Source organism: Amborella trichopoda, chromosome 3, assembly GCF_054954075.1.
Source record: "Amborella trichopoda isolate Santa Cruz 75 chromosome 3, AtrichopodaSantaCruz75HAP2 v2.0, whole genome shotgun sequence".
Taxonomy (NCBI): Eukaryota; Viridiplantae; Streptophyta; class Magnoliopsida; order Amborellales; family Amborellaceae; genus Amborella; species Amborella trichopoda.
This window is the reverse complement of record NC_142338.1, coordinates 36,289,864-36,415,812: the sequence shown is the minus strand read 5'-3', so window position 1 is coordinate 36,415,812 and position 125,949 is coordinate 36,289,864. Positions and strand designations below refer to the sequence as shown.

The window sequence follows — 125,949 nt, the reverse complement described above, 5'->3', positions numbered from 1 at the left end:
TTTGGCTGCTTTTGCCAAGTTTGGGGATGGTTTGGATTTTGTCTGTTTTCGACTTTCACAGAAAAAACCACATACAATTATGAAGAAATAACAGATGAAGAGCACAATCAACTTATAGTTTTTATCAATGTTTGTTTGTTTGTTTTTTTTATTTTTTTTGTTTTTTGTTTTTTTTAGTTTTTTGGCTTTTTGTTTTGTGCTTTTTTTTTTCTTTTTTTTTTTTTTTTTTCCAGCCAATAAGAATCTACACGATCCTTGTGACAAGAAACCACAATTTTTTGAACTGTTAGCATATGAAATCTGCTTTACGCATGCCTGCTCTCCCATACGAAAGTTGTTTACCACATAATAGTCCATTCCATATAAAACAACTCATAGCAAGAGGTGTGCAGTAACTTCACGTAAAAACAATTTTTAGTGGACCTGATTTTTATTTACCCCTTTACTTCTCAATCCCTCAGGCAGATAGCGTGTATCCTAAGGCTGACAATGGGCCGGTAGACAAGTCTGGCCCAAAAAAACAGGGTTGCAAAAAATGTAGCCTGAGGGCCGGGCCAGCCGATCATGGCTCGAGGACTAGGTGTGGCTGAGCTTGTGCCAGAGCCAACAGGGCCGGTCAGGCCCAGCTCGGTCTGATACTTTTTCCCTTTTTTTTTTTTTAACTTAAATTATTTCTTTGATTGTAGTTGGCCCAACCTATCCCTAATAGGGGTAACGCATCTTCGGCCCAGTTTGGGCCATACAGGGCTTTGGCCATACTTATGGGGACCATGCCAAGCTAGGGCTAGGGCTGGACTGGCATCGCCTGTTGCATATCCGTGCTCTTGTCTCTCACGCTTAGACATATCGAATCGATTACAATGTTTTCCAGACGTGTTTACCAAACATGAGAAAAAAATGCTTGAGAATCTTTCCTGCAAACTGGTTTTACATACGTAACACACCCGTTTCATGTTGAATCAAATGTACTCTTTAACTTCACGTTCCATAACTTCTTGTCTCTTGCGGTGTGATGGGATAGCCACAAAATAGCGTCACTTGCATCGTGTGCCGAGCCAGATTTAGGTGGAGGCATTCTGCCGTATTGTTTCCGCTTGGGGACGATGCCCGCATCTTGCAATGCAAAAGGGTGGGCTTTTCATCGTAATTACTCTCCATGATCGTTTCCACTAGCTTATACTGGGCGTACTTCCCTTTCTATGTTGTAAAATCGCTTGAGGAATTCTTTTTGCATTTGCCGCCTAGAAGTTATCGAGGTTGCCGAGCCAAGAGTGCCATTTGAAAGCAGCTCCCAAGAGAGATTCCACGAATTGTGTAAGTAACTAGTAGTCAGTGCTAGCCATACCTCCGCAAGTAGACACAAAGAGCAATATGCTGCTATGGAGAACTTGTGCCATCATATTTGTTGTGAAAATCAGGTCTTTGATTCTATGAAAAAAAAGAAAATCAGATCTTTGATAACTCGGGGGAAATGGGGTTTCATAAAAAATAGCTGGGTAGGGTTTTTGACAAGGGGTCGGCTCTTTGACACCTGAATTTGCAGTTTCCTTGACTCTTCTGATAACATGGCCCTCACCAGATTTGCATCCACACAATAAGTCGATGAAGAGGGGACTATATGTGACGGAGGGGAGGGTTGGGAAGATGGTGCCCTTGGCGCTACAACTTGGTTGCCAGGTATGGTGGCTAGTTTGGTGTGTTCGCTAAACATTTCTAGCCTCGGAGGCACCATGAACACTTTCTATCATGGCATCCTTCACATGTATTCTTGCTTTTAACTGCTCCATCATGGCTTTGAGTTGTGTCCTCTAATCGTCAAGGGGCTCCATAACTTGATTCACCATCATGACACTAAACGGTCGATGTGGCTACATGCTACTTTTGGTTCACTTCTTCCTGTGGCTGGGTGATTCCTTGACCATCGGGGAGAAAAGGGCTCTTAAAGGCCTCAAAGTTGACACCATAGAAAGGGGAGGCTCACCCATAGCCATAGATTCTTGTTGGCTCGGATCACTAGAGATTTTTCTTTTTGGATAAGTCTAGGGGAGAAGGCCTCTACCCGTTTTTCACTAATAGAAATATAGAAATACAACTCATATTTTTACAACCTTGCAATAGGGCAATTGTGCCAAATCATAAAGCAAAAGAGAGAAATCAAGTCCGGCGATCTAGAACACTAAACTATAGCATCAGAGAAGGCCGAAGCTTTCTTGGCAAGTTTATAAGCCACCATGTTATCTTCAAGATATATGTCTATGTCTGCAATTGACTGCTACTGTGTGAAGAGCCCAAAGGGCTCTACAATTCTCGAATAAAATTGGCAAGCAAAGAAGAGTCACTTTCAATTTGCAAAGGGAAACAATTTGACTAAATGGCTAGGTCAATATCCTCTTTAGGAGCAAAACATTCTAAAGTCGTTGAATGCAATACCAAAAGGTGTGGGGAAAGCAGCAATAAAGTCACCATCCCCATTTCTGAAGACGCCATTGTTTAAAGGTATTTTTCAATACTTGTATCTCCGATGGAAATAAGGAGAAAGCAGTTTGCGACCTAGGTCAGTAGGTACAAAAATGCCTCTGGACTACGGAAACCATATGACAATAAGCCTTGATCCATAAGTGAAATTTTCAAAAGTCTCATAATGGCCCAAGAAAGTTTAGAAACGTATCTAAAAGTCTCCTAAGAATACCTGCCATGTTTTATCGTAATCCGGTGAGTTTAAGGCAAACTTAGAAACAGTTTTGGAAAAACGGCCTCTATCGCCATGGAAATGAACCTTGTAAACTACATCTCTATCACCGGAGCATCAAATGGCCATGGGACCACCGCTATCGGATCTGAAACATCCAAAAACCCATAGGGACCAAGTTTCGACTTTATCGGACGTTTCTGGACCAAGTTATAGCCAAATTACCCAAAACAGGTAAGTCACATGCTATTACCGTGCACCCTCAGTGAACCACTTTCCATTAATGGAAATTGTATTTTTAGGTTTCATGCTGAACTATGGAAGGCCATATCTCTCTCGTCCTATGTCAGATCAAGCTCAAATTTTGAGAGCATGTTGGTCTTGTTGACCCGAGCATTTCGATATGTGGCATCACCCATGTCGTGGCCCAAGCAGGGAGAAAAACTAGAGAGAAGATTGTGATTCAAGACAAGATTGCAGATTTTTCAACAAGAGCACGCCTCAATCGAGCAGCCACATCACGACCCTCGCATGTCAGATCGGCCTCAAACCAGATCCATTGCGAGCACGAGGTCAGAGGCTTTGTATGAGTCAAACTCGCATGAGGGATGGTCAGATTCGCATCACGATGAAGTCAAAATTACTGCAATTTTTGGCCACTAGAAACCAAACTCCAACCAAAATACCAAATTTGGAAAATGGTCATTTGGACACCAAATCGAGCCACATTCGTCGCCAAACGCTCATGACGACATGCCAGTCAAAATGCAGTGAAGAAATTGTGGAAAAATCCTGAGAAATGGGCGTGATATTGGATCAAAGATCGCATATTTCTCATGATTTTTACGCCTTGTGATCATGGCCCAAAAGTTCGATCTATGGCTGGAAATGGGTATCAAAACGACCGTCTTCCCGAGTCAATAAAAAAAGTAGTAATCTTTTAGCCAGATGAAGATCGGAAGGACACCAAATGAATTCCGGAAGATAGCAAAGGTTGCATGGCCATGACAGGGACTTACTTGGAATTTCAGGATCCGTGGGTTGCCCCTAATTTCTTAATTTTCTTTAAATAATTTAATTCCTATTTTCCCACAATTAGGTTAAGAATTGGGCATCCACCTATGTTTGGACTTAAAATCTATATAAGCACGTGATGTGCTCATGAAATGGACCCTTCTTTGTATAAAAAAATTTGGGCTTCTCTTTGAATCTTAGGTCACGTTTCTCTTTGCTTGGAGGGAGAGAGGGAGGAGAGAGAAGATTTTTGGACGAGTACCCTTGGGGCCAAGGTAACTTTCTATCTCCTCTTCTCTTTCTCTCTCTTATATCTCTCTACTTTCTCTCTCTTCTTTCTCTCTACTCTTTCTCTCTACTCTTTCTCTCTCTTCTTTCTCTCTCTTCTTTCTTTTCTCTCTCTACTTCTTTCTTTTCTCTCTCTTCTCTATCCTTTCTCTCTCTGCTTCTTTCTTTTCTCTCTCTTCTTTTTTTCTTTCTCTCTCTTCTTCCTTCCTCTCTCTCTCTTCTTCTTTCCTCTTCCCCTCTCTTCTTTCTTTCTGTTTGGCACGACAGGGTATACCATTGTGCACAATGTTTCTCACACTTCTCTCCTCTCTTTTTGTTTGGCACGATGGGGTACACTGTCGTGCGCAACATTTCTTTCCTTTCTCTCTCTCTGGCACAGCGAGGTACACCGTCGTGCACAACATTTCTCTCCCTTCTCTCTCTCTATCTGGTACGACAGGGTACACTGCTGTGTGCAACATTTCTCTCCATTCTCTCTCTCTGTCTTGCACGGCAGGGTATACCACCATGCACAACATTTCTCTCCCTTCTCTCTCTGTCTGGCATGGCGGGTATACCGTCGTGCATGATATTTCTCTTCCTTCTCTCTCTCTGTCTGACACGACAAGTTATACCGTTGTGCGCGATACTTCTCTCTCTGTCTGGCATGGTAGGGTACACCACCGTGCGTGACATTTCTCTCTCCTCTTCTTTCTTTCTCTCTCCCCTCTTTTTCTCTCTACTTTCTCTCTCCTCTCCTCTTTCTCTCTTTTGCTTGTTTGACTGAATGGCAAGCTGAGCCTTTTGCCGACATGACAGTCTTGTCGCCATGCAACTTAGCCGTCGTGCCGGTCTAACCACCGTGCCCGTTTAGCTGTCGCACCAGACTAGCCCTCGTGTCAGTCTTGCTGTCGTGCTAGTCTTGTCGCCGTGCAGTTTAGCCGTCGTGCTGGTCTAACCACCATGCCTGTCTAGCTGTCGTGTCAGACTAGCTGCTGTGCCAGTCTTGCCACCGTGCCAGTCTAGCTGTTGTGCCAAAGTTTTCCTTGCTCTTTCTTTTATCACTTCTCTTCTCTTATGCTCTCCTTCTTCTCGTCTCTTCTCCCCCTTTGGAAGGTTTAGTGAGAGCCAAGCTAACCTTCACCCATTTTTCTGTCTTCTCTTCTCTCTTCTTCTTTTTTGCTTTTCGTCTCTTCCCCCTGTTTAAATATATTTTTCAGCACCTTGGTTCCCCGATGCGTAATAAAGAGGACGTCGACCAATAAAGTCCTGATTTACAGTGGAGTCTTCAACAGTCTTAGAATTATCGTTGAATGGGTGCAAATGTTTCTAAGCACTTCACAAGGCCACCTGCCAAGTTTTATCGCAATCTGACATGTCTAAGGTAGTGCAAACAAAGAAACAATTTAAAAAAAAATAGCTTCTCGCACCCTAAAATGGACCCCGTACTTAGAGGCCTATTTTCAGTGCATAAAACAACTGTGGGATCACCTCCATCAGATCCGGTACAGCCGAAAACCATCAGGGGTCAAGTTTCGGCTTAAACAGACATTCCAAGACAAAGTTATAGGTAAAAGACCGAAAAGGGGTAGGCCGCATAGTATTCCCGTGCGTCCTCCCTACATCAAATCACCATTAATGGTGATTGTTTTCATAGTTTCGGGTAGTGACTTCGGAAACCCATATCTCACTTGTTTTGAGCAGGATCACGCTCAAATTTTGCGAGCATATTTGTCTCGTCAAGACGAGCATTTCGATATGTGGCACTCCCTGTGACGATGCTCGAGTAAGGATAAATGCTAGAGGGAAGTTGGCGATTCGTGAAGACAGTTGCAGGAAATTCAGCAACGACACTTCTCTCTCAAGCAACCATATCACGGCACTGGTAGAATGGATCGACGCGAGACCAGTTCCATTGCATGCTTAAGGTTTGAGGCTACATCTGGGTCGAACCTTGCACATGATGAACGGTCGGATTCGCACACGAAGCCGATAAAATTGATTTAAATTTCGGCCATCGGATTCTAGATTCCGGCCAAAAATCCAAGATGGAAAAATCTTCGTTCGGGCACAAAATCGAGCTGCGTTTGTTGCAACACGATCGTGACAACATTCTTAGTGTGATCCAATGAAGAAATCGAAGAAATACATCAAGAAACGAGCGCACTATCAATCCGAAGTTTCCAAGATTCATGTAAATTTCAAGTCGCATGATCGTGGCTTAAAAACGCGATCCGTGGCTCGAAGTTGGTACCAAATTGATCGTCATGCCGAGTCCAATGAGAAAGTAATCATCTTTTTGCCAAACGGGTGTCGGGGTAACCCCGAATTGGCCTACGAAGATCGCCATGTTCCATGAGTGCGCAAGGACTGAAGTGGAATTTCATGAATTATTGGGCAAGAGAAAATTGTCATTTTTGCCCCATTTTTACAAATTTTTTTAATTAAAATAAATTGTAATTATCATAAATTAGGGTTAATTTTGATCAATCCACCCATGTTTGAGCAAAAGTTTATATAGATCACATTATATCATTGTACAAGGGACCCCCCTTATCACTACCCCACCCCTAACCCCTACCAGAGGGCGACAGAGTGCGGGATCACAACCAGAGAGGTCGCGAACTCCACTCAAGTTGGAGTGGCTCAACGCGTATATAAATTCGAAATCCAAGCAAACCACGAAATAAAATAAACTCATAAAACAAAAGTCCACAAACTGAGCAAAATAAAACCATTTATATACAGTCTCCAAAAATTCTTTTACAATAATGTTCAAGGCCCGACCGGCCTGTCCACAAAATTACAATATTCATCAGAATGACATTGTGGCACTGCCACCAAACACCTACAATCAAAAGATTTTTTAACAGAACTCGAGCTTCAAAAGTCAGCTACCACTGTCCAGTTGTCCACACATGTGTTATTGGTTCTCACTCTACATAGAAGGGAAAAAGAGAGGTATGAGCTAAAATTCCAGTAAGTAAATCAATACCCTTGCATTCTTGCCTAAATACACACCTAAGGGATAATAGGCCTACATATTATTACAATTCATGTGGTGTTAGAGAATAAGGTCATGCATTAGAGTATATTGGCGGAATAAACAGACTAAAGTTCAGGTATTAAAACCTTGCACATTTACATGAGCTAATAGTTACATGAACATTTCTCAAAATCACATTGTCAGAACTCAGCTAAAGCATATAGTTTGTACGGATAGAAACTAGTAGTGCATATTCCTGAAGTAGAAGCCCCATCTATCAGTCTAAGCCAATCCTGTAATTTAGGACTTCTACCATCATTTAGGAGGGAGGACAAGGACAAATGGAGGTCCTATTTTGTAATGTCCTTACTCACTCATACAATTCGCAACACACTTTTGGGTTTTGAGAAGCTGAGGCATTGCAAGACATGACCCTCTCCTTGCGCCTTGAGGCGAGAGGGCATTGCACCACTATTGGAGGATCCACTGCGTATTGCCTATAACAAATTGAGGAGCACAACCCACCCTGTTATTTACAGTTACCTCTCGATTCCACTCCTATCATTGGAGTTGGGGCAAAGTCAGAACTTGTTCGCAGTACAACATCCACTACCAATGGAGGACCCATTGCGTAGTGGCCAGAAATCATATATATATCAATTTCATATAACAGAATCACAATATCCACTACCAAGTATCCACTACCAATGGAGGACCCATTGTGTAGCGGCCAAATATCACGTATATCAGTTTCATATAACAGAATCACAGTATCCACTATCAATGGAGGACTCATTGCGTAGTGGTCAGGATTCACATATATTAGTTTCATATAACAGAATCACAATATCCACTATCAATGGAGGACCCATTGCGCAGTGACCAGAAATCACATATATCAGTTTCATATAATAGAATCACAATATCCACTACCAATGGAGGAACCATTGTGTAGTAGTCAGAAATCACATATATCAGTTTCATATAACAGAATCACAATATCCATTACCAATGGAGGACCAATTGCGTTGTGGCCAGAAATCATATATATCAGTTTCATATAACAGAATCACAGTATCCACTATTAATGGAGGACACATTGCGTAGTGGCCAGAAATCACATATATCAGTTTCATATAACAGAAAATTCAATCACCTTGCAAAAGGATTAATCTATGTTCGAAAACATTGATGCATGACATGTGCATAATTCATATACAACTTTAAAATTCATTGTTGTTCTGTGATTCTGTTAGGAGGAGAAAATTAAACTAAATTCCGATTCCAAATCGCTAATTGAGCATTACTTGATCAATTAAGGGTTCAGTATATCGTTCTGAATCTTGCGGAATTCTGCCAGTAGAGACATATGTTCACAATTCAAATCACAGCTTTCAACCTAGCAGCAATTTCGAAACAATTTTAAAATGCAACTTTTAGTAGACATTCAAAGCTTTCAAATGGCTATAGTTTTGGAGTAATTTGACTCCATTGGGTCAGCCAAAATTCATGGCAACAAAGACCAAAATTTCGAGTTTCTATGAGATTTGTCAACAGTGACATACTGGAACATTTCTTAGCATAACTTCTCATTTATATAGAATTTGGGCAAGATTGAAACATGAAAATCATAGAAGACTCATGCATCTATCAAATGACAATATTTTTATATCATTTGGACTTCAATAGGCCAGGTAAATTTTTATTATAGTAAAAGCAATATTTCTGAAAATTATCACAGTCTGCTAACAGTGGCATATAAGCACAAAATGAAACAAATCTTCCAAACTATCAAGAATCTCAACTTGACATAAACATCAAACTCAAAATAGACTCAGAGATCTTTCCAATGGTAGTAATTTGAGGCAATTATGAGATGATTTGATAGGTCAACAGAGAGTCACAAAAACCTCAATTTTCCCTAGAATTCTACAGTCTAGCCATGACACACTTCCAAAATCATCTACTAACTCTTAATCTATGCAAGTAACAATATGAACCCAATTCTAGCTTAAACTAGACTCACAAGAGTATCACCCCACACAATTTCAGGGCCATCAAAAGGATTTTAGTGCTCATTTTCACCATGCAAAAGAAAGTAAACTTTCTAAAGAATGCAGTCATCATTTTTGCACATGCTTATGTTCAAACTATGCTTAAATCATGCTTCATTCATGTTTTATGCTCATGGGTCTACAAGGTAGTGATCTACTTACCTTTGGGTCCCAAAGGTGATCCCAAGTTCTTCCACAGTCCACTTCACCAAGCTTCTCAAGCTCTCTAACAATGGCACAAAAGGGCTGAACTTGGGCTCCAAATTTGAGGTGTAGAGAGAGAAAGAGAGACTGTATACTCCAAAAGTGGGGGGGTGGCACTTTGGGCTCGACTTCTAATGGCATGCAGGTTGACAATTGGTGCACACGGCCGCCTGCAGTCAATAGGTGGCAGTCTTGCTTCATACATGACGGTACCCCAATTCACGTGCGGTGTTACACCCGCGGTGTTCCTCAACTACGTGCGCGGCGATAGCCTATACGCACACGGCATTAGTCTTTTCTCTTACACTCACGGCGTTGGCTCATGGCGTTGGCCCTTTTACGCGCGGCGTTCGTCCTCCACGCACACGACGTTACTCCTCGATGCACACGGCGTTACTCCTCCATGCGTGCAACGTTTCTCCCTTACTCGCACGATATTACACCTCCATGTGTGCGGTGTTTCCCCCTTACACGCATGACATTACTTCTTTCCTCTGTTTATGCGCGACACTAGTCTACTGGCTCCCTTGAAACAAGGGCAAAGTCTAGAGCTTCTTGCGCCTTAGATCCATAGGCAGCCCCAGCCTCAACCTGACTGGATTCTTCAATACCAGCCTTGTCGCCTTGACCCTCGCCTATGGGGGCCACCACTTCTATCCCAACGGCCTCTGAAGAAACCTTTTCCCCTTGCTTCTCACCTTCCTGAACTGCCACGTCAGCGTTGGCAAGTTCAGGAACTGCCACTTCCCTTTGGCTTTCATTGATCCCTGATTCAGCCTCAGCCATGGTTCTTTCCATCTGGCCTACACCCTCAATAGCCAGGACCTCGGCCACAAAAAGCTCAACCCCTTCATCTTCACGATTTGTGCCCTCGGGGGCAACATCCTCTTGATGCTCATGAGCATCATGAACCATGGACCCTTCTTCTTAAATCATCATCCTTGCCTCAATCGGGGCACTCAACCCCTGAAGCACAAAGGCCACATGTCACACCCCAAGAATTTACAATACTGTTATTCCTGAGATGTGACAGACAAAACATATATACATCTATTGATAGGACAAATTTACAGTGGCGAGGTCTTACAAAGTAAATAAAGAAAGCTAGCACAACAACAGTATCTTCCAAGGTTGATCTTGACTAGCACTCAAAATGAATCCGCAGTTATCCTGAAAAAAATGTTTACCATAGTTTGATGAGTTTGGTTACTCAGTAAGTGATCATCATAATCCTAAAAATAATCATGATTGAAAGATATCAATATTTCCAAAATGAGATCTTTAACAGAAATGCATCAACAGTTTCACTTTCAATAAATGCATAATTAAGTATAATCCGAGTAATTGAAATGCTTATAACACTTTTAACGGCAGTGCATAATTCAAAGGATTTCACAAAATACCCTACTGACGTCCCAAGTAGGTCACCTATATACCCCATCAGCGTCCTGATGGGTCCACTTAATCCCGATCGGCGTCCCAGATAGGTCCACTTAATCCCTGCAGATCCACTTATACCTCACCGGCGTACCGGATGAGTCCACTTAATCCCTACCGGCGTCCCAGATAGGTCCACTTATACCTCACCGGCGAACCAGATGAGTCCACTTGCATACTTAAATTATTTCTAAATCTCTTTAAACATTCGAAAGCAGCAATATCATGTACTCAACATATCACTGAAATCATTAATATGAATTTCACTTAAACCATTAATAACAGTCACTCTCTATAACATTTCAAAAATAACCAATCAAATATTTTGGGCTCAAATTTAGAAAGGTAGCAGTTTGTAAAGGCATTCTAGCATAATTGTATAGAAAAACTCTTATAGAAATTCAAGAATACGGAATTATCACAATTTATGGGATATCAATCCACAAATAAACATTTCACAACAATACTATAAACAATTGCAAAAATGTCAATTTTTAAATAATAAGGCAGTCATTTGCACATGAATTTTACAATGTCTAAATATTCAAAACCATAGAAAGAAATATCACAATTTTACTAAAAGCAGAAATATCACATTTATTTCTAACAAACAAACAAGAAAAATAAATAAATTTATTTTTCTAATTTACAGCATTCAAAATTTCTAACATAGATAAAATATCACAATTTTTATTAAAAAGATTATTTTTCAAGATAATGAGGTCACGTGCGCATAAAATTTATCGAGCCTAAAATTCATGATAATAAGTAGAAATAATTATTTCATTTCATTTTTAAAAAGAATGGATTATTTTTCGAGACAATGGGGTCACTTACACACAAAACTTATAAAATAAAGATCCTGGACGGAAATATCACTATTTATTAAAAACAGACTATTTTTCAGGAAGACGATGTCACTTACCTAAAATATTTGAAAAGGACCTACCGATAAGAATTCGGCTAGAGAGAGAGAGATAAGAGGCCTTAGACCAGTACACAAGAAAAGTATTGTATTGTGCACATATACCCCTTTAATGAAGAAAGCAAAGGTTATTTGAAAAAAAAAACGAACAAGAGTTGGTTTCCTCGTACTCGGAAAGAAGTTGCAGAAACCATAATAGGGGCTAGGGTTTTAAATGTTTAGAGAGAGAGAAAGTCCTCGTACACAGAAAGAAATTACAGAAACCATAATAGGGGCTAGGGTTTTAAATGTTTAGAGAGAGAGAGAAGGACGAATAAAAAGAAAACACCTTAATGCAAGGTGTTGATTAAAGGAGTGTTGTTGTAAAACTTTAAGGTGGTGGACCTAAAGTCCACCCAAGTAAAATTGAACCCTCAAATATATTAACAATAATATCTTTTATTTATTGTTAATATAAAAGCAACAATATCCTAACAGTATATTAGTATTATTATTATTATTATCATTACTAATATATACTTATTATTTTATTTATTTATTTATTTTTATTTTTTTTTTTTGTATTTATTTCTGTTAACAACATTAATATTATTTTTATTATTATATATGTATATTTTTGAAAGTTTAGGATTGTTACACCACATCAGAATCATATTCCCTTCCTGGAGCAGTTGCTTCAGGGCCTTCAGCCTCGTCAGTCTCCTTCAGGGCCTTCAGCCTCGTCAGTCTCCATCGGAGCTGACTCTAACTCAAGAACTACCCTTGGACTTAGAGGTGCCTCCCCAAGATCTGGAGTCATTTCCTGGTCAAAAGTAATAACAATGGACTCAGAAGGGCTGGATTCGTTTGCTTCAGTCACTGAAGAAGAAGAAAACAATTAAGGAGAGACAGAAGATGGTGGAGAAAGTGCAGAAGGTGACACTGGTGGAGTTGCTAAATGATCAGAGGAGGAAGAGCTACCTCATGGTTCCCAGATCACAGGAAGTTTAGCGCCCCTACGTCTTCGAGTACACCCACCAACTTGAGCCGGTGTTCGAGTGCCAGTAGGGGTAGGTCGTTTCCTTTTCTTTCCCCCTGCCGAAGGAGGAGCAACTGCTTCAGAACTCCGTCCGTGAGAAGGGCCTCTAGCCAGTCTACTATGAGGACCGCTTCTAATAAGTGCGTTCAAGTCCTGAATGGGATGCCCCTCATGACCTGGGACCTTTCGGCCCTCACTCCATTCAAATACGGAACTGAGTTTATCAAAGATGCTCCCAGTTCTCTGTTTCATGGCTAAAAATTGCGATGAGGTGTCATCGGCCGCTATCCCTCGAGGAATCCATAAAGCTTGTCAGTTTGAGGGATACTCCAAGACAAAGACCTCGCCAAGAGCATGAGTATCTGCCAGTATCCTCTCCCTAGTATTCTTATGCCAGTTGTTGTTCTCTCCTTTCTAGGGGTGATCAGAATCCCAGTATCCCCGGTTGGTAATTCTCCACCAGTTTGCATAGGCCTCAGTCATTCGGCTTCTACCAAAGTGAGGTAACACATACTTGCCGATCTTTGTCATTTTTAGATATATGGACCAAGCAGTTCGTTTATGTCTTGGAAACCAGCACTCATGAAAAGTCCCAAGCTCTTCCACCTTTCTAACGTTTACTTTTCCTTGACACTTTTTGAAAAACATGGAGAAGGGACAACCCTGATCGAGCCCATGCTGACGAGCGAAGAGATGGGGGAAATACCCTCTAATCTGGCACTGTGAGGAGTCTGATAAGGTAGAACTCCTCCTCTAATGCTCAGGATGAATATGAGCTCCCTAATGGTTGTTGGAGCGCCGCCCAGCTCCTTCCCTAATTCATCAATGAAAGCACGATCGGTGAAGCTCCCAACCGAAAATGGGATCTGTCGCATTTTTAAGGAGTCATTCCCAAACAAGCTCCGAGCTTCCCCTGGGGTATGGAAGATAGCCTTTTGGTCAGCAATCCTCAAGGGCCACAGTTTGTCCCCTGTGATCTGGCTCCTCACATAAGTGGCAGGGAAATAGGCCCCTAGCCACCCATATATGTAATGGATGGGGAATGGAGTCTTAAGATCCCCAGGAAATGGCTCTCACCCTACAATGCCATTCCCTCCATCTTTGCCTTTGTAAGCCTTTCCATGGGAGATGGCCCCCAAGCCATGGTAAATATTGCACAAAACTGGTTGAGCAAGGGTGTTCCCAAGCCCTCGTGCCATGTCACAGGCTACTTAGAGGGTGCCTAGACGAATGTCATCCTCCCCTCCAAGGAGCACAAACTTGCATAAAAATAAGGCCAATTATGCGGCCAAGAAGACACAATCATCGCTGGTCTCTGATTGATACACAGGAGGCATCCCCTTTACAACTGCCTTCCCTTTCCCTCTTGGAGTACCTCGACCGCCTTCAGGATAGTCCCCACAAAAGAATTTCACCCATTCGGTGAAGGTTACCTGACCATTGCTAGACTTGGCATAGACGAATTGGTAAATCTCGAAAATCTTTTGAAGACTGGCAGGCGGCTCTTCTTCCCCCAAGCTAGCACCACCAAAGATGACCGAGTTTTGAGGCATGAACTCGTCATACATGGCCCCAACCATTGGAAGGCCCCCAATAAAATGAAGATCTAGCAAAGAGATTCCTGCTTCCCCATGCCCAAGAAGCTAGGTATTGCTCATGTGACTTCATGTCTCAAGAAGTAAGCCTCATCTTTATGTCTAAGTAAATAAATATGCGATGAAATATATTTTCTCACCTCTAGTAAGAACATTATTTAAATCACATGTATTACTATCTATAAGTCCTAACAATTCAATATTTCTTTCTACTGTAGGGAATGATTTTCTACTTATCTTTGCTTGTGCACATACTTCACGCTTTTCCATCGCAATTAGAAGTCAATCATAATTAAACCAAATATTTAATTGAAGCAAAGTTAACATGTCCTAATCTACCATGCCACACATTGCAAGTAATCACAATACAAGCATAAGACTTATTTATTCCATTTACTAAGTCAAGTTTGAACATCCTATAATGCAAGAGTGACCCTTGCCAACATACATACCATTTTTGGTCATCACCTGGTGTGGTGGCCTCGGATTTTTAATATATGGACTGAGGGTAACATTAAAATAAAAAACAACAGACAAAAGGGATATTCATGTAATATACAAATATCTAGGGATTTTTGTAATTACAATATTCAAATGAGATATACATGTATATTTCTGTATACTTATTGTAAGAAAGTTTACGTAAAATTTTCCTTTCATTTTTGGAATTAAAAATATTACCATATATTTATGTTCAAGTCCCATTTTTTAGAGCATATTATATTTTAATTTTAAGTTTTTTATGTTTCACGTTAAATTCAATTTTGAGATGTACATACTTCTCATATTCCATCACTCAATATAAAAAGACATACAAATAATTCAAAATAAATAAAATTACAAAAATACCTTTTAATCATGTTGTGGCATTTTGGTTAATCTTGTAGGGGCATTTTGATCATTTTCTATCATTACAATATCATTCTATTTTTTAATAGTAAGTAATTAGTGATGGTGAGAAGTATGGACACCCCAAATAACTAAGGATAACATGATATATAGAAAAAAAAAATACAATATACACTAAAAAGTGGACTTGAGTGTAAAATGAAAAATAGAAAAATGTTGAGAAATTTACTGGTATATCTCATTTAAAAATTTTAAATATGTAAATGTAAAAATCCCCCTAATTTTTCTATATTAAGCTCATATTCCTTTGGGATTGTATACAATTTTACTTTTGACGAGGTCACAATTACTAAACATTCATCCGATGTGAAATCTAATAGCTTGGATGTGTCACAAAGTACAAGAAAATTTCTTTAGAAGTTTGAGCTTGGTCAATGGAATAAATGCAACTACCTTATTTCACATCCAATGGTCATGACTAATTGTGACCATTTTGTACCAAAGATAAATGTTCACATTGTATATATATATTTTTTATTCCTTTTATCTATCTTTTTATTTCAATTTTATGCTTTGCTCGGGGAGTTTGAATATCCAAAGTCACTCTTGACATGGGATTCTCAATATGTGAAATTCCAATGTTAATGAGATTTTCATGTAACTTTGGACAAGAGTAATTTAGGATTTTCAAAATCCGAACAGAAAATTACTTAAAAAAAGTAAGTAATAACTTTGGATTTTTAATCTCTATGGTAAGGTAAACTTAAAAAAAAAAAAATCGACAAAAGAGAAATGCACATAATCTACAAATATTTCTCATAAACAAATAACAAATATTTGAGAGATTTTCCTAATTATAATTTTTATAGAGGACATGCGGGTAAATTTCTCAACTTTTTTTTTTAAAAATCGAAAATAACTTTTTTCCACGTAAATTTCCCATTATTCAAAGTCGCTCACAAAGGGAAACCATTTCCCGCTTCCCGGTGTCAAAAGCGAACCCAGGAAGCGCACTCTTGCACAAGGGAGAGAGAGAGCGCTCTTTCCTCTTTCCTTTCCAGGTAAGGAAGGATGTTACTGCTCTTTTCTTTCAGTCATTATCCCTAATATATATAATATTGAGAGAGAGATGTTTTCGACATTCTTTGCTTCCGCAGGAGACATACCGAAAGCAAAGCTGAAAAGACAAAGGCGAAACTCTACTTCGTATCCAGCACTGCTCTCCACTTTTCTCTTTCTGCTTTTCTACTTCTTTATTCCTGGTATTCCATGGCCGATTCCCTTGTATATATGCCGTTAGGGAAGAAGGGAGAGAAGCATTTGTTGTTGTTGTGTTGTGGCCATGGCGAGCAGCAGTGGCACGAAGCCTCATGGCGAGGGCCCTGCTCGAATGCCTTTGAGGAAGGTGACGTGGTCGACAACAATGGTTGCTGAACCAAAGGAAGAAGTTGGAGGGGGCCTCGACAGTGAGAATGTCCCCTCCTCTCTTGCTTCCATTGTCCCCATTTTGCGTGTTGCCGATGAGATCGAGCCCATCAATCCACGAGTTGCTTATCTCTGTGAGTCCCCCTTCTCTCTCTCTCTTTCTCTCTCCCCACTCCCCTTTTTTAGTTGAGTGTGTAAACAGTGGTAGAAATTTGAGTTTGGTTTTCAACAAGGGATTTGAATTTGTTCTCTCTATTTCTCTCTGCGCATATGAGAAGGAGCTGATTAAAAAGTAGAGTTTGATTATTCGAGTAGGGATTTGAATCAATAATACCATACATTTTTTATAATGCGACATTATTATTTTGCTTAAGAAATTGAGGATTGGGTTCCTAACAGTGGATAAGCTTATATTGGTGATACCCATTCCATTTTTCTAGCTTTCTAATGGGTCGCTCAAGAAAATAAAATTTGTAATTGATCCCTTACAAATTTAGTGATTGTTGTCAAATAATCTGTGATTGTTTCAATAGATTTCAGATTGCTCTGAAATTCTGGGAAAAGCTCACTAATTATGCACATTTAGTCTATTCCTTTCTCATTCAACGTTGGTTCTATGCCTGAAATTATGGGAAATTTGATATTCAATGTACTTTTGTTTTTTTGAGAAATTTGATATTCAATGCATTCAAGTATAAACAACCAAAAGTTTGGTATCTGACTGTGACTAATTCTACTAATACAAAAATATGAATTATAGGTGCCATCCAAATGAACACAATTTATGAGAAATATACATCATACATATATGAGAACCAATATACATCATACATATATGAGAACCAAAGGGAATTCACTCCCATTTGAGCAGAAAAAATTGACATATGCACACGAACTAAAGCAACATGCTTTGCGGTGAAAGATGTTGAAATCATACTTAGAGAAAGGTGTTGAAAAACGATAGGCAATAGCTAAATAACTAGCGGGGAAGAATTTGTAGAAAATTAGAGAACACATTAAAGCCCTCTATCATGTTTGATAAATTGATTTCTTGTAGAAAAAATATATATTTTGATCAGCCTAGAAAAAGACGTAGTGATTGTCACATTTAAACCAAAGGGGAGCGTTTTGATTGTTTCTGACATAATTTATAAGTTATGAGTCCATACAACCTGTTGAGCAGTTCCATTCCTTAATCTCCTAATAATCCTTTGTAACTTGTGTACGGTCACACCTAAGAGGTTCACCCCAACTAAAACCACCTCTAGTTCAAATATAGGGGCTACGACCCCATATTTGGTGAATTGCAATTCTCTTAGGTTCTAGCTGACAAAGTTTCTGAAGACTTGAGGTTTTCAAATCGTTAAATTATTAAGGGTTTCATAAAATGACCTCAAATTAACTTCTCAAAAAAACAAAAAAAAAAAAAAAAGAAAAAAAGAAAAAAAGAAAAAAAGAAAAAAAGAAAAAAAGAAAAAGAAAAAGACCTCAGATTAGCTTTTTAGTAAAGATTTTGTCTGTTTAAGGCATATTTGGTTGCAATTTGTGAACAATGCATAGTCTTTAGAGAGATTTGTTTCAATTTTTACATTGCGAAGGGAGATTTGGTCCTATTTTTATATTGATGTTCAGTCACCATGTATGGATATTGGGTTGTGACTTTATCATATTTATCTGGGGATCGCATGTCATGAGGTTCACACAATTTGAAACTTAGTCATATCGCTGGGGAGATTGTTGTGTATTCCAATTTAATAGATTTAAGTAACCTTCAGTATATTATTAACCTTGGTGAATTTGTGGCTTCCTACTTATATGGTTTACTCTTCTTTTAATATTGGAATTGCGAAAGACTTTTTTGGCTGCCACATGAGATTCAAGAAATTTTCACGCCTCTGTAAACTCTTCAGATATTAGTTCTTGCACTTGCTTTCATTAAATAAATGGGTAAAGCCCCTTCTCTATCTTCTTGGATCAATAAGGCCATGGCTCATCTTTCAAACGTTCAATTCTATATGGATAAAGAAACAAATGTCACTCCTAACAATATCCCTCTTCAAGTCCTGGGCATTTCTCACATTCATGTCAACCTTACAGACATTGCTCGTTATGTTTTCTGATGTCTTTCATGTTTTTACACTGTTTGCTTGTTGAAATTAGCTTTCTGCTATCTGTCTTCGACCATGGCTATTGTTTGGGACCTTGTAACTCGAAACATTATGGAGTGGCCAAAATGTTGGTAGACTGTTTTGCTCATGCCTGGATGATGCTCTGCCAACTACTAGATCTTTACTTGCACACTCTACATCTGAAATCAGTTGCATAAATATCCAGACGGTTCTGATAGCATTATCTAGGATACCAACATTCTGATTACCTCGTTTCTCATCTAAAGTGAAGTTTGTTTATCTTTTGCTACTCATGGTTGTTCTCTTATTTGGACAGTGAATATGAGAAATGTAAAACTAGCCAAACATACAATTGTCCTACCCTTTGTCCAGACAGTAGTCATGCACTTCATGCTTTTAATGTCTACATATAAGTCAATAGACTCCAACTATAGAGCAACTTTCTTGTCACTTTTGATTACCTTAAAAAATCGTATTAGTTTACTCTTACTCTTAGATCCTCCTGTGGCGAATGAATAACTAGCTACCTCCATTCACAACCACAATATTATTTTTGGGGAATTTTTTTTGCAAAATAATTCCTTTGTGATTGCTCCTAAATTCCGTGGAAACAACCCCTAAATTAGGATCCTCAATGAAGTAATGAAGCTTGAGATGTTGAAGAGCTTCGTCTTCTAATCACACTTGGGACTTGGCATCAAAATTGGAAGCTCTCATGGGGAGACCTATTCTGATCAAATGAGAATGGATAATTGGAGTAGCGCCGAGAGAGAGAGAGAGAGAGAGAGAGAGAGAGAGAGAGAGAGAGAGAGAGAGAGAGAGAGAGAGAGAGAGAGAGAGAGAGAGAGAGAGAGAGAGAGAGAGAGAGAGAGAGAGAGAGAGAGAGAGAGAGAGAGAGAGAGAGAGAGAGAGAGAGAGAGAGAGAGAGAGAGAGAGAGAGAGAGAGAGAGAGAGAGAGAGAGAGGCTTATGGGATTGACAGGAGAGGGTAGGGGTGGTTCTGAGCCACCTCATTACATGTCCTTTTACAATCAATTTGCTTAATATTGGTGATTTGATATATGAAATTGATTTATCTGTGTTTTTATTTGTAAGTTGATCTTTGGTTGTTGTAAGTTTCATTAATAATTAATATCTTCTATTTTGTAGTTGCTTGGAGTAATATGGGACTCTGTTGGTAGATCTTTGAAATGGTCATTCATGAACTTCTTTTTTATATAAAGTGTGACTTACAAGTGACATCTCCAACACTTACTCAGACTTTCATATTCATACACATGATAAGGCATTTCTCACTTCCCATTATGTGTTTCATTAGGTCGTTTCCATGCATTTGAAAAGGCTCATTATGTGGATCCGAAATCAAGTGGGCGACATGTTCGTCAATTCAAAACTAATCTTTTGCACAAACTGGAAAAGGTAATGTGGTGATATTTAGTTTCCACAATTGATATATTACAAGAAGTCATTTTATATAATGAGAAATTTCATCAAAGTCTATGTAGAATTTTTCCCCATATTGTCATTAGTCATGAGATTTAAGGAGTAGAGAATATTAACTTCTTATAAGAACTAAATTTGTTACCTGAAATCAATTTAAATTGTTATACATTCACTTAATCCTGGCTGTTGCTTATTTGTCTGTCTTACATGCATTTCGTTTGTTATTGAATTTGTCATTCTGTTTGCATATTCTACTTATCCATGGTAATGAAAGCTTGCATTTTTCTCTTGTAGTAAAACTGTACTTACTCTATTTGTTCAGGTTTTTTCCTATTATAAATGTCTGGGTTGATTTTCCTTATTATGAAATTATGTAGGTTTCAGTTGTGGAAAAACTAGATCTGATCTTGATGTCAGTTTTGTCGATCAGACCTTTTATGTATGCTGTGTGGGTACAAAATTGCGATATAAAAGTCAATTACTTGTAGTTAACTGATTCTAAAAAAAAAAAAGTGAGTTACTTGAAATCTGATGTGTTTATATGTGTGTGTGTGTGTGTGAGAGAGAGAGAGAGAGAGAGAGAGAGAGAGTGATGCATGAAAATAGAGAATAGAGGCAAAAATAGTTTAATAAACTATCAAAACAGGCTAGATTTGAGTGGATCTGACTTTCCTTGTACAAAAAGAGACTCCAAAACCCTGGATAGGCCTTGTGTTATTGTTCACACCTTGTTTTTATTGTTCACCCCCAAAAGAATTAGAAAGTCTAACGCCCCAAGCCCTTTTATTACATTATAATAAAAAAAGACTAAAACTATCATTAAATTAAAACATTATAAAAATACCTCATAAGTCCCTTCACTCAAATTAAAACATAAAAAGTCCTTAAATTGCCATTAACTTTAATATAAACATTGGATATCACTAAGTGACTGTAGAAACAACAACAAATTATAAATACACTCCTTCAAATAGTTGGCCTTCCTCTCTTGGATCTCCTTGTGACTTTGGCATTTGGATCATCATAAAAGGGTCGTCAAAGGATGAAATGATTGGGTTAAAAGGCCCATAAGAACTGTCTTGACTAGTTAAAGTACTGTCCGGTGCATCATTATCCCTTGGTTGGGAAGAACTCGGCCTCAAGTTCACTCTTCTTCTCTTGCTACTTTTGGTTTGCTGTATTCGAAAAGATTAATGACGTTGAATACATTTGAGGTCTCAATCTTCGCAGGAAGGTCAATCTTATAAGGCCTTACTCCCCATCTTCTTTAGCATCCAAAGAGGTCTGATCTTCTTGTTATTTTGCTTGTTGCATTTGCCCACAGGGTGTCTATCTCTACATAAATAAACCATCACCAAATCGCCACCTGAAACTTCTTGAATCGCTTGTGTTTATTTGCAGCTTCCGTGTAGTTGGTAGTGTCAATCACCACATTAGCTTAAACTTGGTTTTGGACATCCTTCATGTACTCGATCATGTTGTCATCATCTAAGTGTCCTTCCCCCTAGTTGGTAGAGGAGTCAAGTTCATGTGTGGGTGGGATTCAGCCCATACACGACTTCAAATGGGCTCTTGCCGGTTAAACAACTATAGGAACTGTTGCAAGCAAACTTGGCTCTGAAGTAGGTTACCAAGGTTTGGGTTAACCACCTCAGTTTGACCATTAGTTTGTAACTGATAAGCACTGCTGAACTGTAGCCTGATACCCATCTTGTGCCATAAGGTTCCTCAAAAGTGTCTGAGAAAACTTGGTATCCTTATCTGATGTGATCATCTTGGGAATCCCATGAAGTCTCACCACCTCATGGAGGTATAAGCTGTGCACATGAGTTGCATCTAGCGTCTTCTTGCAAGTAATGCAGTGGGCCATCTTTGAAAACCTATCAACCACGACAAATATATAGTCCATGGCTTTTTGGGTCTACATAACATCCGAGAAATCCATTCTAACATCTTCCCATGGTGCACTGGGAATGGGAAGTGGAGAATATAAACCTGCTGCCACTTTGCAACTTGACTCACTTTGCACCTTTTCACATGCCTAGCCAAATCTTTCCTAAGTGTGGGCCAATAATAATTAAACTCCACCAATGCAATGGTTGCGTCTCGCCCAATGTGTTCTCCAAGCCCCCCATGTAGCTCTGAAATAAGGACCTCTCTAAGGGCATGGATTTTGGAGCATGGATTTTTAATATCTTGGATATTACTGAAATCCATTGTTTGGTTTGCTCAATGGCTAGGATATTATAATTCTATGGCAATTAAAAATCTTGGAAATCACCTAACTTTTTCACAATGTCATTTCCATCCTAAAACCTGTTTTTTTGAATTTCCAAGCTTCATGGATTCCACTCGTTCGCCCCCTCAACCCGAAACATACGACTCATTTGGTAGGTATGAAAATTTTAGAGAGAGAAAGTAGCTAAAATTGTTAAAGAGAGAAACTTTCTCAAAAAATTTCAGAGAGAAATATTCTCAAATTTTAACATTTAGAGAGAGAAAGTATGTTAAAATTTTAGAGAGAAAAACTATATCAAATTTTAGAGAGAGAAAGTACTTCAAAATTTTTAGAGAGAGAAACTATCTCAAATTTTAAGAGCAAGACTATCTCAAATTTAAAGCTTGAGAGAGAGCATCTTAAAGTTGTAGAGAGAAACTATATCAAATTTTAGAGAGTACCTAAAAATTATTAGAGAAAGAAACTATTTCAATTTTTTTAGAGAGAGAAGCTATCTCAAATTTTAAGTTTTAGATAGAAAATATATTAAAATTTTAAAGATAGGAACTATATCAAATTTTAGAGAGAAACTACCTAAAAATTTTTAGAGATAGAAATTATCTCAAATATTTTAGAGAGAGAAACCATCTCAAATCTTAAGTTTTAGAGAGAAAGTATATTAAAATTTTAAAGAGTGAACAATATCAAATTTTAGAGAGACACTATAAAAAATTTTTAGGGAGTTGTTTCAAAGTTGTCAGAGAGATAAACTATCTCAAATTTTAAGTTTTAGAGAGAGAAAATATATTAAAATTTTAGATATAGAAATTATATCAAACTTAAAGAGAGAAACTACTTAAATTTTTTTAAAGAGAGAAACTATCTCAAAATTTTTAGAGAGATAAACTATCACAAATTTTATGTTTTTTAAAGAGAAAGTATCTTAAAATTTTAGAGAGATCGACTATATCAAATTTTAACGAGCGAATATACCTAATTTTTTTAGAGAGATAAACTATCTTAAAATATTTAGAGAGAAACTATCTCAAATTTTAAGTTTTAGAGAGAAAAACTGCATCAAATCTTAGAGAGAGAGTACTTAAAATTTTTTAGAGAGAAACTATATCAAATTTTAAGAGAGTGACTATCTCAAATTTAAACTTTGAGAGAGAGAGCATCTTAAAATTTTAGAGAGAGAAACTATATCAAATTTTAGAGAGTACTTAAAAATTTTTAGAGAAGAAACTATTTCAATTTTTTAGAGAGAGAAACTAGCTTAAATTTTAAGTTTTAGAGAGAGAAGATATATTAAAATTTTAAAGATGGGAAAAGTTTATATAAGGTTGCAATCTTAAAATGTAGAATTATAGATGCACCTCAAAAATCTATCAGAAAGGTTGTTTTAATGTTGAAAAATCCTCCATCTGATCATCTCGACATCGTAATGTATGAATATAAAAAAAAAAATTTTGAGTCTCATAAATAGTGCATCTTGCAACACATTATCTAGACCGTCCATTTTCAAGATTTTCATATTTTATAGATCTCCTTGATTTTAACCATTTTTGGATTTTAAAATTTTCTTATTATATATGAAAATAGATTTTAAGATAATACTAAGAATTTTTTACAACAAAATTACATGTTATGATAAAGTTTGGAGGTGCACCTTAATTGGATTGTTTAAGGTTACAACCTTATAGAAACCGCACCCTTTAAAGATGGAACTATATCAAATTTTAGAGAGAAACTACCTAAAAATTTTTAGGGATAGAAATTATCTCAAATTTTTTAGAGAGAGAAACCATCTCAAATCTTAAGTTTAGAGAAGGCATATTCAAATTTTAAAGATAGAACTATATCAAATTTTAGAGAGAAACTAACTACCTAAAAATTTTAGAGAGATAAATACCTCAAAGTTTTCAGAGAGAGAAACTATCTCAAATTTTTAGTTTTAGAAAGAAAATATATTAAAATTTTAGAAATAGAAATTATATCAAATTTTAGAGAGAGAAACGGCCTAAATTTTTTAGAGAGAGAAACTATTTCAAAATTTTTAGAGAGAGAAACTATTGTAAATTTTATGTTTTAGAGAGAGAAAGTATCCTAAAATTTTAGAGAGAGAAACTATATCAAATTTTATATAGAGAAAGTACCGGATATGTTTAGATAGAAACTATCTCAAATTTTTTGGAGGGAGAAACTATCTCCAATTTTAAGTTTTAGAGCGAGAAAGAGTTTTAAAAATATAAAACACAGTAACTATATCAAATTTTAGAGAGAGAAAGTACCTAAACATTTATAGAGAGAGAAACTATCTCAAATTTTTTTGTGAGAAATTATCTCAAATTTTAATTTAAAGAGAGAAAGTATCTTAAAATTTTAGAAAGAAAAATTATATTATATTTTAGAGAGAGAATCTACCTAAACATTCTTAGAGAGAGACACTATCTCAAAATTATTAGAGGGGAAAACTATCTCAAATTTTAAGTTTTAAAGAGAGTATCTTAGAATTTTAGAGAGAGAACTACATTAAATTTTAGACAAAGAATGCATCTGAATTTTTTTGAGTAAGAAGGCAGCTGAAAATTTTAGAAAGAGAAACTATCTCAAAATTTTTAGGGAGGCTATCCCAAATTTTCAGTTTTAGGGAGAGAAAGTATATTAAAGTCTTAGAGAGAGAATCCGTATGAAATTGTTACCAAAAAATGGACATAGAACTGATAGTAAGGAATCCATGAATTTTGTATAGTTTATCCAAACAAGAGATTTGAGGAATCCATAACGAAAATCCTTGATATTGAAAATCCATAGATTTTATTGGATTTCAAATATCCAAGATTCCTAATTTCCTACTATCCAAATGGGCCCCAAGAGAATCAACAAGAATGCATAATTGATTCCCTTTGAAGAGAAACCCATTCTCAACCACACAGTCTTCTGGAATTGCACCTTTACACTGCGCCAAATCTCTTCAAATCATCATCATCCACATAAAGTTACACTGACACTCAAACCTTGTCGCCGTAGCAGCCACAGTGGTTAAAAGCATAGTTGTTGGAGTCAATTTAGAATATGAATTATTTTAGGAATCGGAATCATGGAATCGCAGTCGGCTAGAAGATTGCTATTTTAGGAATCAACTTTCGTACAAGAGAAATATTGGGAAACAAGATTCCTATTTTATAAGAATCGAGATGCGACCAAATATGAATTGAGATCCCTACACAGATGAAATTGAGATTCCTAGCTCTATGGAATCGAGTTTTCGACCTATTTGGAATCGACCAATATGGAATCGAGATGGAATTGCGATTCCCTCATTTATAGAATCAAGATTCCAATATCTTTGGAATCGAGATACCTAGGCATTTCGAATCAAGATTTATTCCAACCCATATTGGAATCGAGATTCATAGCAGTATGCCTTCGAGTTTCGACCCATTTGGCAATCGAGATCTATAACCCCTTTATAATCATTCATCAAGCAGACACATGGATAGATGTGACAGATTTAGAAGTTAGGAAGAACATATTGCATGAATTATAAAATAACACACATGAATAGAGATATAGGGATTTTGACATTAAATGATAGCTGAAGATTACATATTGCATGTAATTAAAAAATAAAAAATACAATGCATTCAGTACACGACTTTTGTTACACACTATTGGGAAGATTGCCAGAGAGACACTCTAGGTACGGGTCTAGGTGAAGGCTGGCTTGGGAGACAATCGTCTCCAGTCTAGTTTCTAAATAACTCAAGTGTGAACCATTGGAGCCAATAAATTTTGAACTATGGGAATGGGAGACAATCATCTCCAGTCCATTTTCAACTCAAATCTAAAACCATAAAATTTGAACCAATCTAAAAGTCATAGATTTCTGTACCTAAAACTTTGGTATTTGATTTTGTGGTATTACGATTCCAAAAAAAATGAGATCGAGATTCTATGAGGGTGGAAGCGAGATTCGCTGTTTTATTAACTCATGGTTTCTTGCATGTACGAACCGCATGTGCTTGATTTTCAGGAACTCGGATTCGAAAACAATCGAATCGAGTATCATTACATGCGGAATCCAGATTTTAACAAGTGGAGAATCGATATTCAACAAATGCAGAATCGAGAATCAAAAAATAATAGAAGCGAGCTTCTTTAAGTGTTGAAATGGAGATTCCTAAAATAAGGAATTGAGATTCCTGACTTCACTGAAATGAGTTTTATAAAGATTCCTTGTTGGAATCGTGTAAGTAGGGTTCTGAATTGGATAACTGTGGTCAAAATTGATGCTCTCCCACTCAAGGCATATGTGATTTTATTTTGACTCCCAGCCTTGTGACAAATCACGAAGGCGAACTCCTGAAAATATGCCACCTGCCTCGCATGCTACCTATTCAGTTTATGGCTCATTAATATACTTTAGCGCCTCATGATCTGAAAATAAAAAAAACTCTCACTGAATAAGATAATGATGCTAGTGTCTTAAAGTATGAATGATCGCATAAAATTCCATGGCATGTGTTGAATACTGTTGATGATATCATTCAACTTCTCGCTAAAATATGCTATTAGTAATACCCTTCTGGTTCATAACGGGCCTAATACCAACCTGCGAAGCATCATAGTCTAGCTCAAACATCTTATCAAAGTCTGGCAAAGCTAGCATGGGTGTCTCAATCATAGCTTGCTTAATCCTCTCAAAGCTCTTTTCTACTTTAGTGGTCTATTTGAAAGAATCCTTCTTCAAACAGTTTGTAGGTGGTGCTATGATGGTGCTGAATCTTCTAATGAATTGTTGATAAAAAGTGGCGAGCCCATAGAAACTCTTCACTTCATGGACTAATGTAGAGGGGGGCGGGGGGGGGGGGGGGAGGGAGTGGGGCCGGCATTCTCTTATTTCTACCACCTTTTTCTCAACCACCTTGATTCCCACTATTGAAACCACGAAACCCAAGAAAATCAAATTGGTAGTCATGAATTCACACTTGTTCAAATTTGTATGCAGCTGCTCCCCCAGTAACAACTCAAACATGATTCTTAGGTGGTCCATATGCTACCCTTCACTAGTACTGTATGTGAGGATATCATCAAAGTATAACACCATAAATTTTCCTATATATGACTTAAGACTTGGTTTAGGAGCCTCAAAAAGGTGCTAGATGCTTGTGATAACCGAATGGCATGAACAGCCATTCATACAATCCCTCTCGCATCTTAAGTGTTGTCTACCATTCACCATCCGCCCTGATGCTAGTTTGATGGTAACCGCTTCGCAAGTCTAATTTAGAGAAAATTGTAGTTCCCACCAACATGTCCAACATATCATCCAGGAGCGGTATCGGAGATCAATATTTTATAGTAATTTTATTAATTGCCCTGTTATCCACACACATGCATTGAGAACCATCTTTCTTGAGCAGTGATTCAAAAAGCGGATTGCCCAGCGCCTAGGCGGTCCAGAAGGCCTGGGCGCATCGCCCAAGCCTAGGCGGCCAATCTGGGCGGTCGATCTTTGGGCGGCCGCCCCTTGGGCAACCGCCTAGGCGATATGGAACCTGCTTAGGCGGGCGCCCAGCAACCAGCCCTCGGCGGCTGCCTAGGGCCTGCGCCCCGCCTAGGGGCAGAAAAACCATTTGGTGAGGGCATTTTTCATCTTTTTTTTTGTTTTTAAGGGCAAAAAATTAGGGTTTTAGGTTCATTTGAAACCTAAAACTTGTTGGAGCCAAATTTAGAGAGAGAAAGTTCCCAAAAAACTAGATTGTGGTGAATTTTTTCGGATTGAAGGGTTCCTCGAAGTTACTCAAACTAGATTGTTTTCTTCCTCATGGTGGTGTATTGCAGAACTGGTGTGATACTATTTGATAACTTGGTTTGCTAATTTGGTTGCTTGAAAAATTTTAAGTTTTAATTGGATATGGAGTATGAACTGACTTATGGATTATGGTTATGCTTATGGAGTGTGTGGTAAATGCTAAATAATATGTAGTATAATTTAAATTATGTACTGCAATACATATAATCGATATTGACATAATTGCAGAATGCCAGAATCCTTGTTTGGATTCAACTGGGCTGCCCAGGTTCTGGGCGCCCGCATAGGCGCTGGGCGGCCTGGAGCCCCCAGGCCGCCTAAGACCCGCCTAGCGCTTTTTGAAACTACGTTCTTGAGCGTCAACAATGCTGATACTGTGTGTGGGCTCATACTCTCCCTGATAAACTCCTTCTGTAGGAACTTTAAAACTTGCTTTTGTAACTCCTCATGCTCCTCAGGGCTCATTCTCTTATTTCTGCCACCTTTTTCTCGACCACCTTGATTCCCACTAGTGAAACCACGAAACCCAATTAAATTGCTAGTCATGAATTCACACTTGTTCAAATTTGTATGCAGCTGCTCCCGCCGTAACAATTCCAACATGATCCTTAGGTGGTCCATATGCTACCCTTCACTAGTACTGTATGTGAGGATGTCATCAAAGTATGCCACCATAAAGTTTCCTATATATGGCTTAAGACTTGGTTTTGGAGCCTCAAAAAGGTGCTAGGTGCATGTGATAACCGAATGGCATGATCAGCCATTCATACAATCCCTCTCGCATCTTAAGTGCTGTCTACCATTCATCATCCGCCTTGATGCTGGTTTGATGGTAATTGCTTCGCAAGTCTAATTTAGAGAAAATTGTAGTTCCCACCAACATGTCCAACATATCATCTAGGCGCAGTATCGGAGAGCTATATTTTATAGTAATTTTATTAATTACCCTGTTATCCACACACATGCACCAAGAACCATCTTTCTTGAGCATCAACAATGCTGACACTGTGTGTGGGCTCATACTCTCCCTGATAAACCCCTTCAGTAGGAACTTTGAAACTTGCGTTTGTGACTCCTCATGCCCCTTAGGGCTTATTCTATAGGCCACTTTTTTCTAGGGTTTAGAACTTTGGATGAGGTTGATCTGATGTTGGATGTCTCGCATAAGAGGTAATCCCTCTTGAAGATCATCCGATATATGACATTGTTGAACTCCCTCATTAATGGCTTTATCTTAAGAGGAATCAAATAATGGATTTTTTCAATTGGCACAACAACATGCAACACACCTGACTCATCTAAATCCCTCATTAACTCCATCATGATAAGAGATTAGTGTTTCCTTCTTCTAATGTTGAAGCACTTTCCATCTTAGAGGGTCCCATAATCATTTTAACTCCATCCAAAGAAGTAAAGTTTTTTGAAACCATTATGAATAGTACTCCTGTCATACTTTCATGGTCTCCCTATCATCAAATGGCAGGCATCCATAGGAACTACATCTCCCCATATTTCATCTTTGTATGCTTTTCCAGTAAAAAAATGATGTAGAGAAAAGCTCTGATACCAATTGATTTAGGAAAGAAGGGGAGGGAAAACTAATAAACCAGAAAAATATAAGATAAAATAAATTGTTGAGATATTATACGCTCTCTCAAGGTCTGTAAGGGAGTCCACCTGAAAGAGATATTTTCACATGATTTAAAAATAAGCACTTTTCTCTTCTCTATTTTTCTCTTTTTTGTCCACATATTTATAAAAAGAATAACTCTAGAACCTAACTTGCTCCCTAGGAAAGCCTAATTTATATTAAATCTTTCAATTTTTTATCTCAAGTTTCTACAACAAAAAGATATAAATAGCCCAAAAAATAGAAATCCAAAATAACCCCAAATCTTAATTTTAATTTCCTAAAATAATAAAATAAATAATTGAACCTTAATTGCATCATTCTCTTAGGGTTGGGAGAAGCTTGACCTCGAATTTTTTCTGTTCATTACATCTTTCAAAGGCCCTTTGAATAGTTGGTGACAGGGTCCCACCATTCGCCGATGTCCTTATCCTCTTCAATGAACCAATTAGTCAAATGTTTCATAGGCAACTTGTAGTAGAACTTTAGGATGTTGAATATAAATTTGTTTTCTCTATCGAGCTCTTTATGAAACTCGGGAATATTGACTTTGATACTGAGATCGCGTGGATGTTACGCAGGTTGTGGTTTTTGCATCAAAATTTGCTCATTATATGTAGGATTGACACCCGTAATTGATTGTGGAAGTAGATTTGTCCGTAAGGTGAAAGTTGGCCCCGGACCTATGTGATTGTCGAGCATCCTCTTCTTTGTGGATAGTATTTTCCAATCGTTGCAACCGCTAATCCACTTCACCAATTCCTCTTCAAAATTCACCTCGAAGTTTGCAAATCTCGCTTCGAATATATTTTATGACTTTGTTTATACCTTCTATAATTTGTGGCAATAGATCATTGATCATTGGAGTAAGGTTTGGGGGGCACTGTGACGGCTGGATATTATAGGCTTTGATACCAATTGATGTGGAGAGAATCTCTATTTCCGATTAATGCAGAGAAGGGGAAATAAAAATAATAAACCAGAAGCTAACACGATATAAAGAAAAGGTTGAGAGATTATATCCTCTCTCATGGTCTGTGATGAAGTCGACTGCAAAAAACATCTCTTCACAAGATCTAAAAATAAATTCTTTTCACTTCTCACTATTTTTCTCTTTTTTTGTCCAATTACATGTTTATATAAAAAATAATTGCAAACCTTAACTTGCTCCCTAAAAAAGCCTAATTAATAGTAAATCTTTCAATCTTGCCCTGTAGATCTCTGCAACAATAAAAGACACAAGTATCCCTATAAAACTAGAAACCCAAAATAATCCCCAAATCCTAATTTTAATTTCCTAAAATAATAAAATAAAAATTATTGCCCTAATTACATAAAAAAAGAAACAAGACATCCTTCAAGAATAGTTGAACCACACAAGTTTATAAGAGTTTGGATGGTTTTCCATTTTGAGCTTAAGCTTGTCGACCATCTCTTGAGAAACTATATTTTTTTAACTCCCTCCATTGATGATTAGATTACACACTTTCCCATATGTAGTGAAACGTGTATGAAATGTTGTTGTGTGCAACCAGTCATTTTCCTCCACTACCCTAGGCATAATCACGCTAAGCCGGATCACCATTGTCCCTTCATGATCACTATAGGTCACTTTTGGGTTGGCTCATCATAGATATGATCACCTTCAAAAGAGTGCTAGCTGTCCTCATCATAAAACTCTCTAGAGAGGTTGTTAACGAACATGTGATTTCGGCACTGTGATGAGACATGCCCTATGCCTGAACACTTGTAGGACTCAATGTTGCTATTGACACTCCTTTCGGGTTGTCTGACTCTTGAGACAACCCCTTCTTGGCTGAGGGAACCTTGTTGGTTTGTTGTTCTAGCAGTGGGAGATGTCGAATCAGGTCCCGCCATGCTGCCTTTTCTTCTAAAATCACCACCATGGGATGCTGCCGTATTTTCCCCATTACTCACACTCCCAACCTCCTCTTTTCAAGGATTGTTTTTGCTGAGTTTCAACTGCATATTAAATTAATTGGCGTAGTTCGTTCACAGACCTGGCGATGGACTGCTCCTCCCACTCAATCACATCACTATGGACAATTAGAAGGTGATTCTCATCTGTGTATTCATCCGCCGACCTATTTCCTTGGTGCAACACGTGCATCTTTTGATATAAAGGTTGTAAATAATTTTCAGGGAGATATTTTTCCTTTATGTTTTTGCTCATCTCCCACGACACAATTTGAGGTTTTCCCATTCTTTCTTGCCTTGCTCTCAGTTGTTTCCACCATACCAAAGCACTTTTCTTCAATTTAATAGCAATAACTTTAACTTTTTTATTCTCTAGCATGTCCTTGTAATCTAAGAACTTCTCTACGTGTTCCTTTAAAATCAAGAATATCTACTTTTAGATCTATGGATTTTGAGTACAACTCATCCTGCAGAGCATAGTTGTGAAAATGGTTGAATTCAACATTGTCTTGGACAAATAAAACTTCATCTTGCCCACGATTGATGCTTGCGAGCTGTTCGGATTTTTGGTAGTGGTAATGGCTGAAGCACGGTGGAAAACCTTACAGACTGTCCATATAACGCATGACCGATAGCTTGAACTCACAGTCGATAGCTTGAACCCACGACTGATAACTTGAACTCACAGTCGATAGCTTGAACCCACGACTGATAGCTTGAACTCACGGTCGATAGCTTGAACCCACGATCGATAGCTTGAACTCACAGTCGATAACTTGAACCCATGACCCATAGCTTGAACTTACACTCGATGAATTTGACTGCCCCCTCAAAAGTTGAACTTACGCTCGATAAGCTTGGCACTAACTCTCATCCTGGGAAAAATTCGACAGCACCTCCCCTAAACCATGATAAAGCTTGGATTGTGCCAGAACGCTCCTAGTACCAGTCGGACACTTGTAGGAGTCGGAATCTCGATTCGGAGGTTAGATCTGAACAAACAACACACTCTTAGTACCAGTTGGACTCCCGTAGGAGTAAGAATCTGGATTCGGAGATTATATATGGAAAAACAAAACACTCTTAGTGCCAATCGGACTCCCATAGGAGTCGGAATTTAGATTTGGAGTTTATACATTGGTCAATAAAGATCGGGATCTGGAGGCACGAGTGGAGCTTGCTTTTTTTGAAGTGTTGATCACCCTTTACTTGGTACAAAACTGAGATGCAATAGGGTATCTGGTGAGCACACCCCCAGGATACAGCCAGATCATAAACAATCAAAGTTTCTGAGTTGCATGCTCAGAAAACTCTCTAAAAACAGAACAACTAAACTGATTTTACTTTAATGGAAAAGAAACATCAAGAAGAAATTCTATGAGTTCATTTTTCTTGGAAAATACCTCAAATCCTTCTTCAAAATGTTGCTGGAAATCTCCATTAACTTCACTGCCTTCACTCTCCCAAATTCATACATCTCCATATGCTTTCTCTCTTGAGAAATAATATAATATAGGGAGGGTAAAGAAGTGGCAACGAGAGAGAGAGAGAGAGAGAGAGAGAGAGAGAGAGATGGAGAATGTGTAATTCCAAGTGCATGGACACTTGTCCCCAAGAGGGCAAGGAGGTGAGGTCATCATGACCAAGCAACAGTTAAAAAACAAATAAGATAGAACAAAAAGGTGGGAGGAAGAAGTGGTGGTCCATGCTTACCAAAAGAGGATGATGGACCATCACCAATATTAACATTAAAAAGGATTTTGAAACTCCGAAATTTTTTAAATAAAAATTAACAATTCCCCACAATTTCAAAAACCTACCAGACGGGAAGAAAAGAAGTAAGATTAGGAAAGGAAATACATTAGTGATGGTGTCATTCAGATTTGAACTTCTACATAGTGTTATACTTAACACTTATCCGGACAGTGAGTGGACGAACCTTGAGCTACGTCCATAAAAGATAAGCCTCCCATATACCAGATATTTCCTTTCAAAAGCTGTGATTTTCTAAAAAGATTGTGCATTAAAAGCCCTGCACTCTACCTAGTTTTCATGAGCGCTCTAGGGAATGCCTATTTCCCTTAGGAAATGGCCTCGACTTTCACACTCTTACATGTGAGTCCATGGAAGATGTTTTGCAGTGCAACATCCCAGCCTAGGCTTTACATCATCTAGGCAGATGGAATCATTAAGAACAGAGTTCAATCTCTCGATTCATTGTAGTAAATGTACCACACAGCCAGGGATAGGGTAGAAATTTATAAATTTCTATAATATTTTAGGGAATGCCTATTTCCCTTAGGAAGCGGCCTCCACTTCCACACTCATATATGTGAGTCCATGGAAGATGTTTTGTAGTGCAACATCCTAGCCTAGGCCTTACATCATCTAGGTAGATGGAATCATTAAGAACAGAGTTCAATCTCTCGATTCATTGCAATAAATGTACCACACAGCTAGGGATAGGGTAGAAATTTATAAATTTCCATAATATAAAAATTTTGTGGTGCCCACAACCATCAGACATCACACGAGCGACTTGTTTTTCCATTGAACCTTGGACTTGGGATCTCCTTGTCCTAGGTAGGGTTCCCATCTCCCCGTGACATAAATTCATTTGGGCTCAATCCCATTCCTCTATCTTTCTGCCAAACTTGGTGCCTTGCAAGGTTTTTCTCAAAATTCTACCAAGTGCTAGGTATCGCTGATATAGGGTACAACTATGACTCCATTTCAAGCATAAGTCTCAACTGACTGTGCCTCAAGCGAGTATAACTGGATTTCTCAAAGTAAATCTCTAACCATTCGCTTGGTATACAAAACTTCACAGTCACACCATATAAGATTGCAGGCCTGGGACTTGAACATGTGGTACGTCTACCAGCAAGTTCCTTAGCTACTTCGCCATCACACAATGGAATCCAAGGCAATTATCTCCAGTCATTTGGAGATACAAATCTACCTCTTGGAATCCCAAAAATGCACCCCCACCACAATGTCGAGCTACATATTCATTATCCCGCTCACCAATAAATGTGTGTTCAAAAAATTCTGCATCCTTGGACTCTATGATTACATTTGACTCCAGGTCCAGAAATCTATAAGCTTTGCTATGTACAGCATAGCCCATAAAAACACACTTTATAGATCTAAGTCCAAGTTTGGGCCACTTAAGGTCAGGAAGCCTTACCAGGGCTGCACATCCCCAAACCTTGAGAAAATTTAGATGATGTTTCCTACCTTTCCAACTTTCATAAGGTGAAACACTAGAATTTGAAAATGGTATTTCAAATGAAACCAGCAGACATAAGGTTTTTCTCCACGAAGATTAGCAGGGAGGTTGGAACTGATGAGCATGGTATTGACCATGTCCATATGAGTGCGATTTTTCTTTTCAGCTAAGCCATTATGTTGTGGTGTGTATGGGGCAGTAACTTGGTGAATAATTCCATTTTCTTCACAATAGTTAGTGAAATCAGCGGAACAGTATTCACCAACTCTGTCACTTCTAAGAACCTTAATTTTAGAATTCAGTTGGTTTTCAACTTCTATTTTGTAAACTTTGAATTTCTCAAGTATTTCATCTTTGTTTCTTATCAAATAAACATAGTTGTATCTTGAGAAATCATCTATGAAAGTGACAAAGTATTTCTTCCTACCACGAGTTTGTATGCATCTTAGATCACATACATCACTATGAATTAATTTCAGTAACTCGAAACTTCTTTCCGCCTTAGGAAAGGGTTTTCTTGTGATCTTAGACTGTACATAGACTTAACACAGAGTATTCTCTAAAGTCACACACTTAGGAATAAGGTCTAAACTACTCATTTTCCTTAATGCATGATAATTAGCATCCTAATCTACCATGCTATAAGGAAAAAGAATCAAGTATATACACATAAGAAGATGCACCTATTTCATTATGAAGATTGAGCTTGAACATGCCTTTCGAGGCGTAGCGTAGTCCTCCAAAGGCATCACTCTTCGACATGATAAACTTGTCAAACTCAAAGACAAGTTTGAAATCCCTCTTGTTTAAAAGATATGCAAATACCAGGTTTCTTCGAATTTCGGGGGCATGAAACACATCCATAAGGGTAAAGACTTTATCGGATGTGAATTTTAGTTCAACCGTCCCTTTGCCAACTACCTTAGAGGAGGAAGAATTACCCATATATAAGACAATGTCCCCCCCCCCCTATCATTTCGTAAGTCTTAAACAAGTTCCTGTTATTATAGACCCGTCTAGTGTCACCTAAGTCCACCCACCAGTCTGCAGCCCCCTATTGCATTGACTTCGAAGATCATGGCAACAATTGTTTCTTCAGTCACGTTGGGTTGAGCTTGCAGCTTCTTTCTAATTCTGTAGAATTTTTGCACATGGCCAGTTTTGCCACAAGAGAAGCATTCCAAGGGTTTCTTTCCTTTATCCTAGGTTGTCTTTGGGTTTACATCTTTGGTATCTTTATTTTCTTCTTTCTTTTCTTCCATCATGATACCTTTTTGAGTTCTTGGTTTCTTTCTTCTAGGACCTTCAATTGTGTGAGCTTTGGCGACCATCTGAGATTTGTATTCTTTGGCATCCCAGAGTTTGGTCTCTTCTTCAATTCTCAGATGGGTCATCGACTGTTCGAGGCTAAAGTCTTCAAACTTATGCATCAATGCATTTCGGTAGTCTTTCCATGAAGGAGGCAATTTGTCAATTATTGCCTCGACATGGAATGTATCATCAAGTTTAATATCATTCAATGCAAAGTTCATTTGCTATGATCTGAAAATCATGAATTTGAGCCAAGATCGGTTTTTCTTTTGGAATTTTAAAGTTCAAGTATCTGCTAATGAGATACTTCTTTCTGTCAGCATCTTCTTCTCTATATTTAGTTTCCAGAGCTGCCCATATTTCCTTTGTAGTTGGCATTCCTGAGTATAGATCAAACAACGGATCACTTAGAGCATTTAGGATATGCCTTTTGCAAATATAATCATTTTTGTTCCATGCTGCAATTTCTTCAATAGTCCGATTTGCAGAAGTTTGATCACCGATAGGTGTCAAGGAAGTACTTGGAGCAATTGGACTCTGTTCTCTTTGCACGTATTATGTCTTTAAGTCAGAGTAGTACTTTCGACTGACATCGTATGAAATTAAGTCCATCAAAAAAGTCTAGTCTGACAAAATCCTGGGTCATAGCTTTAAGCGAGCTTCCAACAGTCAGTATGTTGGATCAAACTTCGAAATTGTTAGGATTTTGGGTAGTAGTGATGGCTGAAGCATGGTGGAAAACCTTACAGACTGTCGATAGCTAGAATGCACAACCGATAGCTTGAACTCACGGTCAGTAGCTTGAACCCACGAGTGATAGCTTGAACTCACGGTTGATAGCTTGAACCCATGACTGATAGCATGAACTCACAGTTGATAGCTTGAATCCACGATCGATAGCTTGAACTCATGGTTGATAGCTTGAACCCACGACCAATAGCTTGAACTTACACTCGATAAATCTGACTTTCCCCTCATAAGTGGAACTTACGCTCGATAAGCCTGACACTAACTCTCATCTTGAGAAAAATTCAGCAGCACCTCTCCTAGACTATGACATGGCTTGGATTGTGTCAGAATGTTCCTAGTATCAATCGGACTTCCGTAGGAGTCAAAATCTGGATTCGGAGGTTATATCTTGAGAAACGAAACACTCCTATTACCAGTCGTACTCCTGTAGGAGTCGAAAACTGGATTCGGGGCTTATATCTGGAAAAACACTCCTAGTACCAGTCGGACTCCCGTAGGAGTCATAATCTGGATTAAGAGGTTATACAATGGGGTAACAAAGATCGGGATCTGGAGGAACGAGAGGAGCTCACTTTCTTCGAAGTGTTGATCATCCCTTACTCGGTACAAAACCGAGATGCCATAGGGTATCTGGTGAGCACACCCCCAGGATACAGCTAGAACATAAACAATCAGAGTTTCTGAGTTGCATGCTTAGAAAACTCTCTAAAAGTACAGCAACTAAACTGATTTTAATTTAAAAAAGAAACATCAAGAAGAAATTCTATGAGTTCATTTTTCTTGGAAAATACCTCAAATCCTTCTTCAAAATGTTGCTGGAAATCTCCATTAACTTCACTTCCTTCACTCTCCCAAATTCATACATCTCCATATGCTTTCTCTCTCTTGCCCAAGGCTTATATAGTAGAGAAATAATATAATATAGGGAGGGTAGAGAAGTGGCAACTAAAGAGAGAGAGACAGACACATGGAGAATGTGTAATGCCAAGTGCATGGACACTTGTCCCCCATAAGGGCAAGGACATGAGGTCATCATGACCAAGCAACAATTAAAAAACAAAGAAGTCAAAACAAAAAGTTGGGAGGAAGAAGTGGTGGTCCATGCATACCAAAAGAGCATGATGGACCATCACCAATGTTAACATTAAGATGGATTTTGAAACTCCTAATATTTTTAAATAAAAATTAACACCAGTTGCCTTGTAAGTTCCTGAACTTGTCTAGTCAGATCCTCCGATCTCTTGATCCTGCACATCATATGGTGGATCCATATGAAAACCCAGCCTCAACCTCTTCTTGTTGCCATAGCTTCACTAAAATCACATACCCTAGGCAGAAAACCAACAAAATCTAGCTGAAAGCAACAAGTTTTAGGCCAACTTAGCAAAAGGTGGCTTAAATTCAGCAAACTCTAGACTTGGCTGTAGATTCCTAGCTTTGTTGTAAAAGAAAACATAGTCTCTCACACCAATTGATGTAGGAAAATAAAGAAAAGAAGCAAAAATAGTTCAATAAACTATCAAAATAGGTTAGATTTGAGTGAACCTGATTTTCCTCGCACAAAAAAGAGACGACCCCAAAACCCTCGATAGAGCCTGGTGTTACTGTTTACACCCTTTTTTTATTGTTCACTCTTTAAAAGTGTTAGAAACCCTAACCACCCAACGCCCTTTTGTTTATTATAATAAAGAAGACCAAAACTACACCTACTGAAGTTAAAAAATTATGAAAATACCCATAAGCCCCTTCACTCAAATGAACAACGAATCGACATATTCCTTTAAATGAATGTATTGGGGTGGGGATTTTTTCCATTCGATTTGTCTGCCTAGATGGGGATGGTCCCGGGTCAAAAGGTATTGCTATTGAGTCCTCTTTCATCAAATACCCCTGAGGACACATCAGAACTCAAATTTTCATTATTCTTATTCCACACATCTTATTTCCTTGTTTGACAAACGGTCCATTCCTATACATTAATCACATTGTAGCGGGTATAACTTAGTGGTAAAAGTGTGATTCGTTCTATTACCAAACAAAAAAGAATGTTCTTTTGCTGCCTTCCCTATTCATTGCAGGTTGTTTATACTTCAGCATAGGCTTAGCTTACAATGTGTTTGGAAGCCCTCGACCCAATGAGTATTTCACAGAGAGTCGATAAGGGATTCCATTAATAACTGGCCGTTTCGATTCATTGGAACATATGCGGCATCGATTTTGTATCTCTTCGTTGTCTTGTCCTCATCTTGCTACCTCTTTCTTCTTCTAATATGGGCGGGCTGGGCTCATTGGAAGTTGATTTTGCCCAATTGCTCGTTAGGGTCCTACTATGAAGAATGAATCATGCAGGAGTGGTCAGACTGTATCTATCTTTTAGCAAAAATGCTTGGTAGCTTGGTAGAAGCAAGGTGTAGTACTTGGAAGCAAGTAGGTCTAGAAAAGAATGAATTGAGTACTACAGACTCTATCTATCTATTGTAGGGATAAGCAAAAATGCTTGGTAGCTTGGTAGAAGCAGGGTGTAGTACTTGGATGCAAGCATGTTCAGAAAAGAATGAATTGAGTACTACAGACTCCGTCCTTATCTAAATATTGACCAAAAGTCATCCTCACTCCTGAGGATTCATTAAGGGTAACATTATGATATACAAGGCAAAAGAAAAAGGCTTCATTGCCATGATGCCCATGCCGTACCATACCGAGGAGTGAGCTGGGCTCGAACGAAGAATAGTGCCAACTCCACTAGTGCGAGGGCACAAGGTGTACCTCTTTGTCAGCCTCAACATATCCAGTTCTGCTGGACGAGTGAAAGGAGAGAACAACAGACTAGTAACAACCTTAAGCTCCCCAATCACCCCCATGATGGGGTTGGGTCCCCACTTGTCGCCCGATGAGACTTAGATTAAATTCAAAGGCTTGTGATGCGTGGCTAAATCCAATTTCTCTAAGGAACTATTGCCGAGGTCTAAAGGCTCACGTCAACCTACTCTAATCTAAGGCTACTTAGAAATATATTATTTAAGGCTTGTTATTATCTATCTCTAGCAAATCTATATCTAATTAAGACATCTAGACTCTAGATCTATCTAGATTAGAACTATACGAATGATTTTTAAATGATAAATGAGGTGAAAGACTTATGACATACGTATAGTACTAGGAAGTAATGTGCCTTAGGGACTTTTTGCTCCCAACGCATCATGTGCTGTTTTTAACTTCCTTGTGGACCAAACGAGCGATGAAGCGAGACTGAATCCTTATCTCGAAGAAGCCAATGATTCTGATTAAAGCTAGTGACAAATCATGAGCCTACATATGATGAGCATCCAAATGTATTGAGTGATGAAGAAAGTTGATCAAAGATGTATACGATGGAAATCTAAATTTTTATTGTGATAAGGATTAAACTTATAAAGCTCTATATCAAGTATAAAATCCCTTTTCTAGGAGAATTTTCAATTGGATTGAAACTCTTGTTCATAAAGGATTTTTTGTTCAACCACATAAAAATGCATACGATATTATTATATGGAAATCTAATGAAGGTGAACCAAAGTGAATAGGAGGACTGCAACTACCAACTACCAAAAAGTGAAATCAAAAGTACAAAAGGATATGCAAAACAGTTAGAACATTAGTCTTAGTAAGAAAGGATCTTGCAACGAACCCGAGGTTGAGTTCTTTTTGAGAAGGGGTGACCGTGCCAACATCATCCGAGTGGCAAAACCTTTGATTTGTGTCCAATTTTGGGGCTTCAAGTTGCATTTTAAAGATCTTTCAATTATACACGAGGGTTTTTTTTTCTACGGTTTTTCAAAATTTTTTTGTTTCAGGCCTCAAATCTTAGTTTAAAGTACATGCCCCAAAAGTAGTGGCGAATTTTATTACTAATTGGGTTTTTTTGGTATTTATTGGTTATTAGCGTATCCCTAGAGTTTTAAATTGTTTACTTTGATCTTAAGTTAGGTTTAGGGTTTATATGCTAATAAATAGACTATTATATGCTCATTATAAGGAGGATGGAAATTTTATTGAAATTATGGTGGAACTTTTGAGTTCTATAGATATGAAGCTCGTTCAATGGTTGTTTCTCTCTCCCGCTTTTGATATTTTCTTCTCGCCCCCCTCCGACTTTAGATGCATCAGTTTTATGATGGAAAACCCAGGTTTGCCAAGTTTTCTATTTTTAACATAGCAAAGTTGGTACCAAAATTGTACATGATTTTGTGGGAGTATATGTCCTCTCTATTGATTTAGGCTCAAGTTCTAATCCTGCTGATAACATAAAGTGTTTCTTTTCCAAAATTTAATGGACTTATGGGAGTTCTCCCAGTTAACTATTTGAGTTGGCATGTGACTCAGTTTTTGTCATTGTTCGAGTTGGTAACCTAGTTCGAGTTTTTGAACACTGCTTAAAACCAACCTTCTCTTTGTCGACGATCCAAACCGCCTGGCTACAATTTTCCTTCATCACATTCCGCCTATCCAATCTTTAAAATTCCTCAATTTGGTTCGAGGTAGAGGATCACATCCTGCTTGTGGTCTTGCTTGGGTTGAAACTTGCGAGAGTATTCTGAATATCTGTTGCTTTAATACTATTCATGCCTCATCTTTGTTATATCCATGGAAACATCCTCGGTGGGCTCAGTCGAAGTCCTTGCTCTGTGATCCTTAGAGAAATCTGTTTTTCCTTCTTTGTTTTGATTTCATCCATTGTATGTGAGTAAGCGCTAAAGAATGGTGCTGTTCGCATTTCCTTTCATGTGCAGTGGCAGCCAATGAAATAATCCACACTGTGAAAGATGCTTAAACAGATATAGGTGAATGTTTACTTTGCTGAACCATAATATAGCCATTTTCTCATCATCCTGCGGGCAAGATGCTCATTAGCCATCATAAATTCACAATGTTTTATGCTTGAAAGTGTTACTTATGTCTGTCCCTTTCTTTTTTTTGAAACGGAACTTTCTTTAAAAATTTCCAAAGGAGTCGATAAAGAAAGACTGATAATTCTGTATTGTCTTCGAAATACCTATATATTGGCTTCAATTTTGGTAATTCAGGGGCTTTTTCCTTTATTTTTTATTATATTTTATTTCTTTGTTTATTTTTTTTGAGAGGAGAGAGATGAATCTGCACAGAGAAAAAATTCAGTGGACTTATGGGTTTGGGAAAATAATTAGACTGATGGATTAAGAAAGGAGAGGCAACACATGTTTTTTATCTCTGTGCTGGATGAAAGAAGATGGCAGTTGAAGGGCAAATATGATGAAAGTTAAAGAAAGAGATATGCTGGAATATGGGTATGAAAAATTAGGTTTCAATGACTATTTGGAGTTGGAATCATAGGGATGTATGTGACTTAGTTTCGGAGATTTGGAGCTAGTAAGTGAGAGAGAGTTTAAGAAAGAGATATGCTGGAATATGGGAATGAAAAATTAGGTTTCAATGACTATTTGGAGGTTGGAATCATAGGGATGTATGTGACTTAGTTTCTGAGATTTGGAGCTAGTAAGTGAGAGATGTAGAGGAGTTTGAGAGTGATCATTAACCTTAATCAGGTTTATGGTGAAAATTTTGTGAATAAAATGGATTGATATGAATCTCTGTTGTTTTATTTCTTTGGGTTCCACTACTGTGCTCTGTTTTCATGAATGGGATAATGAAGCTCATCCTGTCTTTCATTCTGGTATGAGGAAGCATAAAAATTGTCGGGAGCGTTAAATTAGAAATGATGCAAATTCCTCTAGTTGAATGTGATTATGAATTTAAGGAAATAAAGGAACACATGCGACAAGAATAGTTTAGGGAAAACAATACTTCGATGCTCATTGCATGTATGGATAGAGATGCTGGTCGTATGGGTTTGAATATTCAATCCCTAGTTGGCAGGAAGTGGATATCAAACACACAGCCGACAATGGATTTGATTGGAGATATATTCATACTCAAAAAAACCATATGAACCTGGCTACTTAACACCAACACCAACCAGCTTGGCATTCTTTGATATGCACCTATGCAGGTTTATGTACACTGTAAATGTGGACAAATCTTGAACCGTCAGATGACTTTGCATCTCAGAAGTCTCCTTATCTTTATCTGCACGTATTCTCTTTCCAGTTTCATCATTTCCATTTAAGGTTTATATGATACTGTTATTTTCAAACAATAACACTAGTGAGTTATTTTTGTACTGCAATTGCATGGTTTGAAGTTGTCAAAGGTAAAAGTTGATGCTTATGGTCATTTCAGGACGAAGAGGAAACGAAACCTATATTAGCCAAAACCGATCCAAGGGAAATACAAAAGTTCTACCAGCAGTTCTATGAAGAAAATGTCAAAGAAGGCCCTGTTAAAAGAAAACCGTGAGGAACACCTTTATGTGCTCTAATTGACAATTATTATTATTTTCTTTCAGCAAATGATGCTATAGTAATGCAATTAAACTCCAATATATGTTGTCTGTTTCATTTTTCTTGTCCTAAATTTCAGCGAGGAAATGGCAAAAAATTATCAGATTGCAACTGTGCTGTACGATGTGCTGAGAACTGTGGTTCCTCATGAGAAGGTTGATGATGAGGTAAGATTATAATGTTAATATCTTGTATCAGATGTCTATAACTTGTCTCAGAAATTTTTTGTCAATGAAAATGTTTATGATATGAGAAGAGTGCAGAACTCACAGTGCTGCAATATCTTTTGTAGATAAACAGATATGCTAAAGAAGTTGAGCTTAAGAAGGAGCATTATGTACAGTACAATATTCTTCCGCTTCATACTTCAGGTGCTACTCAACCAGTCATGGAACTGCCTGAGGTATAGGTCATGTTAGCTACAGTTTGATATCTATCTTGAAATTGTGCTAGGTTTGTTCCATAATATTTAATTCTTTTGCTTTCTGTGGCTACTAGATTAAAGCAGCAGTCAATGCTTTGCGCAAGATTGATAACCTTCCACAGCTTTCACCTAATGCTCTACGTACGGTTGATGATAAGGAGAAGTCAGTCCATGATTTGCTTGAGTGGCTTGGGGTAGTCTTTGGATTTCAGGTGAGTAAAATTTTTTCATTATCACTTTTCAGTTTTCCTTACATGTTTGGAATATATTTATATGGAATGTTTCCCGACAACCACCCATCATCGGGGATGTGGTTTCTGAAAATTAATGCATACTATGGTTTTATCTCATCCTGGAAATTCTGCGTATAAAGGATGGGAATGTGGCAAATCAGCGTGAGCACCTAATATTGCTACTGGCGAATGTCAGCATAAGGAAGAGATCCTCCCAGGAAGAGAATTTCCAGGTTCTATTTTTTAATTTTTTTTATACTGGGATATGTGTTTCACTGCTTTTTCTCTTACTGTCCTCTCTACTGAATTTTGAATTGGATTATTGATATTATGTTACTTCTCTGTATCTACAGTTGGATGGTGCTGCCGTTGGATATGTGAAGGACAAGATATTCAAAAATTATTTGTCATGGTGTGCATATTTGCATGTTAAACCTAACCTTAAGTATGTATATTACATTGGATATACTGCCATTTAAACTTTGAATTTTGAAAGTAATGGTGTCTTATTTGCAGATTCTAGTGTTGTTACCCACTTATCTCAGTAAAAATGTTTTCTACCTTTACCCACTATTGGATGTTGAAATTAATGTCTTCTCTTTGTTCCGTTCTATGCAGTGTCCCAACTACCCCAGAGAGACAACAGTTGGAACTCATGTACATTGCACTCTATCTTCTCATTTGGGGGGAAGCGTCAAATTTACGGTTTATGCCTGAATGTCTTTGTTATGTCTTCCATAAAGTAAATCTTCCTTAGATTCCTATGATATTTTATGCTCTCAGCTTGATATAATTTGATATGTCCAAGCTCTTTTGGAATTCTTTTATGATGGTCTATGATGTTGGCTTAGATTTTACTTTTTATGTTTCTCTAGTTCAATCCATGATAAACTATAGAATTATGGGGCCTCAATTTTGTCTCTAGCAACCTTGATGGTTTTTAGCTCTGGGAGCCTATGAGATTGGCAAATATATATACATATTTATTTATTTACTTATTTATTCTTTTGATAGATTTATTTGGTCCTAAAAAACACATAGTAATATTCACGGAAAGTGTGCTTTTGGGTATTCGTAATGACCATTCACCACGCATGCTTATCCACAAATAGTGGATGTGTGACATTGTCCCCCTTACAAATGAGGGTGGACTTATAAGCAGACAAAGGTTTAGTTTTATCGTCTATTGATAAGTGTGGATGATTAATGGATGTCTGGTTATCCATCAATAAAGTTACCGCAAGTAGGACATCGTCCTTTGCCAATTACCTTAGACACCACCTTTTGCTTGTGGTTAAAGAGATGCTAGTGATGCCCACTGCCCCATTGGGAAGTATATGTGGGCACATTCTTAAGTTGGTGATTGGGGGGTCCTTTCACTCCATCTATAGCTTGAGGCGTGTTTTCTATAGGAGATGGGCAGTTAATTTATTTTTCATAAGGAATTAACCATAAAACAAAGCTGTTGTTTCTGGCTTATATGCATGTTGACCAATTATGTTATCCTCATCTTACGAGTGTGGTGACTTGTTGCATTCATTGTAAGAGAAAAGGGATATCATGGCCACAATAAAAGGAAGCATAGGTGAAAATCGAAAAAATTCGAGCTGGAGGGACTTATTTGTTAGGTGGCCCCAACATTTGAGGGTGAACCTGTGAATTGTGGGAGAGGAATGCAGTGTGAGAAATGTGAAATATGGATACTTGAAGAGATACTGGGACAATGTGAGAACAATGGTTGTCATGGAATGTGGGATGTAAGGTGATGACGACATATGGTAACGTCCTAGGATTTTTGTGTATTTCTGTGGTATTTTTTACCGGGGTGCTTAAGAGTTCCTCTTAGATTTTTCCCTTTCCGTGAATCATAGCTGTTCAGGTGAAGAAAGATAAGGTTGACTAGATTTTGTTGTCTTGCAATTACTGCCTATCTTGGTTGATTTTGACAGGTTTGATTGGGAGACACTTAATTGTATCTATTTCTTTATGTCAATTGGCAGATGCTATACTTATTTCCTTCGAGAATGATTGTTGTTCGACTTGTCTTGTGTAACCATTGCTACAAAAGTTTCAAAGGAGCGGTAATGTAGGCTTATTGCAGTTTCCTAATAGTTGATGGGTTGGAATGGACTTAAATTATTGAACAGGTGTGCCCCTAGTTGAGGATGTGGTTAGATGAACTCATTCTTTTTTTTGGGTAAGTTAGTGGGGGAGAAGGTCCCTACTCGATTTTTCATTAACAGATGTAAAAAGAAGAACAATTAACGTGCAACCCTATAATAGGGCATTTGTACCATGTCATGTAGTAAAAGAGGAGAAAGAAAATCTAGTGGTCTACAACGCCACACAGTAGCACCAGGCCAACATATGCTCTCTCAGCGAGCGCATCAACAACCATATTTGCCTCCTGAAAATATGTGCAATGGAAAGTTTGGTATGACAGTTATCTGCAATTGTCTGTAGCCGCCATGGAGCATGGCATCGATTCTGAATGACATTCACAAGTAGGGCCGAATTGCTTTCAATCTGAATTGGAAAGCAATTTCTCTGATGAACCAACTGAATGCCTTCTTCAAGGGCCTAGAACTTTGCATGGTTATTAGAAGCAAATCCAAAATGTTTTGCAAAAGCCGCAACAAAACCACCCTCACTGTTCCTTTTGACTCCACCTCCACTTGCTAGACCTGGATTTCTCAAGGAAGCACCATCAATATTGAGCTTGCAATTTTGAACCTCAAGAAATGACCACGCCACTGGGATACGATATTTTGGCTTCTGTTGGTGCCAATTTATCTGAAGTTTACCTATAATGGTTTTTTCTGATAAATGGAAAGACCACTTTTTAATTTCTGCTAGTGCTTGAACATGTAAGGTAATCCGTTTCACAAGTTGTTATCTCCTGGTGGCTTCTGGTGCTTGAACATGGAAGACCAGATATTATGAAGACCATGAGATTTAAACCTAAAAAGCAACCACCACTTAAGTAACTCAGGGGCAGAAGGACCAAGGACGAACCGTTTTCCACATCTCCAGGCTAATGATCTCCATACTCCATGAGCAAAGGATATTAAAATAATAGATGAAAGAGGCTGTCGTCATGGTTGCTACAGAAGGGACATAAGAAATCCAACTACATACCCCGCTGCTTCAATAAAAAAGAACATGTATTCATAGCAATACGTTATGAAAAAAGAATATTTAGATGTCCCTGCTATTACACTTATACGTTAATTATTAAACATTTATTATTTTGAATTTCCTTCCATTTTGTGTATGAGGGGAGTCTATTATTATTGTCTTTCTCATTTTAGTTACAGAAGTAGTGGATAGGAGCTCTTCTGAAGGTTGAACAGCTTCCTTTGGCTAGCTTTTAGTGATGTCTCCTTTTTTTTTTGCTTTGTTTTCTCCCTATTGATGTTTGAAATAAGTTAAAAGAGGTCTAAATCAAGTTGTGCTGAAGATGAGTACAGAGAAACTAAGTTGTATACATCGAAGAGGAGGATGGGAAGAAAGTGGAAATGTAGGGAATATAGAAGTGAGAGAGATGTGTCTAAGATAAAGATGAGGGACCATTGGGACCTGCAGTTAAGTCCTATTATGCTCTTGCAAACTTGCGGCCTGATAATGAGTGTGCCAGCAGGACTTCAAGAATCCACTAAGATGCAATATCTCTCCATTGCATCAGCAACACACCATGGATACTCAGTTTCCTTCTTAGTCCACCTTATCGCATTGATCTAATCTCCTTTGGTGAGTAATAGCCTAGAGAATGATGCAAAAAATATCCTCAAACCCTCCAAAAGGACTAAGGCCTCCACTGTGGTTGCATCCCAAAACCCTGTAAGGCTAGTGAAAGAGCTCCGGACTCTACCAATACAATCTCTAGAAGCACCCCTTACTGGTGTTACTTTGGAGGTACATATTTGTTTAGCTTGATGACGCCATATTTTGGTTGATTAGCACATAAAAGGAATGTGGATTTACTGATGCAGCTTAGGGGCCTAAATCAGCGGTGGAGGTAAGAATGTGAGCAATGATAATAATTCCTGGCGATTTGCCATTTGCCTTCCGAAGGGACAGAAGCACCTCTTTTTATGAACTTTTAGCCTCGCATCAAAGGCTCAAATTGCAGGCCATTTTACGATCCAATTGATTTCTCTGTCCATGATGAACTCAAAACAACATAGTTGACTTACAATTTGAGATTCTCAGTCTTTTTTAGTCATTGTTCATGCTTGAAAGCAGTATTCTGGTCATCTTTCTGACCTGATATGAAAAGATTTAGTTGAGCACATTGGGAGAGTGGTCCTTTTTATGGAATCATGACTACTTATTGCAAAATGCAAATCAATATTTGTGTGACTAGTTACATCCTCATAAATAAGAATTATGTTTATATTTGTAGTAACCTTTGGGCACTCTTTTGATTTTTGATGGTTTTGTCTACAAGATGGCAGATGAACTTTATGGAATATTACTTGGTAAAGTATCTGCCGCCAGTGGGGGTGATTACAAGCCAGCGTACACAGGAGAAGAGGCATTTCTGCATGAAGTCGTGACTCCAATTTACAATGTCGTGCGTGAGGTATAACAATTGAATTGACTTCTTTTCTGCATACTTTACCTTGCTCCTCTCAAATTGGTTTAAGGTGCACATGGTCATATCTAATTTTTTTCTGGCATGGCGCAAAAAAAGGAAGCAAAGAAAAGTAAAGGTGGGACTGCTAGCCATTCAAAATGGAGAAATTACGACGATCTAAATGAATACTTTTGGCAAGTATTACAGAACTTGAACTTGTTCTTTTGCATGCTATTTTGGCCGGCTGGATGGTTGCAGGATAATAGTGTTGCTTTTGCAGGTCAGATAAATGTTTCAAAATTGGATGGCCAATGAACCTTGAATCTGATTTTTTTGTACATTCCAGAGAGTTGCATGCCAAGGATGAGGTTTATTCCCATTTTCTTTTTACTTTTTCTGCCATTTTTGTATGCATACATGCTCAGAGATATACACTGTTAAGACCTTTTGTTATGCCACATGTTCTCTGCCAATAAACATACTGAACATGCATTTAGGTTCTTCCCTAACCAAAAGAAAGTGTGGATTAGCTTGTTTATTCTTTTAGGGACAAACAACAAGGCTTTGCCCTTGTCCTGATGTCTATCACTAAGCTGAGGATTAAGGCACTTATTGCTCTTCCACAACCAGTCATGAGGAGTTTTTGAGTTGAATGAAAGTAATAGTTATGATATGAGACAAATTGTTGCCCAGATATCATTTTTGATGCTTCTGATGATTTGATCTTGTATGACAAGTTTAATGCAGTAATCCATCTTAAACAAGCTATGAAATTGTATGAGATGTTTATAGTTATTCCATGCATATAAAACCTTGATGATTTCAATGCTTATAACATTGTGGTCAATGGAAAAATCTTAGTGATGAAAGTGCACAAGATGTTCAAAGTTCTGCAGTGCATGAATTAGATGATTTCTATTCTTATTTCTGCTCAATGGAAAATCTTAACATTGCGATCTGAATGTCATTGTTCAGAATCCAAACTTAAAATTCTCACATAGGCTGTTACTGTTTTATATGGTTGAGTGCTTTTAGTGAATTTGTAATTGTAAACATGATAATTACTGTGATTATTATGTTAGAATGGTGAGTGACCTATGGGAGATTGGGTAGAACTGTAGGGAAATGTGCACTGTTATTCTTTCCTGTTGGTTTTGGTTTGTTACTGGGAGCCTTTGTCCATCCCCTCGAGGGTCATAATTCCCTGTTTGGAAGGCTCTCTCTCTCTCTCTCTCTCTCTCTCTCTCTCTCTCTCTCTCTTCCCCCCTTGCAGCCTCATAATCAAATCTAAAATTCTGTCTATTTTCGTATGTGGATTGGATTACCGTTTTTATGTATGTGGTCGTGCATACACCTAAACAATATATCAATTAATAGCACACATATGATTATATTGTCCTATCGAAACAAATTGTACACTTGCTTCCTCAGGCAAAAACTTAATTGGGATTATTTTTAATGCCTGAGATTTCAGGAATGTAGCTTACTCATCCAAGTGACCAACCTAAAAACAAAAATGGATATGCGCTCGTAAACTGCTTGGTAAATTCAAGCCTAGAATTGAACATAGACCTTGGCCCCTTGATCTATGTGTATGGGCCGTGCCCCCTTTTTCTTTTCTTAAAATTTTTTTGAGTATGAAGAGAAGGGGCTGACATGAAGCTAAAGAGATTAGTGAAGGTGGTGTGCCACCTTTTTTTGGGAGAAGAGAGATGTTACTTGAGGCGTAGAGATTTGCCCCCCCCCCCACAATGAGGCATTATATAAACTTATGATTATGGTTAGGGTTTCTAGAATTAGCCATCCTTATAGAGATTTGATCTAGACCATTGATCATTGGAAACCTGTGGGGTGTGAGATCTTACCCTTACAATCTATAGATTGGCCATCATGATCTAATGGAAGTTGTTAGAACTTTATCCTTCAGCTTCCTTAACCTAATTCCATCAAATATTTAATACATGAAAAATATGTTTCTCTTTCTTTTTATTTCCATTCATTATCTACACATACCACTTTGAAAAGTCAAAATATCTATCATGGCAAAACCTTCATTTGTTTTTCAATTGATTGAGGGGCCAACTTGCATGCCACAAAATAAGAAAGAAGGTGCACTATGTGGGATGGCAAGAAGGTGCACTATGTGGGATATGCCACCCATGGGGCTCTAGTGGGCCCCACACACCTCCCAACATGTTCTAAATTAATGGGGGCCATGGAGAATAATGGGCCCCCATGTGTATTAGTAATTATAAAATTAATAAAATGACTTTTAGAAAATATTTACTATTTTATTTTTCTCTCTAAATAATTAAATACTGAAAATTCATTTTAAGCCTATTTATAAATCTGTTTTGAGAAAATAAAATATCCAGAGACTTCTAAAAATTTGTTTTGTCAATTTAAAATCATTTATAATCAAATTAATTTGATGGGATTCAATTCCAACTGTGTTAAAGAGAATACAAAATTACTGAAGCACTCTATCTTTTACTAGAGACCATGAACCACAATCTCTTTCTCAAATTGACCCAGTAGTTTCTATGAACTACAATCCATCACATGAGTTCATGATTGGCTACCAAAGTCAGCCAATAGGTGAGGGGACATAATCTAGTCTATAGATTACAAGTTCCCCCTAGGGACAAGCCTAGGTCACACATACCGTGGAGTATATATTGTTTTTAAAGTGACCTCTGACGAAGTGACAATTGATTTCAATATTCTCGGTTCTTTCATGAAATACAGGGTTTGAAGCAATATAAATTGCCCCTGGATAATCACAATATAGAGGAACAGGAGCTAATACATTAATACCCGTCTCTTGAAGAAGAGAACAAATCCAAATTATTTCACATGTAGCACTTGCCGTTGCTTAATACTCAGCTTCTGTTGAAGATCGAGCTACAACACTCTTCTTCTTACTCTTCCATGTGACTAAATTAATACCCTTTATCATAAAGTAGACACTGGTGAATCTTCGATCAAGAGAACACTAAGCCCAATCTGCATTGCAGAAATGTTGTACGTCAAGGTGAACATGACTGGTATAAAGTAGCCCACTCCCTGTAGCAGATTTCAAATATCGTAAAATGCGATAAACAACCTCCAAGTGATGGGAGCATGATGCGTGCATAAGACTGATTTGCCACACTTACATTGTATGCAATGTCTGGCCCTGTGATAGTCAAATAAATAAGTCTCCTCACTAATCTCTGATATACACCAGGATTACCCAGAGGCTCTGACTGCTGATTATATAATTTGTGGTTAACGTCAATAGGAGATTCTTCTGGTTTGTCCTTAAGCATTCCTGTGTCATTGAGAAGATCGAGAGTGTACTTTCTTTGAAACAAAAAAAATTCCTTGTTTAGACCTTGCTACCTTTATTCCAAGAAGGTATTTCAATAGATCAAGATCCTTGATGTCAAAAACAACCCCAAAGAATCTTTCACTTTTTGAGTATCGTGATCATTATTTCCTGTGAGCACTATATCATCCACATACACTATCACTATTATGGTGAACAAGAAATATCTTTTAACAAATAATGTATGATATGAAACACTTCTATGAAATCCAATCTGACATACTGCCATACTGAATTTTTCAGACCAAGCCTGAGGTGATTGTTTCAGTCGATATATAGCTTTTTTCAATTTACATACCTTCCTTTTCTCCCATTGAGGATACACAAGTGGTAATGCAGCCATATATCCTATCTGTTGCAGATTTCCATGAAGAAAAGTATTCTTCATATCTAATTGGTGGAGTGGCTATTTCGTGTTAACTACAATAGATGAAAGTACCCATACTGATTTCAATTTTGCTACAGGAGCAAAAGTCTCCTTATAGTCAACCCCATATAACTACGTAAAACCCTTAGCCACCAGACGAGCTTTGTATCTCTTACTTGAACCATCTGGTTTGTGCTTCAAAGTATACACGTACTTGCATCCAACCACATTATGTCTTTCTAGCCGATCAATTATATCCCAAGTTCGTTGCTTCTCGAAGGCAATCATTTCCTCAATCATGGCCGCTTTCCATTGTGGATGAGCAAATGCATCTATATATTTGGTGGGAATATATTCAAAAACATTTGGTGGGAATAGGAATAGAGGAAGTAGAGTAAAGGTATGCATGAAAGGAAGGTTAAAGTTAAGCAATGAACCTGGCTGCTCTATCGGTGACTTAGAGATGAGTGAAGCCTTGAGATAGTCAACTGGTGCTTTAAATCTTAGATGGCCTAATTTCTTGGATTGAGATCATTTGGTTGTATGGTTGAGGTTCCCTCTCCCTCGCTCGATACAATACGAGCAATTGCATTCCTTAGTTTTGCTCTCAAGTGTGGATGCAAGTCTCAACAGTGCTCCCGAGTGTGTCTCTTCTTACCACAATAGGCGCATTTGAGTTTCTCCTTTTCTACAGGAGAAAGTGGGCATGATTTTGGTCATTTCTTACCGGCTTTTCCTTGCTTGAAGCTTGTTTCAAAGGCTTCTCATTCAAAATGAATGCTTGAGTTTTTTTCCTTTTGCAATGGCCTTTTTGCTAGCCTTCCCTCTTACATAATTCAAAGTTAGGATGCAGGCTTGCTATTAACTCAAAGATCCCTTGTTGCGCCAGTGTTTTAATGTCATTAACTATAAGATTAATTGGCTGATAGTAGTCTAGTTCTTCCTGCTTAATATCCCAAATATCCCAAATTTCTCTTCCGCAGTCATTTCTCCTTGCTGCAAATTCACTATTTCACAATGAAATTTGTAAATCCTAGCCATATCATCTCGGTATGAGTATGTCTTGGCTATTGCCTCCCATATATTCTTTGCGGTCTTAAGAAACAGTAGCCCTTTGCTGATAGTTGGCTGCATGGAATGAAGGAGCCATGCCATTACTGTCAAGTTCTCACTTTCATATTCATCATGGGCTGAATTATTTGTAGGAGGCTTCCTCCGGTTACCTATAAATATTTTAGCAGATTGGGACCATTCTAAGTAGTTTTTGTCCCATTTTGCTTGACTATATTAATTATCATCTTGAGTGGTCAGATTGATTTCTTCCCAAGGAAATATTAAGCTTAATTTATGACATTTTCCTTCTCTCTCTAACTGGAAACCCTAAGGCTTCTTTTTTTTTTCAAGGTACTAATTCGTAGTTTCAAATGTTAGGTTGTTGGGAATGTGAGATTGTTGGAAATATGAGGTTGTCTGGAAATACGATGTTGCTGGAAATATGAGGTTGCTGAAAAAGAAAGGAGTTTGGGATTACTATGAGGTTGCTGGAAATGTGAAATTGCTAGAAATATGAGGTTGCTGGAAATTTGAGGTTGCTGAAAATGTGAGATTGCTAGAAATATGAGGTTGCTGAAAAAGAACGGAGTTTGGGATGAAAACTTACTTATTTGTAAAAGAAAGATGATCTTGCTGGGAATACGAGGTTGCTGATACACCACAGCTTCAAGCCCAAGAAGAAAAAAAAAATCATTGATTCTAGCCTTCTAGGATCACCAGAACAACTGGATATCCTAAGGTTTCAAGCCTTGCTTTGATATCATGTTACAATTGAGAGAGAAAAGAGAGTAAATTCAAGCACAAGATAAAAAAATATAGATGTCTTCTATATTCAAATCCTCAGGTGATGTGTCCTATATATACATAGATCCCAATGGGAGTTACACCCCATTAGGCATGATTATTACATGGCTGTTATAGCCCATTATGCATAACTGTTATATAGATTTTACAACCCATTATGCAAGACTGTTACATGGCTGTTACAGTCCATTATGCAAGACTGTTACATGTTGTTGTAGGCCATTACAAGACTGTTACATGGCTGTTGTAGTCCATTATACAAGACTGCTACATGACTGTTATAGTCACAACATTAACAAATGAGAATGCCGAGGTGTGGCCTTAAGTCCCTACATGCTCTATTCTTTCTCTAGCTTCTCCTTTATTTGTTTCTTGTCTATTGCTTGTAATTAGTTGTTTGTTTTTCCTTGTTTTGATGTCCTTCAAAGCAACCTCTCTATTTGTCTTTTGAAGAAGGTTAACTTTTCAAAGCAACCCTCTTTCAACCAAACTTTTCAATTAAGCACACACACATGATAAGTAGTTGTGTTAGATTGAATTTCACCAAATATGGATCTAAACATCTCTTGCATTAACTTCTGTGTGATGTAATGTCCATATGAGTGAATCCAAGCAGTTTCTTGCAATCTTTTTGCATATAAACTTTTGTCCCACGTGCAACCTTCTTGTTTTTAATGTTTTCGATAGTAGATGATCAAAACTCAATTCTTGAAATTTGTAACTTTTGAAATTTTTTTTCTAATTTGAGATTTGTAAATTTGGGTCTCAACCTTCCTTATTTTTCTTTGATGCCATGTGCAAATCTCTCTTGTCCTGGCTTTGCACTATTTTCTTTTTCCTTTAGTTTCTTTCACATTTGTGCATCATATAACTAAGTCATTTCTAAATGACCCATTTGATTTTTTACTAAGGTATAGAATCTTTGCAGATCTTTAGGCTCCGTTTGGATCTTTAGAAAAAAAATGGTCTAAAGACAAGTATCATCATCATCATCATCTGAGCCTTATCCCAACTATTTGGGTTTGGCTTTCATGAAATGATGTGGCAAAATTTGACGTTGACTGCCCTACCTAATACAACCCTCCTTTATTCGAGCTTGGGAGCGGCATGACTAGCTTGGGACCTGCCATGGCGGAGTTTATCTGAAAAAAGCTATATCCTGAGAAATCATACCTTGCAAAGGACATTCTCTCTAAAACGTGTTGTTGCTGTTTGGATATCATCTAGAGGCAACCTGGTCTACATGGAAAAGGGGGTTAAACACAAGGTATCTCTAAAGACAAACGTCGTAGAGAAAGAGAGAGCAGGAAATGGCTTGAGCATTATAAAATTAGAAAGAGATTTCGATGAACTAGGAGATACAGAGAGAGAGAAAAGAGATAAACATACAAGGATAATTGTGTGTGTGTGTGAGAGAGAGAGAGAGAGAGAGAGAGAGAGAGAGAGAGAGATGGAAGAGATTGCTCTTTCTTGTCCTGGCCTAAACAATCTACATGCTCGTTTTATTTTATTTTATTTTTGTTTTGCTCCATAAGGAAATCTGGTAGAGAAATTAAATTTTTAACTTTTGGGGAGAAAATCAATTTCTCTATTTGGAGCTTCAAAATGTAGAAAACAATTTTCCAGTGGGAAAAATTTCTGCCGGAGATTTTGAATCCAAATGGCAGATATGGGCAATCTCCTTGGAAAACAATTTCTTAGTAATCTTTTTCAGGCATGCAAACAACCTCTTAGAGTATACGTGCTAAGAAGGCCCGAATTGCTTTAGACCTTGAGGTTCCATGCCCTTATTTGGGCATTTGTCTTGGATAGAATCTTATTTAGAATGAGAATCATTTGGATGATGTTGATGCATATTTTATTGTGGTTTAATTTTGTTCCAGGAGTTTTATATTTTAGTAGTAAGTAGGGTCTGCATTACTGTGAATTTGTGAAGAATGCATTGGGATCTAAAAGGATGATTCCACCTTGATTTGTTTTCTTCGATGTTTCATCTTCTAGGTGCTTTCTGTTTACTATATTATCTCATTTATTTATTGTTTTTGTGCTTTTGTTCAGAGACATTTTGATCAAAGAGGTGGAGAAAGGAAGCCCAAGACCAATTTTGTTGAAGTTCGTACCTTCTTTCACCTGTTTCGAAGTTTTGATCGAATGTGGATATTCTTTATATTGGCTTTCCAGGTATGATATATTTGTTGGTTAATGTAGCTGTTGCTGGCTATCTCATTTGAAGTGTTGTGGTAATTGACTTGATCGTGGCTTTTGGTTGTAGGCTATGGTGATCATTGCATGGAGCCCTCAAGGCTCAATTACTGCATTAATCAATGAGGATGTGTTTAAAAGTGTCTCAAGTATCTTTATAACTGCTGCAGTACTCAATTTCCTGCAAGGTAAAAGTATCATGACCCCATCAACACATTGAAATCAGATTTGAGTTGTGAATATTCGTCATAAATCTTAATAGTACTGATAATATATCTTGATAGCTTTCTTTGATTGGTTGCAAATTACATTACTTGCACAGAAATATGGACACCTAGTGGATGAGAAGATATCATCATAATGATGCAAGCACATGCAAAAACAATGAATTTCCAATTATAAAGTAGACAACGAATCTCTCGGGATACACCTTATTAGCTAGCCTATCCATCTCCCTATTTATTTTGCTATGTACATGGTATAGTTAAATATGGGATAGCAATATGACATGTCTTCTCAAAGATTGCCTACCTCCATGACACTTAAGCTTCTATGCCCATCTTGTTGGAAATGATTCCGAATCCGAATCATTTTAAGCATTGGAATCGCGAAATCAAGGCCGGCTAGAAGATTCCTATTTTAAGAATCAATCTCCATAGAAGGGGAATGGTGGTAAGCGAGTTTCCTGTTTTATAGGAATCAAGATTCGACCAATCGAGATCCTTACATAGATGGGGAATTGAGATTCCTAGCTCTATGGAATTGTGTTTCTGACCTATTTGGAATCGATCAATATGAATCGAAATTCCTTCATTTATAGAATTGAGATTTCAACATCTTTGGAATCAAGATTCCTAGGCATTTCGAATCTAGATTCACACCAGTTTGGAATTGAGATTCAACCTAAATTTTCTATGGAGGAATCGTGGGAAGCGAGATTCCTTTTTTATAAGAATCAAGATTCGACCAAAATGGAATCGAGATCTCTACATAGATGGGGAATCAAGATTTCTAGCTCTATGGAATTGATTTTCCGACCTATTTGGAATCGACCAATATGAATCGAAATTCATTCATTTATAGAATCGAGATTTCGGCATCTTTGGAATCGTGACTTCTAGGCATTTCAAATCTAGATTAATACCTGTTTGGAATCGATATTCGACCTAAATTGGAATCGAGATTCATAGCAGTATGGATTCGAGTTTCGACCTATTTGGCAATCGAGATCTGTAACCCCTTATGATCAATCATCAAGTAGATACATGGATAGTTTTGATTCTTTGTTCTTCTTGACAATAAAGTATTACCAAACCATTTATAGTTTATTGCAAAAACAACAGTCCAATAATGCCATACAAGCTTAAATTATGCAAGAAAGAGTCCATTCTCTGATCAACTTGGCATGCATCTATGTGTACATTATTTTTAACTTTATCGACTTACAATCTCTCTAATGGATCATTACAATCCACGATTAATGAAATCAGTCTATAAAGAACACATGCTACTCGGTTTATGTTGGTCATTTGCTGTAAAATATATGACAAAAAGATGATTGCATCTTGTAACTTGAGATTGCATGTCGAGTAATTTGATGCTTGGTATCGTTAGCATCGGTTGTCCAAAACAAAGAGTCCATTCTCTGATCAACTTGGCACGCATCTATGTGTACAATATTTTTAACTTTATTGACTTACAATCTCTCTAATGGATCATTACAATCTACGATTAATGAAATCAGTCTATAAAGAACACATGCCACTCGGTTTATGTTGGTCATTTGCTGTAAAATATATGACAAAAAGATGATTGTAACTTGTAACTTGATATCATGTCGAGTTGTCACGACCCCACCCCTTGACCCCTGCCGGAGGGCGACAGAGCTCGGGATCGCGATCGGAGGTCGCGAACGTCACTCAGGTGGGAGTGGCTCAACGCATGAAAACACGGAGTCAAGAGCAAAAAATGAAAGAAAACTAGAATAAATCCATTCAACAGACAAATGTCAAATCAAAAGTACAACTCTTTCACTCAATCAATATCCAAAGTCTTTACCATTCCTTCAAGGCACTACTGGCCCAAAATACACAATATAAAATATACATTATATTGCTGAGATTACCAAAACATACTATGAAAGGCTTCGGAGGACGGCTTTCCAAACTTCTCGACTTCGAGCTTCAACCTCCAAACGGCCACCCACCTTTAGCACAGATGCCACCACCCTTCACTCTACTATTATGAAATTAAGATGGAGAGAGCTAAAAGCCCAGTTAACAGATCTACACCATTGCATTTCAATTAATATAACAGTGATAGTAATATGCAATGCACATGTATTCACAAGGCATCAAGTGAAGTCTCTCAATATGCTTCTCAACATTCTAATAGTAACATGATAAAAGCAATTCAATAAACAATACATAAGCCATAAACACCTTTCTTAAAGCAGAATAGTAAGGACAACAGATCATAGTTACAAAACTAGTAAGGCCCTACTCCCAAAGTAGAAGTCCCATCGCACAGGCTAAGTGAATCCTGTTGCCTAAAACCTTTACCCTCATTCAGGAGGGAGGACAATGACAAGTGGATGTTCCACTTCGTAATGCCCTCACACACACACACACCCCAGCGCGTTTTGGGGTTTTCGATAGGCAGTGGTCTTGCAAGACACGACCCTCTCCTTATGCCCTTCTGGCGAGAGGGCGTTACACTACCATTGGGTGACCCAATGCATAGTACCCATATAAATATGAGGGGTGCGACCCTCCCAATTACTCACATCCTAACTCCCGTCCTATCCTGGAGAGTCAGGGGAAGATCGCAGCTGCCGGCAATATCATTCACACAGTCGGTGCCCTTCCCAACACCATCATTCACACAGTAGGTGCTCATTCATATATCACATAAGCAGCATGGTATCATCATTCACACAGTAGGTACCCATTCATATATCACAATAAACAGCATGGTACCATCATTCACACAATAGGTACCCATTCATATATCACAATAAACAATATGTTACCATCATTCACACAGTAGGTACCCATTCATATATCACAATAAGCAGCATGGTACCATCATTCACACAGTAGGTACCCATTCAAATATCACATAAGCAGCATGATACCATCATTCACACAGTAGGTACCCATTCATATATCACAAAAGCAGCATGGTACCATCATTCACACAGTAGGTACTTATTCATATATCACAAAAGCAGCATGATACCATCATTCACACAGTAGGTACCCATTCATATATCACAAAAGCAGCATGGTACCATCATTAACATAGTAGGTACCCATTCATATATCACATAAGCAGCATGGTACCATCATTCACATTTATAACGATATCAGTATCTCATCATGATAGTAGCAATATCACATTTAAACAGTATCATAATGATAGTACCATAGTAACAGTATCATTATTTCAGTTAAGCCTTACTGCTTAATTTCCTGCCATCAAGGGCAAAGACATGCGCTCACCATTAAGGTCGTAACTTTTAAACCATTTAGGGTTTGAAGGTGATTCCAAAACCAATTTTGTACCAAACACACCTATCCTTCAAACGGGATTGGTTTGAAGACAATTGGACCCTGTTTGACCTCTTAAAGGTTCAAAGAGGAGAGGGTTTACTAGCTGCACCCTGCAGTGCACAGGAGACGTCGACATACCCTGCTTCATATCACTATAACTCCGAAACCGTGAAGCAACTTATGACGGTTTCAAAATCAAAGTTTAAGCCAAGATGCATATCTTTCTAACAAAGCAAACTTGAAAGCATTTGGATTTCATTTGGTGGTTCAAAATTCGTGGCAAATAGGGTGATAGTTCTGGATTTTATCAAAACTGCCCACAGTGATACACCTTCATAAAACGAAGTAAGAATGAATGGCGTGGGTGACAAAAGAGGCTTAAGTATTCTTGGGTTTGAGGTGGCTGGCCAAGTGTCACCAAGAGGCTCAAAAAACATCTGGACAAGTGTCTCTCAAATCAGCATGCATATAACAAGTGACATACACAACTCATGAATGTCAGAGACATAGCCAGCGTTGATCTCTACACTACTGGCGCTGCTTCTCTACACAGCCGGCGCTGCTCCTCTACACAGCCGGCGCTGCTCTCTACACAGCCAGTGGTGCTTCTCTACACAGTCGGCGCTGCTTTTCTACATAGCCGGCGTTTAAATGTTCAAAGAGGAGAGGGTTTACTAGTTGCACCCTGCGGTGCATAAGGGACGACGGCATACCCTGCTTCATATCACTATAGCTCCCAAACCGTGAAGCAACTTGTGACGGTTTCAAAATCAAAGTTTAAGCCAAGACGTATATCTTCTAAGAAAGAAAACTTGAAAGCATTTGGATTCCATTTGGTGGTTAAAAAATTCGTGGCAAACAAGGTGATAGTGATATACCTTCATAAAACGAAGTATAACTTTCAATCTAGGAAGAATTTCAAAATAGTTTATATATGCAAATTTTAGCCCATTCAAAAATCTTTCAAATGGCTGTGGTTTGGTCAAAAATGAAGTTCTTTTGGTTAGTTAAAATTAGTGACCATAGTGGTATTAGTGAAAAATCCAGGAAAACAGTCAACAATGATGTACCTTCTCATTTTGAAACATAACTTCATTTTTGTAAAGAATTTCAACAGTGGGCTAAAACAAACATTTTACTAGACTCGTACATCTTTCCAATGGTGGTGATTTGAGGTCAGTCGGACCCCATTTGACTGTTCAAAAGCCTCTTTCATGAACACACATAATTTTAGAATTTCATAGTGGCATAGAACATGTCTCACGAACACATTCCACGACCTTCATTACATGGTGAAGAACATGATAACAACCATTCTCTCACAATGTACACACATAACATGCATTTCTTACATAATCTAAGAATCATACATTCCTTCTCAACATTCACCATTATCATGGATCCACTTACATGAATAACAATGGTGCCTTCTCAACTCCTCTTCTCACAGCTCTCACCTGCCCAACAATGGCTGCCCTCCAACAGTCACTTCTTCAAACCTTGTGTCTTAAAGAGAGAGAGATGAAGTAAGAATGAATGGCGTGGGTGAGAAAAGAGGCTTAAGTATTCTTGGGATAGCTGGCCAAGTGTCACCAAGACGCTCAAAAAAATCTGGACAAGTGGATCGCAAATCAACATGCATATAACAAGCGACATACACAACTCATGCAAGTTAGAGACGTAGCCGGTGCTGGTCTCTACACAGCCGACGTTGCTTCTCTACACAGCCGCACAGCCAGCGCTGGTCTCCACACGGCCGGCGCTGCTTCTCTACACAGCCGGCGCTGCTTCTCTACACATCCAGCGCTGCTTCTCTACACAGTCGGCGCTGCTTCTCTACACAGCCGGCGCTGGTCTCTACACAGCCAGCGCTGCTTCTCTACACAGCTTGTGCTGCTTCTCTACACAGCCGGCGCTGGTCTCTACACAGCCGGCACTGCTTCTTTCTCCTATTGCCGTGCGCACATCATTGCGCGCTCTCCCTTCTTGTTCTTCCTTCCTCCTTATCCCACCATGCACTCTAACTGGCCAGGAAAAATCTGGGTTGTCACATGAGTAATTTGATGCTTGGTATTGTAAGCATCGGTTGTGCAAAACAAAGAGAGATTTGACCTAGAAAACATCACTTCTCCAAAAAAGAAAAACAAATAAAAAGAAGAGTGCCAATCCCGTTCATACCGAGGGCTTTGTGCCTTGTGAAAATGAGGGTGAAGATATTGAAATCTTAATTCTCAAAGGATAAAGTTCTCTTGAATTTAATGCTCCGATGCCCTAGTTATACTTTCCTCTAGTACCTACAAAAGATATTAGAATTGTACATTTTGAGTATCGCTTAAATCTAAATATTTGCATTTTGCATTTGAGAGTTGATTCGAGTTACAAATGCTTCAGCACTACATTCATTGGATTACTATTTGGAGCGCTTATAAACCATCAGAAACAATGTGTTCTTGTTGGGTTTCCAAATAATTGAAATCAAAATCCATAAATATTTGAGGTGAGATTGCATGTACAACGAATCGCAAGTTTGTGCACCTTTGAACAACAATATTAGATTTCGTGGAATCAAGATTCCAAAATAGTTCGGATCAAGATTCTATAGAGGTCGAAGCAAGATTGCATGTTAATTGAATCACAGTTCTATGCACCTACGAATTGAGGTACTTGATGCTATGGATTCAAACCAAAACGAATCAAGATTCATTACATGTTAAATCAGGTATCAACAAATGTGGAATCAAGATTCAATAAAAATTGGAATTGGGATTCGAAGATGTTAGGAACGAGATTCCATAAATAATTTGATAGAGCTTTTGTAAAGGTTTGAAATGAGATTCCTAAATATAGGAATTGAGATTCTTGAGTTCTAGGAAATCGGTTCTGCAAAGATTCCTTGTCAGAATCGCCAAATCGGGGGATTCCGAATTGGAATCATGACCTCGGCAGAAAGATTTAATCCATTTAAGCAGGTACATCTACAAGAACTTTTTGATGTAATACATCTCTCTGAAACAAAGAGATAGAGAAAGGCAACAATAGATTCTCCATGCTTGTGGCTTTCTAAAAATCGTTTAGTGAATTGATTCAACAGCATTTAATAGATATTTTGACAAATTTGTGGTACTTCATATGGTGATTTGTTAAGTTAAACCATGGCTATCTTGAGAGATTGTTTGTAGAGTGGCAAAAGGTGATCATTCGTTGAATGCTTCAGCAGTTGCAGACTTATTAGCCTCATTCATCAAATTGTATGAGAATGATACATTTAACTGATTTTCTATTATTTTCAAATGGGGGTTTGCAATGCTTGGCAGAAGTACATAGGGTTTTTGAAGAGACTTCAATTTGAGTGATGAACAAGATTTTGACACATTTTTTTCTAGTACTACCATGAGTAAAGTTTTATATTTAAGGTGATAATTAGAATTAAGGATCCAATATTAGTTTGTGATGAATAATGAAGGATGTGGTAGATATCTGAATTAAATAGTAGATAAATCGAGAAACCTTGTAGCTTTAACTTTGCAGTCAAACTCTGTAGTTATTTGAATTCCAGCTTTGTAGCTGGAAACTGAGTTGCTTTAACTCATTGAAAGTCACCTTATGGGATGGCGCAGATTGGACAAAGATCCGAACTTAACAATCCTTGTATGTAAATTGAGATTTGTATTAGACTGGGTCTTATTTCTTCTCTTGTTCTTGGGCCTTGATTTGCTGTATTTCTTATATCTTTATGCATCACAATCATATTTGGAGTGACTTTGATATAGGTGATTCGGAGGGCACCTCATCTATTGGAAAAAGAGTTGAAATATTGTGTTCCAGAGGCCCTTGATCACATGGTGCATGGTGGAATTTTCTCCACGTATCCATCCTGAGGAACGTGCTCCTCAAGAGAAGGGAGATGCCTTTCCATCATCGCCTTCCAGATTTTCAGGAGTGTATTCATAGCCTTTCTTGTATCCGGCCCTCCAAGTTAATTGTTTGTTTTTTGAAAATCTGACCTTGATCTCCTGTCCCTATCCTTTAGTTGACTCATCTATGACATTCCTTGCCATCGCTGGAGTTTCTGTTGGAATTTTTACTTTTTTCTCTGTTGCTTTGCACACTTTTCCTGCTTCTTTAGCTACTCCTTGCTGTCTTTGTGCAAGTTCTTGATCTTGCCTTGCTCCTTGCTAGACTTTGTGCTGGTTGTTTTCCACCTTTTGGTCCATCGGTTTCCCCTTTGTACAGTGAGCTTAGCAGAGCAGCGAGTAATTTTGGAAGATAAGAGATATGAGTAGCTAGAGGAGTAGAGCATCGATCACTTTGAAAAGACAAGAACAATGAATTGCATGGTGTGATACAAATAACAATAACTATGTTGATCTTGACATCTATTTAGAACACAGAGAAAGGAAATAAGCAAGTTCAGCAATGCATATAAATTGTCAAGCATAAGTTATATATGAAGCAAGGATTTTCCATGAGTAATCTCTCTCATAGTTTCCGGGATCTTCTAAGGAGGGGTCGCTTCTGCTCCTGGATCTTGTTTCGGCACTCTGAAACACAGGTTCTTGATTCTGGGCGATTCCTTTATTTAAGGATCTCATTTCGGTAAATTAGAGATCTCGATACTCAGATCCCTATTCCAAAAACCATCGTTTCATGAGTAAGCATAACCGCAATTATAGTAGCATAGAATTGAGTATCCTATGCTTTGGGTGCGATTTTCAATGGAAATGTCATGATTTCCTATTTATTTTACAATTCATAACTTCACATACATTGTTCATTGTGACTTGTGTCTACTTTTAAAGAAAGGAAATAAGAGGGGACTAGGGGAGAGAGGAAAGAAGCTGGGATGAGATATAAAGGATAGTCGCATTGTGGTTCTATTGAGGAATGAGGTCACGAATAATACCTTAACTTTCTTGGAGGTAGTTCGTTCTTGTCCACCTTCCGAAGGGCTTCTATTGCTTGATTGCCAGTTAACTAAATCGCTTGACACACATTTGTTTTCAAGTATGACAACTCATTTGTGAAGTCTTACTCCATTGATAACAAAAATCAATGACATGTTTTTTGCTTACATTGACACTTAAGTTTGTGAATTTAGAAAAAGTTAAAAATACTGTCAAATGGAACTCACTCCTAGATTACGACATAGTGGATACTTGAACTTTTGAAACTTCGATTCTAACACGGTGGAATGTGTTCCCATTTAGTAGGGGATCCGCCCCTTTGCAGATATGGAACTCCATCCCTAAAAGTCAGGGATCTCAATCCCTACATTTGCTTTTTTGACTCCTGCTTTAGATAACTATGATTTCTCTTAAACTTTCCATGTCTATCTTCATTGGTAGACCACTTTTTTAATTACCTCAAAGTTAGCAAACAAAAGGGTTATGTATCTTTTCTTTCCTTATCTGGTACTCAAGCCTATGCTTACCTTGAGACCGGTAGATGGGTTTTGGTGAAATGAGTTCACACTTAAACGCTTTTAACTTAGGTCTCCCTTTCCTCTCCTTCATTACTAAATGGTATTCTGCATTAGAATCCTATATTTTTTGACCTCATGAATTCTTCTTCTGTTACATGTGATTCCTAAAAATATATGTTTCATATCTTGCACATGGGGTCATAAATAGTCTCACCAATTTGGAGTCTTGCTAGTTGCATAAAAGCTTCCAAATGGGGCTATTTTATAGGTTGTCTTTTAACTGTTATCCTCATATTGTAGAAGGGAACTGTTTGGGCTACAGTGTTTTCTAACTGCTTCATTTGTAATTTGGGCATCTTATGGTCCATAGTATCTCATTATTCAACTGAATTCATTATACACTATTAACTTATCTGACCTTTGTTATATAATAAAAGTAGATATTGTCTATGCGTAACTCAGGATGCATGATTCATCTACACCCTCTCAGCTCACTTATGACATTGCATCAAGTCTGAGGTTAGTGATACCGCCCCACACTGAAGTATGGATTATGGAAGCATTCCAAAGAAGTTTCAAAAAGACAAGAAGCAACTTTATTGAACTAATACTTCAATTAAAAAAAAATGAGACAACTGAAGATTTGACCTCCCTCTTCAACAAGACGCCATTTGGAGGGGGAATTAGATATGAACCCTCAAAACAAGAACTTATCTATTAGAATGTTCCACTTTCTGGAGAGTTCCTCCTGGAAGATTCTACTTAAATCATTCTGGAATTCCACTTAAAATCGTAGAGTTCTTTAGTATGTTTTAGGATGGCCGAATATTTCTTAGTGTGTCCTTAAATGTTATACACCATTCTAGAATATTCTACTATTTTCTAGAAGACTTCATTTTATTCGAGATTCTATCATATTCCAAAAGACTCAAATATGTTCTTAGAATGCTCTAGAAAATATTAGAAGGTTCTAGAAGATGTTGAAATGATCTAGAAGGTTCATTGCATCGGTTAACCATTGGAAGCTGGCAGCCATCCCATCCTTGACTGAAATACAATAATGTTATTATATATAACCAAGTCCTACAAAATCCCATTAACATTTTCTTATTGGAGAAATTTAATGCTGAATAGAAACTTTACTGATCACCTTATTAGGCTTGTTCTTTTGATTAAACATGAGTCAATTTTGTGCATCAGACAATAGGCAGATGCACTTGCTGGCCACCAAGTCTTGCAAAAGCCCATTAATATTTTCTTATGGGAGAAATTTAATGCTGAATAGAAACTTTACTGATCACCTTATTAGGCTTCTTCTTGTGATTAAACATGAGCCAATTTTTTGCATCCGACAATACCTCTACCATGTAAATTTCTACCAATATGAACTTCAGTTTTGTGATGCTGTAGTGCAGATGTATTGGCCTTGAGTATTTTTTTTCTTTGTGCATTTTCTTGTTCATGAAATTTTTCTTAATGAATATATCTTCACAACATTGGAAGTGATTATTTTGCATATGCCATTGGTCATCAAATTTTGTTTTTTTGTTTTTACATTGATTCATCTTTGTAAAAATCTTGTCGTATCCTATGTTATTTTGCTTGCCATTCTGTGTTTCAATTTGATAGCAGATACATACTGAGTTGTTTGTCTTTTACTTCATGTAATTTTGATTAGTTTATTTGTAATCTTACAGCAACGTTAGATATCATTCTCAGTTGGAACTAAGTTGTTTGTTTATTTGTAATCTTATAGCAGATACATACTGAGTTGTTTGACTTTTACTTCATGTAAATTTGATTAGTTTATTTGTAATCTTACAGCAACGTTAGATATCATTCTCAGTTGGAAAGCTTGGGGAAGCATGGCATATTCCCAAATACTTAGATATATTCTGAAGCTTGTTGTGGCAGCTGCATGGGTTATTATTCTTCCAATTGGGTATGCGAGTTCTTGGAAATACCCGACAGGGCTGGTTAAATTCTTTAGCAATTTGTCTGGAAATTGGCGGAGCCCTTCTTTTTACGTTGTAGCAGTTGTTCTATATATGATACCGAATATATTGGCTGTCATATTGTTTATGTTTCCACCTATAAGGAGGGCCATGGAACATTCCAATTGGCGCATTATCATTTTCTTGATGTGGTGGGCACAGGTTTGTTTTTGGATTCCTTTTTTATTTTTTAATCTCTCTGTATATGTCTTTCTTGAGTATTGGTTATGTCATTAATCCCTCAATTTGTTTTCCAGCCAAAGCTTTATGTGGGAAGAGGCATGCATGAAGGCATATTTACCCTTCTTAAGTAAGTACACTGTTGTGACTCTTGTGAGACATGTCTTTCTTGAATCATATTATGTATTGTTGATCCTTTTTTTTTTTCCTCTCTTACTTAGATATACTTTGTTCCTTTTCTTTTGTTGTTTCTCTTACACAGATATACTTTGTTCTGGATACTCCTCCTTATCAGCAAGCTTGCTTTCAGTTATTATGTTGAGGTGATTTTTATTTACTTATAAAAGTTGTGATGGGATAATAAGGCATGGTGTGGAGCTGGGGCTGACTATTACATTTCTGTAGTCAGCTTGTTGAAGCTGTTAAAGCTTTTAGTTTAAAATTCGACGGCATTCGTGTTCTTTTCTTGTAATATAATAAAAATGCTTATGTAGTTGAAAGTAGATGATCATTATAATTGAGCAGCTTTTATCATTAAGAGCCTTGCACTGTGGTGGTGATCTTGCTCATGGAAATTGGATATGAAAACATGTAGGAATTTTGCATGCTAGCTTTGGTCAAGGATATCGACAGTCTTCTAAAATGGTAGTGTTAGACACCGAAACATTCATACATTATGGATTTGTCTCGTTTCTAGATGCTTCTGTCCATAGAAGTCTGATAGATATTGTCAAAATGATGTGATTTTGCATATGTTTGTATTGTATTCACGTCTTCTTATTCTACTGTAACATTGTGTATCTTTCTTCATGCTCGCATATTTTTTCGTTCTCTTATATTATGTTATAGGACGAGAAATTCTGTAGCAAAGCAACTGCAAGATAGACGCTCATTAACTGATGGATTAAGAAAAAGGCAATCAAGCGATATACCTTTACATGCAGAGCCCATGCATCCTTCTTAAGTTCTACTGCTTCCTCGGTGGCACTCACTGCCTTTTTTAAAAAAGGCTTTGCTCATATGGGGTTGGAGGTTTCATCCCAGGGCCAAATTGGCCAACTGCCTCTATCGCAGCATAGAAGCTGCTTAAGCTAGCGATATTGAAAGGAATGCCCGCCTCATAAAACCATGTAGCAAGATAATATACAGCTCTATCTCTCTCTTTCTTCTTGATTCTATTTTCAATGGTGGTTTGCTCTTTTGTTCTCTCCTGCAACTTCAGGGTCAGGCCGAGGTAAAAAACATCGGACCTAATAGCTGCTATAGCGGCAATTCTCTCATCTTTTTTCATTTTCATCATGTTCAAAAAATTATTTATTTCCCCTTTAACAGCACCAGGAGTCTTTTTACATGGGGCAACATCCCCCTGATACCGGCAATATGTTTCTTGAACCGGTTTATGCCCCCTTTTATGTCTTTTCACAAAACTTGCATCTTATGCAATTTTTATCATTAAGATTTGGGTTATAGCCATATTTCCAACCAGGATCACCACTCATATTAGATCCTGAAGAAGACATCTAAAAAATAATGTAAATTACTAAAGCAATAAAAAAAATCACTTACTTTGAGTTTGATTGCTCAATCTTCAAACTTCCACCTCAAAGATGCTTTTAAATACTTAAAATCTTCTAAAACACCCCCTAATAACTTTGCAAAACATCAAAAAGTAAATATAATACCAATGGGTGATGTTTTGATCAATTTTGGCTAACTTTGAGTAACCCTTCGATCCTAAAAAATTCAGCACAATCTAGTTTTTTGGGGGCTTTCTCTCTCCAAATTTGGCTCCAACAAGGTTTAGGTTTCAAATGAACCTAAAACCCTAATTTTTGGCCCTTAAAAACAAAAAAACAAAAGACAAAAAATGCCCTCACCAAATAGTTCTTTCGCCCTTGGGCGGTTGCCCAGGGCTGGTCGGTCTCCCAGGGCTGGGCGCCCGCATAGGCGGTCGCCCAAGGATCGACCGCCTAGATTGGTTGCTTAGGCCCGGGTGATGTGCTCAGGCCTTCTGGATCGCCTAGGCGTTGGGCGGTCCGCTTTTTGAATCTATGCCTTCACTTCAATTTAATTTTGAAGGATTTAGCTAGAATAATTGCCATTCAAATTTTAGATTGATATATGATTCAAGAAAAATGAAGGTATGTTGTTTTAAGCATTTGATGTACAGAGTCTTGAAAACTCTGAAACCATGCTCAAGGAGTTTATTTAAGACTGTGATGAGCTTTTTCCAGATGTTAGGCTTGATAGAGATCAAAAGAGCCATTAGGTGGAGAGCTCATACCAATATCCTCTTGTAGAAGACCATTAAGAAATGCCTTAATATCCATCTGAATTATCCAATGACGCTCTACAGGAACAGATAAGAGTCCACAAACTGTTTTGAACTGGGCAATAGGGGCAAATGTTTCATAATTGACACTATAGTGTCTGTTCATACCTCATACCCATATTTATGGCCTTATAACTACTAATAGTATTATCACACATGGTGTTCACCTTGTAGATCCATTTGCACCCAATGAGAACATCTCTAGCATGGAGTGGAACTAGATCCGCAGTGCCATTTTGTTCAAGAGCTTCTATTTCTTTATGGATTGTAGATTTTTGATAAGCGTGTTTCATCACTTAACTATATGTGGGTGGATCATAAACGCATAAGAGTTCTCAACATAGTCAAATAATTGGAAAATAGAGTTCCAAAACTATGTTGAAGAGATGGTACACAAATTCCACCAAAATGAGATGAAAGGAGTACAAATAGATGCCTAATGTTACTATTCAGTAGTTTGGTCGTTATCAACTACTGAGACTCACTGGAGCTTGCATGACTTGTAGCTCTTTGGCTGATTGGTGGAGCTTTCTTGCTAAAAGTAGTTCCCATTGTTCAAAAACACGGACTGCCCAGCGCCCAGGTAGTCCAGAAGGTCTGGGCGCATCGCCCGGGCCTAGACGGCCAAACTAGGCGGTGGTCCTTGGGCGGCCGCTTAGGAGGCCACCCAGCGCCCAGCCTTGGGCGGCCACTCAGGGCCTGCGCCCCGTCCAGAGGTTGAAAAGTAAATTTTTTATTTTGTTTTCTGTTTTTTTCAAGATATAAAAGTTTAGAATGATGGGTTTTACGTTCATTTGAAACCTAAACTCACAATAACCCCTTTTAGAGAGAAAAAAACCTCCAAAAAACTACATTTCATTGGATTGAAGTGTTTCTCAAAGTTTGGAGTGTCAGTAACCAAAGTAAGTGCAAAGCTTTATTTTTTAGATTGCTTTTTTATTTTGAGATGTCTTCATCAGGAGATAGTCAGAGTGGAGATCCGGGTTGAAAATATGGATACAACCCGAATCCAAATAACAAAAATTGCGTTAGATGCAATTTTTGTGAAAAATATACAAAAGGAGGCATAGATCTGTTTAAGAAACATCTTACCGGTAATATGGGGGATGTTGCCCCTTGTAAAACTGTTCCTGAATCTATCAAAGAGGAGATTAAGCAATATATAAGTTCTGTAAAACAAAACCAAAAACAAAATCCTTATCATAGATCTATTTTTACTACTTTTAGAAGAAGTGATCCGGGTTGGAAGTATGGGTACAACCCAAAACCAAATGTTAAAAATTGTATAAAGTGTAATTTTTGTGAAAAAGATACCAATGGGGGTATTAGCTGATTAAAAAACACCTTGCTGGTGTTGGAGGTAATGTTGCTTCTTGTACAAAGGTTCCTGATGTAGTTCGGGATGAGATTAGACATCTTTTGAATTTAGAAGAATCAGGAAAGGATGAAAATAAGCATTGTTCTACTGAAGTATCTTCTCCAGGTTATAGTCGGAGTGGTGATCCTGGTTGGAAGTATGGTTATAACCCGAATCCAAGTGATAAAAATCGTATTAAATGTAATTATTGTGGAAATGATACTAATGGGGGCATTTGCCGGTTTAAAAAATACCTTACCGGTATTAAGTGGGATGTTGCCTCGTGTAAAAATGTTCTTGAGGCTACCAAGGAGGAAATTATACAATATTTGAGTTTAGAGAAGCAGAAAGAATAGGGTAGAGCGGCCAAGACTCCTAGGGCCTCATCTGCATAGACTGCGCATACTAGTAAGAAGAAGGTAGAAGAAGAGGAGGAAGAGGTAGATTCAGAAGAAATAAAGGAGGACAAGCGTTATATTGAAGAGGGAGATGACTCTGATGATGATGGCCTCGACTCTGATGCATATGACGAGGCTTGCCCTATTGATATCTCTTGTGATGATGATGATGAATGCTGATGACGACTGAAGACTCTTGCATCTTGGTGCTGAGCGTTGAGTGTTGACTGTTGTGTTGAGTCATGAGTGTTGACTTTTGTTCGACTGTATATTTTTTAAATTTTTGTATATTTCTGTTGTTTTGAATGTTGACTTTTATATCCTATACTTGTATGGTTTTATAGTTCATTATTTTAACAATATAGATTATCAAAATTCTCTTCTCAACGTCTATCTTTCTTTTTTTTTTTTTTTTTTAACTTGGATTTGGAATATTTAATATTGGTAATTTCGTATAATGGTATATTTTTTTCAACTGGGCAGCCGCTCAGGTTCTTGGCGGCCGCCTAGACGCTGGGCAGCTTGGACCCCCTAGGCCGCCTAGGACCCGCTTAGCGCTTCTTGATACACTGGTAGTTCCAAAACTATGTTGTAGAGATGGTACAAAAATTCCACCAAACTGAGATGAAAGGAGAATAAAAGGATGCCTAATGTTGCTATTCTGCGGTCTGGTCGTTATCATCTACTGAGACTCACTGGAACTTGCATAACTTGTAGCATTTGGTGGAGCTTTGTTACTAAAAGTAGTGGCTATGAAGGATTCTCGGGGTGTAAATTCATATTTTTTTTCTCTTTTTTCTTTTAATGAAAACTGAGAAAATCTACTTACAATGCCAAAATTTACAGCGGAAGGAAAAAATAAAACCTAAATACAACCTATGGATCTTAACTCCTTCTACTTTAAAGAAAAAACTTCATTCGTATATTGAATTCAAGTACAAGTAGAATTCAAATAGGAATGCTAATCAAGAACAATAAATTGAGAATTAAAGCAGAAAATAAATAAGAAATAAAGTTGAGAAGGCTTATATAGAGTTTGCCCAGGTCACCCAATAGGACTCAATGTTCAAAAATGTGGATTCGGTGCTTTAGGCGTTTTGGGTGCTTGGAAGCTTAGGTGTTCGCCCAGAGATAGGGTGCCCTCACCAAATTTGAAACACCCCTCCCCCCCCCCCATCAAGAAAAAAAAGGGAATTCTTAGGGCATGGTTTTAAGCCTGAGGGAGTTTTTAGGGAAATTTTAGAGCCCCAAACCCCTAGTGAAATAGATGAAAACGTAGTAGCACAATCACATAACAGATTTACGGAGACAAGTTTCAAACAGATTGTAACTTGTAAGACATTAAAATGGTTGAAATCCCAAATGTCATTGTCAGAAACTAGAAGTCTAGACTAGAAACGATACACAAGCTAGAAGTCTATATCAAAAGCTTCTATAGCCTCCGCGCTCCTGCAACTTCTGATTATACTGAACAAAGATTAGGTCGTTCAGTCATTTTTGCTCTAGTCTGTTCCTCTTTTTCGTATGCACCTAATAAAAAAAAACTTACCTAAGTACTAACTAGTCTACCTAGTATATATGACTTTAACGTAATAATTAATATTACCCTTTCAAAGGTGCTGAAGTTGCGTTCCCATCTAGAAGAGCTGCAATTCAGATTTAGTATTTTCATGGTCATCTGCCTCAAATGAGGGGTGCTTCCACCATGTCCCATCCACCATGCACCTATTTCATGTAAATGTAAAATTATAAATGTAGTAATTTAGTAAATTAGGTATCTGGCCATCTGGGTAGTTGAAATTAAATACTCAAATTATAAAATCAAATTGAGGAAGTTCTAAACTTACCAGGTGGGATCTTGGACCTTTGCCTGATTGCCACCTCTTACCTAGAAATCTAGTAGTGAGCCTATACAATCTAACTCCATCATTGCCTTATCCTGCACTTTAGGATCGGGGTCGAGCTTCATATTGCACCGGTTGAAAGCTTCTATGAACTCAGGCCTACTATGTACCTCAACATCGGTGCAAAAGAGAGTAGGGTTAAGGTAGTATCCCACTAAGTGTAGGGGCCTCTCAAGCTGGTAGTTCCATTTGTCTTCAATAATCTTCAAAAACTCCTCATACCTCTTTTCATCCCCCAAAGGTCTGTTGATTTCGTCCTTTGCATCTCCATGGCTTTATAGATATGCCCCATAACATATTTCTTTCAGCATCAACCATCTTGAGAACCTTTACTAAAGGGTGAAAGACAGAGCATACTAGACTATGTTCCATAATCTTGAGTCCATGATAATGTCCATAACATCTTTTCCATCAGCTTTATTGGACCACTTGGACTTGGTCCAATCCTCAGATACAAACATGGACCTCAATTTTTCCTTCAGCTGAAATAAAGATTGAAAGGACAAGTACGAGGTGAGAAATCTGGTCACCCGAAGTCTGACTAAGTCTCTGTTCTCAGTAAACTTCCTCATCATGGCTAGGACTTGACCAACAGAAAAATCCCTAAGTTAAGTAAATTACCCTCGAATCCTCAATAAATGAATGCATTAAAAATACTCAAAATAAGTAACAATTAACAAATTACTAAAGAAATTAGTATAGTACTAAAATGTATACCTGAAAGTGACTATATAAATGAACTATGACTTTCCTTTTCGATGGTTGTCATGAACGTCTTCGTCTTACCAATGGCCTCAAGCATGAGGTCTATGCTATGCTGCACAAGGGGACCAAAAAATACACGGCTTCTTATCCATCAATAACTTGGTAGCCACCATATTAGCTGAATACATATTGATCACAACTTGGACCACTTTATCCTCTCCTATCTCTTCTATGCACCTGTCAACCAACTTAAAAATGAACTCTGCATCATGGGACTTATTTGAAGTATCAATAGAACTCTTGAACATTGTCCCTAATGGACAATTCATCGTGAAATTCATGATGCTTCCATGCCTCTTATCACTCCATCCATCGGTCCTTACTGTGCAACCATATACATTCCACGCGCAGTGTGGGTTTCAAATAGTTATGCGTTAGCTCCACTTCTTTCTTGAGTATTGGCCCTTTAAGCTCGTAAGCAATTGGAGCCTCAACCCTGGCCCAAACTGGCCCACTGCTTCCAACATAGTCTGGAAGCCACTCAAGTTAGTGGCATTAAAAGAAATGCCTGCTTGGAACATCCACCTCCCCACATATTGGAGGACCTTTTCTCTATCTTCCTTGTTAGAATGGGTCTCTAAGCTTGTTTGACCCCTCTCTTACGGTAGTAATTTAGGATCAAGGCAGGGGAAGAAAGCATCCATAGGCCCTCTTGTTCATGGCCTATTAGAAGAACCAACCTCATTATATAAGTCTTCTTCGGTCCTCGAACTTCCTTCTTAAAATGGGTCTCTAAGCTTGTTTGATCCCTATTCTTGTCAAGGGGATATGGACAAGTTCGATACTTCCAACCTGGATCAGTTGGCCTACTTGATGCACTAGAAGTCATTATCTTTAATGAATAACAATTGATCGAGTATCAATCTATGTGAATTAGAATCAATTACCTAATCAACGAACCTGTAAAATATATAAGATTAAAGAATTAAGTCGTTTACTATTACTTTACAAATTACAATAAGACTTAAATGAGTATATAAGATCTTAGTTTCACTTTTACATAAGGCTTAAATCATTAAGATATCACATAATCAATTATTCATCAAATAAAGTAAAAAAATAATAAAATATCAAAACATAACACATTGTATGGAAAAATGAATTAATTATTCATAAAAGACTACGATATATGCTCAATTTCATTGTCCAAATGAGAAAAATTCAATTAATCCAAAAAAAATCAATCTTTAACTATAAACATGTAAATAAATCATTAAAAAAAAAAAAGTAAAAGAAAAATCACATTATTCACAACATAATATATTGTTGCAAAACCGAATGAAAAGCCTCTTTCAAATATGCTAATACTTTAAAATAGAAAAATCAAATCAATGTCGGTGTAAACCTCGTCTATTGGGTCGCTAAAGTCCTCAAAATCAACTACTAGAAGCTCCAAATCCACCCACAAACTATTGCCTTTGTTTTGAGAAGAAATCGAAAAAATAAAAAAATTCTTGATCTTTCAATAAATCTCAAAGGAGTGGTTTTTGGGGATTTTTTCTCACCCTAAAAGCCATGATTTTTGTTTTGGGGTTTTATAATACCCCCCGAAAACCCTTTTCCTTGCCTTTTTGGGGGAAAAGTGATTTTTTTTATCCCTCAAGGAGACCCATTTTTCGCCTTTTTCAACCTGTCATGAGGCGGTGCCTAAGTGGGCACCCAATATATAGCTCTTAGGCGATGCCTTGCCTGCCTAGGCGGGTGCCCAGACACAAGCCGCATAATGACCCTGCCTAGCAAGCACCTAGAAGTTTTTAAAAAATTTCTGCTTAGGCGGTCGGGCAGGCGAAATTTCGAACATTGGTTGGACTTAACACAATTCATACCTGATTATCAGACTAATGGCACTGATCCTTGGCCCTGCTTGAGTCCTCCAAATCTAGGATGCACCCATGGAATACCCTCTTTGGAAACAGGGGTTGAGAGCATAAACAAACTGGGGTTTCTTTTAAATCCTAAAACCAATGAACACTATGAGAACACAACGTTAGGAGGGACCCTCGACATAAGTGAGGGCGGATGTCATAGTTACATTTACAAGTTTAGAATCTTTGAATTGAAAGAATCTTTGTGAAAGATAAAGATAAGAAAGGCTTTAGGACCAGATGGTTCTCGATAGAGGTTTGGAAGTGTATGGGGGAGATTAGCATATGTTGGCTTACCAAGCTGTTCCTCAAAGTGTTGATAACAAAGAAAATGCCAGGCAAATGGAGAACAAGTATTGTAGTACTTTCTTACAAGAACAAAGGAGAGATACATAATTGTGCGAATTATTGAGGGATTAAATTTTTGAGCCACACTTTGAAGCTGTGGGAGAGAGTGGTTGACCAACTACTAAGGCATAAAATGAGTCTATCAAAAAATCAGTTCGGTCTTATATAAGGGAGGTTAACTATCGAAGCCGTTTTCCTACTTATGAAGGGAAAATACCTCCATTTAATTTGGTGGATGTTGGGAAAGAAAGGAGTCACCAGAGGCTATGATGTACAAGGGAGTGCTAAATTTTGTGTGGAAACTAGTGGAGACATAAGTGAGTTCTCAGTGACGATGGACCTATATTTAAGGGTTAGCACTTTGCCCATATCTCTTTGTTTCCATTAGGGACGAGTTAACCAGGTACCTATATGGTGAGGTACCATGGTGTATGTTGTTTGCAGATGACATAGTTTTGATTGATGGGACTAGAGGTGGCGTCCATACAAAGAATGTTGGACGGGTGTTTTAGAATCTAAAGGTTTAAAATTAGTTGGGCGAAGATAAAATATAATGAAAAGAAAGTTTAGTAACAATAGGAATAGAAACATGGAAGCGGTTAAAATTAATGGTCAAGAAATATCTAAAAGAGATTGTTTATGATATCTAGGGTCGATAATTCAGGAGAATGGAGAGATTGAGGACGATGTCGCACAAAGAATTAGAGTTGGGTGGGCAAAGTGGAGATGTGCATCCGGAATTTGATGTGATCACCACACACCATTGAGACTGAAGGGGAAGTTTTATAGGATGGTTGTAAGACAACCATTCTTTATGCCACGGAATGTTTGGGGGGTCAAGAAACAACACATCCATAGGATGAGCTTAGCTACGATGATGATGTTGAGATGGATGAGTAGCAAGACAAGAAATAATGGAATTTGGAATGAATATATACGAGGGAACTTAGGTGTGACTTCAATAGGCAATAAGATTTGGGAACTTAGGTGGGTTAGTTGTGTGCAGCGTAGATTGAATACAACTCCGATCAGGAGATGCAATTTGGTTCAAGTGGAAGGTTTTAAAAGGGCATCTGGACGTCCCAAAAGGACATTGATAGAAGTAGGGAGAAAGATTTAGTAACGTTTGGTCTTACTGAAAGTATTGCCTTTAATAAAAAGGAAAGGAGGAACATGATTCATGAAGCTGACCCCAAATCATTAGAATAAGGCTTGGATGATGATGATGATAAAAATTGAAACCACCACTGAAAATTGGGCTGGTCTTGTCTCTTTGGTTAGCCTGGGTGGCATGCCATCTCTTATGGCCTTGCCTTACTAGGTGGGGTGTCACCTATCTCAAGGGAGAAAAGGCTAGAGAGAGATAGAGAGAGTGTCGTCTGGAGGGGGAAAGATAAGGAGAGGAGAGAGATGTTTGAAGAACACACAGTTCTCCTGACCTACAAACATCATCCCTGGACATCTCACTGACCTCAACAATGGATGACCCACTTTTCGGTAGGGCTACATGCCCAAGAGTAAGGGTTTCAGACATGACTAGAGCCGTAAACCGCCCAACCCTTAGTCAGTCAACATATATACTCCCACTGAAGTGCATAGTCCACTATAAAGTATCATATTTACAAGATCTTTAGGCTTTTAAAGGCCAGAAAGCGCAACATCTCCTACTTGGCCTACAATCACTCTCTCTCAATCGAATTAAGTTCATTAATTATGGTCTCTACCCATTGCTTCTTTTCTGGACAGGTTATAGCTTCTTGATAGGAACAAGGTTCATACAAGGATTCTTATTCAATTGCTCATAATGTTTTCTTAGTAATGTGAAGAATTCTGATCTTCTCCTAATGCGGTTACTTCTCCTAGGACGGGGTGGTTTGGGATTCTTGGCCACCCCCGTGTCACTCATTATTCCATAAAAGTCTACTTGCTTAAGGGTGGCACATCTCTTAAGGAACTCATTCTCATGGAAATGGGTATTCCTACTCTCTGGGACAACTTCTTTTCCTGGGTTGTAGAACTGCTATCCCTTACTAAGATGTGGGTATCCTCTGAAGATGGACTTAACGGTTTGGGGTTCTAACTTTGTCCTATTTTGGTGAGGTATCAGGACATGGGCTGAGCATCCCACACATTTAGGTGGACAAGGGATGGATCATGACCAGTGAAAATATCATGAGGAGTTTGTGGTCCTGCTTTTGTGGGGGTCTTGTTAAAAAAATATAATTCGCTGTTAGAACTACCTCTCCCCTGAAATCTAGAGAAAGTTTAATATGTTGTATCATACTCCTTACCATTTCCACCAGGATCCTAGTCCATCTCTTAGCTATCCCATTTTGTTGAGTAGCAAATGACATAGTATATAGATGTAGAATACCGTGCTCAGTACAAAGCTCCTTAAATAGGTGTGAGGAATATTCACCACCCCTATCAGTTATTAGGACCTTAATTTTCTGGCTTGTTTGGTTTTCTACCTTGGCTTTTTACTCTATGAAACAATTTAGGGCTTCTGCTTTTTCACTTATTAGGCTCACATGGGAAAGCAAGAGTGGTCATTCATAAAAGTGATAAAGTATCTCTTGCAGCCCTTAGTGGCCACATTCATAGGTCCACAAATATCAATAAGAATAGCATCTAAAATGCCAGTAGCTCTTTGAGCTTTTGTAAAGGATTTCTTGAATAATTTTCCTTGAATGCATGATTCACACACTTTGGATAAATCTCCTTTAAGGTCATTTAGAAGTCGTTTCTTTAATATCTCCATTCGCTTATAATTTATGTGCCCCAATGTCATGTGCCATATAAATGTATTATCAACATTATCATAAGATGAGATGTAACAAATAGATGTGCCATTTATAAGATCATTCATAACTAATTCTTTGTCTAGATTGTCTTCCGCATTATTACTGGTGAAAATGGTGGAATATCCAGCCGTAACCAACCTTGAGACTGAAAGCGAAGCTTCTCATATCTGGAGCATAAAGAGTTTGCTTTAGAACCATGCTCTTTCCTTTTTCCAACTGAAGGACATATCACCGATATTGAGTATTTTTGTCTTAGGATTTCCACCCATAAAGGTATGCTGGTTCCCTAGGGTAGCAGGCTTAAAATTTTTGAAACTGTCCCTGGTATTGGACATGTGGGTGGTGGACCCCGAGTCAAAATACCAAGATCCTTCTTTGGATCAGCTAGCATGTTCTCAACGGCCACACAAGCATGCTCCCTATCACCCCCTGGATTCACATTCTTTGGTGCCTCATAATATTTAGCTAAGTGCCCATACTTATCTTAAGTATAATGCATGGTATTCTTTAAGTCCTTTTGTTTAGGTCCAGTTTCCTCTTTTTGATTTTCATCTTATTATTCTTATTCTTATCATTGCCCTTCTTCTTCTTAAATGAGCTAGAGTTGGGTTTGAGACTTAATAGATTCATGGAATCTCTGGTACCTGAACCATCACGTGCCACTCTTCTGTTTTCTTCTACTTTGAGCTTGGTGATGATCTCATCTAGCTTCGGCGTGCTCTCCTGCAAAGTAAGGGCTGATGTAAAAGCTTTCCATGAAGTTGCCAAAGTGTTGAGCAAGTGGCGTACTTGCATATTCTCATCCGGCTTTATTTGCACTGCCTCGAGTTCTAGAAGTAGTGCTCTAAATTGTTGGATGTGCTTGGTCAATTTTCTGCCTTTCATTTTCTGATTGTAGTGTTGCTTCATTGCAAGTATCTGTTGCTTCATTGCAAGTGTCTTTCTTGTGAGGGAAAAAGTGGTCCTTCTCGAGCTTCTCATGAATCTCCTTTGCAATCTGTAGAGTCTCTCTCATACTCGACAGTGTGAGAGTCCCTATCCATCAAAAGGAAATGCTTAGTTAGAGTATTCTTGCTTTCCCACTGAGCATAAACATCTCTTATTATTTTCCATTCATAATCATTGTCTCTTGGGACAAGTAGGGGGTTCTCTGTGAGCATTTGACTAGGTCTTTGTCCAAAAAGACAGCCTATTTTTCTCAAGTCCTTCTTCAAAGAGGACATATTCTATCTTTCTCTTCCAACTTACATAGTTTTTCTCATCTACCTCTCAGTCTTCAAATTCAACCATAAAAGCTTTGGCTGCGATGTTATTAACTCAAGAAATAAAAAAAAAAAACCGTAAAGTATGACAGTAAGAAGATTGGCTCTGATGCCAATGAAAGCAGTGGCTATCTATAATTCTAAAGTATAAATTTTAAAATTTTCTTCTTTTTCTTTAGTAATTGCTGGAATTTCTACTTGCAATTGCCACAAATACCATATAAATAAACTTGCTACAATCTTGGATCTTTTAAATTTTATTGCCCAAATACTTAATTTAAATAAAAAATTCTTTCTAACAATTTAGGAAACGAAAATATGAACCAAGAGCAACAACTAAGATAAAGTAAAAATGGGAAAATTTACTAAACTTGTTGCCTAGGGTTTCCCCTTTAGGATGTGGGACCCCCCACACCCGAGCATGTGACCAAGGACGCACTTGATTCTAGATCCTGTTGAATCCTCCGATCTAGAATCGGGAAGCACTCTGGAACACCCTTATCTGAAATCTAGGGGGCTGAGAGCATGGGTCATAATTAGGGTTTCTAAAAACCCTTTTAAACCTGGAGGCATGCCACAAGTGGCATGTCCTAGCCTAAAACTAGGGTTGGGCGTGCCTTCTTTTCTCTCTTTAGAGATGCATGCTAACCCAAATCCTTATGGGGGTTGGCATGCCACATTTTAAAGTGAGGAGAGGCTGTAGATAGATAGAGAGAGAGAGAGAGAGAGAGAGAGAGAGAGAGAGAGAGAGAGAGAGAGAGAGAGAGAGAGAGGCACATAGACAAGAGAGAGAAGGAGAGAGAGATCTCATGTGTAGAGAACTGGGGCGAGGGGTGTTATAGGCCGTAGGGGCCCTAGGGTGTTCCAAATCATATTAGAATTCAGCATTACCCAAAACATTTAGGTAATTTGTGAGGTGAGATAGAGAAAACATCTGAGCTATCCATCTTTAAAATCAATCATCATGATTTAGGGAAGATATTTAGGAACCTTATCCCTTGGGATTTGACCTAAACTATTTGGACTTTTGACCAGTTAAAACTAATCTCTTAGGGTTATCGAGATTTCCTTTTCTCTCACAAAGGGAAAATTGGGAATTCAAAATAAAAAAATTTGTTTAAAATATCTAGACAACAAAACAAAAAAATCAATGAAATAATTTTCTCAAAATTATCTATGGATAATCTTTCAACCTTCATATATTTTTTGTAAAACAAATAACACCACACATGTTTCCCAATTTGATGGGAAACCTTGTGCATTCCACTATGGTGTGTGGCCCATGTGGGCTCCATGTCCCACACTGTGTGGGCCCCACACGTGTGGGGGCGGGGTCTTTAGTCATCCCCACTTGGGTCCCGCCTAATTAAAAAAAATATTTTGAAAACAACCCCTTGTACAAAATTAAAAGAATACCCTTTTGGGGTTTTTTATGCCATCTAAAAATCATTTTAAAATTATGGAAGTATCCAAACATCCCAGAAACAAAATTAGTTGAAAACAATACTTCTGGTGTTCTAAAAATATAATATCACAGAAAAACACCTTTACAAGTGGATTGGTGCCATATAGGTCAGAATTAAGTGATTGACAGTGCACTCCACTCCCATGCCAGGATCCATGTTCCTCGACTACCTTCTCAATCTAACCCAATGGGACCCGTGTCCTACAGTCATGTACACGGGCTTATGATTGGCCCTTCTATGCTTGGTAATAAGTAGTAGAACCATAGTCTTAGTATGTGGATTATAGGTTTCCCCTTTAAGAGCATGTCTGATGCATACGTCACCATAGAGTAAGGGGCTCTCTATGCACATGGACACTATCCCTCTATAGGGTTGCTACCCAAAAAAATGTGGTTGTCATATGTGCATTCCGTGGGAGTTTTGTTGTGGATTTGTTCCTCGCTCGCACAAGCCTACGTCCGCACACTACAAACAACGACCCTGGGCATCTTTTCAGCCTCAAGATGGGATGACCTCTATAAACCCTCAATAGTAGTGCCTCTGCCCAAGGGAAGGGGCTTTAAACATAACCCTGGCCATAGATCGCCAAACTCTTCACAATCACACATCGTACACCCATTGAACTGCACAATCTACTATAATTTATTATTTTTACATTCTCCTCTCATGGCCTTTAAATGCCACAAACCCCAACTTTCTAGGTAATCTATGAGTTGAGAGTAGTAAATTTGAGCCATCAGTTCTTTAGATCAGCCATCATGATCTAAGCGGAATCCTAGAATCGTTATTCTTTAGATCCTTGACTCACATCCACTTCTTCTTGGACTAGAATTATATCTTCCATTGTCTCACATAGTTAGGACTTTTCTCATAGAAATGCTTCTAATTTCATTAAAAATTCAAAGTCAGGTCTAATTCTTATTGATTATCTTGTAACCAACTAAATCCTTTATTAAATAGTTTTTTAAGAATATAACCCTTAACAAAACAAAATGAGACATGGGGTGTCCCTCTTCAATGGGTTGGACATGTGGGCCTAGGAGGGCCCACATCTACCCCCATGCGGGTCCCTCAATGTGTGAGGCTGGGTCCTTGGCTCCCCATGTGGGTCCCACAAAGCCCCTCACAAGTTTCAAAATAGCAGGAGTACCCTTTTAGGGGATTATGGGTTCCCCCCTTAGAGAAGGTCAAATCATTAGTGTGTGGATTACAATTTCACGTCCCCCTTAAGAGCAAGTCATATCGATAAGGATGCCACACGTACTTATAACGGTAGTGCAAGGGGGACACTCTTATATACATGTACACGGTTTCCTCTCTATAGGGCTGCTTCCCAAAATGCAACTATCCTTTGTACATATTATGTGGTGGTTGTTGAGGATTTGGCCCTTACTCTTATAGGCCCACAGCCGCAAACATGAATCCCTACATCTTGTTGGTTCTTGTCATCATTCCTGAGCATCTCTCTGACCTTAACAAAGGATGACCCACTAAAACCCTCAATGGTAGTGCCTTTGCCCAAAGGTCTAGGTTTTGGACATGGACCTTGGGCCATAGACTACCCAACCTCAAGATCAATCAACCAACACTCTTGCTGGAATGTGAACATCCACTATCTCAAGATCAGTCAACTAACACTCTTAGGGATCTTCAATGGATCTCAGCCCTCTATTACGAATTTCGATCCCCACCTTAAAGACCATGATAATGACCAAAATTATGATTTCCAAGGTAGCTAGCAATGAAACTATACTTTTAATACAATCACATTCCATGCTGGCTATGAACAAAGAGATCCCTATTTTAAAGAGTATGTATAGTCAATGACTACTCTTCCAGCTTAGGAGCAAGATCCCCAAAAAGTTGGAATCAAGATCCCAAAAGGTCAGGATCAATATCCTCAAAAGGTTGGGATCAAGATCCTTAATATTTAGTGATCTTCATCCCTAGCAAATCCATTATGTGGAAATCGCTCCTAATCATAGGGATCTTTTAGCCTTTCACGACCCTACCTCTCCTGATCCCAACAAGTATGACCTAATATATGTAATGAGGAGTTAGATGAATAACTAGGGTCATGAGGTTATTTGAGTAGAGAGGTGAATGACTGGAAATAATTGTCGTAGAGGACCTGTTCAAAGAGAGAAACTTGGAAATATACAATTTATAAGATTTGGAATCATAACAACGATGACCCTTTTGAGTAGAGCCTTAAACCCATGAAAACACATATAACAAAATTAGTACGGAGTTTATTCTTTTGAAAACTACTCATTATGGCAAAGCAAGTACATTAAAAAACATGCGGCATAGAATAGCCTGTTTCCGAAATACGTAGACTTCCAACAGCAAAGACATCGACAAGAGCTCCAATTGGATATCTGTTGATAAGATGAACAACAAATATAACAATTGCTGCCTGCAAGTCTCCAGGAATTCTGAATGATAGAAGTAATGCACGGATTACTGTTAATTCCAACATTCTGCAACGCCATTTTCTTATGGGCTCCGTGAACGCGTGTTGGTGGGTGATACCATTATAGCTTAAAATAAACTTAAAAGTTTTTGAAGTTATCTACTGCCAGTGTCAGTTCTTAGAATTTTAATGTTCTGACGTCACCAAAGCTATGGTCGATTTCATCCTAAACTAGAGAATACTTATAGCAATCAATGTGACATTCATTGTTCTTCTTCCTAAAAGGGAGAGAGCAGTGGCCCGAAGCATTTTATACCGACAATCCTTTGGAATGATTCACATAAGGATTGAATTAGTTTGTGGAAAGTAATAAACAGTCCAAATTTATTTATCAGAAAGTATGCCGAGCACATCATAGAGGTTTCATGCATAAAGTATACTGGTATAAAGAAAATCGTTGTTACTGCTTGTTCTGTGAAACTGTCACTTGTGAAATATTTTAGTTATTTCATCATGGCTTAACATCTCAAGTTTGTGGCAGAAATTGTTATGAGCATGACAAACATCATTGGAGTAAAAATAGCATATGTTCAAGAGCATCATTTATATGTCTGATATAAACTGCAATATGGTTTCTTGGTACCAGATATCACCTCTGATTCGTCCAACAAAGATTATTATGGACATGACAATTGGCAACTATGAATGGCATGAGTTTTTTCCAAATGGTATGAATTCATTATCTATGACTTGTTCTTGTAGTTCTCCTTGTGATTAAGATATATTAATTTTATATTTAATATGGTGCAGTCAAGTATAATATTGGTGTTGTTATATCAATATGGGCTCCAATTGTACTGGTAAGAAAATCCAAGTATTATGTTATATGGCCCATACATGTAATCCTCCTAATGATATATTTCATTTGTTTACCTATATCACTTTGTGCACACAGGTATACTTCATGGATGTACAGATCTGGTATGCAATTTTCTCGACTCTAGTTGGAGGCGTTGTCGGAGCCTTTAGCCGCTTGGGAGAGGTCAGTACTGGTTTTTTCTTGAAACCTGAGTAATAAGTGACTAAATTACTATCAAAATTTGCTATGTCTTTTCTTGCCCATTGATGGTCACTGAGGGCCGAATTTTCTCTCCCTCCTCTCTCTCTCCATTTTTAATTCTAAGTATTACTTTTGGATTAGAGACATTTTGCAGAAGAAATTTGCTGAAGAACTTCATTTTTTATGAATAATAGTCATTTACTATTTTTATTATTGCTACTATTACTCCTACTAGTACTAATACTACAACAACAACAACTATTGTTGTTGTTATTATTATTATTATTGTTATTATTATTATTATTATTGTTATTATTATTATTATTATTATTATTTTTTTTCTGATACTGTTAAAATTATTATTATTTTGTTGTTGTTGTTGTTTGGTAATTTTATCATTTGGTATTATTATTACTACTATTATTTGTCGTTATTATAATTTGGTAATGTAGTAATATTACAAGAATCCAGACCTCCATTTGTATAATCAGTCCAACTTTGTTTTTCTTGCTCTCCTCCAGATACGGACCCTTGGGATGCTAAGGTCGCGATTTGAATCTGTGCCATTATATTTTAGTAATTGTCTTGTACCATATTCCAGAGTGGACAGGAGACATCATGACCTGGTAATGTTGCTTTTGTTGATTAGAAGGTTGTGTATTTGTGTGGATTGCATGTGTATGCTTTCTATCAACTAATGAGTTCCTGCGGTTTGAGTCTTGCTAGTGAAAATTGTGGCCCAAATTTCCAATTCTGATGTTAAATATTTCCTGCAGGATGAAACTGGGGATCGTAAAAATGTCGCAAAATTTTCTCAAGTGTGGAATGCATTTATCATTTGTTTGCGCAAAGAGGATCTTATTAACAACAGGTTCAGTTGTTAGCCACGATGTTGATATTTCATACATGTTGTTATTGTGGGATTTCATTTTTGTATTAATTTGTGACTACTCCTTCCCAGGGAGATGGATCTGTTGCTTGTACCATATTCCTCAGGCGATATACCTGTTGTCCAGTGGCCTCCTTTCTTGCTAGCTAGTAAGGTGATGCTTTCTACAACACCATGAGCATATTATCCTTTTCATGGCTTTACATTCAGTTACTTCATTAAATTGTTCTTAAATATGGGTCTCTATTGATTTCATATCAGATACCCATAGCACTGGATATGGCCAAGGATTTTAGTGGGAAGGAAGACACAGAGCTATTTAAAAAGTTCGATTCTGATCCTTACATGCATTCTGCTGTGATAGAATGCTACGAGACATTGAAGGATATACTGTATCGTCTTGTAGTTGAAGATGAAGATGGAAGGTAAGGAAGAATACATTTCGACTATATTAGTTAAACCTATCTCTTGTTTTCTCGCAAAGCCTTATGGAAGCATGTCTTGCTGCTGCAACGATGTCGTGTTTTAGGGATTGCATAGATTTTACACTTATGATGATGCTAATCACATGGAGCTCCTACTTTTGCTGACTACTTCCCAGGGTTATAAGGCGGATATCTGAGGCAGTTGATACTAGTATTGTGAATAGTACTTTTTTGATTGATTTTCAGATGAGTGGACTGCCTGAACTTAGCAATAAGTTGGAGAAGCTTCTAGTCAATCTGGTACTTTATCTCATGTTCTCTTAATTCGCTAGTAGATAGCGTAGGACCAATGAGGAAGAGTGCACATATATTTACGGTCAATTTCACGATGCATGGGCTGATTGTTCTGGCAGAAAAGTGAACGATGGCACAAAGGAGAATCTGAAGATTTTGAAAAATTCAAGGCGCAAACCATTAATCTCATTCAAGACATTATGGAGATAATTACACGTGACATAATGACCAAGGAGCATGCGTAGGGGCACTTTACTTCATTGCGACTCTTACATTTGATTTGGAAGTTTAATCTCCTTTTTTAATGACTTCTTCATGGTTGACTTTCTAGGGTTATGGAAGGAGTTGAAACAAGCACAAAACAGAAGTTCACTATGATCAACTTTCACCTTACACAAGACAGAGTTTGGATGGAGAAGGTTCTTGTCTTCCAGTGGTTTTTACTCAGTGATTTCAACTTGGACTTGGGTTGGGACTCGCCTGGGTCCTGGGGTTAGCAGCTCAACTCGGTTGAGTCTCTGTGAAAATTACCCAGAAGTGTTTATGATCCTGTGAGACTTGGGCGAGTCTCAGGGTTTTGGAACTAGAGTCACCACCCTGCCAGGTCTGAGTGACTTGGGCAAGTCTGAGCCTGAGTCATGCTTTAAATTACTGGTTTAACTTGATTTATTTCTTCATGTTGTGATGGCTTATTTTTTATTTTTGTATCAGGTTTTTAGGCTCCATTTGCTTCTGACGGTCAAGGAATCTGCAATAAATGTTCCTATGAATTTGGATGCTCGCCGTCGCATTACATTTTTTGCTAATTCTTTATTTATGAAGATGCCAAAAGCACCTCAAGTTCGTAATATGTTGTCTTTCAGGTTAGCTTTCCAACTTGCCCTCTTGGCTATCATGCATACTTTGGCATCTTAGAAGTTAGAATATGAACTTCATTCTCTTGAACACATTGCAGTGTCATTGTTTTGATATCCGTTTTATAGTGTTAAAGACTTGTACTCCTTAGAATGTTGGAATTGAGGTTTCCTAGCCTACTACTAGATTAAAGCAGTACTCTTGTTCTATTTCTGTTGTGCTCAGATTTTGACTATGTTTTCCCCAATACATGACCATCTCTTATGTTATCATCCTGCTCTTTACAAGTTCGTGACCTGTATGTGTGAACACAGTGGCTAGGGCAGAGTAATCTTTTGATTAGTGGTAAGCCTGATTCTCGTGTAAGGAGTAAGGAGAGCCTATCTTTCTAAAAGATGATACATGGAGTGGTCAAAAGTGATCTCAGCCACTGAATAGCTGTCTGTTCTGACATCATCCCTCTTATGTTTTTCTTCATATGATTTACTTGTATGCAATTGCTCTTGTAGTGGGGATGAACAACTTGCTCCTCTGTTTTCTCAAAACTAAAATCACAATATAAGGTGTGTGAGGGGAGCATTTTAAGGAAAATCACACCTTACTCCGCCTTTAAGGAAAGTCTGGGGTTTGAGGGCGGCATTTTATTTTACATCGTAAGGAAGAAAAGGGAAACAAATCAACTCTCTTTGGTATATGTGTCTCTTACATTGTGCAAATTGTGATTTGATTGAGGGTAAGACCCTTGATATAGCGAAATGGTGGAACAAAATTCGTGTAGACGATCCCTAGAAAATCTTATCATTGCTTGGAGCCAATCAGCTCCCATGTACTGCCTGCTCCAATATTTAATTATTTGAGGTGCTATAGCTACTGCAGTTTCCTGTCATGCATACTGTGTTCTTGCACCACAATACTGCCCAATGAATGTTTTCTATTTGTTGTGTTCAATGTATTTTGTCTCTGCTTTGTATTACTTGTGCTTGAATACTCACATACTTGTGCATGAATGAAACTCACCTACGATTGTGTTTTAAATGGAATATACTGATTTTTTTATATATGAAGTTTCATCACATCTTTGGGAATGCATGTTCTCAATGTGTTGCTGCTTTTGACTTCTTTTCCTTTATACTATACTTTTTCCTTTCAGTGTTTTGACCCCATATTATAAGGAGGATGTTCTCTATTCTGAGAATGAACTTAACAAAGAAAACGAAGATGGAATATCCATTTTGTTCTATCTGCAAAAAATATACCCTGGTAACTTTCACAATAACCTTGATCTTTTCTGAAGTGTTCAGTTATTGCATCTTTTCTAATAGTTCTGACTTTCACATTATAGACGAATGGAAAAACTTCTTGGAACGCATAGGAGCAAGTGATGATGATCTTAGTGGTCACATGGAGCAAGTTTCTCATTGGGTTTCTTATCGTGGCCAGACTCTTACTAGAACTGGTCTGCGTAACTATTTCTTGTTGCTTCATATAACTAGGTTATGTGTTATTTCTTCCCGTTTATGATTTGACTGAATTTTCTTTCATGTCTCACTTCCACTAGTGAGGGGGATGATGTATTATAGGCAAGCACTAGAACTTCAATGCTTCCTTGATACTGCAGAGGATCATGGTAAAATCCTTTTACTGTTATATTTGAGTTTTCAGTGGTTTCCAGATTAATTGCTTATGTTATGATTGATGCATATTTTTTGTTACTTCTTGCCAAATAGGGTGTGGTTAATTAGCAGCTGAATAATCCATTCAAACATAGTCCATCATAATGCCGGTCATTAAAATTTTAACTACTTGTTATTGGCCAGATCTTGTAGGGAGCTATAGGTCAGGCATGCTAGACATGAAATATCATGCTCAGCAGGCTTTGGTGGATAAAGCACAGGCTGTGGCTGATATAAAGTTCACTTATGTTGTTTCTTGTCAAGTGTACGGTGTACAGAAGAAATCTGAGGGTCGAGACCGTAACTGTTACCTGAACATATTAAATCTTATGTTGAAGTAAGTTCGTGAAATAATTATGATTTTTCCACTTGTTTTTCTTTCACGACTGTTATTTCAATTGATGGCTATATTATTGCCCTGTGAATAATGTCAGATATCCATCACTCCGTGTTGCTTACATAGATGAGAGAGAAGAAAAAGTGAATGAAGAATTAGTCAAAATATATTATTCTGTTCTTGTTAAAGGAGGAGAGAAGTTAGATGAGGTAAACCACTATTGCATCTTTTGAGTTATTTTGTTAGTACGTTTTTTTTTTTTTTAAAGTTGATGCAATGTATGCGGAGCAATATGGACGACTTCACATAATTTTTTAAACGTAAGTGTGTGGAAAATAGATGAGATTCTTAAATGAAACCTAGCAAAACTCAATGCAAATAAAATGAAGTCTAATAATGTATGGCTTGACTTTTGTTATGGCATCAATTTTGTTGGTTTGTAAAAATGTAAAATTCCAACTTGCACTTAAAAAAACTACCGCCAATCCCTTGGCCCCCCCACAAAAAAAAGAAGAAAGAAACATTACCCTTAAAATCTGATATTTTAGGTTCTTGGTTTTTACTCGAACTTGGTGGGTATTCATTTACAAAATAAACGCTAAGAATATTCTCTCTGGAGACACATTTAGGTATTTATCTCAATTTTAGGTAGTTGTGAAACGCTATGATGATGATCATGATCTCAATTTTAGGTAATTATGAATCATTTAGAATAAAAATATGCAATGCCATCATATGGTGTCCTTAAGGCAATGTTATTGTTTTTCATGTATATGCTTTACTAATCTTTTTCTGCCATTCCTCAAGAATGATTGTCATTCAATTTGTTCCTCGAAAAAAATAACTGCTAAGTACCATCAATATGAGTGATCTAAGCATATGACTGAAATCTGGCAAAGTTTATTTATGTTTATGATGATCTTTATCCCTCACAAATGTGATATATGTGAACTGAAGATGCATCCTTTGCTTCTAGAATGTGGAGAAGATGACATCCTTTGCTTCTAGGAACATTTTAAACTGGTAGAACAAATAGCATGCTCTCACCTTTCTCAGTTATTTAATTCATATTGGTAGGAGATATATCGTATCAAGCTACCTGGTCCTCCAACAGTTATTGGTGAAGGGAAGCCAGAGAACCAAAATCATGCCATAATATTCACTCGTGGAGAAGCACTTCAGACCATAGACATGAATCAGGTATGCTCTAGTGATTAGCTTTTATTTTTATGATAAATGTAGGAAAACCTTCTGAGGGAAAATTAGTAACTCGTAGAGTAAGAGATGCTCCACTATGGGTGTAACACATGAACAAGAGAGGAGCAAGTATGAACAAGAGAGGAAGAACAATCAGCACATCAATTTTTATAGTATACTTTGTTTGAAAGTGCATTGCCTTATGTTTCATTCTAACAGGATAATTATTTGGAAGAAGCTTTTAAAATGAGAAATGTGCTAGAGGAGTTTCAGAGAACCCGTGGGCGCCAACCTCCAACAATCTTGGGGCTCAGGGAGCATATCTTTACTGGAAGGTGGAATGTTATGATTTAATCATCATATTCATTGTCAGCAATGAGTGATAATTAGTGAAAACTTTTATATGTTTCTTCTTTGCCGAATTCTCTTTCAATAGCTTAATGTTTACATGCACAAACAGGAGACTATGTGCTGAGTTCTAATGATAGTTCCTTTGTTCTTTCCCCGATTATTTACGAATTTACTTTATGTTCTAATGATGATCATTCGTTTGAATGTCCTTTGCAGTGTCTCCTCACTTGCATGGTTTATGTCCAATCAAGAGACTAGTTTTGTGACCATTGGGCAACGTGTATTGGCAAACCCTCTCAAGTGCGTAAAATTTTTCTTAGTACTGATGTCCTTTAATTTACAAAACTCTTGTATATCATATTATCAACTTTCAAACTTCTATCACTGTTGTCAAGCATTTAGCAATATTTGGGTTGAGATTTGGATTTTGACGAGATTACTCTAGGGATTTTGCTGACTTGGATAGTAAAGAGCGGTGCTATGTATTGTAACAAATTACGGTGCCATAATGGAATTCTGTTGTTGTTCTTGACATTATTGGTGCATTCATTCTTGAATTTTGACAACCAAACTTCCATTTGACTTTGAATATGCTGACTTCAGTTAATGCATTTATATTAGAAAAGTGTATCAGTCATTGTATTTCATAGTGATTTGTCAAAGCTGACAATACTGCATATTTGAATCTGTTTGATGAAAATATCTTCAGTGACAAATCTGTATTGTCTTATCATTCTGTTCATGTCTTCTGCATGATTATGAGAATGATGAGTTCTAATGTGAGACAAGAACTTTGATTTTGCATTATTCAACCTTTCCATCTAATTTCTTCATATTTTACAAGCTTTTGTTGACTAATGATGGATACCATGGTAGGCAAGGTCATTGCATTGGTTTATGGTGGTTGATGGTGATTTGCTAAACTGTGATATTTGTATAATGTTAAACTATTAGCAACATCAAAGTGAATGCTGGAGAATTGCAGAGAACTCTAGTCTTATATGTCAATATAGATAACTGAGTGTTTCTGTGGTTGGAAGAGGGCAAGTACAGGTCCAATATTACAAGTCGGGCATGGAACCAAATGAAAGGAATGTCATGAAGGATGGATCCATTAAGCAGTGAGTGCTAAATGAATCTTTCTGCCCAAATTTTTTATGTTCTTTTGACCAGCAAGCTCCATTACCTTTTAAGAAACGATCAATCTTTGATAAATGGAACTTTAGGATAACATGGATCAACTCAGGACAAATCTACAGTATATTCAGGAGCGAATTCAGTCTCACGTGCCTTTGTAAAACAATTTCAAATCATACTTGAGATGCCCGGAAGGATAAATCATTCATCAACTGAATCCATGTTACACTGCCTCACTTGAATATCGAAATATGGCACAAAGCATAGCACATCAACCACCACTTGAATAACGTACAATGTGTGCAAACAAATTCTGTGAAGAAACTGAAACGAGTGGCTATGTAGAACTCAAAGTATTAAAATCAAATTTTTTTTATTCAATATACTTGAATTCTACTTACATGGGCCACTATACCCTGCTGTAAATTAATTTTAAAACCCTAAATACAACCTAGGATATTTATTTTTACTGTCTAAGTAAATAAAAACCATCCAAGGAATAAACGATCTTCCATTATAGTTTTGAGTACAATATATGTTCCTGAAAATTCACAGAAAAATATGAAATATGATTGAAGATTAATTAAATCTACTGGGAAGATTTACTAGAAGCTATCTGGAGTTATCGCCACAGGTCTTGAAACACCCCACACCCTGTTTCCTGACCGATGACGCACTTTTGTCCCTTTTCATCTTGTTGGAATTTCAGAGATGGGAAGCTTTCACAGGCAATACATTTTTCTCTAGGGTTTTAGATAGCTCAAAAAAACTTAACTAGGGTTGTAGGAATCCTTAGGACCAAATTAGGGCTGGGCTTGAAGGCATAGAATCCTCCTATGGCTAGGCATACCCCTTTTTCTTCTCCAAACAGCAGATAATTAGGGTTTCAATGTGGCACCTTGTCTTATCAAATTTTGGGTGGCATGACCCGTTTTAGAAGGGAGGAGAGTGAAAATGAATTTTAGTGAGAGAGTGAGAGAGATTTAGTGTATGGAGGAGAGAGAAAAATGTGTGTTGAGAGAGGGAGGTTCAATGGTGTTTGAATAAAAAGAATTCTTTCTCCTATTTGGATTAGAAGTCCTTCCTTAGGTATTGCTTATCCAATGACACAACTTGACCAATAGGAACTTACGAAATCTATAGGGTGAGAGAACAAATTTGTGCCATCCATATCACAAATCAGTGTTCATGATTTTAGAATGATTATTAAGAACCTTATCTCCTTATAATTTGACCCAAGTCTAACTTCTATTTAAATTAAAGTAATAACTAATAAAAAAATTTCCAATATCTTTCCAAAATAGGTAGGAAGTCAAAATATTAAAGTTTTCGTCAACCAAACTCCTAATTAAAACAATCTTTTAATATTTAAAAGATCCCTTGAAATAACTTTTAACAAAAAAGAGATCACATAGATGGAAAAAAGAGGGTACGTCATCCAAGAGGGAGATTAAATGCTCCCCACAATGGCCCATGTCCCACCCATGGGTGGCACACTTGTGGGGCTGGACCCTAGGCCCCACATGTGCCTTTCCAAATTTTTAAAATTACAAAAATGCCTTTTGAATGATTTTATAGCAAAAATAAATTTTTAAAATTTGTAAAAATTATAAAAATATTTCTACTACCAAAATAAAATATTTTAGAACTGTACTGGTACTAATAGGTCAAAATTAGCGATAATAAAGACACTCCACTTGACTCAAGAACCATGAACCACTACTATTTTCTCATTCAACCCAACAAAGATCCATGACCTACAGTCTCAAGGCTCTCATATGTTGGACAATAAACAATGAAACTATCATCCTGGAATGTGGATTTTAGTTCCTCCTTTAAGAGCAAGTCTAGCATTTGTCACCACAATGCAAAGGGAGCTCTCTATGCACATGTACATGTGTCCCTCTATAGGGCTGCTCTCCAATAATGCGACTGTCATATGTACATGTTGTACGGAAGCTTGTTGAGGCTTTGGCCCTTTCTCTCACTGGCCTACAATCGCACACAAGAGAACACACATTTCTCCCAGCCTACAAATATCATCCATAGGCATCTCTTCGACCTCAACAAGGGATGACTCACTGTAAACCATTCTCGGTAGCGCCACATGCCTAGGGGTAAGGGTTTTAGATATAACCAAGGCCATAAACTACCTAACCCATTGTCTCTAGGCTTTAAGGGCCACAAAAACCAACAGAAACTTTGGGTTGCTCCACTTTTCGACTTTCCTCACTTCCAATAGGAAACAAGTTTTTAATAACTTGGAACTCGCTCATCCCTAAAGTTATGTCAACTCAAGATTCAAAGGCTGATTAGAAGCTTCGGGTTGTTACTTTGGTGCTAAATTCGACCCTATAATTGTTCCTCATATATGTTGGGCAACATAATTCTTGGCTTGGATTATTTAATGTGCATACAAAGAGAAGTGAGAGTGCGTTCGCCTGAGACTTGATGAATGGTCTGAGGGGAACTAGTCAGATGTGAACGACTAGTTAAGAGTACTTCCACATGCAAATGCTTGTACAATTAAGTTCATCCCACATCATAGGCATGAGGGACAGAGAGAAAGAGAGCCTTATTTTTTTTGGTCGGGGGGGAGGGGTGGGGAGGGGGGGGGTGTATTCAAGATACATATATTTTGTCAAATTGGATAATTAAGTGAGTAATCATCGTCGTCATCATCATCACCGAGCCTTATCCCCTACTATTTACGATCTGCTACATGAATCCTATTATGCCATTCTGCTCTAATTAAGTGCTTGATATATTCATTTAATTACTATGTAGCACTCAGTTAAAATACATCTGTAAATAATAAAAGACAGAGAACAGGGAAGGAAAAAAATGAAGAGATCAAGTGCTCAATGAGAGAGAAAATGAGGAAGGAAGAGAACATTGAAAAGGGAAGAAAGAGAGAAGGTGATGTTAGGTCCCTTTTGACCTCCAGCACTTCTCATATAGTTGTATTAATTATAAAAGATTTACTTGCTGCACTAGAATGTCCTTTTATGGAAAAAAGGACTAAGTCCTTAAAGACTTTTTTTTTGGTGAGCAGTCCTTGGAGACTTAAATATAATATAATGATGCCTAAGCCTTCGATAATCACTCTTACAATACTCCCCCTCAAGATGGTGCATAGGTATCAATCATGCTCAACCTGCTTAAGATAACTTATAGTTAATGCTTACCAACAACTTTTGTTAGAGTATCTACTAGTTGATCTTCTGTCTTCACATAAGGAAGACAAATTTCTTTGGTAGCAACGTTTTCTCAAATAAAATATCGGTCTACCTTGATATGCTTGGTTTGATCTTGCTGAACAAGACTGTGAGCTGCACTAATAGCTTCCTTGTTATCACGGTATACCGACATTGTTCCCTTCACAGGGAAACAAAGTTCTCATAATAAGATTCTTAACCACAACAACTTACATGTACCATGGGCCATGGAACGATACTCCGCTTCTGCACTTGATCGAGCTACAACTGATCGATTTTTACTCCTCAAAGTGACTAGGTTACCCCCAACTAGAGTTCAACAACATGATGTAGGTCTTTGATCCATAACACATCTAGCTCAATGCGTGTTTATGTACGCCTCAACTCGTAGATGCCCATGATCCGCAAACAACAATCCTCTACCTGGTGATGATTTCAATATCTAAGAACTCTTTAAGCAGCTTCAAGATGAGTAGTTCTAAGAACATGCATGAACTGACTGATCATGCTCACAGGATGTGCATTATCTAGATATAAGTTAAAGATATATCAATCTACCTACCAACCTTTGGAAAATACCTACATCTTAAGTGCTTCACCCTTTTTGTTATCGAGCTCGTGATTTTGTTATGTAGGAGTGTCAACAAGTTTTGCACCAAGCTTCCATGTTTCCTCAAGTCGATCCAACACATACTTCCTTTGACAGATAAAGATTCCTTTATTAGACTTGGCAACTACTATCCCAAGAAAATACTTCAATGGGCAAATATCTTTAATCTCAAATTCCCTTGCCATAAAGCTCTTAGAGCTTTGGAATTTCTTTAAGACAATGCCCTGTTACAATAAGATCATCTACATTCACAATCTGGGCAGTGGTACTGACCTTAGTATGTTTCACAAATAGAGTATGATCAACATGGCTCTGAGTGTGTCCAACTCTTTGTTCCACACCACTAAACCTTTCAAACCATGTATGGGCGACTGCTTTAGTTCATAAATGACCTTTTTCGATCTACACACTTTCTCCTCATTTCCAGGAGCCCTAAATCCAGGTGGAGGTAATATGTATGCTTCTTCCTGCAAAACCCTGTGAATGAATGCCTTCTTGACATCTAATTGGTTCAACGGCCACTCCATATTAGCTGCCAGAGATAGAAGGACCTGAATAGACTTCATCTTGGCCATAGGAGTGAAGGTCTCTTGATAGTCTATTCCATAAATTTTATTAAACCCCTTAGCAACTAATTGTGCCTTGTATTTTTCAATTGTACCATCAGCCTTGTGTTTTACCGTGTAAGCCCAATTGCAAGAAAACCATCTTATCCTCCTTAGAAGGATCTGCTAAGTCCGCAAGTACCATTCTTCATTAGAGCCCTCATCTCCTCTCGCATAGCCTCTTTCCACTTGGGATGAGCTAAGGCTTCAGTAACACTAGAAGGAATAGAAATAAAGGATATAGAAGACACAGAAGCATGATAAGAAGGGGACAAGGACTCATATGAAACACATTCACTAATTGGGTTTGCTGTGCAAGTCTGTCTTCCTTTGCTCACAACAATAGGCTAATCGGAATCATCACACTGGGGTTCGGGAGTATTACCCTGGATTGGAGGTATACAATTGGCATGGAGGCCTGTCAGCTATAATACTCTCCACTTCCTTCTGTTTTCGCCAAGTATAGATTTTCGGTTCCTTCTTTTCAACACCATGAGAATGCACCCCACTGTCATCCTGGGTTCCAAATTCAAAAACAAGGATAGGAAGTGGGATAGAGAACCCCTCTTCCACACTATTCTCCCCCCCAAAGAGAGGTGGGAAAGCAAGGAGGGGACTAAAAAGGTTACATTGATTGAGACAAAATTTCTTTTTAGACATTGGATCATTTCATTTGTAACCCCTTTGTGCTGATCGATAGCTAAGGAAAATATATTTTATTGATTTAGGATCCAATTTTGTACAATACAAACCAGAACATGAGCAAAGCAAACATAACCAATTAATTTTGGAGGAACATTAAATAGAGGACGATCATGAAAAAAAAGTTTATATGGAGACTTGTAGCCTAAAACATGAGATATCATATGATTAATAAGAAAAGATGAAGTAAGCACCGCATCTGATCGGAATTCCATGGGTACATTCATACTCAAGAGAAGAGCACAACCAATTTCTAAAAGATGTCTATTCTTTCTTTCAGCTACACCATTTTTATGTGGTGTATAGGTGCAAGAATTTTGATGTTCCATCCCATGCTCTTCCAAGAAGGATCATTACTTTGTATTGCAATGTTCTCCACCTTACTCAGATCGGTGTACCTTAATTTTAGTATTAAATTGAGTGACAATCATTTTATAAAAGATCGAGAGTAATCATCCATAAATGAAACAAAATACCAATGACCAAAAGAAAATGTAACAGGAGAAGGGCCCAAACATCAGAATGAGCAATAACAAAAGGAACCTTGCTTTTATTATTCGTAGGAGTTTCTACAATGCTTTGCTAGTTCACAAACATCACATTGAAACGCAGATACATTAGCAGAAGCAAACAATTCGAGAAACAAAACTTTTAAAGACTAAAAGGACAAATGACCAAGTTGGAGATGCCACTACGAAATCCGATCTTTATTAACACTAGAACTAGATTGTGGGGCTTGAGGTGTGTAGTTGTTGCCAAGTCAAGAAGTAAAGACCATTAGCTTCATGGTCATTGCCAACCTCGTATCTAGATCCTTAAAGAAACATTGAGAAGGAAAGAGAGTCACACTACAATTCAGAATTTTGGTAGTATTACCTATAGAGATTAAATTTGCAACAAAGTTGGGAACATGAAGAACTGACGACAATGACGTTTTAGAAGAAACATTTCCCAACGATAAATGAAAAGACCCATCAACAAACTTGACTGTCTTTACTAGAACAAAGGGAAGTAGAAGAAAATAAGGAAGACATACCAGTCATGTGGTTTTATACTCTTGAATCAATAGTCTAGGATTGTCTTGATGAAGTAAGGGAGGCATGATTTGCAAAAGCACGAGTACCTGAATTTGTAAAGGATGAAGTAGAGGTAATGGATGGGTCTTCTAATTATGCGAACAGCCTGCAAAGGCTTTCAATGTCTTCTTTAAGGACTGTTATCATCTCCTTCAAATAGACAATGAGGATTGTGATGGTTGATGTGTACTAGCAGCAGCTGAATTCCCAATGGTTGAAGCTTTGAGAGCATTAAATTGACCTTGAGAGTTGAATTTAGCAGGACGCCCAATCAGATCCCAACAAGTTTCTTTAAGATGACCAATTCTACCACAATGGTCACATTTTAAGTTACTTTTATCACCTTGATTAGGCCCTCTTTTTCCAAATTTTTTATTCCCACCCTCTTGATTGTTTTTAAGAGGAAAGGTGGTTGAAGTAAGAGCAAATCGATCAACTCTTTGGCCAAGCAGCGTGACATTTTTTGTACTTTCTTCACTTTGAACAAATGAATACACCTGGTTAAGTGAAGTAAGGGTATCCCTGGTTAATTCAAACTCTGGGTTCAAACCCTCCAAGAACTCAAAAATATGATTTTTGTTCCACGAAGTCTTGGTATTTCTCACCATCTTCCCTATAGGATGGTTTAAACATCTAATATGGTGTAGCTCCTCGCACATACTACGAGGTATAGAAAAATATTAAGTGAGAGGGTTCTCTCCCGGTCTATGGTTGCATATATCGTGCCCAGTGTATCAAAAAGCGCTAGGCGGGTCCTAGGCTGCCTGAGGGGTCTAGGCTGCCAAGCGTCTAGGCGGCCATTATACCAAATTACCAATATACAATATTCCAAATCCAAGCTGAAAAAAAAAAAGATAGACGTCGAAAAGAGAATTTTGATAATTCATATTGTTAAAACAGTAAACTGTAAAACCATACAAGTGTGTAGGATATAAAAGTCAGCGCTCAACACAATAGAAATATACAGAAATTTAAAAAACATACAGTCTAATAAAAGTCAACACTCATGACTTAACAAAACAATCAACACTCAGAACCAAGAGGCAAGAGTCTTCAGTCGTTTTCATCATTCATCATCATCAGAAGGAATATCAATAGGACAAGCCTCATCATATGCATAAGAGTCGAGGCCATTACCAATATATCATATTCCATTATACCAAATTACCAATATACAATATTCCAAATCCAAGTTAAAAAAAAAAAAAAAAGAAGATAGACGTTGAGAAGAGAATTTTGATAATCCATATTGTTTAAACAATAGACTGTAAAACCATACAAGTGTGCAGGATATAAAAGTCATCACTCAATACAACAGAAATATACAGAAATTTAGAAAATATACAGTCTAACAAAAGTCAACACTCATGACTCAACACAACAGTCAATAGTGAACACTCAGCACCAAAAGGCAAGAATCTTCAGTCGTTATCATCATTCATCATCATCAGAGGGAATATCAATAGGACAAGCCTCATCATATGTATCAGAGTTGGGGTTATCATCATCAGAGTCATCTCCCTCTTCAATATAACGCTCGTCCTCTTCTGTTTCTTCTGAATCTGCCTCTTCCTCCTCCTGTTCTTCGACCTTCCTCTTATTAGTATGTGCAGTCTGTGCAGATGAGGCCCTAGGAGTCTTGGCTGCTCTACCCTTTCTTTGTACTTCTCTGAACTTAAATATTGTATAATTTCCTCCCTGGTAGACTCAGGAACAACTTTACACGGGGCAACATCCCCCTTAATACCGGCAAGGTATTTTTTAGATCGGTAAATGCCCCCATTAGTATCCTTTCCAAAATAATTATATTTAATACGATTTTTATCACTTGGATCAGGTTATAACCATACTTCCAACCCGGATCACCACTCCGACTAGAACTTGGAGAAGATACTTCAATAGAACAATGCTTATTTTCATCCTTTCCTAGTTCTTCTAAATTTAGAAGATGTCTAATCTCATCCCGAATTACGTCAGGAACCTTTGTACAAGAAGCAACATTTCCTCTAACACCAGCTAGGTGTTTTTCGAATCGGCTGATACCATTGATATCTTTTTCACAAAAATTACACCTTATACAATTTTTATTATTTGGTTTTGGGTTGTACTTATACTTCTAACCTGGATCACTTCTTCTAGAAGTAGCAGAAATAGATCTATGACAAGGATTTTATGCTTGTTTTTGTTTTACAGAACTTATATATTGCTTAATCTCCTCTCTGATAGCTTCAAGAACATTTTTACGAAGGGCAACATCCTCCTTAATATCGGCAAGATGTTTCTTAAACCGGTTTAGGCCTCCTTTTGTGTCGTTTTCACAAAAATTGCATCTAATGCAATTTTTGTCATTTGGATTCGTGTTGTATCCATATTTTCAACCCGGATCTCCACTCCGACTAACTCTTGAAGAAGACATCTCAACATAAAACAAGCAATCTAAAAAATAAAGCTTTGCATTTACTTTGGTTGCTCGAACTCCAAACTTTAAAAAACACTTCGATCTAATGGAATGTTGTTTTTTAAAGGTTTCTTTCTCTCTAAAAGGGGTTCTTGTGGGTTTAGGTTTCAAATGAACCTAAAACCCATCGTTATAAACTTTTATATCTTGAAAAAAAAGAAAAACAAAACAAAAAAATTACTTTTTCGCCTCTAGGCAGGGTGCAGGCCTTGGGCGACCGCCCAGGGCTGGGCGTTGGGCGGTCGCCTAGGCGGGTTCTGTACCGCCCTGGCGGCCGCCCGAGGACCACCGCCCAGTTTGCCCTCTTATGCCTGGGTGATGCGCCCAGGCCTTTTGGACCGCCTAGGCGCTAGGCGGTCCGTTTTTTTGAACAATGATCGTGCCTTAGTTGATACACTCGAGCCAGATTCTTGTTATAAGGGTAAGTTTGATATGCAAAGTCCCAAATCTATTTTGCAATTCAAAGAAACAAAAGATCCCTACTAATCGATGGCTGCATGAGTGTAGCAAGCAAGATATGATAGTGAGGTTTAAAATTTCCCACTTCTTATGTACTGAATATGTTTCTTCGGGTTAAATAACCTTACCATTGATATACCCCATCTTTTACCTTCCACCTATGAACATTTTAGCCACTCTAAATAATTTTTTTCATTGAATAATACATGTTGTTCAACACAACCAGCCACTCAAGTATACTTTGAATGAGGATCCGAGATCATCCATACAAGAGATCTCGAAAAAAACTGAGTTTTACAATTTACAAACAATGATTTGATTCATACAAATGGTTTGGCAACAAACTTTAACATCATAGGTCCATGACAACCAAATCGAGAGTTTCTGAACCCCATAAAAAAAATCGAGGAAACGAGCATGAAACTTTAATTTTTCTTCTATTCCATACCTTTTCTCAGATCTAGAGTTTTTGGCAATACATCTTTAGGAGACTTTAGCACGGCCAAATCACATCTTTAGGATTTCAAAAAACCCCACAAAGCTTCTTGCTCTGATACCAAGTTAAAATACAACAGTAAATAATGAACGATGGAGAAAAAGGAAAGAAAAAAGATGAAGAAATGAATGAGAGAAAAAATGAGGATGGAAGAGAACGATGAGAGAGGAAGAAAGACAAAAGGTGATGTTAGGTTCCTCTGACCTCCAACACCTCTCATATATTTATTTATATTAGTTATGAAACATTTACTTGCTCTACAAGATTGTCCTTTTGTGGAAAAAAGAACAAATAGGTCCTTAGAGACTTAAATACATTATAGTGATGACTAATTCTTCAACAATCACTCTCTAAACATGCTCATCTTGGGTGTTTTCATGATAACCTTTTGATTTATGGACTCCTTGGTTTTCTTTTTTAGGTTGAAAGAGTCATAAAATTTTGCAGTTTAGGTAAATATTCTATTAAATGGATTAGTCGATGCAAAATCCTTCTTTAAAACTCCTTGTGCTATGGTTTACACTGGCATAATACATGTTGCTTAATTAGTTGACTGATTTCTTTCCAAAGTAATATTTCCTCCAAATCATATTTTTTTTCTTGAAGCCATGATGCCTCATGGCTTCATTGACTAAGCTGATCTCTCTCTTTTTTATTTTGTGTTTGAATTTCAATTATGCCTATACTGAAATCCAAATTGTTCACTGGAAAGAAACAAAAATCTGGATTATTTGAGGCTCCACATCATCGAGCAGTGAGGGATGTGTTGACTCCCAGATTCGCTAGAGAGATGACCAGCCCTCTAGATTCACGGCATGTGTTGGAGGGAGAGTTGACAAACTGAAGATATTTTGAAATACTTGTCAAAGATGGATTTGAGATGCCATGGTGGATTGCTTTCCTGGCTAGTGCTTGCAATTACTTGGAGGAGTTGTCAGTGGTCCCGGTCTATGGTCATATATTGCGATACCTCCCAAAAAGGCAAGACCTTCTGCCTTGTTAGAGTGACCATGGGTTCTAGTTTAGGGAAAGTCAGTATAGATTGCCTGAGGTTGTCTCCAAAGGCACCACTCACCCCAGCAGGGGTCATATTGCATTTGGACGATCAAGCAAATTCATTTCAACAGATCCAGTTGGTGGAATCCATCGTGATGGATGGCCTCATTGCGTAGACTGAGGTTATGGATGATCCCATGCCTATGGGAATCGAACTTGGCGAATGTTAAATCCCAAAATTCCTTTGTTATGTATCAAACATTACGAGGCCTTGGTTTTTCCCTTGAGGGTGTTTGAACAATTGTATATGTTGTGCATTTTTCTGTGGTTAAGCTCGAAACAATCTGAGCTCAAAATGATAATATTTCCAAAGAAGGCCAGGGGGAGGTAACGGTTTGGGTATCCAGCTTGTAAAAAGTGTTTGGACTGCCTCTGAATATACCCAAACCATATTGAGGAGTTGGAGGAAATAGGACCGAATGTAGTTAGTTACCTATAAGTAATTAATAGCACATTACACAATGTTTGGGTATGGGTAGGCCTCTATGATGTGGATGTTCGTTCATGAGTACTTCATCCAACTTGCAAGCCACCAAAGGCTTGTGTTTTGGGTGGGGCAGTAATGTCCAAATTGTTTTCTTGGGAAGGGGTGTTGGGCTGATGATTGTTCTGTATAGGGATTTTACTGATGATGTACTAGATGTGTGTTCAGGCACCAAATTTCATAGTGTATGCTTGGAAGGCTAAAGCTTCTTCGTCTGAGATCGAGCCAAGGTACCAGGTGGCATATCACATGGCCTATAATTAGGTCAAAGGATTCCGAGATATGCTCCTGAATTTTTGAAGCTAGAGAAATAGGGAGGGGAATGCTTTGGAAGAACATTGATCCCAACCTAGAGTTCCTTCCAAAATCGGATTGGGCCTCCATCCTAAGTTGAAATATATATGATGTATGTCTACTCTCTCTACTGAAGAAGGAAGAGGAATGGAGAGACGCAATAAAGAGAGGGAAGAGAGTGCGTGAGCGAGAGAGGAGAGAGTTACATGAGAATGAGAGAGAGAAAATGATGTGATCCTTTCCTGGTCAGTCATATATTTTATATTATTAGTATTGATGAGCAAAGTTACAGAAAATATCCGTACGTGAGTTTAAAACTCACATTTAACCCTGTAGACTCAATAATTCCATTTATACCCCTAACTGCTGTACTTGCAAAGCTCTCCCTCAAGCCGGAGCATAAATATCAATCATGCACAATTTGACTGCTATATTTTGCAGTCTATCACAAGCCACTGCTGTAGTAAAGATATCTGTTAACTGATCCCTTGATTTTTTTCAGATGAGTACAAATAATTCTGGTTGCAATGTTTTCCCTTATGTAATGACAATCTACCCCAGTATGCTTTGTTCTCTCATAAAATACGGGATTCTTAGCAATATGAACAGTTCCTTCATTGTCACAATAAGGAGTCATAGGTAACTGAACTTTTAACTCCAAGGTTAGCCAATATAGTTATCACCCACATAACCAAATGTACCATAGTTAGGCATTATACATCGGCACTTGATCTTGCTACCACATTTTGTTTTTTACTCTTCCATGAAACCAGATTCCCACCAACAAAGGTACAATAACATGTAGTGCAACACCCATATGACCATGATTAGCAGACAACAACCCTCTACCAGGAGATGACTTGAGATATTTTAGGATACTGTAGACAACATCTTAATGGAGGTTTTTTGAGGGGCATGCATGAACCGACAAGCTATACTAATAATATAAGAAATGTCATCATCATCATCATCATAGCCTTTTTCCAATTAATTGGGGTGGCTACACGAATCCTGGTTCACTATTCTGCTCTATTAAGGTCGTACTAGTTTCAGGATTCATGATGATTTTTGACAAAATTTTACGCTGGCTATCTAACTAACACAACCCACCCCTTTACTAGGGCATGGGATGACTTAAGGAAAAGTTTAAGGTCATCACCCTTCTTAGCCATATAAAAAATATTTGGTCTTGTAATTGTAAGCTATCTAAGCTTGTCAACAAGCCTTTGATATTAAATTGGATCCTTAAGTAACCTCCTATTTGTTCATGAAGTCTATGATTGGTTTCCATAGGTGTATACTTTGGTTTGGCCTCCAACATTTCAGCTTGTTTTAGCAGATCCAACACATACTTCCTCTAAGGGATATTGATTCCCCTTCTTTGATCTTGCCACTTCAATAACCAAAAATTATTTTACTGGACCAAATCTTTTATATCGAACACTTTTCTGATATAATATTTAAGATCTTCAATATCTGCTAAGCTATCCCCTGTTATTATATCGTCAAGATACGTTATGGCTGTTGTATGCCCAACACCCATTTCCCTCACATATAGTGTATTATCAGCTTGACTCCTTTTAAACCCAATTTTTAGCAAGGCTTCACTGAATTTCTCAAACCAGGCGTTTGGTGATTGTTTAAGTCCATATATCGCCTTTTTCAATTTTTTCAATGTTCCTGTCTCTTGCTGAAGCTAAAAACGTTGGGCAACCTCATGAAGATCTCCATGCAAAAAAGAATTTTTTTACATCCAGCTGAGGCCAAGACCAAGAAAATTTATCTGCAGCCAAATAGAATGATTCTAACCATATTCTACTTTGCTATTGGGACAAAATTCTCTTTATAATCTATACACTTAGTTTGAGTGAAACCTTTTGAAACCAATCTCGGCCTTAATTGGCTGGATAGTGCCACCGTCACCAATACATCGAGGAAATCATGAAAGATTCTATATGACCATGTTTCTCCTAAATTCAGGAATTTTATGTATTATGTAGAATTCTTATCATTTTTGTCAAAATGCCTACTATATCTACTAGTTGTATTCTTGACTTAAAGTCGTCTTTGTGATATGTATAAACGAACTCAATGTGTTGAATATGTGAGTTTATTTTGGTTGTTTCAGAGTTAGATTCCACTATGGCCATCCTGATGTGTTCGATAGGATCTTTCATCTAACCAGAGGTGGTGTCAGCAAAGCTTCAAGAATCATTAATCTGAGTGAAGATATATTTTCAGGTATAGTTATTCTTTGCAATTTTAAGTTGTGTGGGTTGGGCTGCATTTCTTAATGGTTAAAAATGTCAACAGAGCCATTGTTAGCACGTACCTTTTATAATGGAGCAGCTACTCAATATGCCGCTCCTGACCTATGTTATATGAAAGGACTAAAAGACCTCGTGAGATCTTTATGATTTGATCATGCTTTATACATTGTCAGGTCCTGCCTATAGCTGTTGAGAGGCTCTCTTTCTAAATGAAATCTTGCTCAGCGTCACTTACAGTGTTTTTAAAATATGATTATGGTTTGCTCCACAGGATTCAATTCGACTTTACGTGGGGGTGTTATAACCCACCACGAGTATATGCAAGTGGGAAAGGGTCGTGATGTTGGAATGAATCAAATATCACAATTTGAGGCAAAGGTGTCTAATGGAAATGGTGAACAGACACTTAGCCGTGATGTTTATCGTCTGGGCCGCCGCTTCGATTTCTACAGGATGTTATCTTTTTATGTCACAACAGTTGGCTTCTACTTCAGCAGCATGGTGCGTATATGGATAGTTAATTTTGGAACAGCAACACTTCAGCAGAAAGAAGTTAAATTACTCATTTTCTTTTTCCCTATTTTTTGGGCGAGAATGGCATTTATCAGTAAAGATAACACACACACTCTATTTAGACATCTTCCTCATGGATAAAAAGAAGGATGAATACCAAAAAAAAAAAAAAAATTGTCTTCTTGATTTTCCAAACTCTTGTTTTCCAAAACTTGAGCATTATATTCAGCACATTTTACATTGAGAGCTAAAGCCTCACTGGCAATGTCTCTGCTTTCTAGGTGACTGTGCTCACTGTCTATGTTTTCCTCTATGGGCGTCTGTATCTGGTACTGAGTGGTCTAGAAAGGGCAATTTTGGAGGATGCTAACATCCAACAACTTAAACTTCTTGAAGCAGCTCTGGCATCTCAGTCTGTTTTCCAGCTCGGCTTGTTACTTGTTCTTCCAATGGTGATGGAGATCGGACTTGAGAGAGGATTCCGAACTGCCTTGGGTGATTTTATTATCATGCAGTTGCAACTAGCTTCTGTTTTCTTCACCTTCCAGCTAGGAACAAAGGCACATTATTATGGGAGGACAATATTGCATGGTGGTGCCAAATATAGAGCTACAGGTCGTGGGTTCGTGGTTTTCCATGCAAAATTTGGCGACAACTACCGGATGTACTCTCGCAGTCACTTTGTTAAAGGACTCGAGCTCATGATACTGCTGGTTGTGTACCAAGTCTATGGGCATACATACCGTAGCTCAAATGTTTATCTTTTCATCACTCTCTCGATGTGGTTCTTGGTTGCCTCATGGCTCTTTGCCCCATTTCTCTTCAACCCTTCTGGGTTTGATTGGCAGAAGACTGTGGATGATTGGACAGATTGGAAGCGATGGATGGGGAATCGTGGAGGGATCGGTATCCAACCAGAAAGAAGCTGGGAGTCATGGTGGAATGAGGAGCAGGCTCATCTCAGATACACTGATATTCGTGGCCGAGTGCTTGAGATACTTTTGGCTCTCCGCTTCTTGATTTATCAGTATGGGATTGTTTACCATCTCAACATAGCTCACCACAGCAAAAGCGTACTCGTATTGCTCTCTCTCTGTCTCTCTCTCTCTCCCTCTCTCTCTCTCTCTCTCTCTCTCTCTCTCACGTGCGCGTGGTGCGAGCGTGCAACACCCCCCCTCCTCCTTCCCCCATTGATGGGTAGTCTGGGTTCAAACCCAGAATTTCAAAGTTGCAACTGGCACTTTATGGGCTCAAACATCGCTTCTCATGCTTTTTGTTTTCATGGTTTTTCCTTCATCCGTAATCTTACACTTTTGCCCATGTGCTCCCTAGGTCTATGGATTGTCATGGTTGGTGATGGCGACCGTGATGTTGGTGCTAAAGGTATTCTCTGCTCGATATGCAAAGTAACATTTGTCTACCCTTGGCTTTGGTTTTCCTCTTTCACTATATAATCCGCTATGCTATTCTTCTACTGCCTTCAGATGGTATCAGTGGGAAGAACAAAGTTTGGTACTGACTTCCAGCTCATGTTCCGAATTCTCAAAGGACTACTCTTCATTGGCTTCGTATGTGTTCTCACCATATTATTTGTAGTCTGTGGCCTCACTGTATCAGATTTATTTGCTGGCATTCTGGCTTTTATGCCTACTGGGTGGGCCTTCATACTTGTGAGTACATTTCCTTGACCTCCTTCAATACCATTTAGCAAACTTAAACGGTATATTCTAAGCATATAGCTTCTTGTATGTCTCTTTGCCCTTAGATTGGACAAGCCTCTAGGAGTTTGATGGGGGTTTTAGGACTTTGGGACTCTATAAAGGAGCTGGCAAGGACTTATGAGTACGTGATGGGTATTATAGTCTTTGTGCCCATAGCTGTGCTTGCTTGGTTCCCATTTGTTTCAGAGTTTCAAACACGCTTGCTTTTCAACCAAGCCTTCAGTAGAGGCCTGCAGATATCAATGATTCTTGCTGGGAAGGACATGAGAACTTCTAAATAAACTAGTTTTTTTTATTGTATCGGTCAATTAATAGAAAAATGAATTGTATAGGTCTGCCAAGGGGGTAGATCCCAAATAACATTTGACCCTCCGGACTAGTCTTGCTCTAACATTGGATGTGGATGTACTTGTATTTTATTTGAATCCTGTTGTTTCTTTCTCTATTCTTGGGATCTTAATGTTGTCTTAGCATTGTATCGGGATACTGATTTTGAGCAGTTGACCAGAACCATGTTTCAAGTGAACTGTTCCCAATTGGCACTCTTAGGTACTAAGAATGCAACGGCAGTATAAACAGGTTTACATTTCTGCACTTATTGGAAGACCATGCTTTTAGCCATGTGAGATGAGCATGGATCAAAGTCTTAAGAAACCATGAAAGATAAATTGAGCAAGATGTTGATTAAAGTTCTTGTGCAGGAAGTGTTTATTAGGGACTAGAGTTCACCAAGTGGGAGATATCCATTTTGCCAATATTTTAAATAAATAAAGAGTAGTTGGGACTGAAAATAACATCATGCAAATTATTGGTTGTGCTGGAAGTGATACTAAGTGCAAACAGGTCTCAAAATTTGTCTCAGGAGTTTCATTTCAAAAATAAACAAGAAGTACAATAAACACCGTCCACTGTTTGCATTAAAGACAGTTTTGAAACTTTAGATCTATCTAGTCCCCTAAGTTTGGAGGGGCATAAATGCAATTGAGAACAAAAAAGAAAATGAACGTACAGATGGGCCTTCTTGCAATTCAGAATTGCATAAATGCAACTTACTGAGAGAAAAAAAGAAATGAATGTGGATGGGTCCTCTTGCAATGTAAGATGCATGTATTCGATGAAAGAAATTTTATCCAAAAAGCATAGATATTTAGTGGCTAATACAAAAAGGTTTGCTAGATTATGCTTTTACAGAAGTCGATTCTCTCAAAGGAATAGAAGGAAATTTTCATCGTGGCCATGAGGCCTGATGTAGCCTTTGGTATTGCACAATACCACCTTCTAAAGTTCTTGTTTTGTTCTAGGCTTACTTTCAGAGGCATCATCTTGTTTCTTCATGTTTCCTTTTGACATGTCATAGGGAAAACACTTAAGGGATTTTTTTGGCCTGAAAATATTCAGATAATCCTTTAGCCACCTTTATATGTACCTCATTACCAATTGCCATGAGCATTTCGTAGGTGTGTTGCCAAAGATGATTTGATACTTCAACAATAATAAGAATTAGAACTTTCCAAATGAAACAAGGAAAAGCTGTTGATCTCTCGAACAAAAAGGAAACAACACATTTATCTCTCTTCTTTCTCTAATTCTAATCTAACGTTCTCACTTTCCATATATATCTGCTATGATTAAGTTCCTAAATTTCTCTCTCAAGATGATTTTTACAAAACTATCTCAATTAATTTGCAAATCCTGGAAGTAAGTTCAAGTTATATCCTTTTCCCATGGTCCAGAAGCTCAATCTCTCTCTTTTCCGTGAGTTCTCATTGAGATCTTGGAACCTTTATATGATATTCCTTCAAATAATTGGTAGTCCAGAGTCAATCTTGGTAGGTTAATTTTCGGGCAATCAGATCCCCTAACACAATGTTTTGGCAGCAATTTGTGCTTGTAGGACCACCAAATATTTTTTCTTAAGAATTTAGGATGGGATGACTGGTTGCACATTAGGCCCATGAATGTGGTTGGGTCAAACTGGAAACCTATCGGCTTGACAAAATATCGGTCTTGGTTTGGATCCCCAAAACCTGGAAGGTTAGGTCCAAGTTCGGGGGTGCTTATCATGTCTGGGTTTGCATTCAAATTCGGGCCAGGTTTCGATCTTGGACCTTTAGGGTTAGGCACTGAGTCTGGATTGGATCTAACCTAGGAGGTTTGTTGGTCCATCAACATGCGAGGTTATTGAACTCTAAAGGCAAGTCCCAATGCAGCAATAACACAAAAAGTATCCCGAAAGATGAAGGATCCAACATAAATTATATACTTTTTACATTACCTTCTTCTGGGGCTTTCATCCTTTTACTTACAAGGGTACTTATAGATATGAGGGTGTGTCCCTAGTGTGAGGGCACACCCATGTGGATCAGACTCCCTTCATGATTTATGTTACTACATGAAGGGAGGTGCGAGAGGTTGCACCTCTTCATAAGAGAATTACCCTCCCATGATTGATATGCATAATGCTTTTTAATAATGCCTATTCATGAGGAGGTTACTCTCACACGAATGAGCAGGCATTTTCTTGCATTATAAAAGGGGAGGGGTGGAGGTCTCTACATACAACAGCACACACACAGCAAATTGCGGAGAGCTCCACTTGACAGTGAAAGCATAATTACTCTCCCATTTGAGTTCTAAGGAGAGACCCACCCTTGAGAGAAAGAGTTGTCAAGAGTGTTGAGCTTGGACTACTCCGCATATCGTATTTGTGAGCTTCCACCTCACTCGAGATTTGCAGTGTAGAATTGATTTTAGCATATCTAGTAGTTGTAGAATTCACCTATGCGAGTTGATTATTCATCTCCAAATTCATTCACTAAAACTTGCTTGCGAGCACTCAGGTATGATACCCGGTTCCTAGTTGTTTAATTGTTGCTTTCGCTTCAATCATTTGGCTATTTTTTCAACATTGGAATTAGAGTCATTGTGGAACTGGGTTCGGTTCCCGAATGTGCCTGCATTGTCGTTCCAGCCTTATTTTTGAAGGCTTCGCTCTGATGTTACATAGCGCACATGCCAGTTATATTAAGATTATGGGCAGATGTGTTATGTAGCCTTATGCACCAACTACAAAGATATGTAGACCTTATGCATTGAGGACTCGTCGGCCTTATGCATGGGCTATGCAAGTTGAGGCCTCCTAGACTATGAGCATTGTAGCTAACTAATCTTGATAAGCCTCATATGCTAAGCCGTGCATGGTGGGCTGTACTCATTTTATTTGGCAGGGCCATATATAAACACATTTTTTTTAGTGGGAGTGCATCTAAGGTGCACCACTTGCAAATTGTTAGGTATTTAAGATGTTGGATAAAAAAAATATTGATATTGATTACAAGCAATTGCTCAATATGGCTACACAAAATTTTCATGTCAAGGCTTTTAAGGGTCAAGTTTTGCAAGTAACTTGACAATGAACGCACGTAAAAATAATAATATAAGTGCAATCATGGATCAAACAAACCATAAGACATCCATATTAATAGGTTTACAATTTTGTTGTTTTGACTTAGAATGACTTTTAAAAATGCGATAACGAATCTCACTAAAGGTGAAAAGTTGAGTGGGAGCAAATTTTCTATGGTGTAGGAAAATACAATACATTCTAAATGAGCAAGGTACTTTTGAACACCTAACTACCACTAAGCAAAAACCTGAACAAGGTGCAACAAAAGAACTTCTTCGTGAGTATGAGGCATGGGACAATGCTACCCGTAGTGCTCACTTTACTTTGCTAAGTACTGTGGTTGATGGCTTCATTCATAAATTCGAAGGATTCACAATGGCAAATGCCATGTGGGACACTTTATTAGAAGTATGCTGACACTTTCGTTGATTAGTTACGAGCCTTATTTATAGCTTTTACAAAATGCCTCCAGATGTGTCGATCGCACATCATGTAAGAAAAATGTCTCAAATGATACGTGACCTTCAAGCAGTTGGAAACAAACTCAGTCACGAGCAACAAATTCTCGGGTTACTTAGGTCTCTTCCAGAATTTTGGGAAAACATAATGTCACAAATGTTGCATAATGAGGTTGTAACGGCTTTTTCCCAACTTTCTCATCATCTTGAGATAGAGGTTGTGTTTTGATTATCTTCTAGAGTTGGAACCGCTCTAGTTATGCAAGCGAGCCAACCTCGAGGCTGTAAACCTCAAGGTAAGTCAAAGAATGCGACACCTCAAAGGAAGGAGGAACCTAAGTAAGAGTCTAAGAAAAAGAAAAAGGTCAAGCATAAACGCAGGAGGTGCACAAGGGATAAATCTAAAATAACTTGCTACAATTGCGAAAAGAATGACCACTATGCAAGTAAATTTCTTGAACCTAAAAAGGTACGAATTGATTTCCTTAGTTATGCAAATGTTTGTACTCAGGTGCTTGTTGCTTATTCACAATTTACTGGGTGGATTGTGGATTCAGGAGCGACAAGGCATGTGGTGAGGGATCGAGAATGGTTAGTTGAGCTTCAAACTTTGGTAGTTGGAAGCCAAAAGATTTCATGGGGGATTGTGCATCATAGGATGTATTAGGGGGTTGGATATTACCAATTCCGATTCTGAAGTGGATGAATATTTCTTCTCTATGACGTACTATATGCTCCCGGATTGAGAAAAACTTTGTTTTTAGCTTTATGTTTAGTTAGACATGGTTATCTAATAAGTATTATGCTTAATTATGCTACATTTACATTTTAGGATGGTTTTCATTGTTATGGTCGGATTATGAATGACTTGTTTGTTTTGGATAATGATGATGCTAATGTTGCACTTCTTTCTTCTTAAATGATATCTTCATCTTTTCCTACATCTTTCACCTCTTATATTACACACAACTCCATGATGTGGCATACTAGGCTTTTCCATTTAAGAAAAGATAGGATGATCCGATTAGCCAAAGCAGAATTGTTGTCTGTAACAAAAATAGACTTACCTATATGTGAACCATATATAGCTAGAAAGTCAACTAGAAAGTCATTTCTTAGAGCAAAGAGAGTAACTGGCCTTTTAGATGTAATACATTCCGACATTTATGATTTGTTTAATGAGATGGACCATGATGATTCTCATTATTAATCACATTTATTGATGTCTATCTCATTGTGGTTATGTATACTTAGTCTCACATAAATCGCTGCTGTACATTATTTTTGACACACTTGTATCCCGATGCGAATAAAAGAGGAGATGGTTGCAACCCAGGCCTGTAGGCACCAAAAGTGCTTATGGACTACGAAGCCCTTGAGCAAATAAGGTTAATTTTTGGAAAGTTATGAAATTGTGTTATTGTAGTGACCCTAAATTTTTATAAAAAATAAATAAAAATATATATATATATATATAAAATAAAAAATAATAATAATAGTAAATAATAATAATAATAATAATAGTAAATAAGAATAATAATTATAATAATAATCACAATAATAATAAAATGCTAATAAATAAATAAATCTATATAAAAGAATAAATGATGGTCCATTGGGTTATAAAATACCATGGGACCATCATTCTCATTTACACTTTTTGCATCAAAAGATTTATATTTTGCATCAAAATATTTATAAATTAAGGAAAATATAAAATGAGGTGTCTCATGATGGTATGAGGTGGCAATCATTAGATTGAGGTGTCCCATGGTAGCATAAGGCAGCTCTTATTTACATAAGAAAAATGACACATGGATACCATGTATCTAGTCGGGGCCTGATTTTCTCTGGTTCCCTCAGGTGGGGGCGCGGGGAGAAGATCCTCTCTCAAACAACCGCCGAAGGCTCTCGCGTGCGTCGGGTGACGTGGGCGCGCTTGCTTTCCTTAGTGCGAATAGGCTACCAACAAAGAGAGAGATTTTACGACGGGAGAAGATTGATTCACTTACCTTGTCATTGTAGGTTCGTGGGACACGTCCGGGCTGCTTCCCCTCTTAAATCAGTTACGAAAGTCCTCCAACTATTCACTAGCACGGTTTGGTAAGGGACTCTCTTTAGATGCTATCGATCCTTTTTCTCCTCTCTTGAGTCTAAATTCCGATAGATGTCTTGATTCTTCTCTCCAGGGTTGGTTCTCCTTTGGCTGATCGAAGGAATGAGCAGGGAACTTCGTCGACCTCATCTGGTTGTCTAGGCGAAGAGGAAGGATTAGGTATGTGGCGTGTGCTAGTTTGAACTTGCTCAGGCCCGTGCAATTTTGCATGTGTGTGGGATTTCTTTAGAAGAGAAGAGAGAAAGTTTCGAAGGTGATAAATATCTTTAAAAGGAGAGATGTGTGTACCCACATGGTCAGGGGTATTTCTCTCTCTTGCAAAAGTTTTCTTTCTCCTCTCCTTGAAACGCTAGGGTTAGAAGAAAAGACAAGTAGAATCTAGCGTAATGCCTCTTCTTTATTGAATTTTAATCCCCCTTTTTACAATTGACTTAAGCTTGCTTATATAAACTTTTCCACGAATAGGGGTGGATACTAAAAAACTAAGCCTACATACAATTAAAAGTAATTAAAATAAATTCCCCAAATTGGGTACAAAGACCAAAATGTCCTTAAGTTCTTTTGTGTGAATGATAGAGTCGTCCTTTCCTAAGGAGCTTACCGCCATCATCGAACTTTTGAGAGCTCTTCCACGGCAATTGCTGCATGAGTTTGGTTGATCTTTTGTTGTATTCTTTTCGTTTGTTTTCTTGTGATAGTTTTGATGTCTTTTGATCGTGTTGCGGCAGTCCCTTTTGTGAGGGAAGGAATGAACTCTTTGATGGTCTCTGTGGAGTCTTTGAGTCGATCGTGGGCCTGGAGAAGGTGTTCTTCGAGTGTCTTTCTTTGCAAAAGGTTTGATTTGTTTTTGTATTGTTCTTAGAAATTTAATGGGTCGTCGAAAAATGGATTTCCAACGATGGGGATCTTTCTTGTTTTTATTCTTGTGACCTTAAGTTTCACGCCTTTTTCTGTTTTTCTTTGAATGGTGCTTGTCGTGTTTGACTTGGGTTATCTTCCTGAGAGTGTTCCTTTCTCGGCATCAGCTTTCAAGTGGCCAAGTTTTCTCTGCGAGGGGGCTAAGATGTCCTTCCGAAGATCCCGACATCCATAGATTGCGGCCGTCTTTCTCTTCTTTTTTTTTTTTTTTTTGTGGGGGCGGCTTGCCTTCGCGCTTTGTTCGTCAGATAGAGGAATATCTTTGAAGCTTTTTTGTGGGTGTCTGAGGCTTTTGGCTACTCTTCTGCTGCAGGGAAGAAGTTGCGAGCTCGTCGAGGAGTGGCCGAGAAATTTCCATGGTCGTCGATTAGTTCGATGAGGCCGTAAGGCAGAAGGCGTGCCTATGCCCTACTTCACGATGGACCGGGCTTTAGGGCTACTGGGTCTGTCAATTTGAGCTCGGGCCCACTTCTTCTTCGTTTTTTTCTTGGAAGATGACGGTGGTCGTTTGGCATGCCTATCCGGCTCCTATACACACGATGGCGGGGATAAGGCTTCGATTTTTTGTTTTGTGTATGTGTCTTCGGTTGTCCTTTATTTGAGGCTTTTTCATCTACGGCTACTGCTTCCGCTCGACTATGTCTTGTGCACTGCGGTGACCGGGCTATAGCTGGCTCTCTTCTTTTATTTGATTGAGGAGCTGAGGTGCGTCAAAAATGACATATAACAGTGTCAAATGTAGATTGAATCCTACACCTATAAATACCCCAATGACCTATAACTAAACCATCAATTGGTTACTCTCTCTCCTCTCAAATGGGAAATTCTCTCTATGTAAGTTCTCTTCCCTCTCTCATTTTAATTATTCGCTCTCTCCCGCTTCATACTTTCATGATGATATTATAATTTTAATTATTCTCATTTCAATTATTATCTCTCTCCTTCATCATACTTTCATGGTGATATTATAATTTTAATTTTTCTCGTTTCAATTATTCTCTCTCTCATCATACTCTCATGATGATATTATAATTTTAATTATTCTCATTTCAATTATTCTCTCTCTCCCTCATCATACTCTCATGATGGTATTATAATATTAATAATAGTCTCATTATCATACTCTCATAATGATATGATGATTTTAATAATTTTCTCGTCATCATCCTATCATAATGATATTATGATACTCTCATTCTCATCTTCTCATAATAATACTCTTTAACGTCGCACGAGTTTGACGTTTTTCCTATCTCGGCTCTTTGACGTCGCACGAGTTTGACGTTTTTCCTGTCTCGGCTCTTTAACGTCCCACAAGTATGACGTTTTTCCATGGAAACAAGGTGGTTGTGCCCTGCATCAGACTTTGGTTGGGAATTTAGCCTCATGCCACCGGGGAGTGTTTTTATTTTTTAATTTTTTGGAATATGTTTTTTGAAATTTTCTATAAAATTGGTTGGGAATTTAGGCTCATGCCATTGAGGAGCGTTTCTTTTTGAAATTTTATTTATTTGAAATTGTTATTTTTGAAAATCGGTTGGTAGTTTAGGCTCATGCCACCATGGAGCATCTGACAGGATGTCCGAAGCCAATGTATTTCAAAATCATTTGAAAACAATTTATTTCAAAAGTCATTTTATAAATTTTTTTTTTTGGGGTGGGCGGCACGGGTCATGTTGCCTGGGGGGCACGGGGCGTATAACCTGGGAGGCACGAGACGTGATGCCAGGCAATTTATTTATTTATTTTTGTAAAAGGTTGGGGGACAGGAGCGTGCCGCCACGAAAAACAAATTTTTTGTTTTGTTTTTATTATAAGGTTGGGCAACCGAGACGTGTCGCCTGGGAGGCACGAGACGTGCGCCAAGCAAAACATTTTTTTTTTTTTTTGGTAAATAAAATTTTGGTGACACGGACCGTGTCGTCCAAGTCCGAGTACGGAATTGGGCGGCACAAAGCGTGTCGCCCAAAAAAAAAAAAATATTCTATTTTATTTTTATTTTTCTTGGCTTCAGGGTTATCCAGGTCTGCTATTGGTCGAAGTGGATAACTATAGGACGCGCTTTGGGTTGGGTTTCGTTTTTTTATATAAAAATCATCCTCCTCCCATTCTTCCCTTATCTTTGAAACTCAATTTTCTTCCTCTCATCTTCATCCTCTCCCTTCTTCATCATCTTCCCTCTGTTTTTACAGATTTTTCTTACCCTCAACTTCAAGATTTCGTGGCTCCTAAGAAGGACAATGCGATCTCCAAGGGCAAAGGAACGGTTATTGAGCGGGTTAACAATGAAAGAGAGGAGGAGGCTTTGTCACTTTTCCCTAGGGTCAGAACTTCCCTGAAGGTCTACCCTCTCATATTTCACCGGGCCTTCGATCGGGTGAAGTTCCTCGACGTGTCAATGGCCTGTTATTGGGATATGGTTTTAGGATTGGTTTCATTCCACTCGGCAATGGCCCAAGATCATGGCCCTTCTGACCTCAATCTCGATGATAGGCATCTTGAACATGGCCTCTTGCCATGTGAACTTTCCACTTCTCAAAGCTCTTGCTGAAAGGTTTAACTCTCAGACGAACACTTTCTTTCTTCCTACAGGCGAGACAATGCCAACTTTGGAGGAAGTTGCCAGGATTTCTTGCTTGAACTTGGCCGGGATTGCATATCAACCCTCCAGTGCCACTGACGACCACTCTATCATGGGTGCGCGGCTGTTGGGGGCTGCTTATTCTTCTCGTGATCAGTGGGTTGATATGGAGTTGCTGGTCCAAAATCGCGAGCAATCTCGAGCCGTTGAATAGATCTGTATATTTCTTTTTGTGCTATTGGGCACCGTTCTTTTCCCGAGTAGTCGTAAGATGGTTCGCAGTTCCCTTATTCCTTTAGTCCATGCTTTCTCGGAACAAGCGAGTTACACTATTGTTCTAATCGTGTTAGCGGGCATATACCGGGGTCTTCACGACTGGGTAACACGAGGTGATCGATTTATTGAGGGCAGTTTCCTGATTTTGCAGGTATAATATTTTAACATAATTTTATTTGTTTTTCCCTTGGAACTCAGTTTTTGAGGACGGTGACCTGATTTTCTATAGATTTGGGCTTACGAACACGTTGCTGTTGTCCGGACTCCTCGGTCAACGATGGTTGTATCTGCTGCTCTCAGACTGGCATATGTCAATGACACCACTCAACCCCAGAATGTCAATTATTATCGTAGGATTCTTGACGAGTTGTCGTCATTCGATTGGGTGATTAGGGGTCTTGAAAATGTGTCTTTATTACTGCTTGTTATGGGGCATTCATGCCTTATTCTGGAGGGGCAGCACTTCACAGAGGGGTACTTCACAGAGGGGTACTTCCCTCTCTAAGAGAGGCGATCGATCGTCGTCCTATCTTTTCGCTTCATCGGCATTCTTCCACTCTTCTGGTTAAGGCGATTTTGTCGTGGAAGGGAAAGAAGTCCTCTTCTAGCGAGGGGCTGGCTAAGCAAGACAGGCCCAAAAACTACTTTGAACTATGATTCTTGGTGGGAATATGCCTGCCCTCGTCCACTCTTCCCTAAATCTTTGAGACTTCGTGGTGAGTCTTCTGCTTTAACTCAAGATCTCATTCCCCATTGGGAAGATAACACCTCTTGTTCTAATAAATGAATCAAATCGAATGAGGATGTATCTGACATTAGTTTAGAAGATGCTGAAGCTGAATTGGCTCGATTGTGGCCTTTGTGGCGGAACTCAAGGAGAAGGACGTTGATCTGAAGATGAAGACTGAATAGCCAAACATAATGTCTTTTCTTTATATCCTTTTTTTTGTTTTTTTGGCATGAATAAGTTGATCTCATGGTCAGCACTATTTTTTAGTAGCTTTGTTTAAGTTGGTTAGGAATTTCGGTCTCAAGATTAGATTTGATCGTGAGAATGCATGCAATGAAGCCATTTCCAAGCGATGAATAAAATCTAAAATTGTGACCTATCTAGAATTTTGTTTTGTATTCTGATTGATTTCCTGGGATGGTGGAATCCTCTTTTATTTTTCAAATGTTTCTAAAAATTGTTTTTGATTATAATGGGGTGGGTGACATGGACCGTGTTGCCTAGGCAGCACGAGGAGTGCTGCCCATATATATATATATATATATATATATATATATATATATATATATATATATATATATATATATAATTATTTTGTGTCTTTTTTTTTTTTTTTTTAACTGTTATTTCTGGGAGAATTCTGCCCCTGTTGGGAGGTCCTTTACAGTCTTTCCCTTGTTATGGGGAGTTTAAAAAAACCCCTCTCATTTTTTATTTATTTATTGTCCTTATTGGGGAGAAAGAGGGTTGGGCGACACTAGGTGTATCGCCCCCTTAAAATAAACCCCCTTTTTTTTTTGTTATCTTTCTGTTTTTTTTGTTTTTTTGAAAATGGGTTGATCTCACGATCACCATTATTTTTAGTAGTTTTGTTAAAGTCTGTTGGGACAATAGGAACTTTAGTCACAATACCAAATTTGATGGCATGCAAGCTTGTAATAAGCCCATTTCAATCAGGCTCAGAATTTTACTTTTTGTTTTGATTAATCTCTACTATTGTTGTTACCCTTGTTGGTGCCTCTTTTTTTATTTTTTTATTTACTTGCATGTGTGAAGTAGATCATTGATAAAAAATGAAACACCTTCCTTGCTTACACCTCTTTAAGCTGAATTTTTACACATTCCCTCTAGTTGTAGTGTTTTTTATCTCGAATTTCCTGCTATTGGGTCATCATATGCACACACAGGGATGAGCTTGCCTCATTTTTCCTCAGGGGATCCAATTGAGAGAAAAATGCTCCTAGACTAGACAATTTCATCATTGACGAGGTTCACCCATATCTGATATGTGGAAGTTGGTAGTTATACTGCTACAACTATGGAGTGCCTGACTAGTTTCAAGCCTTCATAAGAGGCATAGGAAGTTGACTTCGAGAACGAGGTTAGATTGACTAACTATTTAGCTTCTTGTAGTGATGGAGGAAGTCCTTTCTAAATTTGTTTTTGAAATGAATAATTTAAAAGTCAATTTGATAAGCATTTTCAAAAGGGATGGGCCTTATAGTTTTGCCCTCTTTGGCCCCTTTGGTGGTCATTTTCTTTGTTATATTCTACTCAAAGATGCTGAAGGGATTACTTTGTGGGATCGTGAGAAGTCAGAAATCACGAAGCTGTATTTTTACCTTTAAAGCTTTCATCATCTTCTTCGTGGATCCATAAAGAGTCCTCTGGATTCTTGCCGGGCTTTCCTCTTGGAGGGTTTCGACGTTTTCCAAGGTTTGTCAAAATCACTTTGGTTTTTCATTCATGTCATCCTTCTACATCTTTATGAATTGGTTATGTTAGGAACCTGTAGGGTTTAGGAGGAGTTTTCATCCTCAGGGTCTGCTTGTGCAGTATTATTGGAACTTACAAGTACTTGTTTGTTTGTGAGTGCTTTGTATCAAAAGCTCCTTCTTGGAGATCTTTTTATTCCTTTTACCCGTGGTGCCTTTTCAGGTTTTCACCACGTCCATTTTTTTTTCTCCTTTTTTTTTTTTGTCTTTGTGATGCCTTTTTAGGTTTTCACCACATTTTTGAGCCCGTTACTGGTAGTATTTTCTGAGATACATTGCATTAATGGGGCCGTTGAGTTCATTGCCCTCCTGATTTTTTACCTTATAAGAATTGCTTGCATTCTGTGTTGCTCGTAGTCATTTTTCACCCAAATTAATAAGGGCAGCGATTCGTGCTTCGACCTTTTGTTCCTCATCTAAATTTTTATAAATAAGGATTCAGAGAGATGGTATCTCAACTTCAATGGGTAGCACTGCTTCCATACCATACACCAATGAGTATGGGGTCATGCCAGTAGGAGTCTTCTTAGTTGTCCGGTAGGCCTATAGGGTGACATTTAGCTTTTCGTGCCAATCTTTCTCCCCTTCTATCGTTTTGTCTATGATCCTGAGAAGTCCTTTATTTGTGGCTTCTACTTGTCCGTTTCATTGAGGGAAGTAAGGTGTGGAGAATTTCTGTGTTATCCCGAACCTTTTGCATACCTTAGTGAGCTTTTCATTTTTGAGATTGGATCCATTGTCAGTGATGATTGACTCAGGAACACCGAATGTGAATACGATATTGTTCTTTATGAAATGGGCAACATGTTGGCCTTCAATTTTAACAAATGATGCTGCCTCTACTCATTTGGTGAAGTATTATGTAGCCGTTAATATAAAACAGTGGCCGTTTGAGGCTTTTGGTGATATCACTGCAATGATATCAAGACCTCTCCTGGCTAAGGGCTATTCGGGCGGTGTTGAGTTGAGTGATACGGATGGTGCATGGATGAAGTCTCCATAGAGTTGACATTTGGGATACCTCTTAATGCACTTCTAACAGTCTTTAGCCATGCTGATCCAGTAACAGCCTTGGCGCTTGATTTTTTGAGCTATGGCAGCTATCCCAGAATGACCTCCTTCATTGTGCAACTCTGTTAGTACTTGGTCATTTTTTGGCTGATCGAGGCACCGTAGAATGATGTCATCGAAGGATTTCTTGAACAGGAGGTCACCTTTCAAAGGGCTTCTTTATCCTTTTTGGTGGCTCCTTCGGGGTATAAACCATCTTTTAGCAGGGGCAGAACATCATGAAACCATGGTTTTGCCTTAACGAGCGCATCTGAAGTCACGAGAGACACTTCCCCATCGTTCTCATTTTCTTGCTCTTTTTCTTTTTCAATCTTAGGTGGGGAAGGGTCATGTTTGTTCCTAATGTAGAATGGTAGTGTGGTGATTTTTGAATGAATATCGACTATTGAAGCAAGGGTTGCAAGGGTGTCGGCGAACCGATTATTTTCCCTAATTACGTGCTGAAAGGTTAATTTATTAAAGTATGAAATCATCCTTTCCACCTTTCTTGATAGGGTTTGAGCTTTTCTTCTTTCACCCTCCAAATCCCTTGAACTTGGTTTATGACGCGTAAGGAGTCACCAATCACTCATATTTGTTGGATTTTCATTCCCATGGCATTCTCAAGCCCAGCTATCAAGGCTTCGTATTCCGCAACATTGTTGGTACATGGGAAATTCAATCTGATGGCTGTTGGCATTAAAATCTTCTCGGGTGAGCATAATATGACTCCTATACTTGACCCGTATTCGTTCTTTGCACCGTCGAAGTATAGCTCCCAAATCGAGTCCTCAATTGTGAAGAGGTTCTCATCAAGGAGATCCGTGTTAACGGGAATATTGTCTGACAGTGCGTGTTCAGCTAAGTGGTCAGTAATGACTTGTCCTTTGATTGATTTTTGAGTGGCATACTCGATCTCGAACTAGCTCAATAGCATTCTCCATTTCGCCCAACGTCCGTTGAGGATTGGCCTCTCCAATAGGTACTTGAGTGGGTCAATTTTTTATATGAGCTTGACAGAATGAGATAAGACAGAGTGTCTTAGTTTCTGCATGGCCCACACAATTGTTACGTAGTGTTTTTCTACATCCGTGTATCTTGTCTCATAATTGACCATGGTTTTGCTGATATAGTATATCGTTTGCTCTTTTTCATGATCGTTATATTGTCTTTACATTGCCCCTATGGTCTTGTCTTTCACTGACATGTATAGAAATAGGGATTTATCTATACTAGGAGGACTAAGGATGGGAGATTTGAAGCAAAATAAATTTTTTATATGTTTAAAAAATTTATTTTAAGCCAAAAGTTGGCGAAAAAGCACAAAAAAGGATCTGGAACAGGCTTGTGGGGTCCCAAAATATTTTTGAGACGTCTCTGAGAGGGCAGCATGGGTTGTGTCGCACCTGTAAGTTGGGTGGCATAGATGGTGTCACCCAAAACAAAAAAAAAAATTAATTTTTTTTTTGTTTATTTATCTTGTTGATCTTGATGAAATAAGGCTACTGAAACTTTCAGCAGAAGAAAAATAAGACTTTTTGATGAAATAAAATTAAAACAAAGTAAAACAGAATAACAACAGATAGAACATACTTGTATAAAGCAAAATACTTTTTTGGTATTTTTTAAAATTTTATTCTTTTTTTAAATTTTCTGCACAACCACAAAGGAGACACAGGACCTAGCTTGAAAATTTTTTAAAAATTCTGAATTGTGTGATGGGGGGAACCAGAGAGCGTGTCGCCCTGGACCTGGGCGGCACGGTCCGTGTCACCTGGGCGGCACGGTCCGTGTCACCTGGGCGGCACGCCTAGTGTCGCCCAAAATAATTTTTTTATTTTATTTTATATATTGATATAATAAGATTACTGTAAACTTGGAAAAATAGCAAATAAAACTTTTTTTGATGAAAATAAATTAAAATAAAGCGATGAGAGGGGATTGCAGATCTCATAGAAAAATATTTTGTTGGTATTTTTAAATATTTTATTTTGACCTGAAACTTTGGGAATAATCACAAAATGGTACCTAGACCATGCCAGAAAATTTTCAAAATATTATGAAATTTTCAAAATTTTGATGCTAGGATCACGCTGGATTTGCCCCACGGTGGGCGCCAAATTGTTTACCGTGAAAAATCAGAGAGATCTTGAAATGAAGGTCTCTTGAAATTGACACCTTAAAAAATATGAAAATGAAATAGCAGTGAAGGTGGGACAAATCGAATTCAGATCTGAGGCCAGATTTGCTCAGAAACGAGCAGATCTGCTCTCAAATTTGTGGTGGAGCCAGCATGATCCAAGATATAAAAATACAATTTTTAGAGCGAATTAATGAAAACAAATCAAAATAAAATAAACTAATAAAGAAATGAAGAAAGTGAGAGGTGAGAATGATACCAAACAGGGCCGGATGGCCCGGGACTCCCGACCCTTTTGAGGCTCACCCGTATCAGAACTGGTTCTTCTTACCCTTCTGGTCCAGATGTCAAGGTTTCACAGACTCATTGTGCCTTAAGTCTAAGGTTTCAGAGGCTATGATTCCTCTCTGGGGTCTCTCTGTATCTCTCATATAGTCTAGGATTTCAGTCTCTCTAATCTCTTGTCTCTCTCCAAAAAATATCTCTCTAAAATCTCTCCCTTGTTTCTCTCTCTGTCCCCCCTCTAAATGATCCCCATAAGATCATAAAAGGGAGGAAGAATTTGTTGGCGAGAATATCATCTTGTAACCAATCAACAAACTCAGTCAAAACGTGTTTTTGAGGGTCTTGGATCTGGGCGGCACAGGGCGTGTTGCCTAGGCAACACGCCCTGTGTCACCCAAAACCAAACTTATCGAAAGTGATTTTTTTCTTTTATCAATACTACCCACAGTGACATACCTTCATAAAGCAAGGTATAACTTTCAAACTAAGAAGATTTTCAAAATAGTTTCCTCATGAAAATTTAGCCCATTCAAAGATATTTCAAATGGCTATGGTTTGGCCGAAAATAAACTTCGTTTGGTACTTTTTTCTTCCTAGCCACAGGATCACATGAATGCCGAGGAGATTCACGCAATGCTGCAACTAGGATGCTTAGATGTTTGGATGCAATATACAGGTCTATCCATGGAGACTTTAAGGGGAGAAGAGACTTTATTGAGGGATCTTGTCGAAGTCCTCACCCTTGTGTGGATTGTTTGTGATTCTGAAGTTGAGGATTTTGTATGGACCTCGTTAGTCAGAATCAAGCCCGATTGGCAGTCGAGTGCCATGCTGAAGGACATTTTTCCCATTTGGTCGGGGTTTCTTTGTCTTGGATAGACAACAAAAGAGCCTTTGGTTGGTGATCATCTGCATTGTGCACCAGTTATTCCTTGGAGTGTAGGGTACCTCAGTTTATCAAGATTACCGGCTTTCAGTACAACCCCTACCTACTGTTAACAGTCTCGCGTAACAGGTCCAAAGTCATGGCGGACTTAGCCTTCTTGGGGCGTCTTAGGTTTGTCGGAGTGACTTTCTTGTTTGTTTATTCTGGGTGGTTTCTTGAAGTGCCTTCGGTCGGTGATCGTTTGCATTATGCACTAGTTATTCCTTGGTGAGTACGGTGCCTCAGTTTATCGAGGTGATCGGCTTTGGCTATAACCCCTATCCACTGTTAGCAGTTTTGTGTAACAGGCCCAAAGTCATGGCTGACTTAGCCTTCTTGGGGTGTCTGCGGCATTATTGGAGTGCATTTGGTAACTTCCTAGGAATGATGCTCTTCTTTAAGAGACTTGTCTTGACTTCTTGGCGAGTCTTCTTTCTTTTGAGTCCTTTTTACTAATAGACTCAGGCTGTCAGAATCTTTTCCTTGAAGCAGTATTTTTTGGGGTCTTGGTATTGTGACACCAGGGAATTTTTTCTGTGAATGTGGGTTGAAGCCCCATGTTGAGGCAAACACTGCATCAACCTGTTTATGCGAGTTTTCACTTGAACTTGGGAAGCAGCACGGTAGAGACAATTTTCACCAACTTCCTTTGTATTTGGGGCT

At 38.1% G+C, this 125,949-nt stretch overlaps 1 protein-coding gene across 9 annotated transcripts; it reads left to right on the top strand.

The window, feature by feature from the left end:
• Positions 1-16,013: 16,013 nt before the first annotated feature.
• LOC18422500 (callose synthase 7) lies at positions 16,014-109,069 on the top strand. Of its 9 annotated transcripts, none has more exons than XM_020667612.2 (44): positions 16,014-16,099; positions 16,196-16,597; positions 19,910-20,010; positions 43,187-43,299; positions 43,427-43,514; positions 43,640-43,750; positions 43,846-43,983; positions 44,145-44,237; positions 44,358-44,416; positions 44,623-44,746; positions 48,455-48,589; positions 48,701-48,777; positions 48,864-48,951; positions 56,236-56,358; positions 56,450-56,567; positions 67,180-67,511; positions 67,607-67,659; positions 67,792-67,852; positions 85,093-85,174; positions 85,257-85,306; positions 85,402-85,488; positions 86,028-86,132; positions 86,283-86,377; positions 86,468-86,549; positions 86,657-86,820; positions 86,997-87,120; positions 87,234-87,355; positions 87,446-87,533; positions 87,826-87,977; positions 89,120-89,229; positions 89,312-89,425; positions 89,528-89,596; positions 89,787-89,979; positions 90,077-90,188; positions 91,057-91,179; positions 91,396-91,511; positions 91,744-91,827; positions 92,568-92,648; positions 106,251-106,363; positions 106,664-106,893; positions 107,187-107,984; positions 108,238-108,288; positions 108,390-108,575; positions 108,671-109,069. In XM_020667612.2, exons 2-44 carry the CDS (start codon positions 16,381-16,383, stop codon positions 108,905-108,907), a joined length of 5,799 nt encoding a protein of 1,932 aa, XP_020523271.1. In that variant the 5' UTR covers positions 16,014-16,099; positions 16,196-16,380; the 3' UTR covers positions 108,908-109,069. The 9 variants fall into 9 exon arrangements, 7 of the variants coding, with proteins under 7 accessions (XP_020523271.1, XP_020523266.1, XP_088718618.1 ...); XM_020667607.2 differs by having other exon boundaries at positions 44,358-44,449; XM_088862492.1 differs by lacking the exon at positions 92,568-92,648.
• The last annotated feature ends 16,880 nt before the right edge of the window (positions 109,070-125,949 follow it).

Excerpts from the sequence above, each read along its gene's own strand:
- LOC18422500 (XM_020667607.2), top strand. The coding sequence starts at position 16,381 with ATGGCGAGCAGCAGTGGCACGAAGCCTCATGGCGAGGGCCCTGCTCGA. Across the intron at positions 87,978-89,119 it reads CGTAATATGTTGTCTTTCAG|TGTTTTGACCCCATATTATA; the intron begins GTTAGCTTTCCA and ends TTTTCCTTTCAG. Across the intron at positions 108,576-108,670 it reads CTGGGTGGGCCTTCATACTT|ATTGGACAAGCCTCTAGGAG; the intron begins GTGAGTACATTT and ends CTTTGCCCTTAG.